This window comes from Peromyscus maniculatus, chromosome 12 (assembly GCF_049852395.1).
Source record: "Peromyscus maniculatus bairdii isolate BWxNUB_F1_BW_parent chromosome 12, HU_Pman_BW_mat_3.1, whole genome shotgun sequence".
In the NCBI taxonomy this organism is placed as follows: domain Eukaryota; kingdom Metazoa; phylum Chordata; class Mammalia; order Rodentia; family Cricetidae; genus Peromyscus; species Peromyscus maniculatus.
The window spans coordinates 40,516,846-40,658,302 of NC_134863.1; the positions used below are offsets into that span (position 1 = coordinate 40,516,846).

The 141,457-nt window shown below is 43.8% G+C and overlaps 1 protein-coding gene across 11 annotated transcripts; it reads left to right on the forward strand.

Moving 5' to 3' along the window:
* Positions 1–7,759: 7,759 nt before the first annotated feature.
* Positions 7,760–61,273, forward strand: Cd47 (CD47 molecule). 11 transcript variants are annotated; one of them, XM_016008262.3, is made up of 12 exons: positions 7,760–8,070; positions 19,224–19,571; positions 20,630–20,713; positions 37,361–37,450; positions 47,316–47,423; positions 48,536–48,628; positions 49,717–49,809; positions 51,279–51,371; positions 57,145–57,176; positions 58,470–58,494; positions 59,158–59,190; positions 61,038–61,273. In XM_016008262.3, the coding sequence occupies exons 1-12, from the start codon at positions 8,025–8,027 to the stop codon at positions 61,040–61,042; spliced, it is 1,050 nt and encodes a 349-aa protein (XP_015863748.1). In that variant the 5' UTR covers positions 7,760–8,024; the 3' UTR covers positions 61,043–61,273. The 11 variants fall into 11 exon arrangements, 9 of the variants coding, with proteins under 9 accessions (XP_015863748.1, XP_015863752.1, XP_076405077.1 ...); XR_001580042.3 differs by lacking the exon at positions 59,158–59,190 and adding an exon at positions 53,091–53,134 and having other exon boundaries at positions 7,872–8,070; positions 61,038–61,069; XM_016008266.3 differs by lacking the exon at positions 20,630–20,713 and having other exon boundaries at positions 7,852–8,070.
* Positions 61,274–141,457: the final 80,184 nt, after the last annotated feature.

The following is a 141,457-nucleotide window of genomic DNA, read 5'->3' on the forward strand; positions in this document are numbered from 1 at the left end:
CCACCCACAGGCTTGTCAACGGGCCTGTTATTAATCTCCCAGCAACTTCATTGAAGCATGCCATCTGTTTTCTGCTGGGACACAGAAACAATGTACGTCAGAGGTGACTGCGCATCTCCGGTGGACAGTGACAACCTTGCTGAGCAGCGTCATTGAAACAGAAGAGGTAAAATCAGAGTGGTAGGCCTGTAGATCCCCTGGATTTTGGTCCTCCCTCCTTCTGACTGAGGCAGGATCTAAGCTTTGGGACAGCGTTCAAAGGCCAGCTTACTAGCTGTGATACAGAACTCCCAGAACCTCACTTTCTGTTCATGAACAGTGGATATAACTATACTCTTTTTTTGGGGGGGGGGATGTTGTGAGAATTAATATAGGACCTATAAAAAAAGAACCTATCTATAATGAGCAGAATGATGTCCCCTAAAGACTTCTAAGCTCAAATCCCCAGGAGTATATGGATGTGTTAGTGTTAGCTGGTAAAGAAACAGAGACTGTGTGGGTGAGAGATTGCTTGCAGATCTTACAAAAGGGAGATTATCCTAGGTTACCAAGGGGGCTCCATCCAAGAAAAAGGAAGAAGGTGGGCTTAGAAATTAAAGACATGGGAAGAAGAGGGGAGGCAGAGGCAACAGGAGACCCTAAGGAATCAGTGCGCAGTGTTGAGGTCTGAGATTTTAGAGATGGAAGAACTCCAGGCTGCAGTCAACAAGGTAGCAGAGACCCTGATCCCACACATGCTGAAGCCTGTCTGCCACCTAGATGAAGCTAGAAATAGATTCTTCCCTGGAGTCTCCAGAAGGGACAGCAGCCCAGCCAAGGCCTTGCTTTCAGCCTGTGAGACTCAAGCAGTGAGGCCAGCTGAGTCCCTTGGATTTCTGTTCCTTGGATCCTCCAGATAATGCTCGATTTTAAACCCTTGAGTTCATTGCTCTTTGCTACCGCAGTAATGGAAAAATAAATACATACATCTTGCATACATCAACTACATGTGTGCTATCTACCCTCAAAACTCAGCGTTAGAAACCAAAGTGCGTCTAGACCCCGGACACCACCAGCTCTCAGAGCCTGTATGCACTTTGATTTTAAAGTCTACCTGGAAGGTGACTTTCTGGTGCTTTCACACTTTCTATGGCTATAGGGTCCTCGCATGAATATTACCAGCAGCAGGAAAAGCAGAGGCAGGAGCAAGAATCACTACACTGCCACGGCCAAGGAAAAACCAAGCATCTGCTGGTGTCTGCCATGCAGAGGGAAGGGCACCGAAACTCGGATCACCACCTCAACGGCAGGAGAGACCTCTCTCAGTCCTAATGGCCCTGTGTTGAGGCAGCTTCTGCTCCGACTAGTTCCTCTTTTGAGACGAGACTGACATGGAAGTTGGTAGATAGAGTGGGCATCAGCTGGGGACCAAAATCCAGCAGAAAGGAAGAGAAGAGGGTTCTGTGTCTTTGAAACCAAGATGCTCCACTGCTCCCACACTTGGATATCAGAACTCCATATCCACTGGCCTTCAGACTTTAGCAGAAGTCCACCACGTTCTCAGATCTTCAGTTTTGTACTGAGAGTTACATCATTGGCTTCCCTAGTTCTGAGGAGTTCAGACCAGACTTGGGATGAGCTATGCTATCAGCTTCATGATTCTTACCTTGCAGAAGGCCTATCAGAGGACTTCCCAGCATCTACAATCACATAATTCAGTTCCTCCAATAAATACCCCCATCTATCTGACCATCTATCCATCCATCATTCCAGACAGCTATTTTTCTATCTACTTATCTATGCACCTACCTACTTATACGCATACACAGAGTAGGCTCTTGTATCCATGGTTCTGCATTCACGTTTTCAATCAACATGTGTGGAACACTCAGAAAAAGATATTATGATTTTGTAACTAGGTACAGATATTTTTCTCCTCATTACTTTTCTAAAGAATACAGGATAACATCGATTTACATGTTATATCCATTGTATCTACTATCGTAATCAATCTAGAGATGATCAAATAAGTTACGTGCAAATACATTATTTGTATTGAGAAACCTGTTGCTGAGTAATCTATGAGGCTGGATGTCTCAGCAGTCCCAATCTGGCACTGAAAGCCTTGAGGATTCCTGGAGAGCTTCTGGTCTAGTTCATGTCGGAAGGTCAAAGAAGTGCGGTTCTGATGCAGTGAAGGTTGGCAGCAGCAGCAGCAGCAGCAGCAGCAGCAACAACAGTAGATGCATTCACGAGAAAGGAGCAAAAGCAGGTGGGCAAAGAACCGCTGTTTTTCCTGTGACCTGTCTATAACTGGGCTGTCGTCTAAAGGTGTCACCCACTTCTACAGGAGGGTCCTCCCTTCCTAGTTAGTCCTTCTTAGAAATACCCTCACAGATCTGCCCAGAGGCGTTTTTAGCTGATTCTAGATCTAGCTCAGATGAATCATCATAAATGGTATATTTTCATATAACTCATACACACTCTCCATTTTTGGCTACCCTGTCCCTATCATGTGAGCCATTCTAATAAATCTTCTTTGGAATATATTTATCCTGTTGGTTCTGTTCCTTTAGAGGACCTTGACTAATACATCATTCTATATAAAGGACCTGAGAACCTATAGGTTTTGAAATCCTGTAACCAATCTTCCACAAATACCAAGGGATAAGTGTATGACAGAGCCCGTCCGGTCTGCCTCTCTGCATAACCCTGGCTAATACAGAGATACAAACATACCTAGGACAAACTCCTCCAAGCTGATGTGGTGAAAGAAGAGACACACATATAGAAATAAATATCTATTGACAAGGTGACCAGAGAGTCAGAGGACAAGTAATTGAATCTATAAAGAAATGGTGAGTTATGGAAAAGACAGTAAATAGGGATAAGAAAGACTTCTTGAAGGTAATGTTTAATCTCAGCCTTGAAGGATAGTTTGGAGTTCATTGGATGAGGAGAGAAGAGGACATAGGAAGAACACACACGTAGAGGGAACAAGCTGGCTAGAGCACATAAGCTAGAAAGCAGAAGAGTGAGCCAGTGAGAAGTGCCTGATCCCAGAGGAGAAGTGAGCTGCAATAACACTGGCCAGGGTATTAAAAATGTAAACCTCCTTTGAAAAGATCAGATGGGTTATGGAGAAATCTCAGTCACTAAATCATCTCCGGAATCATCACGTGATGTCTAATCTTGGGTGTCAACTTGACTACCTCTAGAATCACCTAAAACCCAAGCGGCTGGGAATGCCCTTAGGGATTTTCTTGATTGCACCATTTGAGCTATAAAGACCCACCCTAAATCTGGGCAACACCTTCTGGCAGCAGCCCACATAAAAGGACATGGAAGAAGGATGGGGTTTTGCTTTTCGCCTGCTTGACTTTACTCTTGATGGCAAGTTGATGTATCCTGATGCTGTTTCAGTAGGTCCAATACAGACTGAAGACCAGCATCTCTTTAGGACCTCCCCAAGACTCCAGCACCATATTGTGACTGCTGCCACATCCACTCTCCTAGACTAAACAACTACTAGAAGTTTGGCCTTTATATTGGGAGACCACCATTGTTGGAATGGTCATGACCTTCGTAAGTCATAACACATACACACATAACACAGACAACACACATATATGGGGGGGTCTTTACAAACATCACAGCTGGTAGAGTAACCACCCGTGTGAAGCTAGAAGAAAGTCCAGTTCAACAGAACTCAGTAGTCAGTGTTGGTTCAAACTCTGAGAGTCTGACACTGGGCAGTTGATTTCAGGCATATTTAAATACAATACTATCTGGAAAAAAAGTTTCCTGGTGTAACACAATCCCATATTCACAATGGGGCATAATTACATTGAAACTCTTTTCAAAGAACGTGGCACTTCTTCCATGAAGATGGGTTCTGTAGATAGGCTACATGTGTTATCTTAAGGGCCTGGGGGAGGAACTAATGTGGTTTCATTCATACAGATAATGCAGAGGACACCTAGGGTGTTAGCCACCTCTGGTCCTGCTTGTGGGAACTTAGGTGAACAAAGTATGGCATGGTCCTACAGAGAGCACAGAGGTCACCTAGGCAACTCCATTTTCAGTCTTGTGGGTGGAAAATAGATTATAGATTCCTTTGGAGAGACAATCCTGCTTGTTTAACATTCCAGGTTTTCCTAGTGATTATCTCTGAGCACAAGGACCTTTAAATGATGTCTTGTAACTCTGGCACTGAGGAGGAGGAGACAGGAGGATCCCTGGAGTTCACTGACCAGCCAGCCTGGCTTATGTAGGAAGTTCCAGGCCAGACATGTTAAATATATATATATATATATATATATATATCAATCTTCATTTGAAAAATAATCAGAATGTCTGGGAAGATGTCTCATCTATAAACTTTTTTTTCAAAATAGTTTCTGAGAAATGACACCCAAGGTTGTTCTTTGGTCTCTACAGGTAGGCACAAACATATGCACTTGCACCCATACGTGCACGAACATGCATCACCCACACACACATAAGTAATTAGAAGCATCAAGACTAAGAAGAAAGAGAACACAGCCAAGAGCTGCAAACAGCTGATAAGCAGATCACTAATGAGTTGAATGCAGGAACTCAATGATGCTGCTAAGGTCTGGTGCCAGGTAGGCTTCAAGCATAGTACAAGAATCAGTTCACAGTTGTTTATGAACACTTCTTTATTCTCTCAATGGCCATTCCTTGAGCAGTAACTGTGTTGGGCAATGAGAATGACCCAAAAGAGCTCTTTTTGTCTAGGAATGAGTTTGCACTAGCCAAAAAGACAGCCACATAAACAGATCACTTCAGTGGTTAACAACACAGAAACTAAGAGACGGCCGTTTGACTTATGCTGTCCTTCTCTTGGGCTTTGGGCTTCTATGAGATCCTAGTAGGGCCATCAGGGAAGAAAACTGCATCCCGTCCTGTCCAAAGGCAATGTCTTGCTAGGCACTCGAGAGTCTGCAGCTGGCTTTCAGGGGGACCTGAGACAGCCCTGTGTCTCCATGCCACTGTGTGCCTCGCCTACATGGAGCAAGTAATTTGTTACATGAAAGGCAACAATAAGTATATTACTGTATCAGCATGAGATTTTAGACAGGGTCAGAGGCAGATGTAGTGCTGGCTGGGAGGTAAAGGAAAGGAGATGTGTGGTTGAGACAGAACGTGAGGGAGGAGGAACCAGTCACAAACTGGGAAAGAAGGCTGTGACTATTCCATTGGCCTTGGAGTAGCTAGATTTCTGATCATAGCCTTCTCTGACCTTGTAACCAAGCTCCACATTCCTCATCTGTAAGGACGGAAGTGATTTGTTGTGCACACCAAGGGGAAACCACATGTCTGATGTTTAAAAGAAAATGCAGAGGAAAGGGCACAGGGTAGATCTCCAGAGAGCACCAGCAAATGTCACGTGCTCTTTACAGGACACGCGCCCATTGTGCCTCTGTCCCTGTTTCCTCCTCTAAACTGGACAGGACAGCACCCTTTCCACAGCTTGTGTGGAGACTCATTTAGTTAATATAGTTTATGTGTGCTGTGTTCAGAATTCCTAATGTGTACCATCCCTCCTCTCCCATGCTGAGCTCAAAGTCTGGGTAAATGCTTGGATCCATTAAAAGAGAACTTTCAAGGACTTGAGGTTCTGAAGATGGAGTTTAAAGTTATTTCAGAGAGATGCTATCAAATCTGAGCAAGTTGTTATGGATTTTTTTTTCTGGGATAGCTTCCACCCCAACCCTAACATGACTCATCTTGAATGCCTGAGAGGACAGTTATCACCCAGGAGGCTCTGATCCACCTGACTTAAGCCCCTTCCAATATCTGCAGAAAAAGACTTAAGCACATGGCCCCAGTAGCTCCTAGCATAACAGAGCATCACTGTATCTCCACCTGGGCAGGTTGGGCACAGTCCTTTCCAGTCACTCTTCAGCTTTACCCAGTTAGTTGCTTCCAGGGACAGCTGACAGCCTTTTTTAGCCAAGCAGCTGCTCTCTGATACACAGTGTCCCTAATGCTCGAAGTCTGGTGGGTGATGACTGTTTTGCATCCCTATCAGCAGTGGGTAGATTAGAATCAACCAGTTCCTTTGATAGCCTCAGGATGTCTAGGGTCCCGTTCAAATCATTGCCATCATAACTCTAACCCTCAAGTCACAACACATTTATTATACATTTATTATATAATAATTTCCATTGCCTAGATCAATGGAAAGAGAAGAACACCTTCTAGTTGTAAGGAATTGATAACGTGGAGAAAATCACACACACACACACACACACACACACACACACACACACACACACACACGGAAAAGTTATATACTAAAGGATGGTTGTTGAGTGCTGTTCTCTGAGCGTAACAGCCATGGTCTTCTTCAGAGCAGCTGTGACTACTTGTGACTGTCGAGGTAGGGCCCACTGGGTGTGGATGTTCCCTCGTGGAAGGAGACTGTGAGGAAGGTCATCGAACCCTCCCTTGAGATTCCAGCCACCCCTCCTGAGCCTCTCAGCCAACTCTAAGTAGGTGCTAGAGTACACAGACTACGGGAAGGTAACAGAAGAATGAGGAAGACATCCATGCTGCCGTGAAAAGTTCAGGTGTGGTTGCTTTGAGACCTTCCATGCTGCTGGACTGGAAGTAACCCCTTACAGTAAGCTCAATAAACATTTGGTTCAAGACTGAGTTCGTTGGAATCCTCCTTTAGTTTTGTTGTTGGTACCCTATCTAGAAGGAGCGGGTGTCTCTCTAGGAAAATATCATGAAATAAGGACACACTGTCAAGCATCATAGACAGTGGCTTTTTTTTTTTTTTTAATCCTGAATTGTATTACTGTCACACTGGATATTTAGAAGATGGCTCTGGTAGATTTGAAGTGGAATAGTGTGATAACCAATATTACCCAGAGGGTGGGCAGGATGTGCACCCCTTATTACTTAGATAAAGGCAGCTGTCAAAAGACTTCTGCTTCAGGATGAAGGGTGTGGCTTAGACCCACATTTAAATTTTTTTTTTTTTTTTTTTTTTTACATTTTTGTTCAAGAATTGAACCCAAACAGGGCAGACGTCTATACAAAGATGCAGACATACCCCAGGTTCTCTACACTGTTGGTAGTGTCATGGATCTGTCTACTCACACTAGGACCTGTCTGCTACAATCCGTGTGTGTGTGTGTGTGTGTGTGTGTGTGTGTGTGTGTGTGTGTGTGTGTGTCCGTGGTTTTTGCCCTTCACGTTTTAAACTACTCATCATGCATGGAACTTGTCTGTCTAGCCCTGAATGGAGGGGGATGAAAACATTAGCCAACAAAGTAAGAAGAACGGACGAGGACCGCTTCTGGACCAAGTCGGGCGGCGGAGAGCCCAGGGCCAGGGGCAGCCAGAGGGAAGGAGCTCCTCCTTGGGGGCTTGGACCTGATCACAGCTCCCCCGCCCTGGGGCTCCTGGGCCGCAGAAGAGAAGGCGGTGCCTTGGGAAGGGGGACGTGGTGAAAGCAGAAGCAGCGCCCACTCCCGGAGAGGAGGAGGACTGGGGCTGGGCGGCTCCGAGGTCAGGGTGAGCTGGCCGCGGGAGTGGGGGAGAGCCCGGCTGCGCAGGGGCGCATGTGTCCCGCGCTCCCCGCTCCGTCTTGCAGGCCGGCCCAGGACACGAAGCCGGGAGAGGACTGGCGGAGAGGGTGGTGAGCCGGGAGTCCAGCTCGCCCTGCTCCCGGGAGCAAGCTGGGTCTTGGCGCTCGCTCTCTCTTGCCGGAGCCTGCCCCGAGCTGGGTGTGAGCCTGGCGTCACGTCAACGGAGCAGAGGCGGCCAGGCGGGGCGGAGTGCGCGTGCGCGGCTCGCGGGGCGTGGGAGCGGGCTCGGGGCGGCGGCGGGCACGCGCGCGCGCGCGTCCCCGGGCAGCCTGGGCGGCCGCTGCTGCCTGTAACTGCTCGCTGCGGCGCTGCTGCTCGCTGGTCGTTTCCCTGGAAGGCAGCGGAGGCGGCGGCGGCGGCGGCGGCGGTCGCTCCAGACACCTGCGGCGGCGGCGGCGACCCCCCGGCGGCGCGGAGATGTGGCCCTTGGTGGCGGCGCTGTTGCTGGGCTCCTGCTGCTGCGGTGAGTGGCTCGGGGATCCCGGCTCTCGGGCTGGTGCGCAGCACCCGGGCGCCCCCGCAGGAGTGTGGGCTGCACCCCCGCCGGTCAGGCGGCTCCGGGAGAAGAGCAGAGAGGAGAGGAGGAGAGAGAGAGGGTGGCGGGATGCGCGGGCCCTGCGTACCCCGAGCGCCACCGTGGGAGGGCCCCGCGGGGCATCGGCGCCCCTGCCTCCTCCCTCCCCTCCGCTGCTCTCCTTCCGTGGTCCCTTTTTTTTGCCCCCCCGGGGAGAGCGGGCTGTAGCTCCTCACTCTCCAGTGCGCACACGTAGGAAGACTGGGAACAACTGCAACTGTGCAAACCTGAACTGCGAAGAAAGCGAGGGGGGCAGCTGCCAGGGACCCCCCCCCTCCCCTCGTACCCCTCTCCCTTCTCGGTGCTTCCACGCAGCGTTTGGGGCTGACGGACTGGAGTGGGAGGACCGGGCCTCTTGTGATGAAGTGCGCATTTTTGGTGAAGTCGACCAGAAAGGCTTTTGCCCTACCGTGTAAGCACTGGAACAGAGGGGACGCGAGGAACCTAAGTTTCATTTCCCAACCAGCATTTTTCAAAGATTTTTTTTTTTTCTGGCCACGTATTTTGGTGGTTGTTGTGTTTTGAATCCTAAAAACAAGCTTCCTGGAAATACTTTCTCCTGACACCCCCGCTGCCGCCACCCCCTCCGCCAGCACTTTAATATATTCCTTATTTTTATTTTTTTCTCCTTTGAGGAAACGTTTTTTTTTTTTTTTTTTTTTTTAGAATTTACTCAGATGTTGCCAGTGGTTTGAAGACAGTAATAACAAATCAAAACACATATGCAGCAGACTGGTCCTTAGATGCCAGAGATGCACCCCACCTCCCCATCGTTTGTAAAGTATTTTTGCTGTTTATAAACGTGTACCTCCCCTGTAAAAAGCTGAGGAAAGAATAGGAATTTATGTGACCATATACTGCCCGCCAAGCTTCATATGCGTAGATTCCTCTGCGAACTTTTTTTTTTGTAAGATTCAGAACAGGCTTGAAGCAAGGATAACAGTAAATGTTAAATTTGCCTTAGGATGGTAAATTAATTCAACGTGAAACTGATGGTTAACCTCAGTGTGCCACTCATAAAGGCCGGCATCTGGGAGCTGTTTCCAAGATGCCCTTAATTCCCTGCTCACCACTTGCCCCTCCCCAAGCATCCTGCATGTTGTAGCTGGTGATAATAAAGATCTATGCTATCTAAATGGTCGGTGTTAGGTGTTCTCCGATTTCAGTCATCTTTACGGTGCTTGTTGCCATCCCTGTGATTGTAACATTGTTTTCAGGTACCTGTTGTATAATCAGAGAGCTTTCACATTGAGCCAGGTATAAATTTGTAACAAAATGCCACTAATTCAGACCATGGAGGATGAAGCTTGTTTGTCTGAAAAGTAAAAATATAAGCCAAATACTATGTTGTTTTGTTTTTAAAAAAAGCCTGACTTTCAAGTAGATTAAAAAACAAAACTGTTAGAAAGGTAGTTATGGTGATAGGAATTGTGTTAGGCCTTTGTTACCAATAGTTATGATTAATTAATGCTCATTTTGTCCAGTGTTAACACATTTGAATCTACAAGGAGTTGCAAAATTCAGAACTTGTACTAGGAAAAAAACCAGAAAACCCAAACCCAAAATACAGGCATTATGCTTTTGACTTGTTAGATATATGTAAATCAGGAAGTGAATGTTTGTCAAAGATAAAATAGACTTTTGTGTGTGTATCATATGTAGTAGGTTCAGAAGCACATGCATGAAAACATGCTCACAGTCTGAGAACACAAGCAGTCATGAAGGGACCCGGGAGACTAGATTTAGAATCTAGAATGAGTATGAAAGTCGTGGATTTTGAACGTTCATTCGTGCTGGAGTTGATTTTGTTTTCAGTTTCATTTATGATGAAATGGGCAGCCAGGGGCCATGTCTTTGTAATCTCTTCAGTTTCAGTGACCTCTGTGGTAAAAGGGGAGTGTGTGTGTGTGGGGGGGGCACTTCTAACACCCCCTTCAGCCAATTAAAACCCAGTGCAGCCCTCTGTAATGGTTTACAGGATATGAAATGAATGTCTATACCCCTCCCCTGGATGACCAGTGACACTTCCTTTAAGAGGATAGCAGTTTCTCAGTAGTCACTAAATAGTAAATACAACCTTCAGTAAATAATGTCAGTCATATCTACGAACCAATAATTTCTTTGATGGATGAATGATTTTTCTTTGTTCAAAGTGACTTCTAGAAGTCAGGCATGCACATGATTGGGTTAAAATGTTTTATTATCTAAATATAGCAATAATGTAGCTGCTCAGGTAAAAGTGTTTTCTTTCCTCTTGGAGAGCATGATTTTAAGGCAGAAGTTGCCATTTTAAAGGAATAAATGCCTCCGTGCATGCCCTTGTCTGTGGAGCTGCAGCAGCCTGGAGCAGCAACCTGCTCATGCACTGCATTAAATGTCTATATTGGGACCTTCCTACTGTCGCCCGGGTCTTGACAGATAGCTTAACTTCATCAGGAAAGTGCTCATAAAAGTTTGGAAGGCCATGTTCTGAAGGCAAAAGAGGGGTACCTCCCTCTCTCCATTGGTACATGTTCTAAACACAGAATCACTGAAATTCATGGTTTTTTTTTTTTTCAGCAGTGTGCTACCATTTGTAAAGAACTATTTTACCTGTCTTGGAGGTTTCTGTTGTTGTAGATTTTTTAGTTAAAATACAAAATGCTGCATTTTCATAGCCTGTGTCTCAGTCTAATACAATGCATACTCGATTAGAAAGTTACTTTCACTTTGCATATGAGTGCAGTTACTCTTTGGAAAAGGAACAAGAATAATTGTGGATTCAGTTTTGCTAAACTCGCTGTAGCGCAAAAGTAGGGAACAGAGCACCCAGCAAAAGCGGTTCTTACTTCCCTAGAGCAGTGGTTCTCAACCTTCCTCATGCTGCAACCCTTTAATACAGTTCCTCATATTGGGGTGACGCCCCCCCACCACCACCATAAAATTATTTTAGCTGCTACTTCCTAACTGTAATTTTTCTACTGTTAGGAATCGAAATGCAAATATCTGATATGCAGAATATCTGATACGTGCCCGCCCCCAAAGACATCACGACCCACAGGTTGAAAACCCGCTGTCCTACACAGAGACTCCAGATGTGGAGTTTTCCCTCCTTGTGGTTGGTTGCATGGAATTGAAATTGAAATGAGAGGCTCCACCCTTCTCTGAATATTTCACTCCATACCCATGGTGCACTGCACAGGATTTAGAGTCTGTTCAGCCTCCATATTTTGAGGTTGGGGAGGTCAAGAGAATTCATGTGCAAAACAAAAAATTCTTTTTCATTTTTAGCCAGTGTGAGCCTATGCTGCACTCCACTAAATACTCTACCAGACTCTTAAAGGCACATAGTCATATTTCAGGCTTCATACTTGTGTGCATCTTGGCAACTTACTGTGTGGTTTATAGAAAGGAAAAAAAAAACGTTTATCTTTCAGTGGCACTTGGCGCACTTCAGGTCATGATAAGGTCAGACTGCAGGATGTTACCAGCTTCAACCTGCCCTCACCCCTGTAATTCTAGGTTGACTAGTTCTGTTCTTGTAAGGACACTTGAAGGCCAGTGAATGGGGCAGGATTGCTTTGAGTCAGGCTGAATTAAGCCATGGGCTCCCCGCTGGACCCCTGACCTTTATTTTTAGCATCTACCAAGGAGAGCTTGGACTCTACCCTTCTCCCCTCCTGACTTCATTTTAGTCTCAGACCCAAGTTTTTCCTGCCAGAGGCCGGTTCTAAGGGCAGAGTTGTAGGGTTCCTTGCTGCCAGCTGGACGTCCATCATGGATGCATCAGTTGCCTCAGCAGCCATTGGGGCTTCTCAACCCATTCGTGAGCATCACTCCAAGCTGACAGTTCACTTCTTACTCCTCTGTGAAAAATGGTAGGGTGGTGTTCACCTCGCAGCTGCCCTCTGAACACTACTAAACCTAGCTTCATGGCCCCCTCTTTCAGATTGCCCCAAAGATGCACCGTTCACACCCCCAAGGGGATGACAGTCTCTCTACCCCTCCTTCATATCCACCACCTCGGAGACCTGTTCTCAGAGCTTATTCTTCAGTCTTACAGTCTAGATCTTGCCCTGGCCATGATTCCTTCCCCTTAGCTGGCAGCCATGACCAACTTTTACCTCATAATACAGAAGAAAAACCAAAGCCCGAGAAGATCCAAAAAATCCTTGCCCTTGTCCTCACCTCAACACTTGTTGGACGTTTCTCTCTGCTTTCTGACTGTGAGGTTTATTTAAAGGCTCGCAACTTCTGTCTTCTCTCACCTCCCGAGTGCAAGTTCCACGTGGTCCCACCAGTCCATTGGCATCCTTACATAGAAAGCAGCTGCTTTCCAGTCCTCGGCTGGTTTTTTTGAGTGTTTAACATCCGGGGTAGCATCTCCTTTGTCTGTATGAACCCTAACCCTGCCTTGACATCTGCCATGTTCGCATGGTGGCTTGCTTTGTTTGCTTCTCTTGCTTCTCTCTCTCCCTTGCCTTAGTCTCTCTGATTATTATCCCCATGAATATTGCCATTCCCAAGCTTATGCTCTCTGCTGTTGGCTTTACAAGGACCCTGTGTGGTCAGTCTTCTTTATGCCAACGATTTCAATGACCAGCGATGCCCTGCCGGATTCCCAAGTCTTTATAGCTCTGACCTTTCCTCTGAAACCCAAAGTCATAAATTCTGGGATCTGCTGGACATGGCCACTTCATTGACCCACTGGCGCTTTTGATGCTTAGACTGAAACCCTGAAAGGATAACTCCCCTACATCTTCCGCCTCTTTTCCATATAATTAATCTACAACCAGCTAGCTCCACCGACTATTTTAGTTTCCAATTTTCATTTTTCCTTTTTTATCTCCTCACCTCCCACATCTGACTTCTGTTGATTTTGCTGCTTTGATTTTTAATGCCAATTTTTTAGGCCTCCTTTCTCCTTGTCACTTACCTGGACTGTTTCAGTTCGTTCTTAGTGGGTCTCTCTTCTCCCCTTCCTGCCCCCAGTCCCCCTTTCACGGTGCTGTCAAGTGTTATCTTTCTTAAAGTTAAAATAAACCCGAGTTGAACTTTCTCTTGTCAAGTCTAAACTGTTCAACCTGACATTCAAGGAAGCCTTCGTGGATTTTCTCAGCCATCTTCCCAGTTGCCTTTCCTAGAGCTCACCTGAATTGTTCTGTTTCAGTTATTTTGTCCTTCTCTACACACTGTCTAGGTGGTTTAAGTCACATGTCCTTCCTTTCCCAACACATTCCTGCTCATGCTTAGGTCCCAGCTTTGGGATCTCCCTCCTAAGGCCATTCTTAAGCACACTCATGGGGCTTGTTTTGAGGAATTTTTCTATCCATATATGCAGTTGACTTGAGCTTTTTCTATGATAACATGCAGCTTTACAAATCCCCAGACAGGTTGACAGAAACATTGGGGATTCTTCTGACAGATGAAGAGTAATTCCTTTCCCTTATGACTTGTAAACTTCCCCTCCCTCCCTCCCTCTCTCCCTCCCTCCCTCCCTCTCTCCCTCCCTCCCTCCCTCCCTCTCTCCCTTCCTCCCTTCCTCCCTCCCTCCCTTCCTTCCTTCATTTTTTTTTAATATTTGCTTTAAAGTTTATGTTCGTAAGGAAGGTATTGAATCATTTCTGGATGCTTGCAAAGACCCTTAGGATACCAGTCAAGCCATCTTCCTGCCTTCTGAGAGTAATGGAAAGATATGTAAAACAGTACAGTGAGAGCATTTGAATAGGGAGCAAAGAGCAGTAAAAAACAGCACTTGAGTGATGGCTGGTAGCAGGCAGGGGGACAGGAATTGTCACCTCAATGATACTATGATAAGAGCACAGCTAAGTATGCGAAAGGTAATCCAGTGAGAGCCTCATGTCCGTCTTCTCATGAAATCTTCACACAATCTACAGCGAGTACTGCTGTTGATGCTTTGTAGATGAGAACACCGAAGTCCAAGAGTTAAGCCACTTGCTTCGGGTTCTACAGCTATGATGTAGGATCTGGCTGCAAGGTGGACGTGTGCTCTTAACCGCACCACACACTCTATGCCCAGAGAAGGATGTGGCCCTCCCTCTGCTGGGCGTCAGTATGTACTAAGGCATGTTTATAAGAACACATTTGCCTATTCATGGGGTTTCAGGAAGGTCATTGTTGATGGGAGACTACTTTGGAAATGAGAGTACAAGATGTCAAGCTGGAAAGCATCTCAGAGGACCTTGTTTGTTTTCCATGCTAACGTCCTTAGAATTTGGCTTGAGAACGAGGGTGGTGGGGTGTCACTGGGCAAAGGAGTACACATTTGCATTTAGAACAGTTATTTTGAGGACTGTGGAAAATGCATTGGCATTGGCATGGAACAGTATGGAAGATAGAGGCAGGGAGCCAGCTTGGAGGCCTGGCAGTGGTTCAAGGGATAAGGGTGAGGGTGTAATTCATTCATTTAAAACTATTGAATAGGTTAGCTTAACAAGATTCCTCTGTGGCTAAAGAAAGAGAGAGGAATATAACTTGATTTACGGGTCCAAGTCTGATTGACTAGTAAAATATTTTAGGGAGGTGAAGATTGGGAAATATAGTGTTATATAATTTTGGGACACCATTACTTTTTAACTGATTGCACAACAGACCGTTGAGTAAAGTGTACAGTTTAGAAGAAAGGTTGGGCCTGTCTGAGTAAGAAAATGTGCTGATTGCTAAACCTGTTGGAGTAAGGGGGAATACTTGGCAAGAGATTCCTGTCCATGAAACTCTTATGTCTTAGTTACTCTTCTATTGCTGTGATGGGGCACCATGACTAAGGCAGATAATTTTTAAAAAAAGAGTTTAGTTGGAGCTTGCTTACAGTTACAGAGGGTGATTCCATGGCCATCCTGGTGGGGAGCATGGTAGCAGTCTGCAGGCATGGCACTGGAGCAGCAGCTGAGAACTTGCATGCTGACATCAGGAGGTAGAGAAAGAATCAACTGGAATGGTTTGGGCTTTTGAAACCTCAAAGCCTATCCCCAGTGACACATCTCCAATAAGGAGGCCACACCTTCTAGTCCTTCCCAAACAGTTCCACCAACTAGGGACCAAGCTTTCAAACATAGGAGCCTATGGAGCCATTCTCATTAAAACCACCACACATTAGGAACACTAATATTTAGTAAGAGCCAAAGACTAGATTTTGAAAGGTAGAGCAGGGTGGAGAAAATTTTCTAATCAAAAGGATTATTAACGGCAGAGGGTCAAAGTAAGGAGAAAAAAAAATGAGGAACTGCTCCCTGGATGGAGTATTATAGAGAAGTCAAGACAAAATGAACCTTGTGAAGGAGATTATTCACATGAGGTCATTGGTAATTTGAGCAGGTATTGTAGTGATGGTAGAGTAATAGGGCACAGAGTGGCGTCCTGTTGACACAGAGTTTGGGAGCGCAATGAAGTCAAGAAATGCACACAGATCATTATCTTAGGGTGCTGGGAAAGAGAGATGAGCATGTGGGGCTTTTTAAATTTGGTGCATATATGCACAGTTATTAAAAGATAACTTAAACACTCCATAAATGGAATTAGAGGGTATGGAGGCTGGCAGCTTGTGAGTCTTCTAGATGATGGACTAGAGGCAGCCATTGAAACAAGCTCCAAGTGAAGGAATTCATTTCCAGAAGGGAGGAAAAAAAAAAAACCCTATGGATAATCGAGGCTGCAGGTAAGTGTATGTGGGAAGTGTTCTGAGCTTCTGGCTCCCTGGAAGGACTCAATGAAGGAGGAAGAGATGGCACCTGGAGAGTACAGGCTGAGAAGCAGAAGGCAAATCATTTCAGAGTCATCAAAAGGGGAGAGATTTTACAAGGGATGTCTATGAACGTTAGGGGCCCAGATGAGCAGTGAGTATAGGAAAATCTCCTGTTCTCCAGTAGCAATGTACATTTTCTTAGAAACCTGCTAGGCAGGTTCATTTTCTGCCCTCCATAGCACTCTGGTCATGCAAAAAGAGCCACACTTGTGATCTTGTGTTGTATAACCTGCGTATAGTCCCCAATATGAGAATACTAAGCACCTCAAGATAAGTCCCACTTTCTTTTTTCATTATCATATCCCTCCATCCTGTCAGTGTCTCATCTGGGTCATTCTTAACAACGACTGATTGAATGCCTTAAGTTTCTAAGCTGAGCACGTGTACTGTAACACATGGATCAGACCTCTGCCGCTGCACAGCTGTGCTCAAGACTGACTTGAGAGGTTTCCGTTGGCGCTGTGTTCATGCAAGTTGTGACATCCAGTACTTTTGGCATTTGATATAAATTAATCCTCCCAGATTATTTGGTAATTGGCCTGTAATTCTGGCGTCATCCTTGGCCAAGTCTCCATGCTCCGTAGAATAGACTGCTACAGTACAGCATCTCTTATCTATGTGAATTTTCTTATGTTCATTTTTTATGGCCATTTACTCTCCAGGTTAGCCGGTTTTTCCTCACTTTGCTATTCCATCAGGAGGCAATGGGCAATAGATAAAAGGCCCTATCAGATGATGTTACTTAGTGTTTTCAACAATGTGTTTTCACATAAAGAAGTTGAAGTTAACCTCTGGAGGGATATTTTGGGCTACTCTTGTTTACCAGTTCTTGGTGTGAAGGTTGCCTTGGTTAACCAGGTCAGATTTACTCTTCACTTTATTGACAGCAGTTATTCTGCATAAATTGCTTCAGCTAGAAAATGCTTTTACTGCAGGAAGTAATACAGTACAATGAATACCCTGTGTATTCCTTGAACTATTTCTATTCCAACAAGTTACAAAATTGTAGAGTGTTTGCCAGCTACCTCATTCTTACCTGGGGTCTTCTGGACAAAAAAAAAAAAAAAAAAAAAAAAAAAAAACTCACAGGATGACTGAGCCATTCACTTGTGTCTTCTGGTGAAGAATAATTTTGAAATGACTCATAGGAATATAATTTTTAAACTTTGAAATGATTCATGCTGCTATAAAATGGACATACATCAGAATTTTAATTTTAATCCTTAAGGAACAAATCAGAAATTAGACAGAATCACTTTTGAAGGCAAATTGGTAGAGCAGACACATTTATAGGCAAGCAAGAAAGCGGAAAGCGTTTATTAATGGAAGCAAAAATTGGTCAGTATTTTTGAAATGATGTTGTTTGGAACCTTCTTCCATGAGGCATAACTTGGCTACAGAACAAAAGGTCTATCTCTTTAGAAAAAATCTTGTCCGTGACCCTCAATTCCAATAACTTAGACAGTTGTGGATAGCCAAGTTGAAGTCAGTGGAAGCCAAGCCCGTCTTGAGTCTGAAGATTGCAGAAGATCTGTGACATAGCGACCAGAACCCACGGACAGGGTACACTGGGGACTTTGTCCATTTTAAAATCCCCACAGGTATTTTCTGATACTTGCTTTCCTTTGTAGTTGTGACATCACCCGCCCCACCCCCATCTCTCTTTGTTCAATATGGCTCCTCGCCCCGATGGCTCTTTCTCCAGGGAAATAACTCAAAACTCCAAGGGTGTAGAAAACATAATTGGACATTCAGGTTTGCCTGGAGCTTCCTAATATTTGGGTGGCTAAAAATCTAGAGAACTGGGGAAGGTGAGCCTTGAATGCCCCAAGGCTGCTTCAAGTGGCACATTGCCAGGAACATTGAGAAGGCCGGAGTCATTGCAGTAGATGGCACAGTGTCCAGTTTTATGCTGTTGCCCTGTGTTTGTGCAGCATGGTGTTGCTTAGGGAGCATTTCTTAGATGTTTTCTCCCATGGGGCTCCCTGGTATTCTAGGAAGCCACCCACCGTGTGCTCTGATCCTCCTTATTAAACCATGCTCTAGTAAAATGAATGACTACACCCCAGAGTGTGCCAGGCAGGGGACTGGTGCTTGAATTTTCTTCAACACAGTTCAGATTGTATTCCAGTGTATGCCCTTATATTCAACTGGGTGGGTATCTATTAATAATCACACTCTTACAGTAACATCTTATGCCCTTGATTTTATTTCTGGTTTACATAGAAGGAGGAAGTATTAAAGATTAACAGAGTTAATGTTTTATCTTCATTGGTACTTTGGGTTTTGAAGGAAAAGTCAACAAGCTACTTCGATAAGAGCTTTGATAAACGGCCAAGTTCTGTCATACAGTTGGAGTAACTCTGCATCTTGTTTCAGTTGAATGGTGAGCCATGCATTTACTCTGGCCACTCAGGCACCCAGGACAAGGCTGTTCCTGGTGCCTTACGCCATTGAGAAGAACCGATGAGTGTGCTCTACGCATTAGCAGCATCTGCTCCTGGTTTCTTCTTTCTTGGCTTTTTGAGTAGTTTATGGTTTATTGGAGGAAGAAATACCTGTAATCTACATTTCAGAATTGTTCTGTAGATTCAATGAAATGTCGGCGTAGGAAAATGCCATTCAATTGTGTGTAATCCGTTCTGAGACTTGCATACAAAATGTCTATCGCTCTTCCTTTTGCAGTGGGAAATAGCCACTGAGAACATTTTTTTTCCCCTCGTTAGTATTCTGAGACTTTCCATCCTCTTGGAAAGATAAGATTTGATTCATTCGAGTTGCTTTGTATATTAAAGTATAATAGAACTGGCCACTTTTTTTTTTTTGGTTATGCAGCCTGAGTGTAGAGATAAATTTCATATCACTTTAGCAAGTTCCATCTAGAAGTGTATAGAAGTTGAGCTTGAATATAATACTTAGTTTTTTCTTCAGAATGTTCCCACAGTAAGGCCAGCATTTTCCTACATATATCAGTAAGCAGATATGATTACTTGAGAACTTTCAATACTCCTTGCGTTTCCCAACACAGTTGGTGGATTTATCCCTCAAAAGCACGGTGATGTATACCTTGTATTATTAAGACCGAATAAAGAAAAGTTCCAGTCTGCCAGCTGGTGTGCAAATAACTTATGGCTGTTTTTCACCTTGTTCCTGTGCTGCTTGTATAAATGAACAGTTGAAGTATTTTTCTTTATCTTAAGGGTTTGTAATACACATAATATGATATGATATGATATGATATGATATGATATGATATGATATATAAAGATTATAATGAAATACCTTTGTGTCTGTTTTCCAGGTTCAGCTCAACTACTGTTTAGTGAAGTCAGATCTGTAGAATACACCCCGTGCAACGAGACTGTTGTCATCCCCTGCATCGTCCGCAATGTGGAGACGCAAAGCACCGAAGAAATGTACGTCAGGTGGAAGTTAAACAAAACATACATTTTCATCTATGACGGGAGCAAAAACAACTCGACTGTAGAGCCTAGCTTTGCCAGCGCGAAAATCTCCGTCTCAGGCTTACTGAAAGGCGATGCCTCTTTGAAAATGAGCAAGCATAACGCCGTCGTGGGAAACTACACGTGTGAAGTCACAGAGTTATCCAGGGAAGGCAAAACAGTGATAGAGTTGAAATACCGCATGGGTAAGTGATGCGGTCTGTCCGTTCGGAAGCCTGTGTTGAAGTTTGATGGCCACCGTGCGCGCGAGGGATACTGTGAGGTGGGACCTTGTGGAAGTCACTGTGAGGGATTAAGGCATTTCTCAGGCGGGTTGGGTGTGTCATCCAGTGAGAAAGCAAGCCTAATAGTCGTGTTTTTTGTCTCTTCCGGATACACACACACTCACTCTTGATTCTGCCCTTCCACTGTGTTGTAAGGTAGCACAGAGACCCTTACCAGAGGCTGGGCAGGTGCTAACACCATGCAGTGGAGCTTCTCGGTCCCAGAACTAGGAACCAAGTTACAACTGCTTATAGTTACAACCAAGTTACAACTCCGTTACAGCAGGAGAAAGCAGACTGAGTAAAACAGTAGGACTTACCTAAAGGCCTCCTGTGTCCTGATGAAACTGAAAGAATTAGAAAAAGAGCACAATAGTCACCAGATGGCTTGGTTCACATCTATTAGCCCCATCACTCAGGAGCAAGGCCAGCATCAGCTATATAACAAGTTTGAGGCCAGCCTGGGTAACAGGAGACCTCTTTTTAAAAACAGCAAAAAGTGGGGAGCAGAAAGAAGAAAAGTGAAATAGAAATTCTTTAGAACCGAAGAGCTGACCATTGATAAATGCTGACACACTGGTTGGTGGCTTCTAGGAGTTCTGTCTTGCTTACTTCTCTGCTCTTCCCAGAAACTCTGCTTGCTTCTCCTTCTCTTGTGTGTTGTGTGGCTCCCCATCTTGGTCGTACGACTCTTCCGTGGAGGTAATAGGCGGTTCTGTTTGTTGTCATCAAAGGTACTTCACCTGAGTCTGGTGGCCCAAGACTGATCTCAGCACTACAGAGGCTGAGGCAGGAGGATTGCTACAAATTTGAGGCCAGCCTGGACTATATAGTGAGTTTCAGACAACCCAGAGCTCCAGGTCATGACCCCGCATCACCAAACCAAGATCATTTTTTTGCAAAAAAAAAATGTACTTTTTTAGTATTCGATGAATTTGTGTAGTTCCTCCTGGTTATTTCGTCTTTTTGTGGTCTTATAGACGTCAACTGTTGCCAAGGATCAGACTGTTCTAACCACACTACCCCGGCAGGGGACGAGAAGGAGAAAGGAGGTTGCAAATTAGGTAATCATGCTGATTCCTGAGGGCTTCTGTGGCCCACCCTACCACACTTGCCAGCACACTGGGGAAGTGGGGATCCACCTAACCGAACTGAATTCAGTCTTGGTGATAGAGCCATGAAAAAGTCTCTTTTCATGAATGGTTTGGTGAGTCATGGACAGCATCGCTGTTATCTGAAGTAAACATTCTCCTTTCTTTTCTATTTTTTTTGTTTGTTTTTTGATGTGCTGGCTGATTTAAAAAAAAAAAAAACATACATAGAGTCCTAACAGTTTTAAAGAGTGCACCTTGAACTCTATTTAAACCACCAGCTGTATTACTGATCTCAGGCTTGATGACACTTTGAGAACCAGCTCTGGGTGGGATCAGGGCGGCTAAATTAGGTCAGCCACTTCCCATCTGTTCTCGCTTTTCAAATGACAAAACTGTCTGGTAGCAGATTGGGAGGGGAGGTTGGCTTGATTAACTATTCTGACGTAGGATTAGAGATCAGGCCGCCTGACTTACACACCCTCTTCAGGACTCACTGTTCACCTGTACCACGGTGGATGATACTTCCCGGAGACCAAGCTGCGTGTCTCCAAAATGAGGATGGAAATCTTGTTTTCTTGGGGTGTTTATTCTGTGTGTTTTCATCGTGCTGTCTGGAAGTCTGCTCAGGAGGGAGGGGATGGCTTAGGAGGCAAGAAGAACTTGGAAGATCCTTCTGTCAGAATCTCACACATATTGTTACTTTGCGATTGATGTTAATTTGGGTTAAAGGGCTTTCTTTTTAAATGTCTGTCTTTCAGTCAGTCAGTCAGCAGTGTGCATAGGAAGAGGTCATCCAATACCTAGTTGGAGGCTTTCTGAGAGAGTGGATAGGTTCGTGGGAGTAAAAGAGCCAGACAGACATAGAACAGCGACTTTCGAGGTAATGTGGGTCACTGAGAAGAAAATTGATAAAACCCATGAGCTTGAGACTGAAACAGCCAGAAATGGAATGAAGGGAAGTGGGAAGGGGATCCCAGCATCTGAGGTGGAGACATAGTTTATTTTGTGTGTAATTGTCTTATCCTTGATTTCAAAATACCCCCACAGAACATAGAGACAGGCTTTGTCTTGTGCCATTAAGAGGAGAAAATTTTGTTGTAGGGAATGTAAAAATTCTACCAGAAGCTTGATGTTTCTCATTTTTTTTTTACCTATTTTAAAAATGCATACACACACACACACACACACACACACACACACACACACATATGTAAAGAGCTAGCATTACATGGGAAGAATCAGAGACAGAGAAGTTCTTGCACCCTCAATTCAGCCTCGCACAGTGGTTGCATCTTAGGTTGCTGTGCCATGGTATCAGAACCAGGAAGTCCACAGTTGTCCCATGTACACGAGGTTTTTCTCTCCTTTCGTCACACTTTGCTAATCACTGTTGTGATTGCAGTTTGGAGCTGGTCTGCCGGCACAGCACCCTAGGGCTAGCCCTTCCATCTCTCACCACACTTTCCATCACTCCTGACTGGCAGGCACTCACGGTGTCATCCACATCTATGACTTGGTCAGTTCAGTAAAAGTTTATCACTGGAATGGTTAACAGATGATCTTTGAAGGTGCGCCCACCTTCTGTGAGACATTGGGATCCTCTTCAGTTTGGGATTACCCATGTAGTGTATGCCTAGTTTTTAATGAAACCACGAACAGGTTTCCAGAGTTGGTGTTCCCTTCACGCTGTGGTCAGCAGCATGAGTGGCCTCATGTCTCTGCATCTTTGCTGGGATCTGGTGCCGCTGTTTTGCAACATTTTCCCTTTTTTTAAAAATCGTGGAGGTTCTTAGTTTTTAAATTAGCATACAAGATAATTAAATATCATCATGGCACTTTCAAGAGTGTGTTTTAGTAGATTCTCTTACCCCCTCATATCCCTACCCCTATTACGTCTGATCTCTTTGTAACTACCCCCCCCTCCCGAGTCTCTTTACATTTCTCATGTCCCCTGTGTCCTTTTGCCTACTCCCCATCCTTTCTAATCACCTGTTTGTATCATTTTTTTCTTTTGTAGCATCTTAGGCTTTACCTACATTTATACCCATATACCTCACCACACACACAAATCAGACTAGGATCTGCATTGGAAAAAGAACGTGGTTTTTTTTTTTTTTTTTTTTTTTTTTTTTTTTTTTTTTTTTTTTTTTTTTTGTGTCTCTCCAGAACCATTGATTTTTCTACAAGCCTCTCTGTTTTATATTTTACAGCTGAATAAAATCTTATTGTGTATATGTACCATGTTTTTATTATCTATTCATTATTCATTTAGGCTGGTTCCATTTCCTTGCTATTGGGAGTAGTAGTGCAGTAATAACAATATACAAGTGTCTCTGAGGTAGGATATGCAGTCATTCGGATATATGTCTAAGAGTTACAGTATAGTTGGGTCATACAATAGTTCTTTATTCAAATACTTTGAGAAACTTCCGTGTTTATTTCCATAACGACCATACTTGTTCCAACCCCCACCAGAAGTGATTACGGTTTCCTCTTTCCCTGCATCCTTATGAGTATCTGTTGTGAGACAGCTTGATGATAGCCATTCTGACTAGGATGAGGTGGTATCTCAGAGTAGCTTTAATTTGCAATTCCCTGATGACTAAGGATATTGGACAGTTTAGAATACTGGTTGGCCATTTGTGTTTCTTCTTTTAAAAACTGTTCATTTAATAACCTACTTATTGATTGGCAGGTTTTTAACTCTTTAGTTTTCACTCTGTAAATTTTGATATTGGCCCCCAACATGAAGGATAGCTGTTACAGATCTTCTCCCATCCTGTAGGCTGGCTGTTTCCTCGGCTGGTAGTTTTCTTTTACTGTACAGAAACTTGAATGGTCTGTAGTTCCATCTGTTGATTTTTGAGCTGCTTCTTGGACTATTAGTGATCTGTTCAGAAAGTTCTTACCTAAACTTTTATCTTGAAATGTATCCCCTATATTTCTCTCTAACAGTTTCAGTGTTTTAGCTTTGAAATTAAGGTCTTCGATCCACTTCTAGCCAAATTTTGTTCTGGGTTAGTGAAGTGGATCTGAAGATTCTATAGGAAGATAACCACTCTTTTGAATAGGCCGTCTTTCTTTCTTTCTTTTTTTCAGCTGAATATGTTGGCACCTTTGCTGGTTTCTTTGTTCTGCTCCACTGGTCTCCCTGTCCGCTGTGTCCGTTGTCTTTGTCACCATGTCTCTGTAGTAGGGTGTGAAGTCATAACCACAACCCAGCTGTGCCCTCCTTCCTAGGACCGTGTGGCCGTTTGTAGTCTTCTGTAGCTCCGTGTGGACTCTCAGAGTGTTCTTTTCTAGTCCTTTGAAGAACAGCCTCAGGTTTTGATGGGAGTCGCATTGAATCTGTAAATTACTTTTGATAATACAGACATTTTCATGATACTAATTTCATCACGCCAAGAGTACGGAATGGTCTTTCCATCATCTAGTCTTTTCTTTGGTGTCCTTTGTCAATGTTTTGAAGTTTTCATTGTTGATGTTTTTCACTCTCTTGATTAGTTTTATTCCTAACCATATTGAATGACAGAGTGACATATTTTTCTTAATTTCTTTCTCTCTGAGTTCACTGTAGGAATTTGTTAAGGCTACTGATTTTTGTATATTTATTTTGTACCTTACAACTTTACTACAAGTGTTTATTAAATCTAACAATTTTATGATAGATTCTATAAGGCCTTTCGAATCTAGCTTCATGCCATTTGCAAATGGGGATAGACTGACCTCTTCCTTTCCCATGTTTATTCCTTTCATGTCTTTCTCCTGTCTCATTGCTAAAACTCCTAGCACCACATTGAATTAGAACAGTGAAGTGGGCAATACTGTCTCGTTCCTGATTTTAGAGAAAAATGCTCTCAATTTTTCCCTGTTTACTATAATGTTAGTTCTAGATTTGTATATGTGCCGTGTGTGTGTGTGTGTGTGTGTGTGTGTGTGTGTGTGTGTGTGTGTGTGTTCTTAATGTCTTCAGGACTTTTTACCGTGAAAGCATGCTGAAATTAGTTATCTTTCTGCATCTTTTGACATGATGATATATTCACTGTCCTTAAGTTTACTTATATACTGTACACTTATGATTTATGTGCATTGAACCACCCTTGCATCCCTTGGATGAAGCCCACTTGGTCATGATGTAGGAGCTTCTTAATGTGTTCTTGACTTTCAGAAATTTGAAGTTTTGTATTTAAGTTCCTCAGGGAAATTTTTCTGTAATTTTCTTTTTTCTTTTTTTTATGTCTTTGATACCAGAATAATAATGACTTCATAGGATGAATTTAGTAGTGTTCCTTCCCTTTCTATTCTGTGGAACAAATTGAGGACTATTGGAATTAGATCTTCTTTGAAAATTGATAGAATTCAGCAGTGACCCCAAGTTATCCTGGGCTTTTCTTTGTAGAGAGACTTTTGATTACAGTTTCAATCTCATTACTTGTAATGGGTCTATTTAAGTTACTTATATCTTCTGTCTTTAATCTTCACAGATAATATGCATTTAGAAATTCATCTATTTCTTTTAGATTTTTCTAGCTTTTTGGAGTATATGTTCTCAAAACATTCTTTAATGATGTTCTGGATTTCACTAGAATCTGTTTTAATATCTTTCTCCTATCTAATTTGATTGATATGGGTCTGTTCCCTCTTCATTTTTGTCAGTTTTGCTAGAGGTTTATCAATTTCACTAACTTTTTCAAAGAACCACGACTTTGATTGACATTGGATATTGCTCTTTTAATCCCTATATCATTACTTTCTTCCACAATCTTCCTTGTTTTCCATCTTCTTTGTGTTTGAGGTTATCCTCTTGCTTGTTTAGAGCCTTGAGGTGCATTGTTGTGTTTTTTGAGATGTTTCTAGCTTGCTAATGTCAGTGCTTATCACTGTGTACAAGGTAGTCTTGGGACTGACTGTCTTGTCTGTGTCTGAAGGTTCTGAGAGGTTGTATTTTCATTTTCATTTGACTGTAGGGATTTCTAAATTTCCTCCCTGGTCTGAAAATTCGTTGTCTCTGACTATTTTTGTAGTTTCTCTTCCTGTTGATTATTACTTTTATTTCCTGGTTATCTGATAAGAGACAAGAATTATCACAGGTTTTATTGTTGTTGTTGTTAAAAGTTTGATTTGTGACCTATTATGTAATCATTTGGGGAGATAATTTCACATGTTGCTCAGAATGTACATTCCTTTTCTGTTGGATGGAATAGTCTGTGTGTGTCGGTTAAATCTGAAATTTCTGTGCTTAGTTTTAGTTTGGAAGACCTGTCTAACTATGACAATGTGATTTAAAGTATACTGCTACTATATTAGGACTTATGTGGCCTTTTATGCCTTTTAGTGTTTGTCTTATGAAATTGGGGGTTCTGGTTTTTGATACATAAATGTGTATAATTGTTATAACTTCTTGATGGGTTGCCCCCTTCATTAATATCTATTTTTCTCTATCACTTCTGGTTAGTTTTTATTTGGAGTCCTCTTTATCATGTGTAAGGATCGCTGTGCTTCCTTGTTTCTAGATCCTGCTTGCCTGCTAATTTGTTCTCCATAACTCTGATAATCTGTTTCTGACCTTTTTTGCGAGCTGTGTGAAGGCTTTTTTTCCTCCCTTGGGATACAATAGATAATAGGTTCTTGTTTTTTAATCCATTTGGGTAGTCTGAATCTTTTTGTTAGTGAGTTGAGGCCATTAATAGTTAAAGTTATTACTGAAAAGAGGTCTCTATTTCCTAAGAATTTGTTAGATGATGTTCTGTGGTGCTCTATTATTGGCATTTCTTTCCCTTCCTTCCTCTTGTTAGTTTTGGGAGGTTGCTGTATTCCATGTAGTTAATTCTCTCCTCTTCCTTGCTCATCTTTTCCTTTCATAGAGCATGTATTTTCATGTGTTCTTTTAAAGGGAGGCTGCCTTTCTTATTTTTCCCTATGTAGTCTTCCTTTAAGAATATTCAGCAATACTGACATTGTTGGCATTAATTGCCTTAATTTTTGTTTGTCTTGAAATCTCTTTATCCATTGATTTTAAAATATAACTTTGCTAGGTATACGATTCTTGGCTCACAGTTACTTCTAGAACTTAAAATTTAGCAATTTTAGCCCTTTTTGGCTCTTAGGGTTTCTGAGAAAAGGTCTGAGGTTATTCCAGTATTCCCATCATCAGATTCTAGTTGGTCTTTTTCTCGTACTGTTTTTAGTGTTGCTTCATCACTTGTACTTTTGACATCGTGACTGCGATGCGTCATGGAGAGGCTCTTCACTGGTCATGTCTTCTTGGAATTCTACATGCCTCTTGTGTTTGGATGTTCATTCTCTAGGTTTCATAAATTTTCTTCTATAAAACCTTCTCCATTAACTAGTCTGCCTGTTACGTTTGGCTTTCTCTCTGTTCCTGCAAAGTTCACTGTGAACTTTGGGGGTGTGCTCTCTTGAATGTATCCCAGACTGCTTGGAAATATTAGTCATATCCCTTAATCTTTTCCCTTATGTGTCTTACCATGTTATTGCCTGTGCTTTGTCTTAATCTATGAGAATCATTCTTCTGAGTAGTCTTGTCTGTCTGATGCTTTCTGGTGTGGTTTCTGTTGGACCATGTCTTTCTTTTCCATTGTTCAGTTTGGTGCTTTGTCAGTCTTTTGTTTCCTTGCTGAGTTTGTCCTCCATTTGTTGCACTTTCTCCTCCAATTTACTGTTTTGTTCACAATAGAGATTATCTTGCAAAAGTCTTGGGTAGATTCCTTAGACTGTGCTGTAGTTTGTTTGTATTTTTATGTCATAATTCATTCTTTTGAAAAGTAACTCTGAATTATTTTTAGACATTTCAAATGTCAATGTGATTTTGGATCCCATTATAGATGATTGGTAGGTTGGGATGCATTGTGGTGGGTAGTTGTATAATGTTATTCTTCTTTCTTTGTCATATTTTGTTCATTGCTAGGATCGATTGGTCTTAAAGTTTTAATTCTTTCTTCCAATTCTGTTTGGATGTTTTGTTTTCTGTGAGTCTTCCTAGAAGGAGGTCTGCATGAAGTTCACCCATGGAGACTGGTCATATATGATGTTGATTCTCAGATGGCGTTGCTGAGATGATCTGGGATTGTCTGGATGATAGCAGGATCACTCATGGGGCCATACACTGATCACCAAGCTAACCACATCTATTAAACTTGCTTGTCTCAATGTGAACTCTGTAAACTGTTGGGGGCTGGAGTCAGAATCCCAGTTGTACATTATTGTAGCTAAAGGCTTAGAACAACTAGAGCCAAAGGCTTGGTCCCCTGATAAACACTGAAGCCAAAGATTCAGTCAGGAATGTTGAATTAAAAGCCTCAGCTAAGCAATGAAATTTGGGGCTTTTGGCATTGATATCCAGGTATCGGCAAATTTTATAGTTCACATACAGAACATTTTTTACTATAGCATTCTCATACTTTTATACTGTTGTTCCATTTTCTTTTTCTACTCTTCACTCTTTGGGGGCCTGCCACCCAGCTCCCAAATAAATACAGGGAGTCTTATTCTTACTTATGAATGCCTGGCCTTAGTTTGGCTTGTTTCTAGCCAGCTTTTCTTAAATTATCCTGTCTACTTTTTACCTCTGGGTTTTTACCCTTTTCCATTTCTGTATATCTTTTCTTTTCTTCTTATTCCATGTCTGACTGTGTGGCTGGGTGGCTGGCCCCACACATCCCCCTCTCCTTCTTTTCCTCGGTCCTCCCTCTTTTCTTTTTCTCCTATTTATTCTCTGTGCCTGCCAGCCTCGCCTGTCCCTCTCCTGCCTAGCTATTGGCCATTCGGCTCTTTATTAGATCAATCAGGTGTTTTAGGCAGGCAGAGTAACACAGCTTTGCAGAGCTCAACAAATGCAACATAAAGGAATGCAACACACCTTTGCATCATTAAACAAATGTTCCACAGTATAAATGAATGTAACACATCTTAAGTTAATATTCCACAACATTATACTTTATTCTTATTTGCCCCCTTACTGTTCTCCCCCGACTTCAACCTCCTCTTGCTGGTGCATTTCCTCCCCGCAGCTGGTCTCTATTTCTGCTTTCATGTGACATGTAGTCCGTCATCCTCTTCTTTTAATACCTCTCTCTTCTTTTAAACCAATTTCTCCCTTCTCATCGTCTTCTGTTTTCTTGTTTTACATATACATATTTATTTATTTACAAATATATGTGAATCTATGTAAATCAAAAGAGTATGGCTTTTTTCACTTAACAATGATCCCCAGTTCTAATTTCCCACAGATGTCATAATTTTATTCTTCCTTACAGCCGAATAAAACTCCCATTTTGTGTATGTGTATACACACACACACACACACACACACACACACACACACACACACACGTTTCCATCTGTTGATGGACATGCAGACTACTTCCTCAGCTTGGTTATTGTGAGTAGTGCAACAATACACGAATCCTTCTTGCTTACTTAGAACTGGTATAGACAGATCTTATAGTTTTTGGAGGGACATAATTTACTGATTTCCATTGTGCCTGTGACAGGATTGTATGTCACCAGCCATGTATAAAGGCTCTATTTTGCCTACATCCTTACCAGTATTTATTGTCTGTTTTCCTAATGGTAGCCATTGTAGCTAGAATGAGATGGAATCTCAAAGCTAAGGATATTTAACAATTCTTCAAGTGCTCTTTGATTTTTTGGGGGGAGGGGGTCATTCTTCCTCTAAAACTGTTTGGGTCTGAAACTCATTTGCTAAGTGGTTGATTTGGGATGATTTGTTGATTGGATGATTTCTCTTTCTGAGAACTCTGTTCAGGTCAGTAGCCCCTTTGCTGACAAGCTGAATTGGGAACTTTTTAGTGTTTAATTTTTGGAATTATTTATAGGTTCTAGGCGATAATCCTCTGTCCAGTTTGTATCTGCAAAAGATATTCTCTCATCCTGTGGGTTGACTCTGTGTTCTTGGAGCCATTTTTGAGTGGGAGAAAAAGTCAATAAAATAAACCCTGGCATACAAAATTATTTGGGGGAGAATATATATTTGTTATTACAGAGATGCTTGTTTTTGTGGATGTGGAGATTTAGGTACTAGAAATCATTTTTACTGTGTTATGCTTTTTTTGCAAATGTAAGCATAAATGAGAAAGAGAAATTGTCCAGGATGTAATTGAATTCTACTCAGTAGAGCACAGGTAATGGTGACTATTTGTTGCTTTGGAGCACAGGGCCTGACTATCTGTAAACACTGGATGGCATTCATGTGTTTCTAGGCCAGTGCCTCAGGACTTGAGTTTAGAGACAGCTTTTTGTTTTCATCATTTGCCAACATACAAAAACTTAAGAGACTCAGCTTACCTGATCTTCAGGGTCTTTTAAAATATTTTTTTTATTTATATATCTCAAATGTAGTAGTGGGTTTCATTATGATGTTTTCGTACATGTATATTCACCCCCATTACCCTCTCTGTCCTCCCATTCCCAGTGATCTCCATTCTTCTCCCCAAGTGGTCCCCCATCTACGTCCATGGCCCTTTTTAGTATGTGTATGTGCTACAATGGCTTTTATTAAGGTTGCTTCTAGAAACATGAGTGACTCGTTACTTACAAGAGCAGGACCATCCTACCAGTGTCTAGACTCTGAGGAGGGGTGCACACCTGAGTCATGAAGTCTTGAGTGAATGTGTGCTGTTGACATGGTCATGGCCGTGTCAAGGTCCGTAGCCTCAGGCCCATAGGAAAATGGCAAAGCCTTCCACCACCCTTGGGGGGTGAAGCCCAGAGTAATGGCAAAGCCTTCATCAGATGCGGGTGGTGTGTGCAGAAAATGCCCACCATAGCTTCCTCCTCTCCTCCTGATATATTACAGCCTGAAGACTGCTCTCCTTATGGAGACTGCTCCTACCCAGGTTAGCTAAACCTACCTCCTTGTTTATCTGTGTGTAATAGCACTGCCTTTTTGTTTAGTTGCATAAAGTAAACATTCTGAGCTTCCAGAGTCCTGAGGTTTCTCCATCAGAGAGCCAGCCCATTCCACCCAACTCCAACTTGTCTGTTTTGTCTGTCTCTGTGTGTTTGTCTTTTCTTCATTCCCTTGACACCCCAGTCAGGTCAAATCCCTGAGATCATGCAAGGATGTGACACAGACCACTGAAGAGAGTGTCCCTCCCCCGACCCCAGCAGCCATTACCTGCCTGTAGGTTCTCCGAGAGGGGCGGGACCTTGTGAGTCCCTCTCCCCTCCACAACAGGACATTGACAGCTCCAGTCTTGTGTGGATCCTTGCGCAGGGAATCATAGCCTCTGTGAGTTCAGTAGAACAATGGCCCTGTCATGCTTAGAAGACAGCACGCCACAATGCTAGGCCCTGTCCTCAGGCTCTTCAATTACTTTTATTCCCTCTTCTGAGATGGCATCTGAGCTTTGGAGATGATGCTACAGTGTCCCATTTATGGCTGAGCATTCAGTAGTCACACACACTCTCGAAATCTTTGGTTCTTAATTTTTTTTTCATCAGCAAAATGAGGGTGCTGTCTCCATCACAGGAATATCTGAGTTAGAAATAAGGTTTCTCCTTAGCAAAGTTTTGTTGGGTACTGAGTGTGGGTCGGGAGCTGAGGAGAGCAGTACGGATTCAGTGATGAGAAAGATGCTACTTCAAAGTTGTGGGTAGTCATTGACAGGAGAGGAGTGACCTCCCGTTTATCTGGGTGCATCCCAGATGCATTATTTATGTCATGTACTTTGCCCAGAACTCCAGGACACAGATGTATGTGTTCTGTACTCTTCTCAGTACAGAAAGCAAATGAGATTCAAGGAGTGTGGCCAAAGCTCGATCACACGTCCCGGATTTTAACCTCGATTTCCCTGGCTTGAAACATGCCATAATCCGTGATTACTATGAAAATATTTTATAAATATGCAAGCAGTCATACTTAAAGTTAGCTATTGATGCTTCTATTATCAGCGGGACAGAAAACTCAGAATAACTATTTGCGCTAGGGACCTAAGTGATTTGGATTTTGTGTTTAAAGGTCAGCCTCACACTGTTGTCAATTCTGACCCCATCAACATGCTACAGACTTGGTTCACGGTGGTGACAGGAAGGTACCTCAGGGTTCTTTTGTTAGGTGCGTAGTGCTGGATAACAAATGGCCACAGGCCCTGAAGCTTCAAGCAACACACATTTAGTAGTTAACAGTTCTGTAGTTCTGATCCTAATGTGACCATGCCCTACGCTCAGTTCTATGACTAAAATCAAGATATTGGCCACAGTATGTTTTCATTGGCATTTGTGATCCTGTTCCAAGCTCACGTAATTGCCGCAGAAGTCAGGTCCTTGACATAGCAAGCCTGAGGTCCTGACCCGGCTGGGTGTCTGCCAAGGGTAGGTGTCTTCCCTCCGTTCCTGCAGCTTCACCTATTCTTTGCCTTGTGGCCATGCTCATGTGCAAAGTCAGGGAAAGGGACTCCATCCCTTGAATCCCTCCACTATGTAGAACTTACCTTTCCAGGAAGAGCCCAGGGCCCTTGAAGAATCATCTGATTGGACCAATTTCTGGCCTTCAAGGATAACCTCCCACCCATCCTTCATGTCAGCCGACTGGCATCCTAATTGTCTCAGCAAACTTCCTTTTCTAGTTGTAATTGTCATAGGAAATCTGAGGTGTTCAGTCTTACATGCAGAGAGAGAGAACTGCATGGGCTAGTGCTGTCAGGGCTTTGGGAGCTCACCTTGGAATTTGGAGTTTGCTCAAATGGCTGGTGAATTGCGGACACACCGGAAAAGCCATTCCAATCCTGAAGAATCGTCAAGACTCAGCTAGAATTTTAATGTTATAAAGTTTTCTTAGGATCTTTTGCCAAAGCTCATTTTTCTATATTTTGGAGGTTTGAATATGTATATTTTATTTATATTATAATATATAATATTTATTAATATAATATTTATATTAAGTACATTAATATAAATATTAAATAATTTATATTAAAATATTACAATATTTTCTTATTTCTTGAAATTATCTTATTTCCCCTTCCCTTTACTTCCTCTAGCTCCTACCATGTGTGCACCCCCCACTCTCTCAAATTCAAGGCCTCTTTATGTAATTGTTATTGTACGCACGCATGCGCACACACACACACACACACACACACACACACACACACCTAAATACACAAACACAAACTGCTCGATCCATATAATGTTACTTGTATGGATGTGTGAGATCTCAGGGTTGACCACTGGTGTTGGGTAACCAGTTGAGGGACCCTTCCCTGGGGAAGACTGCTTCTCCCGTTCTCAACATTCTCCAGTTGCCAGTGGTTCTTTGTCCACAGTTGAGGTTCCATGAGCTTTTCTGTGAACTTTAACTTTGGGGTCAGCGTGTTCAGTGGTGGTATCATTGTTTAGGCGGCCGTGCTGAGGAGGCTTCATGGGTGTAGTCTCTTTGTAGTCTGTGTGACACAGTCTCACAGAAAACTTCCTGTTTCTCTGGCTTTTAAAAAAAAAATCTTTCCACACCCCACTTCAGCAATAATACGAGGCCTGCATGCAGGAATTGTGTTGTAGATGTATCTGTCGGGACTGGGCATCACAGGATCTCCTGTTTTCTGCATTTTGATCAGCTGTGATTTTCATAATGGTCTCTGTTGCAAAGAAACGTGTCTTTAATGAGGGGTGAGGCCACTTATTTGTGTGCATAAGGGTAAGTGTTGAGAATGTTTTCAGAGCTTATACTGGTTTAGTCAAGTGGCTGGTGTAGATTCACTCCAAGATCCATGGCTCCACTAACCCTGTGTAGTCGGCTAGGTTTATAGTACCAGGAAGCGGTTCCCTCTTGCTGAGCTGGCCTTAGGTACAGGTAAAGAGCTTTTGGTTACTACTGAGGTATACGGGCCTCTGTTGTACCCCTAGGATTATTTGCCATGCCGGTTGTTATAGTGGTTCATAGGTATCAAGGATTGGTTGCTTCCCTCCTTTGGAAGCTTGCATACCACCTTCTACTACCATAATAGTTATCCTCAGGGAGGAGGCTTTCAGGCCAGATCCAGCTCAGGTCCTCTAAGTCCTATGTCCGGAGTTCATGATGTCTTCGGCAGTAGGGTCTTACCTTCCACCTCTGGGAGGTAGCCACATGCAGCAGCCATAGCCCATAATGTTTTGGGAGTCTCTTGGAGAGCCTTTACCAACAACTCAAAAGGGGGAGTCTCATGCCTGGTGTTGGTGTTTTTGATACACAGGCTGTGGCTTTCGTGGAGAGCACCGTCAGGCCAGAAGGGAAGATTCCATTTAAACTACATGTGTATGTATGTTGCAGACGTAAGAGGAATGGTCCCCTCACCCTTTTAGCCAGGTCCACTTGGCAGAAGTGGCATCCTGGGTGTCACTAAGAGTCAGATTGGAAGCAAGGGTTAAACCCTCACCCACAGACCACACCCTCCTTAGTATCATCTCTGTCTTTTTAGTCATAGGTTCATTTTCCTGGGTGTCGTCTTCCTGAGGAGGAATGGGAACTTGGGAGCATGAGGGGAGAGTTGTCGGCCATAGCTTGGGTGGAACCCAAGTGAATGTCCTTGGAGTATCTTTCCCAATACTGAGATACTCTTCTTAGATCATTTTATGCTTAATTAATTTTCTTAATGCCATAGAAAGTCAGAGCTGAAATGGATCTTAGAGAAGTGCCTAGTCTTCCACTCCCCTTGGGGAAGAGGAGTTAATGGCACCTGACACTTCTGTAAATCAGCAGCTTAATGGACATCTAAATGGATTTATATAAAACACTGGAGGTTTTCTCCCACATTTCCCCCCATCTCCCCTTTGGACAGGGTCTAGCTAAAGAGTTCAGGCTGGCCTGGAACTCATGATCCTCCTGCCTCAGCCTCTTGAGTGTTGAGATTATAGAAGTGTACCGCCACGCCTAGCTCAGTTGATCCAAGTCAGCTCAGTTTATTTTTTTTTTTTTAAATGTCCGGTTCAGTGACTCAGCATTTCTCCAACATAATAGACTAGAGAAAGTCAACACATTCGTGTCAGCGACCGGAGCTAGACTCCAGCAGAAATCCGAGGCAGTCATTTTAAACAGAGAGTGGCAGACATCCCCCCCCACCACACACACACACACACACACACACACACACACACACACACACACACACACACAGCACCGGGGAACACGCTAACATCCTGGTGTGGTGATGAGAGCAGAGTGTGTGAAGTTTTCATCCACCCCTGGGAGATCCTTATGTGTTCCGACTGAGAACCTCAGACCGTCATATTTTTGGCTCTGTCTTGCTTGCTTTCTGTCATTGAACTGTCCTCTTCCATTTCTCATTATTCCTTCATAGAATCTTCTAGGCCTTGAGTAGTCATCGACTCCGTCGCGGCAACTCATTCCCGATTTCTCTCGCGCCAGGCAGCTTGCTTGTGACCATTCCAGCTTGCTCCCTAACTGCTGGGCGCGCAGAGACCCCTCCCTTCCCCGGGATCTGCCTGAGGTCACAGTTCAGCCGGGACCTGCTGTGCTGTGGTTTCTCCCTTGCTGGGAGGGCTTCGGCTGTCCTCCCAACTGCCTCCATCCAGTTCACTCAGCCATCGCTGATGCTGTCACATCCTTGTTTTGTCACCTTCCGTTGGTCAGTCCTCTGTTTCAGCTTCAGGTGTGACAAGTAAAACTGAACCCAGGGCGGTGCTTGTCGGTCACATGGTTCTCTCCCGTGCATCACTGAGGCCGTGACAGTCTGATCACCGCTTCACTGTGATCCTGTACTCCATCCTGCAGGACTGACAGACATTTTAATTTAGTGTGGGGAATCGAGATGGCTCAGCAGGTAAAGACACTCACTGTCACTTCTGACTACATGATCCCCAGGACACATGAGGTAGAAGGAGAGAACCAACTTCTGTAAGATGTTATTTGACCTATTCTCAATCAATATCTCTCTCTCTCTCTCTCTCTCTCTCTCTCTCTCTCTCTCTCTCTCTCTCTCTCTCTTTCTCGCGCGCGCACACACACACACACACATATGTACACGCACAAGCGCACACACAGACACACACACACATACACACACACACAATCAATTAATTACATTTTCAAGAAAATAGGGTTATTTTCATTCACTAATTTGGAATACTTGTTACCTTCAACAGCAGATTCGTTGTCTCTACTGTGGATAGGGCAGAACATTAGATTCTGAAGTGCTGATATTTCCGAGATAGAATTTACAATTTTCTTATGTTATAAGGATTAGTGTAAGCATTTTGCCAGTGTTTTGTTTGTAGGCTTATTATAAGAAACACATGACTGTCATTTTGAATGAAAGCCCATGAACTTCCACGTTGACACCAAGGGCTGCCTGGGGTTGGTCTCAGAGGAGTTCCAGTGCTCGCCCGGGACAGCAGCCAGGAGCAAAGGGGCCCTTTAGCTAACACCTGCCCCGGGACAGGCAAACTCTGAAATTCTCGCAGTGTACGTCCTCAGCTCTGCTGTCAGAGAAAAACAGATCTCATACATAAAACTTCAGCCTATAGGATTATCAATTGCAGTCCAACGTAACGTTTTAAAAGTTCTGAACAAGTCTTACTTGGAGTCTTGGCAGGCACCTAAACACCTTCCCTAATAACCTGAAGTCCCTCGTGTTTACACAAAACTATCCTTTTGAAGTCTGTGGCTTACAAGTTAAGTCTTCTCTCGGAGAGTCAGTTCGAGAAAAGGCCGGGGACACCTGTGTTTTTCGTAGTCACAGCCCGCAGAAGGACCTAGTGGTCCCGAGAGCTCCTTCGTGTGGTTCCCCGAGTCAGGCTCTAAAGGAACATTTGCTGTTCCCTGATGATGATTTTGGCATTATGCACACACACAGGCACTCAGCAACCAAACACATGATAACTGCAGTTCACAGTTACCGAGCACGTGCCTTAAGCCCTTTACATATATAACTTTCGTTAGTAGTAGAAATCCTCCAACAAACAGAGTCCGTGTCATTCAAGGGTGCTGACAAACGGAGGTGTTCAGACATTGTCTGCAGTCACACAGATTCTGAGTCCGAGTTGGCTTTCCCACCTGGCAGTGTGGCCAGAGCCTGTTACCCACTGCCGCCTGCCCTTCCTCAGAACACGGGAGAGTGTGGTGAGATTCACCCAAATCCAGAGCTGTGGGCTTCCTACACACCGTGTTTTGTTCTGGGGGACTGGGGGACTAGATCAGTGGGTCAGATGCTTGTCATACAAGTTTGAGGGCCTGAGTTCAGATCCCCAGCATCCACTCAAAAGGCCAGGGCATAGCCCTGGAGAGACAGAGACAGCTATGCCCCTGGAGCTCAATGGCCCCAGCCTGGTCTGGTCAGTGCCCTCCAGGTTTGGGAGAGACCCTGATTCAAAGAATGAGGTGGAAGGCTATCGAGGAAGACACCAGATATTGACCTCGACTCCATACAGGTGCACACATTCTACATATAGTCAAAGAAATTGTTGCTAAGGAAGTTAGACATGAAATGTGTTTTGCCTCTGTGTGTGTGTGTGTGTGTGTAAACCATGGCCCACAGTTTGAATTGTTTCTATCTTCTACTAGAATAATAAGGATATATTGGAGACCATTAGCAGTGAGTATGGTAAACACTAATTATGATTTTTGTTTTTCTTTCTCCACAGCATCATGGTTTTCTCCAAATGAAAAGATCCTCATTGTTATTTTCCCAATTTTGGCTATACTCCTGTTCTGGGGAAAGTTTGGTATTTTAAGTAAGTATTCAAATGCATTTTTTTCATTTATTCTTTTGTGGTTATTTCTAGGGCATTACTAGTGGAATAGTCTATCTAACTAGCCTGTATTGGGAAAAGTGCGGTTTCTTTAAAGCATATACTGTTACCCATATTTTGCTACAGCTTGTTATTTAAGTTTAAGGTGTTTGGTTGTGAGTGGCGTTTTGAGATCTCTGTGGGAGGGATGAGTAGAAATGTTAGTAACAACACCTTAAATCCCGTGACATGGTTGCTTACAAATGTTGTTTCACATGGTAAACAGATGGTCATAGGCTACTTAAGTGTAAGACAGAATCCTATGCTGGGGGCCCTGGGATGCTCTGCCTCATTTCCTCCAGTTTAAGCTTGTCTATAGACAAAGGCCTGTCTGTGCCTGTTGTACAGCTCTGTGGCCCCTGATGGAAAGGAGCTGTTGTATTCCGTGACCTTGCTTTGACAGCCACGTAACCAAATCTCTGAAGGCCAAACCTGACGCTGTGTCTGATTTGCCTCAGTAGTGTAAATTTGGTCATCACAGGGTCATCTGTTATATGTGTCCTAGTTCGGGCTTATGCTCAATAGTATCCACATACCGGCCCGTAACCATTCCACCAGGAACATGCTGATCTCTCCTCGGTATTTCCATACCAGCGTAGTCAGAGAAATTGACTACATTTGTGAAGTTCTGAGCGGACAGACTAAACTTTCAAACTTGTAAAATCTAAGCTCTGCTCATCCTCTGAGCCCCCTGACACAGCCACTGAAGGCCAGGAAACACCTCTCCAGGTCGTGAGGAAAGCGCGCTCATTAAATTTGCTCCCCAGCCTGTAGAGAGGTGAGCGCTGGTGAATCACTGCAGAGGAGGGCTGCTGGGTAGTGAGTGGATGACGTTCTTTCCTAGGAAGGGCAAGGCTGTGCGTGTGACATGAAAACAGTGAGACATAAAAACAGACAGGACATGACTGGCGGTTTATTTGAAGAGCTTTGCCCAAAGCACAGGGCTCTGGAAATGCTTAGTGACTTCAGAAACGTTCCCAGGTTGTGTCTAAATGGGAAAAGATGGGAACTGGTGAGACACCATAGCCCTCGCCTCCAAGATGGGGAGATGCTGTTGGAAGTTATTTTAGAATTCCAGAAAGCCTCTTATTTTAAGGGAAGAGCTGAAATAATGGCCTCAGGCCCTGCCCCATGATCACTGGCGTTAAGGAAAGCTTTCAGCCACATTGGCAGACCCAGGCTTTTTCAGGGCGGTCATGTGACTCAGGCCAGAAACAGCCTTTTGAGGATCAGACAGTGATTTCTCAGCAGTGCTGTTGAATTCAAGTTGACAGAAGTTTCCTGGTTATGACATTATCATCAGCATCAGTGGAATGTATCAGAAATGAATCTATTTCTGGTCAGCCATATTTATATGGAATAAGACTAAGGACTTTTTTTTTTCTGACTGTGGAATACATTATATAAGAAGTTGTCAAGAAAATAAGTCATCTTGTTGGCCCTGTGTCTAGAAATAAGGGTTGTTGGGGTTTTTATTTGTTTGTTTGTTTTTTGATCCTAGTAACCTTCCAGCTTCCCTTTCTGTCCTTGTCTGGTTTGACTGGTTTTCTTCTACAAAGAGACTGTAAATGTGATCACACAGCTTATGTACTTATACATCCCTGGGTCCCAGCGTCTTTAGAGTGTCGCCCGGCTGCTTGTGCTCTCCTGTTAGGGCTATGTCCTGTTTTATTGCACTTTCATTTTAATGGGTATTAAGAGAGACTGTGGAGGCCGGGCGGTGGTGGCGCACGCCTTTAATCCCAGCACTCGGGAGGCAGAGCCAGGCGGATCTCTGTGAGTTCGAGGCCAGCCTGGGCTACCAAGTGAGTTCCAGGAAAGGCGCAAAGCTACACAGAGAAACCCTGTCTCGAAAAACCAAAAAAAAAAAAAAAAAAAAAAAAAAAAAGAGAGACTGTGGAACTCTGATGAAAGTGTATGCGCCTTTGGCCACCAGTGGTATTTTAAGCCTACAGATCAACTCTACCAACATGTGTTCCAGATCCACCCTCTCAGTTACTGCTACCACTGACGAGAAATGTTCATTCTTCATCTCAGGGTCCTGACACTGTTAGAGTTCTAAAATCCTTCGCTAATTTGATGTGTGGAAGAGAAAAAAAAATTGTCCGTGTTGTATTAGTGAGTTTAGACATTCTTTTTAATGTTCTTATTATACCACTTGCATTTTTAAAGAGTATATGTATGAACCTAAAGAAATATTTAAGGGGAATGCTTGGGTCATCTTAACAAGGGGGGGAGCCTGAGGGAGGTAAGAATAAGTATGTGGAAGAGGAACCTCTGTATTTGCCTCACCCTGGCAGGCCTCACACTTGAGTTGAGTTGTTCTAATAGCAGCTGGATATTTGTGGGGCTCTGGTTCCGAGGAGCGGCCACGCAATATGTCCATGCTCTCCCCATGTATTCCCCACAGGGACTCTGCCAGTGCCCTGACTGTCGTTGTTCCTATTTTGAAGATAAGGGACAGGCAGTTTGTCCACAGTCACCCAGCGGTTGGTTTCCTGGTAATCCTGGATCTGGACAGTGCTGTTAACCACTAGATTGTCTGCCGTCCTTGAATTTATCTACAGGAAGGATGGGTGTGTGTCTAGTGTACCACTTTGAGCCTTTGAAACAGTTCGTAGCAGAGCAGATGTTGGTCTCACGTGTTGATTTTTTTTTCCCCACTAGTACCTACTGCAGGATGTCTGGTTGACCTCTGGGTACTGAGCTAAAGGTTGGAGGTGTGGAAGTGAGTGTCCCAGCCTGTTGGCTTTGAGGCCACCACATGTCAGTCTGTGCAGTCAGGATGGTAGAGCGGCCTATCTTGTACTTGGCCTGAATCAATCCATCAGTCTGTCAGTCAGTCAGTCAACCAGCCAGTCAGTCATTTCCACCCTGTAAAAGACTCCTTGGTTCTGACCTGCTGTCCCATCTGTGAGGTCATGCATTAATGGTAACATGGACCCAAGAGTTTTCTTTTCTGGTTATCTCATTCTTTTTAACTTTCCATATTGGTCTGTACTTGACCACAGGCCATTTCTCTCAGTGGTCTCTCTGGCTCTGCATGTGCGTCTGTTATGCTGCGAGAAGAAACCTAAACCTTTGCAGACAGTTTGTTTACCGAAAGCTGTGTCTTGAACCACAGCTCAGGACAATATAGCCCTTCCTCGGTGATGGAGTGTGACCCGAGAGTTCTAAGCTGAAATAAACCCTTTCCTTCACTGGTTGCTTTCGGTCACAGCCGTAGAAACCTTAACACGGATCCCTTATCTTGTATCAACTCAGTCAGTCATGTCGTTGACATGCTCCTGGGTGATTTTCACGGTTCTTCATCTGCACGGAGGTAACATAAGTTCTTTCCTACATTGAGATGGCTGATGGGTGCTTTCAAGAGCTGCGTGTGGTATTGTAGTTCTCTGAGGCTGAAGGCCCCGCCATATATAAAGAGCTGGCTATTGTCCAAGGTTCTTTGTCACAGGCATATCTGTTCTTTGTCTTCCCTTCCTTTAACCCTTGTCCTAGACGGGTGATCCTTTGCTCTGCACTCCGCTGCATGGCCATGAACCTGACTGTGGAAGCTGAGCTCTACAGAACCGTCTTGATAATAGACAGGGGAATTACTATCATTCGGTGGCCTTCAAAATACGTTGGGAAAACAAGCTGGGCTGGTGGAGCAGTCCTGTGACCCTGGCACGACAGAGCAAGTACCAGGCAAAACAGAGCTACACAGCAAGAACCTGTCTCATGCAAACATCTTTGAAAAATATAAAAACTTCCCTTGTATAACTGCATTGGAAGGTGAAAATAATAGTCAAGTTAGTAATTACTGCATGGTGAGTCAGACTATTAAGAAGTCGGTATTTCAAGTGTCCTAGTCAGGTTTGGATGACCCTTTTGTTTTTACTCTATAACTTTGGGAATGTAGCAAACATCCCCTGGTACATTGTCAGGTTCCCTTCTTAGTTCATATCAGCCTGCAGCATTTCATCTTGGTACTTGCAGTGAAATGTCTCCAAGTTCTATGGTGTGTTTTATTTATTGGATGTTTCTGTTGTCATTAGCTTGTTTGTTGGTTTCTTTACCAGAGTCACATCCTCAGGGACGTTCTCATTGTCACATGGTCCTTACTTTTTCACTCATGTCCATGAGCTCACCTTCCCTGAGCTGCTGGGCTGTCTCATGAGCTGCCTCCATGGTGGTGGGGTCACCATCCATCCCCACAGCGGCTTTTCTGGAACCCTGCTACGGTCTGTTTGAATTTCACGGCCGGCATTCACACGTGTCACTTTCTCTCTTGTACCTCTCCTGCCCGGTTACCTTTTTTGGTAATGCATTCTAGGGTGTCCTGTGCGTTTATCACTGGGAGATGAAGAAATAGAGAAACCCACTTGGTTGTCAATGCATGAACTGAAGAATAAGCATGCAGTGACGTCACCACCAGTCTTCAATAGTTGTGACATGATGACCCTTCTGTTATCTATGTTAGATTGTGGTCTTTGGATTAAAAACGGAGTATGAAGCATCCTTCATGTGCTACTCATTTGTTGCATTTTGGTAATGAAACTTCGAACTGTAATTGGAGGACCTGAGTTATACAAGTAAGCCATGGAATCCATGCATGCCAGAACTGTGTAAAGTGAGAGCTTCTGGGATTTATTTCTGTGTGTTCTAGACACCCTTCATTTCCTCTTCTTTCTCATCCCAACTTAAGATTGCCCCATGGACAATTTGGTTATCACTTGGTGGTATTTGGGCAAATGTTGCTGTGAAGATCATTGTTGGAAAATTCAAAGAAAACAAGTGTCCATCACGAGAGCCTTGAGGGCTCACTAAGTCCTCGGAGCCTAGCTTAATGAAAATGGCAAGACCTTGGAAGCACGTGGTAAAGAAGTGATGGTACAGGGATTTTTTTCTCAGTGAATAGGAAAAATAATTCTCAAGACATGAGAAGAAACACTAAATGGAAGTGGAGAGTTCTATTCAAGCAAGAAAATAAAAATATCATTCTGATAAATATTACTACCAAAAGTCAGCCTGTGACCTGGTTCGTGGGCCCTAATTGTAAATGATGTTTAATTTTATTCAAGTGTTATACTTGATCCTTTCCCTATAGTGTTTATCAGATCCCTAAGCTGTGTAGTTACTCAGTGACCTCACTGTAAGAGGAACTGGCCCAAGCTGTATGTAGCACAGCATTTTACTCTTATAGAAGTGTAGTCACCAGTTGCTTTATGCTTCCAAAATCCAGACACCACTGCTCTTGAATATACTCTGAAATTCTGGAACCTTCCATTGAAACAGGGTAATCTGTCATCAGTAGATGTCTGCTGGACATTCTCCTCTGTTGTGTTCAAATATTTGCCATTAATAAAAAAAAAAAAAAAGCTTTTCCCTCCTAGGTCCTATGGACAGGGAGTACGATCTTCAGTAGTATTCATCTTGATAAACTTATTTCATCAGAGAAGTTGGCTAGGTTGTGGAATCTGTTACAGTTATCTTATGCACTTGCGGCGAGTAAACACTTTACACATGGCAGTTCATTTTTCTCCAGCACCATTTCCACAAGGCCTTCATCTATGTGTGTGTGTTTAAAAAATGAAATTTGACTTTGATTTTTTAAAGTAATCCTATGTACTTTATCAAATTATATTGAAAATAGTTTACAGCCCAACAGACACCAAAGGATTCTAAATTACTTTGTCAGAGTTATCAGAAAAAAAAACAAAAACGCTATGATAATTAAATTGATGGTTTTGGCTCCCTTTATCATTTACTCTTAATCTGATGTAAATTCAATCTCCATAGCCTACCTCCTGTCTCTTCACCTTAGTCATGCGGCTAGGGACTGTGTGAATGTCATGTCTTTTGAGCAAGCGTTGGGTTTTTCTAGGTAGCGCACAATCTGAGTGGGCCTTTGTGGGTGTTCTGTATCTCATTTTTAGAGGATCATAAAAGTTTAACATGATAGATTTTATTTTTAAGCCCAGATTGGCTTGGTTATTTGGCTAGGTTTCATCAGCCACAACTCAGGTGCCATCTTAATATGTGCTGCGTGTCAGTGGCAGAGACCAGAAAAATTGTGTCTGTTCATAACATTAGCTCCTCATTCGGGTCTCTGGCAGAGCATGTAGATTCTTCATTCACTGGAAGATTTAGTACACAAGAAACTAAGATTAGACTAGACTTCTGCCTTCCATGGGTTGGTTGGGTCAGAATCACTCAGTCCTTGTCGAGTAAAGCAACCCACTGTTTGTTCCTTGATATAGATTAATAAAAAGGCAGGAGGGATATTGAGTCAAGGGTCGTCGTGGGCTGCATAGGGAGACTGAATCACAAAACAAATGAAGTCACCTCATACGGTTTTCCCTGATTCTTGGTTTTCCTGTATCTGGTAGCAGTAAAGTTAGAAACTCTTTGTTAAAACTGTGAATTCTGGCTGGGGTGTGATGGCACACACTGATCTCAGCCTGATCTGCAGAGTGAGTTCCAGGCCATCCAGGGCTGTCTGGTGAGACTCTGTCTCCAAAAACAAAATGTAAGTGCTATTATTTCTTAAGTATTTTAAGTATTGGTTTCAGTAGTTTTAGCTGAGGGGAATCTTTAAAAGCATACACATTATTAAAACCGTGTGGATTATTTTGCTAAGATGCAAAATTATGCTAGGAAGTTTGATAAAAGCCTGCTGTGAAGAATATATTAAATTAACCCAGGTGTAGGGGTGTGTGCCTTTAATCTTAGCGCTCGGGAGGCAAAGACAGGTGATCTTAGTGAGTGTGAAGCCAACTTGGTCTACATAGAGAGGCTCATCCAGGACAGCCAGGGCTACATAGAGAGACCCTGTCTTTAAAAAAACAAATAAACAAAAAAACCTAAAATAATTTTTATCCCATGCATTTTGGAAATTCTTGCATCCATGTTGTCTTTGTTATGTTTAATGGCTTAATAAATTGGGTAAATAAGGATAAATCCACTTGTTAAAGAACAAGAAGAAATCACCAGCAAAGACCCTTGAAATTGTTGAGTTCTATGGAATCTCATTGTCCCTGAGAACACTGATAACTGGACTAACCAGATACCTTCTCCGCCTGTTGTGGGGCCTGGCTGAATGCAGCCATTGTGAGCAAAGAATATGAGCCAGAAGAGATGCCCTCTGAATGTTTGCTCAAGAAAACACAGATGTTCTTCCCCTGCTTGGGATTACTTAAGACCCAGTAATATATTTGCTACAATAGCTGTTTAAGAAAAAGTAAGTAGCCTGGAAAATAGTAGTTGAACCAGTCACCAAGAACTAAGGCTGACTCCAACACATAGATTACTTGAAAGACCTATTGATGTAATAATTTTTTGGCATTTTGTTGTTGTTGTTGTTGCTATTGTTGATGATATTTCCCTTTTGGCAGCTCTGCCTGCTCAGCCTGAAAGGGATGGAGTTTATGTGTTGTTCAAACTCTTATTTTCACTTTTAATGGTTCGTATTTTTTTTAATTAAACCTGGATTGGTTGTGTGATACATTTAAAGCGGCTTTTATGTCACAACTTTTGCTGCATTTTCATGCTCTGTTTAGATAGCAATATATATGGTACTAAATGGAAAATGAACCATATGCCTAGAGAAATATTGTGTTTCTGCCTTTCTGAAATAGGTCTGTGTCTTTTGTGACCCAAACACTCAGTTTCTTTCTAGTTGGTATTTGAGATCTGAAAGTCGGGGAAGCTGTGAAGACTCCTCCTTCTGAGGAGGCAGGGGTGGGACCCAGCAGACGTCATGTGAGCTCCAAGACTGGAGAGAGGTGACCCACCAAACCGAAGCCCAGGGATCTTGCCACATGATGCACTCTGGTTCCTAAGAGTGTCAGTTGCTCAGCTTTGTGGACTCTCATTGCTTAGACCATTGGCTCCTCCTGGATTGACTAGAAGAACTGAGGTTGTAATCAAAAGAATGGGTAGGAGGCTGTGCTAGTTAGCATTAACTGTCAGCTTGACACACAGCCCAGCGCGTCATCTGAGAAGGGACAGTTGAAGGATTGCCCAGATCAGATTGGCCTGTGGTGAATTGTCTTGATTGACAATTCATGCCCAACCCACTGTGGGCAGCACTGTGCCCAGTACAGATAGGTGCTCCTGGGCTGTGTAAGAACTCTAGCTAAGTGTGAGCCAGCAAGCAGTGTTCCTCCGTGGTTTCTGCTTCGAGTTTCTGCCCTGATATCCCTCAATGATAGACTGTAACCAGTAGGCTGAAATAAGCCCTTCCCTCTTCCCAAGTCATTTATGGAAAGAGTGTTTTTCACAACAAGAAAGAGGCTAGAACGGGAAGAGCAATAAAAGTCTTCAGGTGTCTTCATGATAGATTTTTATTACGGTCATTAAGTACTTTTCCAATTTTGTTATGTTTAATCTGTTCATCATTTCGGTAGAATAAAATTAAAAGCAAATACAACATTTAAAACAGTTCCCCACTGTATTAGTTACTTTTTTGTTGCTGTGGTAAAATATCATGACCAAAAGCAATTTAAAGAAGAGATATTTATCTTTGGCTTATGGTTCTGAAGGGAAAGTCCATAATGGCAGAAATACATGGCAGCCATGGAGCAGAGAGATCCTATCTTCAGCTTTAAACACAAAGCAGAGAGAGAGAGAGAGAACTGGAAAAAGAGTCTATAAACTCCTAAAGCCTGCTTTTAATGACCTATTTCCTCCAACAAGGCTCCATGACCTAAAAGTTCCATTATCCTCCCACCCCACCCCCCTGGCCAGGCAGCACCACCAAGTGTCCAAATGTATGAGCCTAAGGGCCATTTCTCATTCAAACCAGCACACGCCCGTGGTCGCCAGCAAGCAGGACATCAGTGTGTAGGTGGCACCACCAGCATGCCAGTCTCACATCTGGCAGTTCTCTTCTCTTCAGTCTGACCTCAGATGGCCTTAATGGTCCATTCTCATTCTCCCTCCCTCCCTCCCTCCCTCCCTCCCTCCCTCTCTCTCTCTCTCTCTCTCTCTCTCTCTCTCAGTGAAAAAAATAATTTCAACATTAATCAAACAAAAAAGCCAAAGGAGATCAAAAGAAAATGTTGTGATGCTCATCACTCAGTATCTGTGGTCTCAGGGAGGGTAGCAGTACCTGAGGGTGGACCTGCATCAGGACCAGTGGTGTCTGCCATGAAACCTCTTGAATGCTGGCGGTGCTTTTATTTCAATGTCTTAGTTGAAAGTTTAGGCATTTTTTTCCCATAGAGATTTTGCAAGGATGTGATTTGTTTAATGTTTATTCTGTTTCCATCTTCAAATTAAATTGCCCCAACTTCTAGATGTCCTACTAAGTTTTAAAAAATGGATATTTGTTTTCTCAGTGTTGTTCTTTAAGTAGTTATGTCTTATCAGCATTGTGTGGCCTCTAATGTGTTACTTGGGTGATTTTGCCCCTCTGGGGACATTGACAATGCCTGAAAACACAGTCATTGATAAGTAGGGAAGTGGGGGAAACTCTTAATGGCATCTAGTATGTGGGGTTCAGGAATTCTGCCATATTGTATGCACAGATCCACTGCTGGGGGAAAATGTGAAAAGGACTTAATGATGCTTCGATTTAAAAAGCCTATTATATGTAGTTTTATTGTATCAGGGGATAAAATGTCATCTACACCTTCAACATCCACATTTACAGGGCCATCCCTTATAAAAATGCAGGGATAGGAGGAGACCTGATGGTAAGGAGTTATGCTCCTGAGGTTAGTCACATATGGGGAGTTGTCACTTTCTCTTTCACATTCTGTGTTATAAAAATGGCATCACTTGTGACTGAGTTATGTAATTCTTTGTTTTTTCCTTTAAGCACTGAAATATAAATCCACTCGCACGAATAAGAGAATCATTCTGCTGCTCATCGCCGGGACTGTGCTCACTGTCATCGTCATTATCGGGGCCATCCTCCTCATCCCGGGTAAGATGCACGGGTTCTGGGATCCGGGCTGCCGCGGGGCTGATGGGAGAGGCACCCCGAGGGGCCGTGTGTTGGTTTATAGGGCTGCTGTGACAGCTTTGTGGCAAATGATGTGGTCTCAAGCAATAGAAATTCTCTGGAGGACCTACAGTCTCTCTCAAGGGCTGCAGACCCTTCTGGGGAAGAACCCTTGCCATGCCTCTTCTAGCTTCTGCTGTTTGCAGGCAGTGCTTAGAATTCCTCAGCTGGTAGAACAGCCCCGTCACTGCCTCCTCCTGCCCTGGGTCTGCTGTGTGTGTGTGTGTGTGTGTGTGAGGTCTCTCTCTCCCTTCTCCCGTCTCCACCGACACTCAGGAAGTAGGTACTCAGGCGCTCACACAATTTACGTCCTCGATTTAGTAGCATATCTTTTCCCATTCAGTATTTTTTTTTTCTGCCACGTGAGGTGGTACTCATAGTTTCTAGGAATGGGAAGGTGGGAATATAACCAGGGCCCCCATTAAATCCACTCTGGAGGCAGGCTTCACTGGCTAAGATGTGGAAATGGGCCTGCACATGGGAACCGTGTCTTTCTGAAGTGGTCATTGCAGCCGAGAGAATATGAGTAGGAAAGAGTGGCAGCGGGCAGAGGGGGAGAAAAGCAAAGGCCGGGACCCACCATGGCAGACCACAGAACCCCACTGCCATCCCGCACAGGCGGAGCTTTAGAACACGGATTTGGTAGCCCTGTTTGCACCCAGGGCTGGCGAGGGCCTGGGAACGTGATGGAGTCTGGAGACAATATGAAGGAGCACTTGATTTGGCCTGGGGACAGGCTGAATACTGAATGAATGGATGGTGGACAGTGAGGGCAAGTTTATCATCTGGAACTATGTAAGACAGTAAAAGAGTTAAAACCAAATAATGGATTCAGTATGTCGAGATACAAATCCTTCAGCTTGGCCTTAAATGTTAAAATAAGAATTACTTATTTTGTATGAACTCAGGGAAAACATTTTAAGCCTTTTACAGTGTATAAGATAGCACTGAGATTAAAATATTTAATAAACGAAGTGTGTAACTTCATAAAGAGGTATATAAGAAAATATTTTAAATATATTTATTTACAACAGGAGAAAACCCTGTAAAGAGTGCTTCTGGACTTGGGCTCATTGTCATCTCTATAGGAATATTAATACCACTTCAGTACAATGTGTTTATGACGGGTGAGTATTTGTTCTTACAGCCTGGTTTTGGCTTTTTCCCTTAAAAAAAATAGTACTTTGGTGAAAATATCCTTGTATGGTTTTAACAGTTCAGTACAAGTTATTTTATTAGATTGTCCATTGTATTCTTAGTGACATTTCCCATACAGATTGATTTTCAGGTTGCTAGGTCTTCTCAACCATTGTTTTATGAAAAGCCATCTTCTTGCATATTTGATGAAATTGGTGTAATTTTAAAGTGTGCTGTATAATTTTTAATGGCTATTTGCATATTCTAATTTTAGTTTTTTGTAGCTATAAGTCAGTATTCGAAGCATTCTTTTTACTAACCCTTTGCAGTAAAAAGACTGGTTCTATAAGATGGAGTTATAAGTCACAAATTTTAGAAACCCAGTTTCCTATTTTTTTTTTTTTTTTGATTTTTCGAGACAGGGTTTCTCTCGTGTAGCTTTGCGCCTCTCCTGGAACTCACTTGGTAGACCAGGCTGGCCTCGAACTCACAGAGATCCGCCTGCCTCTGCCTCCCGAGTGCTGGGATTAAAGGCGTGCGCCACCACCGCCCGGCCAGTTTCCTATTTTTGGCAACACTGAAAAGTATGGCTGTTCCAACTATAATCAATGTAATTTCTGTGATTTAGGTCATATTTTGTTATTGTTCAAGAGTCTTTTTTGGCACTGAGTCTTAGGTCCTCTAGATGTATCCAAAGGTTAGTTAGGAAAGCACAGATCTTGTCCACACACACAGCACAGAGGTTATATTTGTGTGGTGGTGTGTTCCCCCCAGAGCAGTGGTGTGCATGTGGAGAAGCCAGGCATAACAAGCCATTCATGCCATACAGTTTACAACTGTAACAAGGACCTTGTTTCAAGAATTTGGTAAAAGCTGCCAGTCCCCCTCACACGGCCGACAAGAAAAGCTTGCAGAATGTGTGAGTCTGGAACGGACACTCCGGCGGAAAGGTTAGCTAGAAAACATGTCATCTGATGAGGAGCTGCAGTCCCATCTTTGAGCGTGTCAGATGCCAGGCCAAATAATTGCTTCCTCAGTGTTCTCGACACGGCCCTATTATGTCTTCTTCCTCCCTCAGCTTTTGGAATGACCTCCTTCACCGTCCCCATATTGATCACTCAAGTGCTGGGCTATGTCCTTGCTTTGGTTGGACTGTGTCTCTGCATCATGGGTGAGTCACACTCTTTTATGTTTCTGGTTTTCATTTCAGTTAAGTTAGAGCTCTCATTTCTTCCCTTTTGTCTTCTTCTTTTTTTAACTGTATGGCCTTTTCTTTTAGAACAGTTGTGGATTCATAGAAAAACCTAGTGGAAAGTACAGAGACTTACCCTGTACCCCACCCATGTTTTAGTCCCCATCCAGCCACAGCTTCCCACAGCTTTTCACACCCGTACAGCAGATGAACCGACATGGAGGCATTCTTACCAACCCAAATTAGTAGCTTACATCATGGTTGGTTGCTGGGGTTGTACAGTACATTCTGGAGCTGTGCCGCATGTGCAGTGGCGTGTATGCCCATTGTGGTATCACGTGGAATTACCCACCATGTTCTGCTTGTTCATCTGTCCCTCTCCCTAACCCCTGGCATCACGTAGTTTTTTATTTTAACTTGCCACGTAGTTTTTGCATTTCCCAAAAGGCCTTAGAGCTAGATTTATACTGTGAGAAAAGCACAGATCTTGTCTATACACAGCACAGAGGTTACGATTGTGCCTTTTCCCAAGGGTTTCCTTCCTTTTTAAGTTTCATCCATGTCTTTTTTTTTTTATAGCTTGATAGCTCATTAGTGCTGAAAAAAAATATTGTTGCCATAATGTGTTTAGTATTTTGCGTGCACCTACTGAGGGGCCATCCTGGTGGCTTCTCTCTGTTTGTGACAGATGAATAAAGCTACTGTAAACATCACTGAGCATGTGTTTGTGTGGATATAAATTTTCAGCTCTAGTTGGCTAAATACCAAGGGCTGTAATTTTTGCATTGTGTGGTAAGGTACAGCTAATTTTTGTAGCAAACTGGCAAACTCTGTTTGGTAACACCATCAGGGAGGGATGATTTCGCTTCTCCGTGTATTTTTCAGCATTTGGAATTGTGACCCTTTCTTTTTCAACACCCCCGCCCCGACACACGCACACACACACACACAAATACACTCACACGTGCACCAGTGCAAATAGTGTCTTTCCCTTTGCTACAGAAATGTTGCCTATATATGGTTTGTGGGATGACTGTTTCTAGCCCAACAAGGGTGCCCATATTTGAGGGAGAACTTGTCAAATAACCAGACTGCCCTTGCTGGACACCTTGGACTTTACGCACTATTTTTCACTAATCTTGATATGATAACAGTACACTATGTTTAATTTTTTTTAATAATTAGGCTATTTTGCTGAGTTGGTAATAAAGATATTCTTATACTGCATACTTGCAGGTCATGTTTTTGCTGATCATTGGCAGATGCTGAGGTGTGCTTGGTGCTAGCATGATTTGCCTAGTATAAATCTACAGAGGTGGGAATCTGGCACCACCAAACACACCAAAAGAAAAAAAAAAACCTTTATATTATTAGTTATTGATGATCCCTTTAAATTAAAGTTTGTTTACTTTATCTACATTTCTAACAAAATTCCATTTGTCCTACAGCTTGTGAACCAGTGCACGGCCCCCTTTTGATTTCAGGTTTGGGTATCATAGCTTTACCAGAATTACTTGGACTAGTTTATATGAAATTTGTCGGTAAGTTAATCTCACTACTTTTTAAGCCTCTGTGGTGAATTTCAGATCTGTAACTTAGAAAATGAGTTGAGTCAGTTTCTCCAGCTGAGGATAGAAATCGACTGATGTCTCCAAAAATGAGAAAAATATCATTGGAGAGACGGCAGTTAAAGGGGGGGGGGGGGGCGGGGGGAAGGCATGTGAATTCACACAGTTTGAGTTACCAGTGAAGAGAGGAGGTAGCTTTGTGTACTAGAAATATGGAATTTATTTTTATAAGCCAATGAAGACACCTTCAAAGGCTCCATTTGAAATTACTATGAAAGGTTCATTCCTTGTTCCAGGGTCCTCTTGTGGAGCTCTTGGTGTGTCTGTCCTTTGTGTACACTGCTTACACACCCAGACACTCCTGCAGAGACAGGAACTGGGAATTAAAACCTGTCACGTCTTTAATTTAGTGTGCCATGGCTTCCAGTGCACTACTTAAAAACGCTTCTAGTCACAACCCAGTATAGTAAGAGATCTTTAAATTCAAGATTTGACCGCCTTTCCCATCAGCTTCTGGTCAGTTTTTGGTACTTGCCCTCACTGTTTGGTGATTAGCCTGCCAATCTCAGCTATCTCTGCAGACGGAAACAAGGACACGTGTACACAGAGGCAGGTGCTTTTCATGGTGCCTGAACGAGAGTATGCCTTACCTAAGCCATACCTGTCCCCAGCCACCCGATTTATGACAGTCCCCCTTAAAAGAGGTCATTTGTCATCTGAATGAAATACAGTGAACATATCATTGTGTAACAAGAAAATCAAACGTTAAAAGTCATTGAAACAAATCAGCGTTTCCAATGTGTTCTCAGATGAACGTTTTCTAAAAATTAATGCAAGAGTTGAATCATTATAGGCAATAAAATTTTCATGTTATTTACATAAGACTTTCAAAGAAAATTTGCCTTTATTTCTGAACTTCATTTCTTAATCTCTGATCATGAAGTCTGGTCTATTGCATACATATAATATATATTCTTTTCTCTTAGTTAATGTTTTTACATAAACAGTTAAAATACTCCAAAGTCTACCTGCCTTTAGTTTTTGTGATCATAAATATTAGTTGTTGCTTACTGAATTGTCCTGATACTATGCCGCATAACCCCATGAAACACAAAACTAAGACATCTGTAGCAGGCTGGCGCTCAGGAGCTGCCTCTGGTGCCTTGAATTCTGATGCATATTCTATTTTTGTTAGTCTCCCAATCAGCCTGTGTCTGGACTTGAAGGCTGACACTGCTGATTTTTGTTGCTCCCATGAATGCTGAGAACAGTATGTGACCTGCAGTATTCATATAACTCCAACGCAGCGGGACTAGGTGTCTCTGACTGATGGTCAACTCTCCGCTCTTATTTTTTCCGCTCTATCTGGAATGCATCCTTTTGTTCCTTGGCTTCCATATCTGGTCATGAGTGATGTTCAGCATAGCTGCCATGAGAATTGCCATCACCCAGTGGCTGGTTTCTGCCTCGGCTCTCGCATTTCCTCCGTGGCTTATGTCCCTGTGAAGCCCGTAAAGCCGCTGGAATTGCACATTACTGTGATACGAGTGAAATCAAAGTACCCAGAGATATTTTTTTCTTTATGATTTGCTAGATAAATATATTGTTTGTAAGTTAAGAATTTAGTCCAGTTTTATTGACACTTTGAGACTATCCTAAATTAACTTTTCAAATCAACTTGTCTGACCCCAGAGTGGAGAGAGACACCTTCGGTCAGTTGAAAGGCAAGAAAAAAGGTACAGGATGGCTGCTTTTTAGATACTGTAGTAGACTAGGACAATGAATGTTTTGCTTATGTGTTCTGACTGCATAAATCTGAATGTATATAGCATTAAGGTTGCAAATTTGAGCATTTTTATTAGGAAGTGAAAGCTGTATTTTCAAAATAATTCCTGCTTGTTGCATACATCATTGTAGAAATGGGTGACATTTGATTGAAATGTAATAAAATTCTCACATACTTTAAAAAAAAAGTTCTCTTTCTAAAGTGAGCTAATATCCCTGTGAGAATCATAGCTTTTATATTTTTCATTATTTCTGAGTTTAAATTTGTAGCCTTAATTGCAATTTTAAGGGATGTGATTTTAACTTTTGCTTTCTATGGCAAAATATAATTTTTAAATTATATTGTTTTTTTCTTATGAGAAGGATTTTAATTTTATGAAGTCGGAAAATTATAATAACTTAATATGAGCACAAAGAAATATGAAAGGGAACTAACCATACTTCCTAAAGCAGAGCTTGTTTTGGGGTAGGGCACCTGAAATCATTATTTTATGTGGTACAGGAGTTGTTTTTAAAGCCATTATCATTCAGTACAGTTAGAGGAGCAGGTACAGCCATGCTGGTTCAAATCAACTTGGTGGTAGTCAGAACAATGCCTGCTGCAACATCTCAGGTGTTCCGAAATGCTACAGAAACACACATAGATTGTGTGTGTATTTATTCAGATCTATTTTCTTGTCCATTGTTTACAAGCTATATATAAATCACTAGAAAAAAACGGTTCCTAGGGAATTGAAAGCCTGAAAATATATTTATGGCATGTAGTCAGGTATTTCAGAGTGAGAGCAACATACCAAGAATCATTATAAGACTGCAAGTAAACATGTGTGGGATGCTTAAAGCTTTTGATTTAAAAAAAAAAAAAACAAAAAAACCTACGAGTGCCCAGGTTCATGACACATGATAGCAACAGACCAATCATCCCCATTCTTTATCACATGGCGTACATCCTCACTAGAGAGCATTAACTCAGGTAACATTAAGTCCCATACAGCTAGTTCTATGATATCCGAGGATCGGGACTGACTAGTGGCCATCATAGCGGATGGCGTTCCTACAGTTCTGTTTCAGAGTGAGCTAGGCAAATCGGACTTGAAAGTGAGAACCTAGCAGCCACCACGTGCTGGTGGAGAGGCGGGGAGCAGCTCAGCAGAGCACTTCTTAGTATTACTTACAATGAACGTGTTTATGAGCTTCAATATAATTTTAAAGTATTATGCAGTATTCCTGGGGAGATGGGAAATCTTTCCTCTTCCCAGGTAGAAAAACAGTGGCAGATTAAAGCATGGTAAACCTCTAAATCCAATTGAGTGAACCAATGAGTTTGGTTGGGGTTGCTTTCAGGAACAGGAATGTCTCAAAAACCAAAAGCCCACATGTGCATGGGCAATATTTTTTGCCAATAATAATGATGATGATAATGATAGTCTCCTGAGTCCAATTAGTGGAGCCCCGTCACCAGAGAAAACTGATTTCCCCTCCCTCAGTGGCCATCAGCTGCCAATAACTCTTCACCTAGGGGTGAAGGTCCCGTGAGCCCCTCCCCGACCATGCTGGAATTTTGGTTGGCCTGAACTGGTGCAGTTCCTGTGTAAGCAGCTGCCTCTGCTGTGAGATGGTGTGTCCGTCAGTGACGTCATGTCCAGACATCGTTTCACAGCTCTCCTCTCCATCCTCCTGCTCTCAGACTCTCCCTGGTCACTCTTCCGATCTGGTCGCTGAGCCTTGGGTGGAGAGAGTTGATACAGAGGGCCCATCTGTGCCTGGGAGTCACAGTCACTGATTCTCAGCACTCTGACTTGTTTTGAGTCTGTACTAACCACTAATGAACAACTGCAGAAAGAAACTTCTCTGCCCGAGGTTGAGAGTGGCACCAATATGGCTTCTGCGTGTACTCTCAGCTAAGCATCCTTTTTTAATTCATGTTTTTGAATATATGCATACACTATGATGCTATCTCAATCTTTTATATTTTATTATTAAATGCGTCCTTTGATGTTCTCTCTCTCTCTCTCTCTCTCTCTCTCTCTCTCACACACACACACACACACACACACACACACACACACACACACACTCACTCATTCTATGCAGTCTGATTGTCATCACCTGCCCTCATCAGCCCACTCTCCTCCCTGCAAGTCTCTTAGCCATATTCATGAGTTACTGGTTTGTTTGAAGATCCAGTGAGTTTAACCAAGGCCATCTGTGTGACCGTTATTTTGAAACTCGGTTGGAGCCTGGGTGGGTTCATGAGTATTTACTCAACTGAGGGAGTAATTCTCCAGTTCTCAGAATCTGTCATTGGCCATCTGTTTGATGGTAGGGACTCAGACCCTCCTTGGGTCCCTCTCCCATCAATGTCTGGCTTCTGACAGACCCATTCTTGTTAGGGTGCATTGTAGGCAAGTGTAGTTGCATTGAGTTTCTGATGAGAATGTGCGTTATCCTGTCCAGAAGATAGCATTCTGTAGCTCTGCCTTGTGTCTCCCAGCCCTTAGATTCTTTCTGTCCTCTCTTGCCCAGTGTCCCCTGAGCCTTGGTGGGGAAGGTGTAAAAGCCTTTTACAGCTGAGCATTTACCATCCCTGTGATTGAGTTCAGTTTACATAACTGAAGAGCATTGCATTTTGCTTCCATCCCTTGCTTCATTCACTGTGATGGTTCCTAGCTCCTCTCTTCCTGTAAGCACTTTCCTGCCTGTGGCTCTACATCCCAAGCTCTTCCTTGCTTCCTTTCTGTGTAGTCTTTTTTTTTTTTTTTTTTTTTTTACCTGCCCTTCCCATCACCAAGTCTCTAGTTGTTTTTATTTGTCCTCTTCTAATTCTTGCGGTAGCTGCAGTTTTCCTGTTTGAGAAAGCCTGGTCCTTGTCAGCGTTAGAAGCTTGCTGAGTCTGCATGGGCAGGGTGGGGGAATTTGGCTGTCCTGGGCCCGCCTTTGTCTGCTAGCCAGCAGGGTTTCACTGGAACCCTACAAGCCCTAACCCTGTTTCTCAGGATTCCACATGACTCGGAAATGATTCTGCTCCACGCTTATCTTAAAACTACATTGTGCATTCAGGGTTGTTCTCTGAATGCTTGTACTGTAAAAGTTATTTTGAGAAGTTTAGATTTCTTGAACTGAGATAGATGGGTGTGGTAGGAAATTATGGCTAGCCAAAGAGTATTGAGTCATTGAGAGAGTGTTGCTGGTCATGTTTTCCTGGCTTTGGGGCACTGGCCGTGTGTGAAAGACTTTGGTCACTCTAGGGTTTCCTGGCCCGGTTTCATATGGAAGTTTTCTTTCTTACCAATCCAAAGTTGTTCTTTTCCCTCTTGTCACTTAGTGCGTGCTCCCTATTCTTGCATCTTCAATGGCTAATCTGTTCAGAAGCAATGAAGGGAGCAACCCAGAATGCCAAGGACAAATACACAGAGCAGGCCCTGCTTGGTCCGAAGCTGGCTGTCCGGGATAGCTCTCAGCTCAGCGGGATCGTCATGTTTTTTGTTTTTTCTTTTACTTTGTTAGCTGTTGAGAGCTCTGAAGACTGGAAAGAAGGGAGAGAGGAAGGGAAGGCCACTAGACTAGGGACGAGAACAGTGCTAAGGAAGATGCTCTGGAGGGGAAGTGACTCATTGCCACATTCTGTCCAAGCCATCGGAGCAACAGGCAGAGACGGGATCCTGGTGGGAGAGAGTAGTTGACAGCATCTTTCAGCATGATGTAGAGTAGGTAACCGACATGCCAGAGACACATGCACATGAGCAAAGCTGCCATAGGCATCTTATTTGCTTCCTTTTCTCCCATCAGTATATATAGTCAAGAGTCTTCTGTAGTTCTCAAATAGACCATCAAAACCAGAACTCCTTCATTGGAGTATCTAGCACCTTCTGGCTTTAGCCCTGAACATGTTATCTTAAAATTAAGTACTGTATTGCTTCATTTATTTTAATTATTGAATTTATATTTTTATTTATACCAGCTTCCAACCAGAGGACTATACAACCTCCTAGGGTAAGTTCAAGTTTATTAAATGAATTAAGAATGATTGTTTGGTGGATTAAAATGAGGGGTTGATAATTGGAATATTGAACGGTTTTGCTCTCCGCTTAATGTGACATCCAATTAAGATAATGCAGAAATCATTTCAGGGCCTGGGTATGAATGGGTCTGATTCTATTGTAAGACTTACCTTGGAACATTTAAATACCTATGAGATAGGAGAAGTGATCCTGTAAAGTTGTACTCAATTTATATATCCAGAATTGGACAGTCTTTGAGAAGGAATGTGGTTATCTCTTCCATCAGAAGGAAGCTGATTCCAATATGTCTCCCCCACCTGTTGGATTTTTTTTTTTTTTTGATGTGAGTTCATAGAATGACAGTTTCAAGCATGACATTAAGGAAGAGAAGTTTGTGCTAAACTGACTTCACTTAAAAATACAGTCTATATGGTATCTCTTGTTGAAAAAAAAAAAATCTGTCCCAAATTTTATCATTTTATCAGCACTTTTCTTTCCTGAAAGTATACTACAGGTCTCATTGTGTTTGTCTACCTTCATAAGCTCTTTGGGGAAATTCTAAGAAAAAGAACAGATTCAGAAGGAGATGTATGAGCGGGAGAAAAAAAAAAAAAAAAACTACCATATTGACTCACCATGGCGACAGGCCTGAGAGTTCTTACATGGAATTAAGATCTGAAGGGGACTGTATTGTACTCAGCTTCCTGTAAATGATGACTGACAGATAAATGTGGCAGCCTCAAAGAACACACCCACAGGACAGGCAGGGGCCGAGTGTGTTAATTTACTTCAGCCTTTTATTCTGAAGAGGCTGGTGTCATAACCGTGTTAGTCACAAGCAGCCAGAAGTTTTCCTAGCGCCTCTCATAGATAACCTGACCAATGGACCATTAAATCCCAACAATTTCTTGCTGTTACTGAGTTCAATTTGCATGATGTGAAGATGATTCCGCTCCGCTACCATCTCTTATTTAACTGTATTTTCTGTCTCTTACTGCAATTTGCATGTTTGTGCATTAATACTTTCATGAGATTTCTTGAACTGAGAATGTTGGGTGGAGTGGGAAATTTTGCACAGGAAACAATACTAAGAGAATAATTTGGTTATTATTAAACCATTAACTAACCTTGGGAAGCCTTGTTTCATTAGCTTTTGCTATCTTATTTTGCTTTTAAACCATAGGAGTCTCCACTTATAATACAGGTTCAATGGTAGTGTAAGTTTTAGCATAAAAGTTATGAAATAACGTGTATTTTATATAAATATATTTTAAATATTTTCCAGAAAGCTGTAGAGGAACCCCTTAACGGTATGTGATTATTATAAACTTAGTAGTCTTGGTCCATTAGCAGATCGTAATTTGAACTGATCCACAAAGACATTAGCATGACCAGCTCTGCCTTGGCGAAGAATCTAGTTTGGGAATGTTTGTTTGTTTGCTTGCTATTTTGTTCACGTGTCCTCTTGCCTGGGCCTCTCGATGCTTTCTTGATCGTTCATCAGAAATTGGTAGTGTTGCTTCTGCGATGTTCTCACTGTGCTGTGCTGTAGCAATTGCTTACTTTAGCAAAGGGACATTGGGGCAAGGGGACCATTGACGTTTTTATAGCGCACAAGGTGAAGTGTCCCACCCTCGGTGGAGAAAAATCTCAGTGGCTTCCGATTCCTGATTTGTCAGTTTTAGAAAAAACACAGGTTGCCACCGTGGAGTGACACCCACGTGTTTTCACTTCCTTTCTCTGTAAACCCAGATCTGTGTTCCCCAGTCAGTCCGTTTGCCTTTGTGGATGCTGTGGGAGTGAAGCATTAGAAATGCGTCCCCTGAATGATAGCCTCAAATGAGTCTAGCTGTCTGGTTGAGGACTAGCTGGCATCGTGTTGTTGCGTATTTGTTTATTTTGAGACTATTTCTAGCTGTGAAGTCTTACTAACTTGCCTTCTCACTAATTGCCTGCTTGTTACTAATCCTCAGCATTTAAAGAATCAAAAGGAATGATGAATGATGGTAAGTATGAAATTCACCTGTCATTGTGCCCTGATTGATGCATGGACATTAAAGAGACAGCAGAGCTGCCTGCAATTACAACTTTTCAAAAAATAACAGGGACACTGTCAATCATGAATGTCCACATTTCTTGATGTTTAAAGCCCAGACCGGGTTTCATACTCCTTTCTTTCTTTTACCTACGTGGTGTCATTTTTTTCTGTAGGTGGATAAGAACAAAAACTTGTTGGGTCTCACAAACCCTGGAACCTCCTGGTTCCTCAGCCGAGCAGCTGCTGCTTTTGATAAACGTGTTTCCAAGTCATGCGCCTGTTTATTGAACCTTTAAGAATGCTTTTATGAAGTGTGCAGACACCCTGGCATGAGTTTGTCTCCCCTTGACAGGGCTTCCCTTATCCTCCTGGAGATGATTGTGCTGCATGTGACACTGGGGATGATCTATCCATAACTTCAACCTTGTGGGGAAGGACTGAAGAGAAAGAGAGAGCCTTGCTTACTCCCCCGGCCTCTCTGTCTTTTCTGAACACCAGATCAATAGCAACATACGTTTCCATGACCAACACATGTACTTGTTAATTCTAACTGAAGAAGGCTGATTCTTCCCCCTAATGCATACATTTCTTTTTAACCTTAACAATGCTGTGATTCTCTAGCTCCATGGGCATTTAGGAACTACATTTGTACTTTCATCCTGTTTTCAAAACAATGTCCTCACACCATTAGTACCTGAAACCCTTCCAGGCTCCTTAGTTGCTGTTGTAAGGCCTGTGACTTGCTGGTACACCTCCCTAACAAAGAACTGCAGGTAACGTAACGCAGGAGGCCATCTTCCCCAGAGCACAATTAACTTCTGCATGAGATTAAAAACACTTCCATCATGTGTTGGGTGAGCTAAATTTAAAACAGGGCGCTCAGGCGTGTGTTTAACGGGAAATCCAGAATGGCCCCCTAGTTACAGGCTTTGTCGTGGCTTTCAAATGTGTGTTGTGTACGCAAGCCACTGCAACCTAAAAATAGTGGTTTTAGTGGGAATAAGTGTACAGAATGCCAGCATTCCTGGCATGGTTTTATCACATTTGCCCTCTGTGTCTTGTTTTTCAAATATTCTGTTTCTTCTCTTTTACCTATCGTGGTGTTATTTTTCTGTAAGTGGATAAAAAAATGTAAACTTTTCTCCAATTGCAGAAAACCATTGTAAAAAACCAGTGCCTCTTTGTTAATTTTCTTTAAAATATGACTTTTTTTTCTTAAAGTCACCATATCAGGAGATAGCATAAAGAACTATTGTTTGGTTTTTTTGTTTGTGTAGCACATGAGGTCTATAATGACCTTGGAAACGCCCTGAGTTTTGGCCACATTTAGCTGATTACAATTTGTTTAAAATATCTGTTGATGGGTTCAATCTTCTGGCATCCACTCTGGCTCCTGGTGGGCCTGTCACACTGACAGGCTCAAGGTGCCATCTGCTTTACCGACGCCAGATCACAAGTCTGTTTCATGTGTATTAACTGAATGGTGTCAATCTAAAGTGAATGCAATAGAATATTATTCTTGGATCAATAACTTCTGCTTTGGAAAATCAACATCTCTCGCCTTTGGTCGAGCTAACCCAGCAAACCAAGATGATCAGTCTGTGTTGATTTTATTTTCATTTGTCATTGGCATTTTGCTTAGCAAACTGAAAAGGCTCGTGATTTGCCTGATTTCTCTCTGTGACCTTTACGGATATGTTCTCATTATTTTTGATATATCTGAAACCGTCTTCACGTTTAGAACCAGATCATGTCTTAATGCACAGGAAGTAGACATGTGAGTAGTGATGACATATGGATGTTTCTATTTTCCAGAATAAGTGAGGGGAAGTAATGGACTGTAACTGGAGCGTCCGAAGTGGAGGAATACATGTGTGTTTAAGCATCATGACCTTGAGGACTCATGACTGGCAAGAAGAATACAAGCAACAGTAATTGATTGTCATCTATGAAAGAACATGTCATTGACCCATAGATGATTATCCCAGTTCAGTTTATATTCAGAGCAGCTGTAATTTACTTAATAAAAGAATTATGATTGTGTCGTGTAACCAATTGAAATCCATTTTTCTATTGTTTCTACTCAACTAGGGGCAAAAGTATCAGGGGCAACTTCCAAGAATAATGTTGGCTAGATCCTTGAGTCTCTAGACACAGGGTTTAAATCAGTTCTGGATGAGACTTGCCTAGCATTAACCTGATGGTTACCCAGAGATACCTGTGAAAAACAGTGGTATCCAGCAAGCCTTAGTAAACTCAGGTTCCCAGCAGCTTTGTCATGTATGCTGCTAGCTGAATAATGTGACTGCCACTTCTGGGTCATAGGGATAGAGACGGAAGTAGAAACATGCATTTGGCCAGGCAGATCCTGTATGCCCCCAGTGTGTGCTATGATATTAATGGCACTAGTGTTTTCATTCTTGGGCGTTGCCTCCAATTCACACACACACACACACCCCTTTGACATAAAGTGCACCCAGATTTTGGATACTTTTTTTTTTTCTTATAGATGTGGTTTTCTTCTTTTGCACACAACCCTTTGCCCCCTGTCCTGTCCTGCTGCTTGCATTTGCGGTACAAGATGGAAGTACCTTTTCCCCCTCTTCAAACGTGGTCCTGTGACACAGTAGTGTCCGTTGCAGAAAGGAGCCAGACTTCTTCTCAAAGCACTGTGCTCACTCATGCTCTTCAGCAAAAAAAAAAAAAAAAAAAAAAAAAAGGAGAAAAGGAAAAAAATAGCTATGGTTGTAACATATGTATTCCAGACCTCTGGTTTGAAGGCAAAAATCTACAGTGTTTCTTCCCATGTTTTCTGATGGGAGGCATGACAAAGCAAGACTGAAATCTGAACTATGCGTCTCCTGCATGGCAACATGTGTCTCCATCAGGCCCTAGCCGGCCGGGGAGGAGGTTTTACGCCTGTTGTCTCTTTGTTGCATGATGGACACTCATCACCTTCCTCCTGTCTCCTGCCTCCTTCTCCTCCTCCTCCTCCTCTTCCCCTAAGTTTGAAAAGGAAAACAAAACAACCACATCCCCTACCCGGTTAGAAGACAACCAACGTCCTGACAGTTGTGATCGCATGGAGTACCTTTAGATTCTTAGCACTTGTTTTTACCTCGTTTTGTGGGCGTGTTTGTATGTGCACATGTATAAGGTAGGCACATGCATCTTCTGTGCAGACACAAGTAAGGCATCTACAGAAGTGCAAATGCTAACTTTGTGCTGTTAGTAAATACATTTAAAAACCAAGGTCCTTATTGGGTGGAATTATATTTGATGCAAATATTTGATCACTTTAAAACTAGGTAATGTGCCAAGCTTTTTTGACTGCTCACCAGTGCCCTCTTAAAAAAAATATATACCAGTAATTTTTCCTGTTTGTGTAATAAGGCATTCGTATTTGTGTTTGCATTACTAATGGTTTCTTCTTAGTCCACTGAATGTTTCCATGTGCCTCTTGTATGCCAAATTTATTGTCATCTTTCATGTGGGGACCAAGTGGTTTGTCCATGGCAAACCTAAACTTACGACCTGCTGAGGCCTCTCAGAAAACCGACCACGCTATGAAGATAGTGCTTCTAAAGAAAAGTAGGTTTCCTCTCTGATTTTGTAGCTGTTCAAAATATCCCTGTATAGAGAGGGAGCTGAATGCCTTTATACCAATCAGATGGCTCCTGATGCTTTTCCATCTCCTTCTGAAAATATTTATACTTTGCTCATATCGTTGGTTACTTTGAAATCAGTTTTGATGAAGAGAGCAGAAAGCAGATGGACTTGGAAGATACCCAAATTTTCCTATTCTCCATTAAGAGTCAGATGTGAAAATCTTTATAGTCAATTAAGTTTTTTTTTTTTTGTTTTTATGAACTAAAGTTGTACCTTTTAATGCGTTGTCACTACCCCTCTGCTCGGGGTTCAGTCTTGGGTCTTAACCAGCTGTCATGTCCTCTTTGCTGCCCGCCATTTGAGGCATCGAGTACCCTAGACAGTGCCACCAGTGGTAGCCTGGGAAATACAAGATGAACTTGACTGTTGCTCATAATTATCAACTTCTCTGTATAAGGGACCACAGCAGCAAGAGTCCTTCTGCCTGGGCATTATTGGGCCAGTTCACCCTCTTTAAATCAATCCCACAATGGCTCCCGGCTCGCATCCTAGCAGATTTAAATTGCTAACAGTATTGTGGGCAGCATGCATCTGTTTTGCCCCACAATGTGCTTTTTTCTCCCTGATCCCAGTTTCTGCTGTCATGTCCGCTATTCAATTTTTATTTATTGTCTGCTCTCCATTTATACAATAGTACGGAGTGATGCCATTTGTCATTTTCCGCAACACTTTTTCCCCAGCCTTTATGGCTGAAGCCCATTTTTCTTCTCTTTCAAATCGTTGCGCTTCAGCCCTCATCCGTCAATGGCTGTTCTCTGCGCTCTGTCCCCATCTGTCTGGGGGCCCCTTTTCATCTCTCACTTACCCTCCCCGGGGCTTCATGTATCTACGCTTAGCTCTGTTGGGTTTTTTGTCTTCTTCTTCTCACTGGACTTTAAAAATTTCCTTTGGCAGCAAAAGCGTGGCTTCCCGTTTCTCCTTTTCTTCCTGCAGTGTTCTGCATAAATTAGCAGGCACTCAGTATAGAAGTTTGGTGGCAAGAGTTGCCTGTACTTAGATTTCTCGTTTTAATAGGGTGAGCTAGAGAGTTTTCCTTCTCTTTTCTTTTGGACAAGTTTCACATGCTTTGAAAACCATAAGAGGTGATGCTTCACCTGAAAATTCCAAGTCTGATCTGTTGAAACCATTGAGAATATCAAACTAAAAGTCATGGAGCAGCATCATACATAATAGGCTTTCTTTCAGGATGCTGTAGTCAGTATAGTGGCCAAATTGTATTTGCATTAATAAAGCTCAAAAAGTGATGCGTTCACTCTGCTAGTATCTCATTAATAAGAGTTCAGCTGTATATCATCATCTTGGTTTATCTTGTCTTATAATGGGTATTCAAAAATGGCCGCCAGAGGATGTGTGTAAATACAAACGCGTGTATTTGCCTGGTGTTGGGAACTAGAGGAAGAAAAAAAAACATGTCTGGCAACCCTTTGGTTTTTTTTTTTTTTTTTTTTACTGTACTTAACTGAGGGTTTATTTCGAGATGGGCATTTTCAAAAATCTCTTAATCGCCACACCCACAAGGGTCTCATTAAGTCATCTTCTGTGGCTAAAAAGGATGATCCAAGTTAACTTTAAAGAGATGGGCAGTACCCAGGATATTGTCCTGTCTATAACTTTGATCGTCCTTAATTATGACTGTTTAATACTGAGTTTTCCATGAATCTACTATTTGGAGGAAAAGAAAGGGCATTTTTAATAAGCGTTTCTATAAGATGACATCAGGGGCGTCTTTAGAGTGTTGTTATCATAATGGATGAAAGAGGAAAATACTTTTGATTTTTATTAAACAGAGCATTATTTACAGAAAGCCATTACTGAGAATTAGTTCCCACGTCATATAAATATCCATTAACCATTCTGAATTGTAAGAGGACTCCAGTGTTGTTATGTGCAAGGTTCTCTCCTGGGGGCCTTTTTGCATAGCAATTAAAGGTGTGCTATTTGTCAGTAGCCATTTTTTGCAGTAATTTAAAGACCAAAGTTGTTTTACAGCTGTGTTACCCTTAAAGTTTTTTTTTATATGTATTAAATCAATTTATCACTGTTTGAAGCTTTGAATACCTGCAATCTTTGCCAAGATACTTTTTTATTTAAAAAAAATAACTGTGTAAATATTACCCTGTAATATTATATATACTTAATAAAACATTTTAAGCTATTTTGTTGGGCTATTTATGTTCCTGCGACCACAGACCACAGGCACCTTTCTGAGAAATTTTGTTTTTAAAACATTTTTCTAGTTTTCAAAATTCTATGTAATGGAAAGAATGATTTTTTAAAAAGATTTTTTTACTTAATGGTTTAAATATAATCAATATGGGAAACTTCAGAGTTTTAATTAGAAGTTTGAAACACATGCAGTGTGTGTTACAGGTAACTTTCCATAATTTTTTCCCCTCAATGGAGTGTGAACATCATGAGAAAACGGGGGTCCTGGGTTCTAGTCCTGGCGGTACCACTTCCTAGCAAAAGAGCCCAACAAAGCACTTAGCCTATACCTCTGAAGGGTGAGACTAGCCCCTGCCCAAACTGAAATGTCTGGTTTCCATTCATTTCTCCTCCGTTAAGCTACTTTGACTGCAATTGAAGAAAACTCAAAATCTGAAGTGGCCAATGTAACCTGAAAATGAAGCTGTAACAGCTAGATTCTGGGCCTCTGAGCTAGTCAAGGAGTTGGGACCCTGCCTGCTGTCTTTCAGCTCTTCTCTTTGTGGACTGACTCTGCCTTCCCAGTTCCATGTGCCACCAAAGGGCATACAGCCAGTTGAAAAGAATGTACCTATCAGCTGCCTTTCTCATTGCTGCGAGGCAGTTACCTGGACAAACTCTGTTTAAGGAAGAGAGGGTTGACTTTGATTCGAGGTTTACAGTCCATCAGTGTGTGGAAGTCATGGCGTCAAGGTCTTGAGGGAGCTGGTGTGTTGCATCCACAGTCAGGAAGCAGAGTTGTAGGTGAATGCTATTGCTCAGCTTCCTTTCTCCTTATTCTTCACTCAATGGTTAGGATGGGTCTGCCAATCTTAGCCTAATCTAGATAATTCCAGCACAGACACGCCCAGAATCCTATCTGCCTATCTACTGGGTGGTGTTAGATCCTGTCAAACTGGTGTCGTTAGCTATCACACTGTACATGTCTCTGAGTCACTAAGACCAAACGTCTCTTGCTCTTGATGGCCAGACCCAAGTCCACATCCAGCCTGAAACAGAGGTTGTGGCCTGTATCCACAGTGCATTAACCCAGCTGGGAGCTGAAGAACAGAGGGTAACTTCTCTTGAAGCAGAACTGGGTAGTTAGCCGACAATTGAAGTCATTAGATGTGAGGCACAGGTTCCCAGTCAGTACCACATCCCTTCAGGTGCTTCTTATGAGTCTACATTCTGTGTGTGATTGTCGGCTATTTAGACGGGAAATCATATTTGGCAGCAAAGCACCATCTTGTTCCCTACATCATAGGCAATTTAATTTTTATGCACTTAGGAGGACTTTTTCATTCTCAGCAGGAGTAACTAATGGAATTCAGAAAGCATTTAATGGCCTACCTCCTGCACCGAACGCTGCTCTGTGTAGCCCAGAACTGTACTCAACCTGATTAGAACTCCCACTGAGGTGTAGGCTTCAAGTACGACTGGGTTTCACTTTTGTGTGGCACCTTTCCACCCAAGGCCTCAGGTTTGACAACTTTACAAAACAATGGATTAGGGTAATATCTGAGGTTGCCCACTTGGCGGTGTTTGCCTTACGGGAACTCCCACTGCAGGCTGTTGGTAAGCTAGAGGTTCGGGCACTCACCTCCCACATCAGAGGGGAATGAAGTGTTCAACCAGAAGGTACAGATAATCGGGCTGCTTATTTAATGTTAAAGACAGCGCTATAGACCATGTAGAGCATACTTAGTCAATTGAAGGCGACAGCCTTTCAACTCGGCAGTAGCCAGGTGTAAGGCACCAGATAGCTTTACCCAGTTTGGGTGATAGTAAATATTTCTCAGATTAATGTTCTGCAAATCTGAGACTGAAGTGTGATATCAGTCTTGGTGACAGCATGCTAATTTTGCGGGTTTTGTAAGAAGTGCACTTGCTCTCTGTGGGCAGATGGTGAACACTGGAGCATGGTAATAGGCTTTCTGAGAGCCTCTACTTAAAACAAGCTTATTGCATCATAGACCCGTCTTCCAAACACCACACACACACACACACACACACACACACACACACACACACAATGCACACACACAATGCACACTCACACACACACAATGCACACGCACACAATTTGTTCTTTGATGCACACTCTCACCATCAAACTTGCTGTGTAGACCAGGCTGCCCTTGACCCTCATGATCTCCCTGCTTCAGCCTCCCGTGTGCTAAGAATTGTGTACCCACACCCAGCTAAACACTATAGATTGCTTTCAAGTTGTCACAGGCACCTGAGCAATCCCATTCACCTTAGGTGAGAGTCCTGTGTGGGCTAGCCTCGAACCCCACTTCCTAGACAACCCTTTCTAGAAAAGCTTCTCATGCTTTCCCGGGAGATCCACCCCCAGCTCAACTTGGAGTTTTAGAAGGTGAGGTTCATAAGCTTTCCATTTGCAAGTTAGCAGAGGCGTGTATTTGGTTGCCTGAAGAAACCCTTTCTCATTCTGGTGTTACCGTGTTCCTCTCACGGTTGGGTGGGCTGGATGTATATGTATATATGTATATGTATGTATGTATATATGTGTGTATGTATGTATATTATATGTGTATGTGTGTGTGTATATATATGTACACATAAATCTTTATAAGTCTGATAATCATGGATTCAGTAGTAACAATGTCCTTCATCATACGCCTGTTCATGGAAGTGGTTCTAGTAGCAACTATTGCTAAACGTCACGGAACAGATTATCCTGGATCAGGCTGCAGATGCCAATACAGTATACTTCTCGCCTACGATGTGCAAAGTTCTAGGATCAATTGAAAAGCCTCTTGGATCCTAAGTAAGAAAATATTTGAAGCACCCAAAAATAATAGTTTTGCATATCTTCACATTTCTGCTCAAAGAAAGCTGTCCAACAAACTGTAGAAGGTTTATGCCTTAAATCCATTGATGGTGGTGCCTTTAATTGCCTAAAAGAATTGTGCTTTAGAAGTATACAATTTTCTTCACATACATGGTTTTTAAAGTCACGTTTAGTAAAATTGACTATTCTTCTGTTTTTGTGCCTTGGAAAAAATGTTAAAATATTTATTTACATTCTTCAAGAGAAACATCTGAGTAAAGGACGTGACCGGAATAGTTGACCACATCCCATCCTTGGGCTTTTGGATACAATTGTTTTCCTTTGTTGTGTGGATAGACTAGTGTCCTAGTCAGGGTCACTATTGCTGTGAAAACACAATGACAAAGCAACTTGGGGAGGAAAGGGTGTATTCAGCTTAGCTTCCTCAGCACAGCTCATTATCACAGCAAGTCAGGACAGGAACCTGGAAGCAGGAGCTGATGCAGAGGCTGTGGAGGGGTGCTGCTTACTGACTTGCTCTCCATGGCTTGCTCAGTCTACTTTCTTATAGAATCCAGGACCACCAGCCCAGGGATGGCCCCACCCACAATGGGCTAGGCCCTCCCCCATCAATCACTAATTAAGAAAATGCCTTCCAGCTGGATCTCATGGAGGCATTTTCTCAGTTGAGGCTTCCTCCTTTCCAGTGACTCTAGCTTGTGTCAAGTTGACATAAAACTAGCCTGCATGCACAACTGGGCTCGGTAGCGAGACCAGAAAGAGCAACTGGGTTCTCAGAAGCACTCGGTCTTGCTAAGAAGGACTGAGAACGGTCTTCCTTGGCTGGTGAGTCTCCAGGGAGCCCACTCACCTGCGTTTGGTGTCTTAATGAGGCCCATGCTGCCACGTGTGGTTTCCTCATGTGACTCCCTCTTGTTCCTCAAAGGACGGGCAAGTGACTTCCCACGATCATGGCAGCCCTGGAGATGGTGAGGTGGGTACAGAGAGAACAGAACGGTGCCTGGCTAACACCCCTGAACACAACCTGTTCCAGCTCTGATCCGTGCAACCGAGATGCAGAGGCTGAGAGATTAATTTGTAGCCAACAGTTGTTTTTCATGTTTCCCCCGAGAGACAAAGCCACCACCGTTTCACTAGGTATAGAAAACAAATTTGTTTTGTAATGAAATGAGGACAAGATTCCTGAATTCACACTTTCTAGGACCATAGATGCTGTCTGGATCAATCTGCCCTGTTCCTCCTGGGCATTTTAATTCTTCCAGCTGGAGATTAAAAAGAAGGGATGGTCTCTCTAGGCAAAAAGGGAGAGAGCAGCGTGTGTTTGTCAAAAGACTCAGTAAGATAACAGATTTTTTTTAAAGCTATTGCTGAGTATAACTTACTGATAATTTCAAAGGACCTTTTTTAAAATGAAATCTTTGTAAGCAATAGTAAGGAGATGTAAAACTCCCTGTGGTGATGTTTAGAGTTCTGTCAGGGATTTAAATCTAATTATTAGCCTGGAAGTAAAGAAGAAAAAGACCTGGCCAAGTGTCATATGGAAGGCAGTAATAGCCATGGTGGTGCTCAGAAGCCCAGTTATTAGTGCCATAAAGGATGGTTCATCGCATACGTTGTTGCCCTTGGAGGAAGGCCACAGCGGCTGCCCTGTCTCCTGATAATTGTCGCTTTATCTGTGGAAGGGATCTCCGCATGTTCCGAGAGCATCTCCTGGGAGTCCTTGCTGTGTGGGTGTGACATGCACACAGTGAGGGTCCCAGGGTCCTGTGTCTCCCTGGCGGTGCCACTTTGCACAGTTGTGTTCTCTGTGCCTCTCCATTTCACAAATGAAGATTAAATATGAGGTTCAGTGAGAAGCCATGTCGGGCTCTGTGTAAACACCCAGTAAGTGGAAGCAATTTCCCTTTTTCCTCTGCCTGCTCATTGGCCATGGCGGAATCTAGCAATGAGCATGCATGCACTGGAGTCTGTATCATCCTTCGCTGTTCTTGCCAAGGATCCAAATAGAACCTGAAGTGACTGACAGGATAAACAACCATCATGGCTTAACTTAAACACCAGTCCCGGCCGCAATATTCTGATGAGTGAAACCCAAAGACAGGGAAGTGACATTCGGCAGCAGATAATGCTTCTTATACTTGGATGCCAAGGATTGAGGGGAGGAGGGGCCCATCCCTGTAACACAAGGGGAGGGTACTTGGGGCTCCACTCCCGCCAGCAGTACTCAGCCTAATTTATTCCTTCACACCAGTGACTGATTCTCAAGACTTCTGGAAAATATGTTAAGAGCGGATCCTCCAATCATGTTAGACAGAATGTGATTAAGAACACGGGGCTGTCTTAGCCTAATAACCAGCAGAGACCAAATCAAAGTATATGGGAGTGGAGCTACATATTGAAGAAATTGAAGCCTCATTATACTACTTCACAAATGGAAGCATTTATGGCTGGAAGTTTTGCTGAGGCTTAGGTTACATAGAAATCAGCCTGCTCCCTTCTCCAAAAAATGACTGGCATCTTTGCTCCAGCCGCGCTCTCACGTGCTGTGGGGAGCAAGGAAAGGCAGCTGGTGAGATGCCGTGAACTGGAAGTGGTTGCTATTTACTTTTCCTCCACCCACTTCTGTGGTCAGGGATGGTGCCCAGTTCAAATAGGACCAAAGCACCATGGAGGCCAAGAGTCCTTCAAGCACGGTGTAGAAATTTGTTTTAGAAGAATGCCTGACCCATAGGCCCACTTTCCCTGTGCAGCATGGGTTTCTGCTAAGCCCTCAAGGCTTACAATACTCTGTGTGTACTGCCTGTTGAGAGGAGGCTGAATTGTCTTATGTCAGTGTTTGGTCCCTGGCTCCCAGTTTGGACAGGCTCTTACAAAGAGTCTGTAGCTCATGGTACACTAAAAGACGCTTCATGTGGTTTTTGTTTTGTGTTTTGTGTTTCACTTGATGTTTGCAAATGCAGCCACTCTTCTAGGGTCCTTTCTCACTGTCCCCGAAAAACACAAAGTGTTGCAGAGAGCCAATCACCGCACCATAATCACATCAAAGGGTGACCACCTGTGTCCTCCATTGGAACATTGCAGTTCCAGTGTACCAAATGAAGGGAGTGTTACACACATTTCCCTCCTGTGTCCAAACCTATCATTCATTCCTTTCCTCCCAGAAATAGAAGTGTGTGGTGGTACTGTGTTCCCCAAAATATTGTGCACCCTAATAAACTTATCTGGGGTCAGAGACAGAACAGCCACTAGATACAAAGGCTAGAAAATGGTGGCACTCACACCTTCAATCCTAGCATTCCTGAGGTAGAAATCCCTCTGGATCTCTGTGAGTTCAAGGCCACATTGGAAAAAGCCAGGCATGGTGATTCACGCCTTTAATCCCAGGGAGTGGTGGTAGAAGGCAGAAAGATATATAAGGTGTGAGGACCAGAAACTAGAAGCATTTGGCCTGGTTAAGCATTCAGGCTTTTGAGCAGCAGTTCAGCTGAGATCCATTCTGGATGAGGACTCAGAGGCCTCCAGTCTGAGGAAACAAGACCAGCTGAGGATCCGGCGAGGTGAGGTAGCTGTGGCTTGTTCTGATGCTCTAATCCTCCAGTATTCACCCCAATAACTGGCCTCAGGTTTGATTTTATTAATAAGACCTTTTAAGATTCCTGCTTACAGAAGTGGGCTGTGATTCACGGCTTTATCAGTGAACTCACAGTGAGAGGGATGTGCCCATCATAAAGACTATATAAGCATTTGTTCTACAGTGGATTTGACTACAGAACCGTCTAGATAATCACAGAAAAACCAACTGCATTCCAGCAACATTAACAAGAATGTTCTACAGGAAGATAGAAGTCAACAGCGTTAATGAAAATTAAGCAATATCTCACTAGAATTAGTAAATAAATGTCTATCTATATGCATAATTAAAAGTGAGTCTGAATTATGTTATACTCCTTACTGGGCTGCTTAAATCAAGAGAGTGTAATGTTAAATAAGGAAAAAATCAACTCAGGACATCTTATCTGCTGCATTTAATCAAGAATTCTGCATCTCTCCAGCTCTTAAGATGGATGGTAGTGTGGCTGGAGTCCTAAAAACTTCCTCTGCCTTTCCGTGTTTAGGTTGTAGATCTCCGTCCTGGATAAAGCATCCAGAACTGTGACTATGAAGCTATTTCTGGAGCGAAGAGGTGGTTCAGTGGGTAAAGTGTTTGCTGTGCAACCATGGGGACCTGACTTTTATCCCCAGCACCCACATAAAAGCTGGGTGTGACAGGAGGCATCTGTAACCCTAGCACTCGGGGTGGAGGGGACACAGACACAGGCTGATCCTTGGCAGTCAGTGACAAGCCAGTCTTGTCAACTGGTAGATTCTGGGTCCCAGTGAGAGACTCTCGAAACCAATGAAGTGGAGTGCTACCCAGGAAGACACGATTTGGCTTCCAGCCTCTACCTGTTCCAATAGTACACACACAGATACAGGCACATATGTGTACAAACACACCAAAAGAAAAATAAATTAAGCTATTGCTTCTGTGCCTTTTGGTCTGTGGCTCTGATGAAACAAACAGCATTTTGAGCTAAGAGTGCAGCTAAAATGATTAATATGGTATTTTTCTGCCCGTAGGTCCATATGGGAATGCCCAGCAAAGAATTCACTTGATGCCTTTGCTTTTGGTTAGTTTTGTGATAATCGTAGCATGGCAGTGCACCATTGACGTCAGGATTCATGATTTCCCCCTGCAACTGCTTTGTCTAAATGCTTTACTTACCCCAATTTATTTTCTAGGTTGTTTCCTTTCCATTTCCCTCATGAACTTCAGCACCCAGGGGTGATACCCGACTTGATCTGTGCTAAATGACAGAAAGGTGAGTGGGTGGCAGGAGGAGGTGGGGAGACATAGACCTCCCCCTCCCCACAATCCTAGAAGGCTCAGAGTATGAGACGAACAAGACCAGGAGCTAGAGGTGATTCTCCTTCGCCCTAGAGAGTCTCGTGTTCAGCCCTCACCAAATCATTCCACCTGGGTTTCCTCTCACTTTTCAGGAATATTTCCCTGACGGGTGAATAGACAGGTGAGACACGAGTATCGTAGCGTCCCAGGAAGGAAGATGGGACGAGACATACATCAGTGTCATTTCGTATGTCGCTGCTAATTGCATCGGCTTCATTCCTGTCTTCTTCAGCCCACACATTCCCCTCCTCCACTTTTGGGAAGATACCATTTAGTTGGAAATGACATTATCAGCGATCGTGCTCTGTGCTGGATAGAACAAAAGAGACTGGCAATACGGACAGAATCTGGGTTCTTCCAAGACAGAATGTAAACGTTTAGCAGGTTTTCATAACTTCTGTGTACACTGAGCCCCTCATTTTCTAACATATGAAAAGATAAAAAAAAAAACCATAAATAAAGGTATAACATTCTTTTTCCGTTTGTAGCCCTGCTTTGAGTTTTGTAAGGCGTGGTTAGGGCAAAACCAAGATGTAAACAAGGCCTAGAAGATTCTTGAGCAAACACAATTAGGCCTCAAACATAACGTTACTCTTGGTTAAACGGCAGAGAAAAGCAACACTTCATCCGGGTAATTGTTAGTCATCGCTTAGAAATGTCAGGTGGGGACAAAGCTTTGCCGCACCCAGTCATGGCAGCCGATGTCAGATGATGTGGCTAGGGAATTTCTGATGGGCAAAGTGGGAAAGGGGATTTTGGACACAGCCCATCAAATGCTTTCTTTGTTTTGCTTCTGATTTTCTTTGTAGACTCTTGCCTCTGATAACGTGTTGGCACACCAAACCTCTCACGCTGGTATCCCCCAGCTCACAAACTGCTTTCTGTTCAAATGAACTCCACAGTTTTATTGCACTTCAGGTAATTCGTTTACATATAAAAGTATCTAATGAGATATAATGAGGAACTTGACAAATTTTCCTCATTTCCCCTACCACTGACAAATAGGAAGAGAAGAAAAAGCTGCATCCATACACTCTCTCATTTCTTAATTTTTTGTTTTATATTTGCTTTTATTTTATGTGTATGAGTGTTTTCACCTGCATGGACGTTTGTGTACTATGTGCATGCCTGGTGCCCTGAGGAGTCAAAAGAGGGCATCCGCTCTCCTGAAACTGAAGTTCTGGATGCTTATGAGCCCACCCTGTAGGTCTGGAAAACCAAACCCAGGTCCTCGGTGAGAGCCACAAAAGCTCTTAAATGCTGGGCCATCTCTGTAGCCCCGCCCATTTCTTAATTATTTTAAGGGTCATGTTGGATAGAAGTTGAACTTTTGAATATTAGAAAAAAAGAAAGGTGAGCTCTTTGGCTCTAAACAGCTGTTTACAGTGAAGAAATCACAGAACCAAGGTGAGTTCAGGGGCAGCTTTCCAGGGTAGATCCTCACCAGCAGTGAAGGATGGGCAATGGGCCCATCCAAATCCCCGGCTCCTGGGAGGAGGAAGAGGCCTTGCGAAGTGGAACCCACCACCCAGATTCCTGGCAATGGCTTTCCTTGCGGTCAATGACAGCCACTCTGCAAACAGAAAGACATGCACAGTCATGCCCAGGCCAGGCCCTCAGGTCCCATAGGCACCATGGGCACATGTTGCTCACAACAAACAAAATCAAGAATAGAGTGTTCTTTGGACAGCTGGAGAAGGAAACAATTCTCTCAAAATCTGTCTAAATCCTCACCACCACACCCCGTTCACCTCGGATCTTCCCCTGGTCTTAAGGCAGTTTCGCCCCACTCCAGTTCTGACGTTCAGTGATTTATTGACTGGGCTTGAATCATGATTGAATTCCAGGGAAGGCTAGCAAACCCTGGACGCCCATGGTGTCGGCAGGGGCCATGCAATGGGGCGGTGAGTGTCTTATTCCATCACACTGCAGTTGACGAGCTGCCAGCCTGTAACAGGCACAGGGCATCATCCTGCATCCCAGCTAGTTTCTATGTAACATGAGGGGCTGGTCCACTTGCCTACTGCCTCATCTGACCCTGCTCATCTGTCGCCTCTGCTGTGTGCTCAGCACTCCAGGACTGCGTGTCTTTAATTCTCTTGACCCCAGGTAGAGGACAGGAGTGACTTACAGAAGAAACCAGGGTCCCAGCTCCTACTTCAGTTGATACGAAGACAAGAGAAAGGAAAGCCTGGTGGGAAAGGCAGACATCCCCTCCACTCAGGCTGCTTTAGTCAGAGGCATCCCCTGTGTGGTGATGTTTTATTTGTGCTCTGATAAATAAAGCTTACTTGGAGATCAGAGGAAAAAGCCAGCCACTATATTAAACATAGAAGTCAGGCAGTGGTAGCTCATGCCTATATGCCTTTCTGTCCCTGCCGTCTCACTTCCTCTCTCCACCCAGCTACATCACTTCCTATCTGTCTGTACAGACCTCCAGACCTCTATGGTTAGTACTAGGACTAAAGGTGTGCGCCACCACTGCCTGGCTCTGTTCCCAGTGTGGCCTTGAACTCACAGAGATGAATCCGGATGAATCTCTGTCTCCTGAATGCTAAGATTAAAAGCATGTGCTACTAGTGCCTGACTTCTCTGTTTAATATAGTGGCTGGCTTTTTCCTCTGATCTCCAAGTAAGCTTTATTAGAGCACAAATAAAATATCAACACACCCCCAAGGTAATCAGGCTTTATCAAGCTCAAAGACATGCCTTTCTGATCATGTAGGACCAGTTTGAGAAGGCCAGGATGTAAGGATTCTGTCCTTAATTGTGTCATCAGCCTGCAATGGCGTCCCAGCCTAAAAAGGGGGTGGACCCTCTGTGCGCCCCTTTCTCTTTCCGTGATCTCCTTCCGTCTGTCCTCTCTCTCTCCACCCCCCTCCCTCTCTCTCTCCCCCTCTCTCCCAATAAAGCTCTAAAAAGGTAGCCATGGCTTGTGATTCTTCCGATCAGCACTCTCCTCCACCGACATGGCCGCTGCGGGCAGTGGCCAGCCACGAGCAGCACCGATTTAACCAACATAGAATACCTTCAGAAAAATTCAGCCAAAACTGTTCAGCATTCAGAGGGCCGTGTACAAGACGGCATGCAAATGGGCCACCGGCAGGCAGGGTTTGCTTGAATTAAAATATATACATATATATTTGAATATTAAGAGAAGTGAAGTAGAAAAACAAACAGCAAAGAGAAAAGATCCTGCATCTTAAAAATTCCCAATTTCCAGATTCTTTGCAAAAAAAAAAGCAACAACAAGAAATAAACAAGAAGACGTGGCTGCGTGGCCCCTCCCCCAGTGCTCAGCTGGAGGTGCCTCGCCTGGGCCCTTGGGCAGAAGTGATGAGGTCCATGGGTCCTTCCACGGTTGCTATTTGCCCACGTCTTTCAGTGCTGTGCTTAGCCTAAGTACAGAAGTATTTCTCTGTGCCTCGGAATCTACAAAATCTGAGAAAACAAAACATATGCCCACGGGGGCTTTCCCAGCGAGTGGAAAAAGGTATCTTTTTGGAAGCAAGGAACGATGCTAATGCTTACCACACAGACCCCTGGCACCCTAGGCTCATTTGCATTACCTACTCTGGCTCTTCCTGGTTTTGCTGCATCTCTCTGGGAAAGCTAGAGAGTAGAAATCAGCCCGACAGTCCGCAACTGTTCTTCCAAGCCCTTCCTCCTCCTCCTCCTGTGGCTCATGGTGGGATTCCTCGGGCACTGGTGTGGCAGGAGTTCTAAAGTCCTCAGGCCTGGCTTGTTTCATCGCCTGCAGCGAATTTAGCAAATCTCATCCATCAGGCTTCGAAGGGGTAGGATTTGGGAAGCTAACCTTTAGCTTGTTTGCTTGGAATGTTAAGAGCATGCATTGCTATTTCTGTCTCCTCCATCATCCATAGACATAAGGAAATACAGGCTCAGACAGGCAAACAATTTGCCCAAAGGGTGGAAATGGAACAGCAGCTGGTCTAGATGTGAACTTGCCCTTGCTTCTTTATCTTGGGAAGGACAAGGAGATCCCCTAGTGGTCCCCTTCCCGCTTCTCACAGTATGCCAGCAGGATGGTCACATGGCATCCCACCAGCTGGCTCTTCCCACCTTCCATGTCACCCCATCTAGCCCGTGGGTGGAGCAAGGCACAGAGAGAAGCCAGGTGGCTGCAGCCTGAGGAGATGCCCACTGCTAACACAGCCTCATCATGAAAGCCAGGTCTTAAAGTGCAGAGAAGAGCACCAGCTGCTTGGGAACAAGGACAACTAGAAGCCACCTCCCTTTTCTGCTTCTGGCTCCACTGAGCTGCCTGCATCCCAGCAGGAAGGGCTGGAGACAACGGGCATGCATACACATTCTGGAGCTGCACTGTGACGTAGACCAATTTACTAGAGTAGTAACATCCTAACACGTGGAGGGTTGTACAGCAGCCTGTCTCCACTCTCATCTACGGCCTCAATTTCCGTGGTTTCAATTACCCTTGGGCAACTCCAGTCTGAGATTGCCAAATGGGAAACTTCAGAAATAACAAAAATTCAAAGGCTTGAAACCGCACACTACTCTGAGTAGCATAATGACATCTTGCCACATCCTGCTCACGATCGAATGACCCCTTTGTCCAGTGTTTCCAAGCTATATACATTACCTCCCTGTTGCTTAGTAGCCACCTGGGTTGTCGGATTAACTGCTATGGTACTGCAGTGTTTTGTTCAATTAATCTTTACGTGGGTAGCCTCAGTCATGTATTATATTCTCCTCTTCTCTTCCTCTCATGGAAGCTCTGTGCCTCATCATCACAAAAGCTTTGACGACAGCATGCAATACTCAAGGAGAGAGAATAATCGCATGACTTTTATGGTAGTCATTGTTATAATTGGTCTATTATTATTTATTAGTCTCTTACTGTGCCTGCTTTATAAACTTTATCATAGGTGTGTTTCAGTGAAAAGGAAACCCATATATGATTTAGTACTACCCGTGATTTGGAGCACCCCCTGGGAATACGAAGCTAATAGTGTGTGCACATCCTCATTAAAGAGAAAACCTACTCCATTGTTATTAGTAGTAATAAGGTATAGGCCAAGCTGTGGACTCTGGGATTCTTCTCTTTAGTCACGGTCACTGAGTCTATTTGATGAGTACCTACTCTGTGTTAGGTTCTTAAACAAATACAGCATCCCTATCATCCCTGTCTATGCCTACCCAGGCCACAGAGACGCTTCTTTGCTGTGTGTGCATCGTTTCAGGAAAAGTTCTAAAGCAGTCCCAAGGCTTCTGTGCCTGCAGGCCTAAGTCAGGGTGCAAACAGCCTACTATCAACTGAATGTTTATGTTCCTCCTCCAAATTCAGATTGAATCCATAACCCCCCATAGTATGATACTGGGCGTGAGGTCTTAGAGATATACAGTTAGACTGGGTCGTAAGGGTGAGGACTTTCTGACAGCAGGCTACAAATCAGGAAGGGGGAACAACCAGACACATTGTCTTCCCAATGTCCAGAATGTGAGAACGAAATGTGCTTCTTCGAAGTACATAGTCCACAGGACATGGATGCAGCAGCCTGAGTTAAGATATGACCCACAGGCATTCTTTGGTTATGAATCCACCGAATGATAGCTCTATAGAATGACCAGTAATGGAAAGTGCCCTTTAGAAATCTGGGACAAAACTTCTACCCAGAGTGTAGCCTGGTGGAAGCTCACTTCTGGTTCCAGGAAGTAGTTTGTAAAAGCTCCTCAAGCAGCTACTGGATCCCAACACTCTGTTAGATATTTTGGATTTGTTATCATTCCTTAAGTCTCACAGCATTCTGTGGTAGATTCTTTCAGACACATTTTATCCATGAGCCACACAGGATCTGGAGGGGGGAAAAATGTCATCCAAGATCATCCTGTTGAGATCAGACACTGGCAGGTTCCAACCAGTTCCTTTGCCTCAAAACCTCACCCCTGTTCCCCGCAGTGCCCAAGAAGGCTGCTGGGGTTTCAAACCGCTGAGTCTCCCTTGGCTTCTGGGAAGCGGTTTACGCCAGCTGCAAACATGGTTTCTCCAGCTGTCTTCTTAGACAGTGTACCAGAGTGACTTCCTGCAGCCACGTCTTCCAGATGACTAACAAGCCTGGTAGCATTAAGAGCAGAGTGACCCATTTCAACTTGTTGGCTACATTCATACACACTGGAAAACGACACACTGGAAAGTGAATACATAAACAGCGTGACTTACTATACAGCCAAAGCAGGACAAAAAGAATCACCATTCTCTCTTGATTCTAAGACACGTGGTATTGATAATCTAAACCCAGGATATATCTTAAAAATCAGTGTATAGTTTTAACTGATGTTTTATTTCATTTCCCTTTCTCCCTATCTGTTTTTATCTAAGAAGAGTTATTGACCTTCGGGTCAGGAGAAAAAAAAAAGGCTGCAATTAAAATAATTATATATCTCAAAAATCAATGGCAATCTTAGGAAGAGAGACTGGAGCAATGTCTGACCAGAGCACCAATACCTGGTATGCAATAGGATTTCAAAATAAGCTTGTTAGACGAACAAATACCTCAGTAAAATAGACACTGAAGTTTTTCATTAGGAAAACTGTCAAACAGGTTCTGAAGAATTGAATGTATGCTTTGTGCAGCTCCGGTTTTTTCAATGCATGGGCTGTCTCCTCTCTTCTGTCCCCTACCCACACCCGCTCAGCTCCAGATAAATTTTGAAGCAAATCCCAGCTGTCAGACCCTCTCATCAGTAAACATTTGGGGCTGTATCTGTAAAAAGACAAGTAATATTAAAAAAAAAAACTATTACATTAACACACCACCCTAAACTCATCTCAGTTCCCTACAACCAATATTAATAACTCCCTCAACAACACTGCAGCATTTCCATTTCCCTTATTCTCCTATTCAAAACCTCCATCATTTTTCCTTTTTGAAGTTATTTTTTTTCTTAAGATCCAGATAAGGCCCATACCTATATTTCCCTGTTTTTTGTTGTTGTTAAAGAAGCCAGGTCTCATGGTGAGGTGAGAGTCCCACCATGTTGTGGCTTCACTTCATGGGACCTGTGCAACATTGTTTAGTACATGTCCTTTTCTCCCATGTGTCCTGTAAGTGGATTTCAGGTGCAGTAAGGATAAGCATGGCTTTTGTACGTCTGTCAGGATGCCTGGTTGTCTAGTTGTTATGAGCTATTGATGATTGCTTAGCTTTTATCATAATCAGTACTTTTGATATGACTGCCCCACATTCTAAAACTGCCCCCAATATCCTTAAAAATGATGGGTCTGAGAGGCTAGCCATGTCTCCTGTTCAGCGTTTGATGCTTTCAATTACAGGAAAGACTGATGCTTTCTGTTCACACCTCAGTGTGTACTGCAGTGACTTAGGCATAGTGGGCCCACAGAACCACATCTAAACTAAACAGCATTACACAAGCCTTGGCTTCCCATAACCAGGGACAAAGAGGAGACAGAGACCGCAAGAATGTCTAAAACTAAACCCTTGCTTACAGTTCTGAGTGTATGAGCTGAACACCTAGACCCATACAACAAAGATACAGCACACGGCTGCATGTAGCTCCCATTCAGCAGTCATGCATGAGGCCGTCGGTGATACAGCGCATCTTGCAGGGTTCCATTATTCTTATCACAACAGAGGAGTTGTGGTATTGAAGCACCAGGCTCTTCCTTCTCCCCACACGATCTACTTCCGTGTTCATTTTAAGAGACTCTGTACATCCCCCCCTAGTTTACCAGTTACATCCCACTTGGCACATGAAAACTCATACATGCCATGTACATGTACAGCAGAAAGGGTGAAAGACTTGTCCTACACATTCATGGAGGGAATCGTGTCTGTGAGCAGATGTAGAAACCTCAGCAGAGTCAGAGGCAGCGGTAGAGGCCAGAGCAGCCTCTATGCATGAGTCTCTGAATGTCTCCATCTTTTCATCTGTACCCGTTATTGCCCCTCGTTAAAGACTAATACCATCCAGGCGGTGGTGGCACACGCCTTTAATCCCAGCACTCAGGAGGCAGAGCCAGGCGGTTCTCTGTGAGTTTGAGGCCAGCCTGGACTACAGAGGGAGTTCCAGGAAAGGCGCAAAACCACACAGAGAAACCCTGTCTCGAAAAACAAACAAACAAACACACAAAAAGACGAATACCATCACGTTTGGTCTGCCTAGTCCTGCAGGAGATACAGTAGAGCTACACAGACAGCAGAAACTTTCTGATGTTTGCCTCATCACAAGTTAGTGATTTTCATTATGTAAATACAACCTATAAAGGTATAAGTGAATGCATCTAAGGTAGCATAGATAGATAAGAACACACACTTTCTTTGAAACTAAGGTTTTAAACGCCACCATCACTGCTAGGTGTGACATATTCTGGCTCTTTCTTTTCTATTCTACTTTTTTTGTACAAAATAAAATAAAATAAAATAAAAATGCTGGTTGTGACCCACTAAATGTGTTTGAAAACGCCCGGGTGGGTCATAACTTTCATCTTGAAAGGCACATCCTACAGTAAAGGTAGAGACTGAAGACATCAAAGCCAAGGGCCTGGGTACCAGACGGATTCCAGCGGTCTGGAATAAGCCTGGAGGGAAATGAGCATCGAGCACTGTGGGTGGGACCAGAAACTAGAACGCCACTGCATTTGCCACATGACAAGACAAAGTCCTGTATAACCCAGGTGATCAGAGACGCCCTTTGTATAGAATTTGTGATCAGGTGAATCTGAGAAGTAAATCAAGACCCTGCAGACATCCATCCGTCAGGGAGAGAGGAGCCCACTGGTCCATTGCAAGCCTTCTGAACCCTGCCTTTCCCTTTCTTGATGGATCTGCACCTCCACACAATAACCGTTCATCACACCAACCCAGTTCTGTTTCTCCAGCTCGGCAGAGCACACTGTGCTCTCTGAAGCCACAGAGGGGAGGAAATCATTCCCCCACCCAACACTCCTGCAAGATGAATTTTGCTACCTCTACATAATGCCCTCTGCACGGGGCATGGCTTTTTGGCTTTTTGAGTCCTTACTATGAGAAGAGAACTTGGTTGAACACCAATAATACCGCCGCTGCGGCAGACTCAGGCTGCCAAACATTTTTCACCTCTTTCTTTAAAAAGAGCTCCCAGCTCTAGGGAAAGGGGGAAAAAAACCCACAAAGATAAGAGAGAGGAAAATCCACACAATATCAGTAAGTTTACCCTTGGGATGAGGTCCCTTTCTCAGATGATGTTTTCACAGCATAAATTTTTTATGCCTTTTGCTCAGATTTTAAGTTGTTTGTGCAGAAATAAAAACTTCCCTCTAGATTTTATGCAGCACCCACAGCATAGTTTCCTTCCAATGCACATACACACAAACACACATGCACAAGCATGCACACACACACACACACACACACACACACACACACACACACACACGCACAAAGGGGCATTAATATAACTAAAATGAGATCCTCTTACAGAGTTAGTTTCCCATACCAAAACCAGACAGCTGTTTTTGAAATATATGACCAACCTTAAGGTGTTTGTATATGAGTTTGTGAATATTTTGGGTAAATGAAAAAGGAAGTAATAACCCATGAGTCATGAAAAAAAATTGAAAAGATTATTCTGATGTTTGTTTATCTTGAATTAAATTTGCAGGGAAATAAAATCACTCTGGCAGCTAAAACTGCACACACTCACATTCTTTTGTATGAATTAATTATACTTAACTACTTTCTAATGTCCTGATTAATTATTTCCTGTTCCAGTCAGTTGATTGTGCATTTTGATGTGAAACCTGCATCACGATGAGAATCGTGGACCTATTTCTCATCTTGCTTCAGGCCCCCCATAGAGCTGATCCTAAGAAGGAGCTTCAAAGGAAGCCCACAACTTCATCAGCACTCCAGGGGGGCTATGTCAGACTCAGGTGACTGTATTTGTGCTTTAGGGCATGGAGTCACCCCTTACACATAGGCAACAGTCAGCTGGAGGTTTAACGCTACTGCACCATTCATAAGAAATAAAACTCTGTCCTGTACACACTAGGGGCTTATCTCCCACCGAAAGGATCTCCAGCGTGTACAGTGATCGGAGTCTTGGAAGGTAGAGTGGCCACTGCCATGTGGATCTGGGAGACGAAAGAAGCTAACAGTTCCCATTTCTTCCAGTCAGTTGTCACGAGCCCAAACATGGCATAAAACAATACAATGTATTGTCGGACAGCTCTGTGTTAGGTCTTCTAAAATCAAGATGTCAACAAGGTTGTGTTCTTCCATAGTCTGTTTTCTTGCCTTTTCTGGCTTCTAAAGGCTGTCACATTCCCTGGAGCATGATCGTTTTATGCATCTTCAAAGCCAGCAGAATAGCATCTTTAAATCTTTGACCTGTGCTTCCAGCTCTTCCTATTATTGTCTCCTTTCCTGATATGGACCACTGTGATTACACTGCGTCCAGATTATCTACAGCCTTCTCCCCTGCCCAGCATTTCTTAACTTAATCATATCTGCATGACCCCTTTATCAGGTAAGATTGCATTTGCAGGTTGAAGGGATTAGGGTGTGTATGTTTTAGGGTTGTGTGATGGCTTGAATGTCTCTTCCCGAACTCATCATTTTGAATAATAATCATAATGACCAATGTGATGGTGAGGCCTTTGGGGGTGATTAGTTGATGATTTAAAGGTAGGCATTAGTTACTTCTCTTGTTGCTGCAATAAGAAACCTGGTATAAGCAATGTAAAGAAAGAAGGATTGGCTTGGGCTCACAGTTTAGAGTCCACCATGGCGGTGAAGCCTTGGCAAGGGGAGCATGGGGCAGCTAGTCACATTGTATCCACCGTTGGGAAGCAGAAAGTGGAGGACCCCGGTGTCCAGATCACTTCACATATTGTATTCAGCTCGGGCAACCCATGGAATAGTTGTGGTCACACTCAGGATGGGCCCTCCTACCTCAATTAACCTGATCTAGAAACCCTCACAGACATGCCGAAGGTTGTCTCCTCATTGGTCCTAGGTCCCGTCAAGCTGGGACCGTGTACCCTTCTCCATGTGCATTCTGTCCCCATGAGATGCCTTTGCCACATTAGGCCGCAGCACCAGATGTGGCCTCTGGCTCTTGGACTTCCCTGCCTCTTGAACTGTGAAATGGACAGGTTGAAGTGTTTGAAACGGATCTAGTCTGTGGTTATTGTTACAGCAACACTAAATGGAGTAAGGCAAAGTCCTTCATCCTATCCACACAGGAAAGTATGTGGCTGAGCAGGACTGACTATACAGAAGGCCAGAGCCTGGGGGCGTGCAGCCAGGCCTGCCCTGGTCCTAGCAGAGAGGAGTAGGAAGTCTGAAGGCGTGAGTTCTTTTCTTGACAGGATGCCTTAATTGATAGCCCAGGGCGACTCTTGCCTTTTCCCTGGTTACGTGGGGCTTTACATTCAGCTTCTCACACAATCCTTCCGGTTGCTGACAACCCAGCGTCTTAACCTGTTTTGCAGTGTTCTCGCAGAATGTCTGAGGTTGGGTAATTTATGAAGAAGAGACAGTTACTTCTTACAGCTCTAAAGACTAGCAGCCCAGAGTAGAGGGCCACGCCTATTGAGGATCATCTTGCTGCTACATACCTCGACAAAACACAGAAGGGTGAGATGTCTTGTGTGCATGAGAGGGAGAGGCGCACGGACTCATTTTTATCAAGAATCCACTCTGGAAACAGCCACCCAACTCTGGCTAGAATAGCATTCTTCCTTCCCTGAGGGCCAGACTCTCATGACCTAGCCACCTCCATTTAGGTCTCGTCTCTCAACACTACTACGTTGGAGACTAAAAGCATGTGAGCTTCGAGGAAGCAAATTAGCTTGGAGCTATGGGGAGGCCTAAGGACAGCAGGAGAGTCACACGAGAACGTGAACAGTAGGACTAAACCTTTACGTCAACACGCTGTTGATTTTATAAAATTATGTAGTAAACACATTAAGCCCAGGAAGAGGCGTTGTAAGAATCAGGCGGGTTAATGAGCTCTGTGACACAGATGTGGAGATCACCCTATGCTCCCACATTGCTCCTTTTCTTGACAAGCCCACTGAGCCCGTCCCCACGAGAGACCGGTGCATCTGACAGAGAGGCTGAGGTCCATAAATCTGCAGGTCATGTAAACTGTTTGTTCTTGACGCTGATTCCAGGCTCACCACGAAACACTGGGATAATTAAGCCTCCCAGGGAGCCATCTATACAGGAAGAGGGCAGGCTGTCAATCTCAGGTCTGCTTGACAGGCAGACTCTGGTTCTCACAGAAAATTAGCAAATCGGCATGCTGGCTTGCATATATTTATGCCTTGGGAATTTACTTAGCATGAGTCAGCACCTCTTGGCTGTCAATCTTTGGTCTTCGTGACAGATACTCTAATTTCACATGAAAATTAACAAACAGATAAGTGGGTTGATAATTATTAATGTCTCACACGCTAAGTTAGAATAAGGCAGAGTCAATTCTGACCGACTCACAAATTCCTGCAAGACCTGACTACAGTGGATACCTTTGGGTTCTCCAGGATTTCCGTTGTAGGGCTAAGAATCCTGCCCTTCCATTTCATGCATGTCACCCATATATGTCATTTATCCACCCCACCATATAGTGATCGTGTTTATTGCTTCCGTTCGTGCACATCTAGCCCTAACACAGTTTCGACTCAAAAATGGTTGATAAACATCTGTTGAACAAATAAATGTATGTTGTCCTGACCTTCTTCCTCCTACAAGAGAGTAGAAAATGGATACACCACCATAATGAGAGATTCCAGAGTAGATATTATAAATGAAGGGAAAGGTCACATTCAAGATAAGAGGGAGGGAGCTTTTGTGGCGTTCACAGGAAGCTGTCTCCCCAGGAGACAGCCTGTTAGGCCAGCCTGTGACAGGACAAGCCTGCAGCAGTGATGGGCCAGCCACGAGGCGCCTCTGACAAACAGCTGGGCATTTCTATTTGAATTTCGTGACATTAAGGCAGGTCAGCACGTCCCAAAGCAAGCTCATCTTGAAAAAAGAAGAAAAAAAAATCTGTACTTCCCAGTGTCTCCCAGACTCTTCAGTTGGGCGTGAACTGAGATTTGTCTCCCTTTAAAGTTCACACCAGTTAATAAATCAACAGCCCACGGGGGTTTCTAACAGCACCACCTCAGTTCTAAGTCCTGGCCTGCCAAACTCCTGGGCATCTCAAGCTGGTTTCCCATTCTCTGTCTTTCTCTCTCTGTCTCTCTGTCTCTCTGTCTCTCTGTCTCTGTCTCTCTCTCTCTTTCTCTCTCTCTCTCATTGTTGTTTTGTACTTTTTTTTTTGGAAACAGGGTTTCTCTGTGTAGCCCTGGCTGTCCTGGAACTCACTCTGTACACCAAGCTGGCCTCGAACTCAGAGATTGGCCTGCTTCTGCCTTCCGAGTGCTGGGATGAAAGACAACGGGAGCCACTACTGCCCGGTGGCGGCGCCTTCCTCTTTCACTTTTTCCTAGTGTTTTTAACAATTTCCCTAAAAACAAAACAGTTTTTATTATGGTTAGGGTCAAACCCAGGACCTTGAGTAGGTCATGCAAGTGCTCTACCACAAGACACACTCCTCCTAGTCCTTAAAAAAAAAAAAAAAAAGATAATTTGGAAGCTCACCTTCTACCTACCTCTCCCACCCTTCTTTGGAATTCCCATAGGCTATCCCCGCTCTTCCATTCCCAAAGACAGTCCCTCCTAGTCTATTCAGGGAAACCCACTCCCTCTTCAGCTAGATGCCAGGCTTCTTTGCCCCTTAGGCTGGTGAATTTCCTTCCCCCCCCCCCCCCGACTCTCTGCTGAAGGTACTCCTCTGTATAGCCCAACGGGGCCCACAGCAGGCAGGAAGCTTTTCTTTGTGACTTCAACCTCCACATAGAAGCTTGCAGAGAAGCTGGCATTGAAAACTTTCCAAGTACAATCTGACTTCACAGCCCTGGAAACTGAACCCCAAAGAACCTGACCCTGCTCCCTCCCCGAAGCCCATACTTTACTGCTCATCAGAAGTAATCAAGGCTTTCCTATCCTGAGGGTTGGCCCAGAAGGAGCAGGGAACCTATTAGCTGCCTCCTCTGGCAACCTCAGCATCTCAGATGAGCAACTTAAAGGATTTCAGAAAGTTTACACGGAGAGGAACTCAGATGAAGTGAGTCATGCAGGCCTGAAGAGGTGAGAATAAATGAGAGTGCATTTGGCCATGGGTATTTCCAGCCATTTCCCAGACAGAAGGTGACTAAGCCTCAGTGACTCATCCTAATAACTATCAGGTGATCCGGACTACCACGAATTTCTGTAGAACTGATAACGGGAGTATCCCTGCCATTGGAAAGTGTACTGGGATCAGGAGTACTCTACGCCAGAAACATAGACACCTTTGTGTCTTCACATCCTGTCAGAATTTATTGAATAACAATGAATTCACAAGTTATACTGGTTCCACTGGTTACAATTTACCAGGTGATCACAATGTCCCTTGACACTGTGGCTACCCACAATCACACTTTCCTCTTTTTCAGTCTTAATTCCTAACATCAACGCTTCACACACACTATAAAATGGCTACAAAGACATTAAAGAAGCCATAGTTTTTATTGTTGTTTATTTATTTACTTATTTAGGTTTTTCAAGACAGGGTTTCTTTCTCTGTGTAGTTTTGGTGCCTGTCCTGGATCTTGCTCTGTAGACCAGGTTGGCCTCGAACTCACAGAGATCCACCTGGCTCTACCTCCCGAGTGCTAGCCACTACCGCCACCCAGTGTGAATCCATCCACAGTTTTTAAAGACTACTTAAAGCTGGAGGCAGGGTGTTAGTTGAGGCAAATGCAGAAGAAGTCACCACAAGCGGTGAGATATTATTGAAACCAGTCAGAGTTCTGCTAGAGGTGTGGGAAATTAAACCAAAGCTACAGAGACCAAATGCTGAGGTCTGCAACGGAGGCAAAGGACCATTAGGGGAGGCACATGTCCAGGTCTGAAAGGATGATAGATGGATAGATATTAGAGTGAACTGTGTCAGGCAGTGGGAACTATGAACTGAATCCTCAGAGACAGGAATCGTCTACCTGCCAGTCCTTTGACCACACAAACACCACATAGGGTGGACTCATGACAGGTCCTTGTGCCCATCACTATTACAGCTGTATTAATTTACTTTCTATTGCTGTGATAAACAGCATGACCAAAAGCCACTTGGGGAGGAAAGGGTTGATTTCAGCTTACGGTCTATAGCCAGTCATTGACAGAAGCATACCAAGAGCTCAAGGCAGGAGCCTGGAAAAGGGGCCATGGAGGGACACCACTGTATTAGTTACTTTTCTATTGTTGTGATAAAACATCATGACCGAGGCAATTTATAAAAGAAAGTGTTCAGTTGGGCTTATAGTTCCAGAGGGTTAGAATTCATGATGGTGGGGTGAACACATGGTGGTGGGATCAAGCTGAGAGCTCAGATCTCAAATGGCGTGCAGAACGCAGAGAGCACACGGGGAATGCCGAAACCCTTTTGAAATCTCAAAGCCCTTCCCCATGACACACCTCCAACAAAGCTACACCTCCCAATCCTTCTCCAACAGTTCCACCAACGGGGGACCAAGCGTCCAACATAGAAGCCTATGGAGGCCATTCTCATTCAAACCATCACAACTGGTTACTGGCTTGATCCCCATGGCTTGCTTAGCCTGCTTCCTTATACACCCCAGGACCACCTGCCCACAGTGCCTTCCTACATTAATCATTAACCAAGACAACATTCTCCAGGCTTTTCTACAGTCCAGTCTTTTCTGGAGGTGTTTTCTCGATTAAGATCCTGTTCCCAGATGTGTGTAGGTTTGTAATAAAATGACAATACCAGCTAGCACAGCTATGTTTTCTGTCTCTCCTTTTATGGACTTCTATTTCAGGATACTGGTAGGTCTCCATTGGTCTGGTGTGTTTGGTGAATTCAGAAGCCTGGTTTGTCCAATGTGGTTTTAATATGCCCATGTACCCATGTGCTTCTGATCTACTTTGCTAAGTTTATAGGCAATATCCTTTTATTCGTAGGAAGAAAGTTATCAGTTATTAGTTCGTCATGGTTGCTGCTGGACAGATGGTAAATATATGCATAAATGAGATACAGAGTCATTCTGCCTCAACATGGAGCCGCATGATGCTTTGGAAAATGGAGTCACTCAGGGCAAGGCACAGTATGAAAGTTACTGTCGTCTCACACAACTCAGAGAAAGACGGTAACTCACAGCAGGGCACAGCCTGGTCTGCACAGTTGGGTGGTGGACCCTCTCAAAACACACCTTGTCCTAATCTTTGGGACCTGAGATTGTGGTCGTTTTCTTTTTCTTTTCTTTTTTCTTTTTTTTTTTAAAGGATAATTGAAGATGTAACTAATTTAAGCTTCTTTGAGGCGGGCAAGCATAGAGATTGGCACAGCGCTCTTCTAACAATACATACAGCAATCTGATGGCAAACTGGGACTCTCACCTGCACCAGGCTGCGTCTACCTGCTTTTAAAAATGGAAGTAAGCTATTTCCCTTACTGATCCCTGGGCAATGCCAATTTCTACCCAGACACATCTGGGAACACATATGGGACTTATGAACAATGGGTTCATCCAGGCTGCACCGTTTTGGATGCTTATCAATAAGGCCAACTGTGTCCTCTGAGTGAGCCTTTAGAGAGAACCCCTACTTATAACTAGGTATACATATGATTAAAACCAGATGCATCATGGTTGGCTGATAAGAGAGGTAGAGATAGCTCTAAGAATGTAGCTCCTGGTAAGTTGACCACTCTCCAGTTGAAAGCTACACATCCAAGAATATTTGAGCAGTGTAAATTGGTCTTGAAGGATTAAAAATATATGATAGGAATTTGGGTGGGTAAGGAACGGGGCCCATCTGGAAAGAGTTGGGAACTAGGGAGTGAATATGATCAAAACACATTGCTGAAACTCTCAAAGAGCTAATAAAAAAATATGTAACACACACACAAAAAAAACTCTGTTCCTAAAGATGCATCATGGGAAGGCCTGTGCATAGTAAGACCAAGGTTTACATAATCCAAACATATCAATAAAAATGGAGAACCACATGCACCCATAAAAACTGATCTCCCCAGCCCTGTGGTAGTTTGAATAAGAATGACTCTCATAGACTTACATATTTGAATACTTGGTCAGCAAGCTGGTGAAGCTGTTTGGGAAGAATTAGGAGGTGTGATCTTGTTGGACAAGGTGCGTTAACTGGGGGCAGGCTTTGATGTTTTAAAAGCCATGTGCCATGCCCATTGCACTCTCTGCCTCCTATCTGTGGTTTGAGATGTGAGCCCTCAGCTGCTGCTTTAGCCACTGACCACCTGCTGCATCTACTCCACCATCGTGCATGGACTTTCACCCTGTGGAATTGGAAGTTCAGCATAAACTTTTCATTTTATCACTTGCCTTGGTCCTGGGGTTTCATCATAGCAATAACAAAGTAACTAATATACACCCAAGTAAAGGAATCCCCAAACAGTAATCGGGTCCTGGAATAGTTTCACCCATGTCGTTTTCTATCACTCCTTAACAGCGTGTTTCTTTCTGAGCTGTACTGTCTGTACACTTGTCTTTGAGGAAGGTTTCCTTGCTACTTTGCAATCTTTATGAACCTTGATTTCAACTCTTTGGATCTAAACCCAGGAACACCCAACTCAGATTCTAACCACAGGTAATTTCTTGAGATAAGATTATTCTGAATTGACCAGAGGTCCCTAAGTCCAATGACAAGGGTACTTGTGAGGACAGACAAGACATCAAAGACATGGAGCAGAAATGAGTATCATGCAGCCACTAACCCAGGAACCCCTGGAGTCACCAAAGGCTGAAAGAAACAAAGAAGGATTCTCCTTTTGAGCTGTCAGCTGGAGAACAGCCCTGTTGAAACCCTGGTTTTGAACTTCAGATCCCCATAACGGTTATGAAATTCACTTCAGTTGCTACACTTTGTTATGCCACCCATAGAAAACTAATATAGACACCAAAGTCCCCCATTGAAATAAAATCTGGAAGATACGTCTGTCCCCAAAATACTGGTGAGATTGTCAGGCAAAACCAGGTCACGGTAACCCGACAAGGCTCGGCACTGTGAGTGTTGTTGTGTTGTTGAGTGTGCTCGGAGAAACACTTTACCAATCATTACTGGAGTCTGGAAGGGTGCAGGACGACCCTGGGGAAATGAAGCAGAAGAAGGAAATGAAGGAAGGAAGGCTTCTGGAAGAGGCCCCTGAACTGAGCCTTGCAGAATGAGGCGTCATTTACGTGAGGAAGAAGGAGGTGACAAGGGGGTCCAGAAGAGCGCAACAGTTCATTGTTAACAGTAATCAAATGGGAGCTAGTGCAGAGGGTTGGAAGTCCAGGGACCAGGTTTTAGAGGGTGCTGGAGTCCATTAAAAGGTCAGATTATCCTCTGAGAGGAAATTATCCCAGGATAGTGATAGAAGTAAGGGGTAGAGAGACCCTCTAAATAAGACAGGTGAAAAGGGCCCCTGGCTAGTCATGGTAACGTGTCTTTTCTGGGCTGTGGGCAAATGATCAGAAACATTCAGTTCTCTAGACCTAAACATGGAAACTTCAACTTTGGGTCCTTTATAAGAATGGAAATAAGGTGTTTTACTTTACGCTCTAGGTCTTCAGACAACCCAAGGCTCACTTTTTCCTTCAAGCTCTCCCACAAACACTGTAACATCAAGAAATGGGGAGGAATGAAGTCCCCTGTAAATGTCATGATGAACCCTTCCTGGTTTGGTAAGCTCTCTCCCAATTGGGCCTGACTTTCACCCAATTTGCATAAATACAAACCAATCAGACCTCTTCCTTCACTTAGGCACTAGACCAGCAGTTCTCAACCTGTAGGTCACTACCAATGTGGGGGTCAAATGACTCTTTCACAGGGGTCACATATCAGATCTCTTGCATATCAGATATTTACATTACTATTCATAACAGTAGCAAAATTACAGTTGTGAAGTATCAATGAAAACAATCTTATGGTTGGAGGATTACCACAACATGAAGAACTATATAAGAGGGTCACAGCACTAGGAAGACTGAGAACCACAGAGCTAACATGAATAGCTTCTTTGCTGCAACCTATCTTGCTGGGAGTATTCTCTTTCTCCTGATAAAATCCTCCTTGCTCCTCGTTCCTGTGTCTCATGTCCTTGTGATTGAGAAGCAAAACCCTGATGCAGAGAAAAAGTGGCACCAAGGTATATTTGGAAATGTGTCTACATGCATTGGTTATCACAATGATCGGGGCGGGGGTGGGGTGGGGTGGAGGGTGGAGGGTGGTGGCTCAATGGTTTACAGTGTGACAGACATTCAGAAACATGTCCCTCCTGATGTTTCCAAGGAGCTTCTTGAGTAAAAGTGCTGAGTGTGACTGGAATGCACTGAAGGGTTTGATGGGCAGATAGTAACCGCAAAAAGAGCCAACCTGAGGAGATCGGATTCAGAAAAGAAAAGAAAAAAAACAGGCACTGGGACTTCCGAAAAGTGAGGAAGTCCCAGCGCCTTCCACTTTAATAAAGGCATAATTCTGTAGGCTGAGGTGCGTGAGGAAGGGGTCAAAAAGAGGAGTGGACCAGGGGTCAGAGTCATTTTAACAGTATTGAGGTAAAAACAGCCGCTTCTGGCTTTGAATAGGGAGTGAGGAGCATGTCTCAGATTTCTAACTCAGAGGGGTCATTCAGGGTATTAGGAATAAGAGAAAAGATCACAATTCCATTTGGAATCTGTTGATACTGAGCTCTCTGCAGACAGCTAAGCAGAACGGACCACTAGGCGAGCAAAACCTAGAGCTGGAGATGCCGCAAACCATCCTAACCCCTGGAGAGACTATTTCCAAACAAACTCACCAGAAGGTGGAAATTTCCTTAAGTGCACAAGCTGGAGCCTAGAGAACTCTTAAGGTCACCCTTAGTGGGTGGGATGCTTATAAATCCCTGCCACTTCACAAGAATTTGGTTGTTTTAACAAGTCGGCAAAGGAAATCTGGAACTTCAGAGGAGAACTTTGTTTACATTCCTGTCAGTTAACAAAGGAAGACGAAGGCTCAGATGCTCTGGACCACCGGCCTTCCTCACAAAGCACCAGGCTGCTCCTTGCAGAACCAGCAGTAGCTGGAGAAAGGGAGTGGTACTAAGGCTAAAGAGCTAAAATAAAGCAAACGTTGCGTCTCGCCCTTCAGAAGAGGACCTTCACTTATGGACTCCCCAGGTGTTAGGCAGGGCCACGCCATTTTATAAACCTCCATTTTGGTTGAAATGTGACAGTTTCTAGATTCTTGCCCTCCCCGCCCCCATAGCTGATTAGAGACCGGCTGACTGACTGCAAGAATGTACTACAGACTGCTTAACGGTCATGTTGCATAGAGACCCTTTCCCCCTGACACTTGTAAGGAAGGACCCCACACTGCCCACAGAGTCCTCACCATGCCACTGTCTGCTTGTCTGTCTATGGCACGGATAGCTCTTTGAATAAATCTCTTATCTAAAAGGTTAGTCAACCTCAGAATCTGTCTTGAGCCCCAAACCCAAAACCTTTCAAAAAGAATGTGGTATTTCCTTTTTCTTTTTATTAGAAACATGAGCTATTTCTTTCAGATTTTGTTTGACGGTAGAAATTCCACCACTGTTTCGCTTCAGTTTAGAGGGGGGGAATCCCCAGCTCTCTTTTTATGTTTTAAGAGGTACTTGCAGCTCGTAAGAGATCCCATAAATCCGAGGAGCTCGTTCCCAATTTTCAGTTGTGTAGCTTTATATAGAATTCATGAAGACAGGGGACAAATCGCTTGGGTGACCATTGAGTCATTAGTAGTCAGCACACTACGTACAGTAGGCGCTCAGGAAACATTTGATCTTTAAACAGTAGCAGCTTTCATTCCGGTGACGGAGGGAGATGGGCATGAGATACCTAACTGCAGCCGGCACTCCCCAGCGCTCTTTGGAGAAGTCTGCCAATGAGAAGACCAGGTAGCCTGAGAGAGGCCAGCTGTCGAGATTAGTCTGTTCTGGGGAGAAAAGAAAAGTTGAAAGATTCCTTTGATCTGAGAGCTGGATGCTGAGTGGCTCTTAGAAGAGGAGGCAGGAAGAGAGCAGAGGCAACAGTGATTAAGTGCCATGATGTGTGATAAGAAAGCAGGAGGTTGGGAAAGAGGCCTTAAACCTCGGACTCAGCCAACACCAAGTTCCAGGATAGTGGAGGGTTTACACTCCAGGGTCTGAGGGCTTTGGGTCTCAACCCTGCCTGCCTAATCCGTCTTGAGGTTAAAACAATCGAAGATAGTTTCATGAAGGCCATGGTGGGTTAAGAGAAAGGAAGCCACCTGAGTGGTGCAAATACCATGAGCGAAATCACAAGAGCTAAGAAGGACGGAGAGAGACCAGATCACCTATTCAGAAGAGACTTGGGAACTCAGCGATAAAGGAGTGGGACAGTTTATGGCGGACAGCATTAAGTCAAATCATTTACTGAGCCAGGAACCGATGATCTCTCACTCCATCCCACAAAACTCTGTGACACTGGGACCTCATAACTAGTGTACCAATTTTATAGCTGAAGGAAGTTGTGACCCGAAGAGATGAAGGAGCAGGTCTAAGACAGGACAGCAGGAGACAGGCCAGGGGACAGTGTGGACAAGGTGACTTCTCAGCCTGGACCAGGAGGAAACGAGATGGGCATGGGAGCACTGGGAGGCACGTCTCATTGTCAGCAGCTGGGTGGGCCTTCGCTGCATGTAGGATAGCAAGGAGACACAGTGAGTTCTGAAGTGAAAGCAAATTCAGTACAGGTAAAGGAGCCCTGCAGCCCACTCCCTAGGAAGAGCACCCCCACATACAGGTAGCCACGTCACCTTATGGTGAAGGGTTAAATTGGATACCTGTTCCCGGAAGGGAGGTAACTTCTAGTTGCATTAAGGCTCAAAATGTGCCTCTACTGGGTTGTTGCCCCCCCAACCCCTGGCAAAGATCGTCCCACACTAATTAATTTTTGTTTGTTTGTTTTGTTTTTGTTTTTTGAGACGGGATTTCTCTGTGTAGCTTTGCGCCTTCCCTGGAACTTGCTTTGTAGACCAGGCTGGCCTTGAACTCACAGAGATCCGCCTGCCTCTGCCTCCCGAGTGCTGGGATTAAAGGTATGCGCCACCACCTCCCGGCTCCCACACTAATTAATTAAGTCTGATGAGGAGGGTCAGTCTAGGCCAGATGCATCATCATCTTGATGGTCCCTGCTCTTGATGATCACCAAAACCCCCCTCTTTTTTTTTTGCCTTCTCTGCAAGTCACTGCTGCGGCTGACCTGTGGGTTCTCTATCCCATTACAATAGTCCCAACAGGTGCCTTCTGGCTTGACGTAGGTTTATATACCCTACCTCTCTGCTGCTGTTTGGAGGTAACCTCTAAAGCTCATGCCGGAATTTAAACACCATAGTGATGGTTATTAGTAGGTGACCCTTTAAGAAATGATTAGGTGATAAGGCCTCCACCATCTTGTAGAGACTGCAACTGTTACTGCAAAAGAAGTATGAAAGAAGCTTGAAAGAAGCTTCATGAAAGAAGCTTGGCCCATCTTTGATCAGCACATGGGTGTGGGGGTGGGGTGGGGGTGAGGGGAGTTGGGGGTTGACCAGATGTCCTCATCATACTCTAGGATTTCTAAAGCACTGAACCAATAAAACTCATTGTCTTTATAAGTCACTCAGTCTTGGGTATTGTGTTACAGCAGCAGAAAGCAGCTAATCGCCAGTAACGCCATAAGCCTTTGAGAGTAGGAAGAAAGGCTCTATTAAGTTTCTTTTTTCTTTGGAAAGATTCGTTTATTTTCTTTTTCATGTGTATAAATCGTATGTGTGCTATTCACACCAGATGGTGCCCAGAGAGGACAAAAGAGAGTGTGATAGTCCCTGGAACTGGAGTCATGAATAGCTGCGAAACCATCATGTGGGTTCTAGGAATCAAACTCTAATGTGATTAAATTGCTACCAGTCCATAGAAATAACTTAATGATTATGGGAATTTGTTGTGGGAGGGTTAACTCATGATACAGGAAGCTCACAATACAGGTAGTTGAGTTTTTGGCAGAATCCTGGAAGGGGGAGGCATGGTCCAGCGCTGTTCTCCTGAGAGCTCTGCCCTGACCCGCACCAGGTTCCAAGACCATGAGGTAGCAAAGAGAAGAGAGCACTCCTGCATGCATCCCAGGTCTTAAGGGTCCCCGTCTGGGCCACACCCAAGGGGCAGGTATCTAGCAGCTACCTGCTGCCTCACTAGGGGCTGTGCTTCAGGGCACGGCACAGACAACCACCTGCTACATCTCCCCCTTTTGTCTAAGGAAGAAAGTTCTAACCGAACACAAAACCATATACAATAGGAACAATTATCGAGGAGAAATAAAGGGTAATGACATAAACAAATGGAACTAAACAAATGAAACTACAACCAGCAAGAGTAGCATCAAACAAGAGACACATCCTACAATCCAGAGAAATCTAGATCATAGGTAAATGGCATGTTGCAGAGATTATTCCAAAAGGTGTCCTATCCTGAAGAATCTGAATCTAATATGTAACTAGCTAAGGTATGAGAAGATTGTAACTGTAACTGTTAGTCTTCAATCCCATCAAAGACTTGAGAAGGAATATAATGATACCTGAGAAAACAGGAGATGGATGCAAGCAACTTTTGGGAATCTTGCAAGAGTAGACAGAGACAGCTGGCAGCCTGGACAGTCACCTAAAATTTCTCAGCATTGTTGGTGCATCCAAATTGGATACAGGCCTCGAGTACCTGACAGGCCATTTTCAGAAGCAGGAATTCTGAAAGATCATCTTACCTTGTCTTGACAGAGTTCAGTAGTCGCTTTTCCTTGTGTCCCGCTTGTCCAGAAGGACAGCATTCATACTGTCAGCAGTTGAGGCAAGGGCAGTTCTTTGCCCAGTAGGCCATTTTGTGCCAAGAAGACAAACTTCCAAATGGAAATGTCTTAGAAGCCCAACATTCTCTCGGGATCAAATTGGTGCTGCCAGGAGCAATTGTGCCTCACATCAACGGAATTCTAAGTTATTTAAATGCCATATTCTATAGGTCTGTGAAGTGTTTGAAGATTACCTGTCCATCTGACCTATGTATCTGTAAATCTGGATAACCTAACTAACTTAACTATAGAGATGACAAGCATAGGTAACTATAAATCTGTAAGTCTTATCCTCCTAAATAACCTAAGGACTAAGGCTTCATGTAAACAAGGTAAATAGTTTGTAAGCAAATGTATGGTAAAAGGACAATGACCTCAAAATCGTGACAATACACAAAATATCTTAAGCAGAGGTAGAAATGTATAGTGCAATGTGCAATATGACAACAATCCTAAATATGTATCAGTATACAAAATATCCTAAACATAGGTAGAACATACATACAGTATGACAAAAATAATATTACATTTGTATCAATATGCAAAATATTTCAAATAAGAGTAGAAATACATGTACATTACAACAAATATAGTTCTGTATTTGTATCATTATACAAATTACCTTAAATAGGAATATAAAAATAGTTTACATTTGTATCAATATACAAGAATCCATTACAGTGCAAATTATCTAAGGTTGATATTTTACTAAATTAGCTTACTAGTATATATAGTAATCTACCTTAGTATCTTATACCTATCCATTTTCCTTTTTCCTTTAAGAAGAATACTTAGTTTTAATATTTTCTTCCATCCTTAATCCTATTACCATCATCCATAACCTGAGAAACAAGCAACCTTTGGAAAAAGGGGTGTCATTTTCTTAGAATTGTTTCCTGCTATTTAGGGGGCAATGGTATCTCTGTGGGGTCCTGTAAGAAAGTTCAGATTGTTAGGTCTCAATTGGTCTAACTATAGATTCTGTACCCAGTCTCAGAGTAAAGGGTGAGGTTGTCTGGGATTCTGGCTAGATGTGTAGTATGATGGACCATCTCATCTCGGAACTGTCCTGGAGAGTTTTCAGTCCAAGGATGATCATTGAGTAATGTTCATGAATACCATGGCATCATTCTGGATTGGGTAGAGTCATTGTTATAGGGCCCCATCTTCCCTCAGGAGACTTCAGAGATTGCTACTGGAAAGACTTATTTTTTACTGTGGAAAACTTGAACATTTTCAATATCAAGATGGAAAGTTTTAGATTTATACTGGATAGAGAAAGCATTCTTCAAAGGCAAGGGAAAGCATAGTGATTAAGTTGCTACCAATCCACGGAAATAGCTTAATGATTATAGGAATTTATTGAGAGGTTAACTCATGATACAAGAAACTCACAATACAGGAAATAGGGATTGTAGCAGAATCCAAGAAAGGTGAGGCACGGTCTAGTGCTGTTCTCCTAAGAGCTCTGTCCTGATCTGCAGCAGCATTCAAGACCGTGAGGTAGCAAAGAGAGGAGAGAGCACTCGTGCATGCATCTCAGGTCTTAAGGGTCCCCATCTGGGCCACGCCCAAGGGGCAGGTACCTGCTGCCTCACTAGGGGCGGTGCTTCAGGGGTAAAGCACAGACAAGCACCTACTACAAAACTCACTTCTCCAAAAGAGCAGCAAGCACTCACTTTAAACACCTGAGCCCCCTCTCTAGGCCCCTCTATAGTCTTTCTTAGTATCTTGTAGATCTAGAGCCTGGACAAGGGCTCATCTCTGTTTTGTTTTAATAAAAGTGTAGTCTATTACACAAGCGTGCCTGCCTTTCATGCATACCCAGACCCACTCCGCCATATGCTCCTGCCAGCCTGGCCAGTAGTGGACGGATGATTTGAGTTCAGTCTATGACTTTGAGATTAATTATTGCTCATGTTCCTCTAACAAAAAGCAATCCCTATTGGATGCTATGTATTTGCGTTTTTCAAGCTCTCTCTTGTGAGGGGTTCTGAGCATGAATTATTGAGACGCACTCACCAGTCGGACAGTGACCTTCAGGAAAGCAGTGAGCAGATGATGAGGTACAAAAGGGCACAGTGAAGCCAGCAAGTGTAGAACGGAGATGTAGAAACAGGAAACAGCTGGGTTACCACAGTAAATTTTGGAACAGGAAAGATATGACAGGCTTCATGGCCTCTGGGCTCAAACCAGCTCCGTACCTGGCTGATATTTACCTTGGAGTTCTTAAGGGAGCCTGGATTTTCATTTTGTCCTGGGCCTTCTGAATTAGAAAGACCAAAGTGACCACTGTGACAATGATTACTCTTAAAAGGAGAAATACCGAAGCCACGCCTCTGCGGGGATTGAGAGGTGCTCCTATTGACAACCCCAAGAGCGGCAGACCCACCCTGCCGTCACCGGGCCCTGTTCACGGCAGCCTCTGTGGAACGCAAACTACATTACTTCGGTTGAACACTTCCAGTGGCTCCCATTGTCCTCTGCCCAGGCTCTGTGTGGTCGTGAACTCACCTTTTCAGTGTGGCACTCCTCCTCTCAGAGCTGAGCCACATGCTTAGGTCGATTCCAGTGGAGAATCTTCCAGAGTGGTTCTCATTCTTCCTAATACTGCAGTCCCTTTATACAGTTCCTCATGTTGTGGTGACCCCCCCAACCATAAAATTATTTTCTTGCTACTTCATAACTGTAATTTTGCCACTGTTATGAATCATAACATAAATATCTGATGTGCAGGATATCTGACAGGTGACCACTCGGGGGTCGCGACCCACAGATTGAGAAACACAGTGGCAGAGGACCCATTCAGGTATAGTTTGGTACCAAATCGTTACAAAGAAGCCACTCTTCTCTGAGATCATCACATGCATTTGAAAGCTTAAGGCACTTGAAAGAGGGTAAAGGATAAACCCCTCGGTATGGTGATAATTTATCTGAGTACCCCAGTAAAGCTTATCTGAGGATCAGAGGGAAAACCAGCCACTATAGTAAACACAGAAGTCAGGCACTGGCAGCACACACCTTTAATCCTAGTATTCGGGAGGCAGCGATTCATCCGGATCTCTGTGAGTTCAAGGCCACACTGGGAACACAGGCAGGCAGTGGTGGTGCACACCTTTAGTCCCAGTACTAACCATAGAGGTCTGGAGGTCTGTACAGACAGACAGGAAGTGATGTAGCTGGGTGGAGAGAGGAAGTGAGAAGGCAGGGACAGAAAGGCATATAGGCATGCGTATACAGAAAGCAGGTCTCTTTGGAGGGTGAGGGTTGGTAAGGTGAGGTTGGTTGTGGCTTGTCCTAGTCCTCTGATCTCTCAGTTTTAACCCCAATATCTGGCTCCAGGTTTTTTTTTATTAATAAGACTGTTTAGCAATTTGTCTTACACCTTGGGAACATGATGACAGAAAGAATTAGATGTGAGGAAGGTGGTGGAGGGAGATGTGGAGAAGCTGATCTTTGGTAAAAGCCATAGAGCCTTGGCCTTGATGGGTTAACACGATGTTTGAGATCGGATCTCACTCAGCCTGAACTGTGGGACAGATGCATATGGCCTCCTTCTGACCTTTTACCTGGCCTATCTCAGCCTCCTGTTTAAACAAATGCTGAATCAATATTTAAAGGATAACATTCTAAAGGTTGCTGGCTATTGGGCTGCAGGGCTAGACAGCGTTGGAGTCTAGACTTCGCTCTCTTCCTTCTTTTACCCTCACGGTCTTCTAAGATCGGAGACATTACTGCAACAAGCACCTGAAAAGCGATTTCCTTTGCCTAGAAAATGTTTTTTTCTTTCCTCAGTATTTGTGGTCCAGTCAGCTGTAGCCACTGGATCAGAAGGACAAGAGAGGATTATAGGAAGAGCCGGTACAAAGCACACAATAGACTTCTCTCTAGTTCCAAAAGGGAGGTACTGTGCATTGAGGGAGGGGGAGAAACATCAAAGTGTGAGTTCCCCCGGCCATGTACTGTGATGGCTCCAGCTTCTCCAAGATAAGCACTGTCTTCCCACTCTACTCTCCCTCCGTTCCTGCATGCTGGGCCTGACCTGCGCTGCCCAAGGCTGGGGAGGCAGTTGTCCTGTTTAATTCTTGAATTTCCCATTTAAGGACTATGAGACCTCTTTGTGTGTTTGTTTGTACACATTGAAATCGATTGCTGTGTCTGGTAAAACCAGAGCCGGAGCAGTGTGCTATCAAGGGCAGAAAAGATAGGATTGAGTGAGACAATTTAATACCCGACACCACACCTGCATAACACGTTTTAATTATTAACATGGTAGGTATCTGATGCTTGGCATTATTTTGAGCTGCTCAGCCCACTAAGTGCTTCATAGATGCTCCTTACACAGAACTCTAAATCCCTGGCTGAGCATCCTTACCTCTCTGTAACCTCACCCCCTCCTTTCCAGGACTTCCAGTATGCAGCCAAGATCAAAATGAGGAGAGACTTTCAAATTCCCCATCCCAGGCCCCATCAAATATTTTACATTGCAAACAGAAGCAGAATGCCTTATGATAGGATATTCTATTCTATTTTCCTGAAAGGCTATTTTAAAATATTCATCTACCCTACTTAGTAAAAAGGAGACCAGTTTGTAAAGCAGGTGAGCGATCCCATGAATCTCTCTCTCTCTCTCTCTCTCTCTCTCTCTCTCTCTCTCTCTCTCTCTCTCTCTCTCTCTCTCTCTCTCTCTCGCCGTAGAAGGGTGTCAGCCTGTGGAAATTTATTGGGTGAAGTTCATGAGGCCCCGGGATCATGGTGAGGGCGGTTAAGCGTGAGGGAGCCCTGTGCAGAAAGCAGAGCGGGCGCCCGTAGGAATGAGTGAGCCCCTGTGCTGTCTTTCTGTTCGTTTCAGAAAGATCATAGCATATTAATGGGGGGGGGGGTACCTCTAATTCTTCCTTGACGGCTGCCAACTTAGTTTGAACACACCACCCTTCACTCCCCCACACTGGTCTGTTTGGTTGTAGTACAGGGAATTTCAGCAGGCTTTTTCCTCCTTGCCTCCCTCTCCCTCTCCTCCCGCCCCCTTTATTTATTAACTCACTCAAGAATATGTGTATTCACCCTCTGCAGACCAAGCTAGCACTTGCCCATGTGAATGCTCTAAGGAGTAAGGACACTGAATGTTGGTAAACTAGAAGTTGCCACGGGAGTGAGAAGAGATCAGCCCCACCTGCTCTGTGTGGGGCGAAGTCTCCTAGAAGAAGCAATCTTCCCCTAAGAGCCTGCAAGAACTGGACAAGGAGGGTGGTATGGGGTAGTCAAGGGCTGCGGCAGGGGCATGTGAAGCTCTTCTGAGCTAGAGACAGGCAGAGGACCCCATAACCTATATTGCTACAGGATAATGCTCTTATACATTGCTTTAATAAAATGTTAATTGACCGGTAGCCAGGCAGGAAGTATAGGCAGGGTGAGCAGATGAGGAGAATGCTGGGAAGAGGAAGGGCAGAGTGAGGAGTTGCCAGCCAGACACAGAGGAAGCAAGGCAGAACTGAGAAAAGGTACCAAGCCACGGGGCTAAACATAGATAAGAATTATGGGTTAATTTTAGTGTAAGAGCTAGTCAGTAATAAGCCTGAGCTAATGGCTGAGCAGTTATTAATAATATTAAGCCTCTGAATGATTATTTTATAAGCAGCATGGGTCCATGGGGGCGCAGCTAGGACCCGAGAAACATTCAGACTATACTATATTGCAACTGCTCAAGCCCTTCTGGCAAGTCATGTTGACTGCATCCATGCTGAGGATGACCTTGCTCATGGGTTACATTATACCTGCTATCTCCTGTCATGATCAGAGGGGACTTTGTACTGTATCCTGGCCTTGGTCATAACCAATCACTTCCAGTTTGCACAGAGAGATGTCCTAGCTCTGAGAAGCAAAGCAGCTTGACCCAGAGTCAGCGCTCTGAGAGATGGGGTTAGAATCAAAATTGGGACTCCCATATCTAAAGCACATGCTCCTCCTGTAATACTAAGGTACCACCTTGAGGGTGGCCCTTGGTAACTCTTCTGGCCTGAAAATATGACCATCACTCAGATGCCAGAAATTCCTCCAGAGGGTAAAGATTGTACCTTAGAAAATAATGTGATTGTTTTCTTTTGTCTCCACTATAACAACAGACATTGAGCATGGTGTGGAATAATGAAAATGCTCCAGAAAAAAAGGGAGTGTGTGTGTGTGTGGGGGGGGGGGTACCAGCAACTTTGTCAAATTGTTTTTACTGTTTACATTATGAATACTCTCCTATCTTGAATTCTATTTCTTAAACAAATACACAGTAAAGAAACACTTTTTTTTTTTAAGTAAAGCAAATACTCCTTGGAAGGGACAACCTTACTTTGTCAATAACAAAGGCGTTTACTGGGATTTTTTATTAAGATGTTTGCTTTTCTTTTTAATTATTTGTATGTGTGTGTGTCTGTGTAGGAGTGTGTGCATGCAATGCAGATGCCCATGAAGGCCAAAAAATGCTAGATACAGTAGAGCTGGGGTTATAGGGGGTTGTGAGCTGCCAGATGTGGGTGCTGGCAATCCAGGTCCAGTCTTTGTACTCTACCCACTGTCTCTCCAGCCATAATGGGAGACTTTTGTTCCAACAAGAGAAACAAAGGAGGTGGACTGTAGCATGAATTGTTAGAAGGTCTTATTAATAAAATCAAACCTGGGGCCAGGTATTGGGGTGAACGCTGGAAGATCAGAGAAGCAGAACAAGCCACAGCTACCTCACCTCGCCATTTCCTCAGCTGTTCCTGTTTCCTCAGACTGGAAGCCTTTGAGTCCTCATCCAAATGAATCTCAGCTGAACTGTTGCTAGAAGCCTAAAAGCTTAACCAGCCAAATGCTTCTAGTTTCTGGTCCTCACGCCTTATATATCTTTTTGCTTTCTGCTATCACTCCCTGGGATTAAAGGCTCACTTCTTGGGATTAAAGGAGATTAAACAGCCATGCCTGGCTGTTTCCAATGTGGCCTTGAACTCACAGAGATCCAGAGGGATTTCTGCCTCTGGAATGCTAGGATTAAAGGCATGTGCTACCACTGCCTATCCTCTATGTTTAATATTGTGGCTGTCCCGTTCTCTGACCCCAGAAAAGTTTATTGCGTGCACAATATTTTGGGGAACACAATACCACCACAGGTGGACAGAGTTTGAATGTCCACACAAGTTAGAGATGGACAGGCAGAGATGAGGGTTGGGAATGGATGGCATTTCTTCAGCCTTTCACAGTGTAGAGTTTGCTAAGCCACAAGTTTGTCGTTCTCTGAGCCGATCTCGTCTTTCCGAGGGCCATTTGTTCAAAGAGTTGTGGGTTTTCCCCCCTGTGTGAAGTATCTTCATACCCACTGGAGTCAGTTTCACCTCCTTCAAAAGACCTTTGCAGTTCCCTTCATCAGAAACCATCCCCGTCCCTCCTCTCACGCTGTGGGTGATGAGATCTCTGTTAGTAATCGCTCACATCCATCTTGTTCTTCCGTTAATTAGGCTTTCATCTCTTTCCCCTTCAAAAAAAAAAAAAAAAAAACCACAAATTTCCGAGAATCTTTGCTCAATATAATGTCTCTCCTGAGGGACCCAGCCTAGTGCTGTATATATAGGAGGGAATTAATAAATGTTTAAAGGACTAGAAATGGAAATGTGTTCTTTCCTGACTCAAGTAAATCTTTAGTGGGAATTTCTCCATAAATAGCCGCCATGAGGAGCTTTTCAGCCTGAGCCTTTGAAGGACTGCTGTGGGCTTGATGAGTACTCTTTGGTAGGAAAAGGAATGCGACCCAAATACTCTCTCCTGTGCTAAGAGGTATCATTTCAAGAGACTGGGTTGTTCACAGGCAAACATTTGAGATTCTGTACTATGTGCTAAGCCAATTAGAAGCAATTGGATTTATGAATTTTTTATTTTTCTGATTGATTTTCTATTTAGTTTTCCTGAATAAGTACTTAAACATCTCCCTATAACATTCACCCTTTTTCTTGATTTCTAGTCCTAGAGAACCAACCTTTCAGCAATTATATGAGCCCTTCACACATTTTTTTTTCCTTCCACTTCCTTTAAAGTAGTTTATTGAAATCCTCTTCAGATAAAAACCTTGAAATCATTAAGCAGATCACTGTTCAGAATCACATTAATTCTTCTATTTTTCTCCTTAAAAGAGACGGCTGGTGGACAGCTTAGAATAGCAATGAGGTATGGTATTTATCTATAATACCTCTTTCACGATGAATAGCTAATTTATTTAAAAATCCCATTACTGGAACATTTCAATCACGGTAGGGTGAGGTCTGATCTGGTCTTCCTTCCCTGGGGACATTCAGAACCACAGTGTCCAGCTGCTGATGTTTCCTGAGTGTGAGCCTCACAAAGCTAGAAATGTAAGCAACCACTTCTTCATTCCTAGACTAAAATAGCCCACAAGAGCTCAGGCCTTGGCCATCATCATTTTTTCTAGGGATTTCAGCACCTGCCTCAACTCCCTCTTCCTATCTTAAATATGACCACAGCTATTCTGGGTGGCTTCACCTGGTGTTGGTTTATGGCTTTGCTATTCAAAGTGTGGACCATAAAACAGTCACATCATCCTTGCCAGGAGTTTTGTTAGAGATACAGACTCAGACTCTGCTCTAGAACTACTGGATCGAGTTTTCTCTTCTTTCTTTCTTTTTTTCTTTTTCTTTTTTTTTTTTTTTTGGTTTTGTTTTTCGAGACAGGGTTTCTCTGTGTAGTTTTGGAGCCTATCCTGGAACTCACTCTGTAGCCCAGGCTGGCCTCAAACTCACGGGGATCTGCCTGGCTCTGCCTCCTGAGTGCTGGGAATAAAGGCATGCGCCACCACCGCCAGGCTCAAGTTTTCATTTCAGGAATCCTATGCATAGTTTGGCTTTGGTTTGAGTGTGTCCCTCCACCTTGGGTTCTTGTGTTCTGAATTTAGCCCAGATGCCATACCATTGGAAGGTAGTGGAGCCTGATGGGAAGAAAACAGGTGACCAAGATTGATGGGTATAAAAGAAGTGGAAGGAAGTAACGCTGCTCTGTGAACACTGAGTTTGCTTTTGGAAGAGGCTGATGGACCAAAGCAATCCTGGCTCCTCCCTGCCCTCTCACAGCAGAGATCCCTGCTGATAGTATCACTATAATATAATGTAGCCAGGAGGGCCCTCACCAGACCTAGTGCAATTTTGTTTGAACTACCAGCCTCCCACCCTGTGAGTTAGATCAACATCTCTTCTTTACTTAGTTTAAATTGCTGAGTCTCGGGTACTTTGTTCTCAGAACAGGACCAAGTCTAGCAGATTCACATACACATTACAGTTGTGGAACACTGCTCTGCATTGTAGAGATGGGGAAACTGTTTCAGATACCTCAGAGTTCACAGGTAGATGAGGCAAAGGAGAAAAAAAATCAGTCTGGGGAAACCTGGATAGAGATCAAAAGAAAAGTGATTAAGAGTGATGCTGAGAATGTTAGAAAGGAAGGAAAACTTCGTACATTGCATTTTTTGCCAAAAAATGGCTCTGGGCACCAGCCTTTCTACTTGAAGCCAAGAGAAACATCATCCAACTGTGTAATTTGAAATAGGAACTGCCGTGTTTTTTCCAACTCTATTGGGGGTGGGGGTGAGATCAGGAAGGCTGGCCCGGCAGGCCAGGACCTTGACTTCCCCATTCCCGACAGATTGCAGTCCCACAAACTCTGCTTTCTATTTAAGAGCTGGCTTGAGGAAGAATAAGCCATTTTCGCTGCTGTTTTCCCTTGAATAAAATCAGTGTGCGCACTAATGGCAGCAGTAGAGACATGGGGTGGGGGAGGGGGGCTGGCTAACTTTATCAGGGTACTGGGCTGGGTTTGTGTTCCTTTGTCTGTTTGTTGAGGTTGTTGGAGTTTTCTGTTTAATCCTCCTGCCCTAAGGCTAGAGTCATCTGGATGTCTTGCAGAAGGGGAGTTGGTAAGTACTCGTTTTAGCCAAAGATGACTATTTCGTTTTTTCAGAAGATGTGTCGCTGTCAGCAACCACAGCATCTGAAATTGAGACCTGTCTTTTTTCTGGCTTGACTCAGCTCTTAACATTGCTTGGCATGGGGTGCTGCTGATGGATAGCTCATCACAAAAGCTCCAGACCACAGCATTGCGGTAGCAGTGAGGGAACACACACAGGCGTGGCTCTGCTGTGCCTCCTCTGACCCACACTTTGTCCCGAGATGCAATCCGTCAAGTGCAGACATGCAGTTGCCCACACATCCTGTGCTCATACTCTGCTCTGGGTAAATGCCAGTGCCCAGAGAATATATCTTTGGTGATCCAGGAAATCCAGGGCCCACAGCCAGACACTGTGCTGAGATAGAGGGGCTTTCGCTTGGCCAACAGCCGCAAATGACAATATAGAATTAGAAGGGGAGTCAGGGCATTGCAGATCACTCGCCACTCCCACAGCTCCAGAGACAGGCTGCTATTAATCACTCTGGCCGCATCCAGGAGGCTTCTCCCATTTGGTCACAGCTCATGGTCACAGCGGCATAGCCAGGGTCCCCTGATAAATCAGATACAACAGCTCTACGATAAGGATGTTTCAGGTGAGTGGGGGATGAACGTGAGCCATCTTAGCTATACGTCCCTGCTGTTAAAAAACGGAGGGAGCAAAGGAATGCCTGCTGATTGTCAACCAGGTTGACGAGTTTTAATTCTGCACATGTAGTTTTTCTAAATCCTCTTATTCCTCATCTCTCTTCACATTTCCATCGAAACACATACCCTAGTCCTACTTGGAAATGAATAACATTCCTCTTCTCAGACCAAGAGACTGAAACCCAGAGATGTTGGGACATGTGCCTAAGACTATACAGGTAATAGCGAAGCCAGTGTATGCACGTTCAGGAGTTGTAGCAGAAAGAATTGAGGAAGATAGAGAACGGTAGAGAACTGAATTAAGGTGGGAGCAGGGATGAAAACAGGAAACAAAAGGGGTGTGATGACCAACTTTTGTCAACTTGACATAAGCTGGAGCCACCTGGGAGAAGGGAACATCCAATTGAAGAATTAATTGTCCAGTTGAAGAAGAATCCCCCTTCCAAAGAATCAGAAACCCATGGGTATGCCAATGGGTGTTTTCTAATTGTTAATTCATGTGAGAGGGCCCAGCCAACTACCAGAGGTGCCATCCCTAGGAAGACTGGCCTGTCCTGTATATTAAAAGAAGCTGTGTAAGCCAGCACGCAGCATTCCTCCAGGGTTTCTGTGCCAGTTCCAGCCTCTAAGTTCCTGCCTTGGAATCCCCCCATGATGGACTGTAACCTGGAAGCTGAAATAACCCTTTCTCCCCCCCCCCACCCCGCCCCCCCGCCCCGGGGGTTGATTTTGGTCAGTGCTTATCACCAGTGAAAGGAGGACAAACAAAAAGCAAGATGGCAAGGAATAGTCCAAGTATGGGAAGCAAATGAGCTTCACGGCCAAGACTCCTAGGTTACATACAGCCTTGCCACTTCCAGGCTGGTGACTCCATACCAATCCTCTAACCGCGATTCTCAATTTGCAAACTGAAGGTAGTGATCTCCAGCCAACTGCTTCATGCTTTCCATTATTAAATGAAGATTGATGTGAACCATCTCCAAAGCTGGAGATGTACAAATGAGAGCTATTTCTTGGAGTTTAGAGCAGCTGTGCCCGGAGTGGCCTGTGTCGGGGTAAAGTCACAAAGTCAGACCCTCCAGGACATTGAATTTAAGTGTAGGAGGGGGACCTGATGAGTCCCTAAGTGGGAAAAAAAGGTTGACAGTGAGAGTCTGTGAATCTTGTGGAACTGACCACCGAAAGAGAGGTAACCAGGCATTTCTCGAGGTGGAGACCGGAAGACATCTTTGCATTGAGATTCCAAAGCGCAGAAATCCCTTCTCCTACATCCTGCGTGGAAGAATAACCACTGTTCTTCTCTCTTTCGTGGGAGGCTATCTTCGACTTCTCTGACTTACCTTAACTTCCTATTATGACAGTCTGGGAAGGAGTGAGAAATGAAAATGTCGTGAATGGCTCTGGGCTGAGAGCAGGAGGAAACAGGAAGTTTGGCTCTGGGTATTCACCAGAGAGATTACCAGTGAAGTAATTCAGAAACTAGTGAGGCAATCTGGAGAAACAACGTTGTGAAATAAAGTCCAGAAAGAAGACAGCCTAGTGGAATGTGGTGTTTTTGTGCCCAAAGCAAAGGAAGTCATCTGTGTGGTTTCTGTGAGGGGCAGGGACAGTGCAGGAATGCCTCACGCTGCAGATCTGGAAATTCCTTGATGACCAGGTGGCTGGAAATGAGGTTGGCTTGAGCTTAATTTTATATAGCTGAGCAGGAAAACAATGCTACATTTGTACACATCAGACTTTCTGATGTGTGCCTAAAGAGAGCTGATTCTCTTCCCCTAGTGGTATTGTCCAGAAAGAACTGGGAAACATAGAGAAAAAAAGAAAAAAAAAAATAGGCCCACATCCAAAGATCATTCCAGGGAGGAGGAAGTAGCCAGCTTTTCTTCCTAGGTCCCCCACCCCAGCGATGCCTGGAGCCACCAGGAAGGGAGCAGATTGTCCTCCAGAGAGGTTGCTGAGATCTACATTTCAGACTCCTAGCCTCTAGAATTGGAAGAGCAGATATTTCTGTTTGGGAAGTTACCCAGTTGAGGGCTATTCTTTACAGCAGACGTTGTAAGCAGATTTGGGTGATAATGATAGCATTGCTTGGTAGCAGAGATCATAAGAAGGTTCCTGGTTTCTCTCTTATGCCCAGGACTGGGTGCATTCTTAAGAACCAAGGAGGCAGTAGTGTTGACTGTATCTCTGTATCTCTGCGGAGGAGGGTAGCATTTCAGAACCAAACGAAACCATAGATGACTTGTTCTTGACAGAGGAACCCATTGAAAATAAGAACCATAACTGATGGTTTCAGAGGGGCAGGGCGGCCACAGTCTTCCATTTTGTACCACTGATGAGCCCACCAAGTTCCAGTGGATACTTCCAACCCATTCCATGGTCACACAGATGACCTTGGTTAAGTTCCGTGGGTCAGTAAACAAAGTAAAAAGGCCAGGATATGGATGTGGGACAGGGACATGTCAGGACAGGTGGGGACTGGCAGGAATAGGTGGAGAAGAATGATACGAGGGTGACAATAATCAGATATATCTCTATCTATATTTATAGAGATAGATGATAGATAGATTGATAGGTAGATAGATAGATAGATAGATAGATAGATAGATAGATAGATAGATAGATAGATTAAATTGTTAAAGAACAAATTTAATAAAAGTTACAAAATGGAAGGAAGGAAGGAAGGAAGGAAGGAAGGAAGGAAGGAAGGAAGGAAGGAAGGAAGGAAGGAAGGAAACAGGAGCTAATGTCGAAGAGTGAATGCCATATTCCTGGGCATGAGGAGCCAAACCTAAGACTGTAGATGGGCATCCAGGATCATGGTGAAAACCCAGTAGCCCTGGAAGTTAAAAATCTGAAGTTCAAAAGAGTAAGCCATGACCGGAGTCAACCAGGCTTGGATTTGAGCACCAGCCCCATCAATCAGTTGCTCCGTCACTTGTCCAATCTAATCTTTAAAATGCAAATATTCACTTTCGCTCCCAGGCTGGCTGGCATAAGCTTTAAAGCACATCACAGAGCACACGTGTCTTCCTGGAGGAGCTGGGGAAATAACTTCGGCTGCTGTTGCCCAAGGACCCAGGGATCACAAACCATGCCTGTGTGACATGGGAACCATGATCTTTCCAGAGCAGAGCCTGCCTCATCTACCTGGGGCAGAGGATTGGGTTCCTGCAGGAAACTGCCCGCTGTGTGTAGCTGCTGCCTTCCTGTGCTCTCAAGGACTAGAGACATAGCAACTCCATTTCTCAGACTCTTCTTCCAGGGGATTCCGGCATACACTATGCCCAAGGGATGCACGCCCTCATGCGAAAAGAGTGGGTAGCGAGGACTCTTTTTCAGTCTTCAGTGGGAATGCAAACATCAAATCCTGACTCCACCGAGGTGGCAATGGTAGAACATCTGCCCAGGGCCATGATCAATGACTGCTGGGTAGGCTGCTTGTGTAGGCTGCAGGAGTCAAGAGTCCCATGGGCTTAAAGGCAAGCAAGTTCCTATGGCAACTGGAGGGGAAGACTTCAATACCCAGTGTCTGTGTGATGCCCCCTCCCTCCAAACTTCACCTATAAATTAAATTTTTCATTTTTCTTTACTTGAAATACCTACTATGACTTCTTTTTCATAATATCAGTTCTGTGGGAAGGCGTGGGGCTGTTAGGAGCATAGTTTTAATGGCTCAAGAAGATCTTCTTCATTGGGAAATACAGCCTCACCTTTAAAATAAGGAATAAGCTTTCATGCCCACACAGGGAGGCCGAGCATCTAGGCACCTGGAGCCACTGAGGATCATTGATTGCATCCGAGCTTGTCCTTAGAGGAAGTGCGGCAAGTAGGAAAGAGGGAAGGAAAGAACCAGTGGACAAAAAACACGTTTGCTCCGTGTTCTGGCTCCTTTTTATGTCAACTTGACATGCGCTGTCATCTGAGAGACAGAAACCTCCATGGAGAAAATGCCGCTGTAAGACTGGGCTGTAAGCAAGCCTGTAGAACATCTTCCTAATAATTCGTGATCGGCGTGGGAAGGCATAGCCCATTGTGGATGGTACCACCCCGGGCTGGTGGTCCCGGGTTCTATGAATGCAAGCCACCAGGAGCAAGCTAAGCACCACTTCTGCATGGCCTCCACGTCGGCTTCTGCTTCTCGGTTCACTTCTGGTTTGAGTTCTCGCCTTGGCTTCTCTCAGTTGACTGGGACTTAGGATACGTCAGCCAAATAAACCCTTTCCTCCCCGAGTTGTTTATGGTCATTGTGTCTCATCACAGCAACAGCGACCACAGCTAGGCAAGTCCTGACTGTCTCAGTTTACTCAGTTTTTAAAATAGTAGTAAAATACACTTACAGTGAAATATACGTTGTCCACGTTGGGTGTCATGCTTCAAGTGCTATTCAGTTTGTTGACTGAGACCCTCTCTCACTGATCTGAAACTCATGGGTTAGGCCAGACTGTCTAGACATCAAGCCCCGTCTGTCTCTGCCTCCCAAACACTGGAATTATAGGTGCCCACAACCACTCTGCTTTTTTTTTTTTTTTTTTAACTGAAGGTCAAACTCAGGTCTTCATGCATGCATGACAAATATTTTACTATCTCCTACTCCATCTCATTTTAACCATTTTTAAAGTGGATAGTTCAATGGCATTAGGCATATTTACATTGTTGTATAGCCATTATGATCCACTTTCAGACAGTTTTGTTTCTTAATTTTTAGGTAAATTCTCACTAGGTAGCCCAGACTGGCCTCAAGTGCATAATTCTCCTGTCTTAACTTTCCAGGAGCTGAGATCACCACGTCCAACCTCAGAACTTTTTTTATAATTCCCCAAACTGAAACTCTCTTCCAATTTCACAATAATTACTCATGTCTGCCCATTCCCAGCCCCTGACAGTTTCTATCTTACTTCCCGTCTCTACGAATCTGTCCAACCTAAGAACCTAGGATATAGAGCTGTGACGTGCTCTTTCTTTGGGGTGAAGAATAGTTTCATCTGGAATAATGTTTTTCCATGTTGTAGTGTACGTCAGAATTCATTTAGTTGAGATTGTGAAATGGATGTACCATCTTTTATTGATCCGCTCATCTCTTAATGCACTTTTGGGTTACTTCCACTTTGCGCTGCTGTGACACTAGTGTAAAAATATTCACTTTGCACTACTGTGGATAATGCTGCTGTGACACTAGTGTATAAATATCCACCCACATTTGCTCTGCTTTCAAGTCCAGTGGGGGGAAAGTTCTATCCAGAATTGCTGAGTCCCAGGGTGACTCTGGGTTTAATTTGAGGGAACTACCACACTGTTTTCTACAGCAGCAGGGTTCTTATATTTTCCAACCTGCAATGTACAAGAACTCTTATTTCTCCACATCCTGCCTACATTTGCTGTTGTCTGCTGTTTCAATAAGAGATTTCCTAGTGGGTGGGAATTGATACCTCATTGTGAGTTTGATTTGCATTTCCCTAATAACCAATGATGTTGAACATCTTTTCATGTACTTACAGGTTATTTATGTATCTTCTTTGGAGAATGTAACTTGGCTTTGAACATGAGTGAAAAGGAGAATAAAGACACTCGTTAACTAAGGAGGAAAAAGAAAGAGACATTTTCCCCTAATAGAGTTTCAGAAAAGGAAACTTTCTCATAAAGAAAGTATGAGATCACATGCCCTATACATACTGAGTGCAAATAAATTCAGAATGGTGGTGCTCTGCCACATCAACTAAACTTCATCCAGACAGAGACTCCAATACAAACTCAAACAGGTCACCAAATAAAATGCATATGGCACTGGATTTCTACTAAAGGATGCATAAAACCCTATGAGAATAACATTTCCCTTATCCTTCAAGTAATGCCATGGCTTCAGGTGATGGGTACATTTCTGGTTCCCAGGGCAGGGAAGAGAGAGAACTATGAAAGGTAGAGTAAATCAATGAAATGAATAGAAAGCTGCTTACAGCGTCTCTTCCCCACATCACACTGATGCCCACACAGAGAAACTTGGAGGTGTTCAGGAAAGAGGACTCTTGAAGGAAGAAGGGAGGCATTTGTCTGAAATGGGAGCTCTGGAAGGAGTCTCTCTTGAAACCCAGACACAAGAGAGATCTTCTCGGCTTTCATAATTCCTTTCCCCACTCCCTTCTCATGTTTTTAGCCTCAAGTGTGTGCAAATTATTCAAGCATCTGGGGCCCGACTCATCATCCCTCTCTACAGCTTTTATTGTGCTTTGTGCCATTCACAAAAGAATAGCAATGAAGTTCATTAATGGCCACGTTATCTAGAATCTATATTGAATATCATTGCTAGCTCGATGTGTTTAGCAAAACAAAAAGGGAAAAGATAAAAATTGTGCTAATGGTAAGCACAAGCAGAGTGTCTGATGCCTATCAGAGACCCAACGGGTATGAATGGATGGATGGGTGAACAACTGAAATCTGAGTGCCCACTATAGTTCCTCTGAGTCATTGTAACTGCCACATCGTTGATGCTCTTACAGTCCTTCCACTTGCTGGCCTTCGGGCCATATACCTAAGAGTCAGCTTCAGCTACTCCTGATTCACTCTCCCTTTCCATCCATCATTAGGGACTATCATATTTCTTCCCAATGAAGTCCACACCGTTTCTGCTCAAAGTTCTATTCCATGGCTTAACTTGGACCTTGTCATCTGCCTGCTCTCTTTCCTGTACTCTTTCTACACTCTCAAATATCCACTAACATTCCAACACAGTGACCTTTCTTCCTTGTCAAATTGAATTAACACCAGAAATATTATTTCTAGAAGCCTGTGTAACAAAAGCAACAAACATATACATGAAGAATGTAAACACAAGGGTGGTCATTGTACTACCATTTTTTTTAAAAAAAAAAAATTGCCTATACAAGAATGATAAATATATCGCCTGTCTAGAAAACGGAGCACGATAAAGCCATGGTAGAGAATTAGGTAGACCTATATGAACTGATATGAAAACTAGTCTGTGATTGGCTGTTATCTTTTAAAAGTTGCAGACAGAGCACAATGCCATGGTAAAAAATAAATTGGTGAAATGTACAGGAAAGAATCAATACAGAAAGCTCTGTTGCTATACTCTGGGAGGTCTACATCCCAGGTCCATGTTACTGACATCATGATTTATATGTTAGGATAGCATCAGAGAACTTGAAATTGAGGGCATTATCATCATTCCTACCCGACAGAATGGCACATGCCTGCTTCTATGAATAAAATGTGAGTTTTTATGGTGACCATCTGCTTTCCTTCTGGGAGTCTAAAATTTTGATATGTACCAGTCAGAGTGAGACTGCCCAAGATATCAACCCCCAATGCAAATACTGAACATTGAGTCTCTAAAGTGTTTCCCTGGTAGATGACATTTCCCATGTCATCTTGGAGAATTAAGCTGGGACAGCACCATTGGAACTTGGTACTTAGCTTCTTTCAGGCTTTGCCTCATGAGCCTTCTGCCTTGGTTGGTCTTGCTCTGTCTTTCATTGTAGCAAATCTTACCTGTGAATAAAACTATTTACTGAAGGCCTTCTAGAAAATTGTGGAACCCTGGGGGTGCATATATAAGATACATTTATAAAAGCACAAGAAAAGCCTAGAACCACTAAGGACTTTTAGTTCTTAGAAACAGGTTAAAATTACCACTTCCTCTCTTATAGTATTATGGAAATATGACTGAGTCTTTATTGTATGTATCTGTTTGTCACAGAAAACAATCTCTTACATGAATGATCCCATATCATAAAGAATCCCTCTGAAGAGATAGTCTGCTTATTTTCCTAAACATCTCCAGTGATTGGCATTGGGCCTAGCACAGCATCGGTGACAGAAATGACGAGACCCATTGAATCTGAAAGCAAGCAAGCAGATATACATAGAAGTAACTCCAAAATAACCCAAAAGATGTTATTTACATGTAGACTCCCCTTTCAAGTTTCAAACTTTCGGTGCCTTTGATTTCCCAGCTTATTTTCATCTTTTTCAGTTTGCAACCTCCATTTGGAAGAGAGAGAGAGAGGGAGAGAAGGCAAAAGAATAAAGGATAAAAAGAGGAGGTGAGAGGCAGATGCCAAGAGATGAATGACTACAGTTTAAATTTCGTCTCTCGGCTCAGCCAGAGGCAAGCAGCTGGCCCTTTCATTTGACATGGTTTATCCTAAAGAGTATAGTATGTCTTCCTTCTCAAAGAAATCTCTGCTGGCAGCCTGGCTGCTGTATCAAAGAATTTCCTAAGTGAGTGCTAGTGAGGGCATGAAGCAAATGCGGAAACTTTTAAAATTCTCTTCCTTTTGAATATGCAGCTCGGAAAGAGAGATGAAGTATGTGGCTGACTGTAGGACGCGCGTATGTAGAGATAAGCACAGGCTAGTGTTTATACATCGCCCCTGGCTTTGATAATATAGAGCTGCGAGTTTTTTAAAAGTCATCTGGTACATAAAAGTAAACCTGGTACATTGAAATTCTGCCAGCAAATTCTGAGGGCTGATAGAATGGAGAGTTTGAGGAAATCTAAGTAATTAAGGAAACGTGTGAGGATATTCAACTAATGGGTCAAGAGGAGGAGGAGTTTGAGATGCTCTGAATAGTAAACCTCTAGTCTGTCATTCAAGCTGGCACCAAGCCAGCCTTCCTAAAGGTCTTCTTGTTTAATCCTAGATAAACATATACTACATAAACAGACAGCAGCTGAGATGGCACCAAAAATGCATGCTTCACATATGCATAGGAATTGTGTATCTCCACGTCGCAGCCAATCTGTGAAATATTCCCACTAGGAAACGAGGACATTCAATTGGTCAGGCTGGCCCTGCTCGGGCTCTAAGAATAATTTAGAGACATCTAGAGCCGTAATTTAAATAGCAGCATAGCTCCTTTCTGGACTACTGCTGTGTGGGCTTCCAGCCACAGTCTTAAATAGGTTTTAGTCCTGGGGAAAGAGCAGAGCCCGTTCCTTTTGAGTGCTGAGGCCTGGCAAGAAAGGTGAATCTATCGACTCCTGTTGCAGAGTGTCAGTGTCTGCTTGACATTTTCATTATTAATAGTCGCTTTTCAAAGTAAATTCACACTTCAGTTGCTTCTTAGTGGTCATAAATGGTTGTCAGACCTTGCCCAGGGTTCATCTAGATATTCCTTTGAGATATTCTTATTAACAAGTGGACAGATTGCTCCCACTCACGATAATCTATAACCCGCCCGAGCCAAATACTAAAGGGGAGCTGCCCATAATGATTTCTTCTGGAGCTGCCCCCAGTGATCTTTCACATGGTCTTAGCTGATTAATGAGAAAACAAAGACTTCAAGTTATAAACCCGAATTTGGAACTCAATGCAAAACAATTGGGTACTTACTGGAATGAACAGTGTGGGGAACACTGCTGGCAGAGAAAAGTCCCGATGCCCTGTGGCTGAAGTAGAGTTAACTGGAAACAGCAGGAGAGGCGTTCAAGGGGTTACCCCGACAGCCAGATTGGATTTCACTCCCGGTGACTTGGAAAGCCAGTGGTAGGACGGGACTGAGCAAATGGGGTGATGTGATCTGATTTAACTTTGATCAGAAGCAGCAAAAGGTAAAATAGAAGTATTGGAACCGATGGAAGAGAAGGTGGCGTTTTGGACCGGGATGGAAGAGTTGAGACGGTCAGATTTGGTCTTCTTCCCAATGGATTCTAAAGGCTGAACTCCTCAGGATTAGGGGCTTTGTGGGGAGTGAGGGGGGGGATAAAGGGGAGATGGCAGAGTCATGCCAAGGTTGTGATCATGAGAACCTGCAAGTAAGCAGCTGGCATAGTCAGTCTCCTTTAGCTAAACACTCCCAGCATGCTTTTCTGCCATCAGTGCTTCTGGAGGTTTGGGGACCCTGCAGACTGACAGCCTTTTTAGTGCAGGTCAATTCGAAGTCATACTTCCACTGAAGTCATACTTCCACTGAAGTCATCTGCCACGTGGGCACCCAATGAACCGAGTCATTTCCACAGCAACAGAAGGGTCAGCAGATGGATGATGTTAGTCATCAGTGAACTTCCAATGTAGAAGTGTGTAAGATCTGGTTTGTCCTTAGCTCGGGCCTCTACTGACCTCTGATTCCCAGAGAGAAAGAAAAGAAGAATGCTGGAAAGGGAACAGGTTCTATTAAAATCACTCAGAGAACATTGTGGCAGAGGAGAAAGCAAAAGCTGCAAGGTGTGATTGAGAGCTGTAAACCACTGCTGTCTGGCCATGAGATAGCCAGTGAAATCCTCAGATCACAGAGATTGAAGCTACCTGCACTGGACCTCACAAGACTGGTCCTGCCAATAATCACTGCCGGACGGGGGAGAAGATCATTCATGGCACTGTATTTCAGTCCCATACACTGTAGCTGAACTACTGGCTACAGAAAGATTTCAGGGGACGGGGAGTCACTGTCTTGAGTTGTGTACTCATTAGTTGAGCCCACTGAACTGGTAGGCCCAGATCTCGGGGGCCCCTCAAAGACGGAGCTTCTTCTACACTGGATGCAGGATGCTCCCTGAGCTCCTGGAAATGCATGAGGATAGGAACTGCGAGCCTACGCTGAAGGAATAACAGCCAAGGAAGCAATAGACCGTGGGAGCGCTTCAGGAAAACATGGTTTTTCAAGGAGAGACAGGCTGCATGCTCCAAGGACAACTACAGAGAACTTGCACACTTGGGGGGTCCAAATGCAGCAGGGAACAACCCCCCCCACACACACACACCCCACTCCACCCCCGGAAGGGCTGGAGTTACAAGTAGCAGGGACAAATCTGGGGATGGTGGAGATGCACACTAAGCAGAGAAATCGTGAAAAGGTTAAAATACTGAGCTGGGAGAGCTTTTTATGTTAAAAAAAAAAATTAACTGCAATTTTTGCCTCTGAGTGAGGATTAAGTTGCAAAATGAGAGCAGCTCTGCTAATCAGGATGAGATGCGCAGGAGGCCAGCGTTTTGCCCTGGGCCCCAGCACGCACGGTCTCTGCTGCAGTCCTACCAGCCCCAAGGATTTATGACCTTGGTGTCAGGCTCAAACGCAGCTATGGCAATGAAGCAGCGGGGGGCCCGGGTTCCCGCTAACCTCCAAACTTCTCCCACCAGCCTCCAGGGACCTAAGATGCTTCTCGTGGTGTGCAGTGGCTTCCCTTCCACAAATAGGAAAGGAGTGTTTAAAATGCTACCAAACGCACCCCTATGAGGCTCTAAATAATGAACGGCTTCCCACCGGTGTGAGACGGATGGCAACAGGGTTGGGCATGGCGGGAGCTTACAAACCCGGCCTCGGCAGTTCCGACTTCACTCCCCGATTCCGGCAGATCGCAGGCACGTTATTCAAACCCACTCACTGCTGTAGGGTTCTGCCTGTACTGTTCCTTTTTCATCCGTCTAGAGAGACTTAGGGAGTTGCCAACACCTGGGCGTCAGCCAAGACCAGTCAAACCAAGTTCGGTGAGGGTGGGATGAGGGGTCAGCCTTACACTTTTCCGTGCCAGCTCCCCTTCAGAACCACGGGTTGTTAGGTTCCGCTGCTGGGCAGCTAAAAGCTCCGTGATTATAATATGCAGCAACAGCTGACGCGCACGGGCTCTCATTAGCAGGGAGATGACCATGGTGCTGTCAGAATTAAATGAAATAATATATGAAGTACTGAGCTTCCTATATTAGTAAATGTTTAATAAATGGAGGGTCTTTTTTATAATTACCGTCACTGTTGCTATTGTACGATGCTACAAGGAGAGACGAGTGTGCAGGGAACAAGCTTGAGACTTAACATAGAGAAAGAAGCATTGCAGGGTGGTCACAATCAAATTCACTAGCTTTTGGTTCTTCTGAACGTGGCCCCGGAAGACTTAAGAACGCCGGGTAAACCTTGCAATCTGCTGAGCAAACATGTTTTGCAAAAAAACGCTTTTCCACTTAGCTCTGCAAAGGAAGTCACAGAAGGGAGTGGCCTCTCTGGGTGTGGTTCTCCGAAGCCAAAAGGGAAATTTGAAAGAAACAGCCAACTAGACGACTCCTTCCCCAGCTTCGCAAGTGTGTTGCTGCTCTGGCTGCTGTTGGCACTGCACTGGCATGGAATTGGAGGAGACAGTTCATTTAGAAAAGGCTAGGGTGCCTGTGATGGGCAGGCTCCACACAGTCCTATAAAGTGGCTGCCGAATGGGATATACAAGAGCACAAGAGAACAGGGGTCATCAGGGACATCCTGGGTCTGTGGGGAACCCCCCTCCCGGCCCCCCCCCGCCCCCCCGCCATCCTTCACGGAGGGAAAGGCAAAGTCAGCAGCTGTAGGCTTGACCTTCCTGTCTCTTTCACTGACATGCTGTTTTACTACATCAGTCTCCTCTGTGAAATAGGACAGCGCTACCACCTACCAGCTATCATCTGCTTGGACAATATCACACAGCACCTCTCTGACCCTCGGGGAGCGCTTTTGCAAACCTGGACTAATATTAAGCCCTTGGAGGTCTGCTTCTTGAGCAAGGGGCACATTCAATGATTGGATTAAAGTCAATGAAATGAGGCCAATGTCCTGCGGCAAGTCCCACCCTGGTCCCCCTGCCATGGTAGAAACTCCAACAGCACTAGCCTCCAACTGGGGCCAGACGTTGAGTCTCTGTTTCAGTGTCCGAGGAATCTGTCGGTGAGGTACAGGCAGCTTGGTTAGACAAAGCTGTTGAGGAAGTGTTTGCTTTGTATTGATGGGGCTACCTGTACACGAGAGCCTTTCATTCTTTCTGTGTGTCTGTTCATGTGTGCGGTAGTGCATCTACATGTACACACATCTGTGCAGAGGCCAGAGGCCAGCCTTGGTTGTTGTTCCTTTAGTGCCAATCACCTTGGATTGTTTGTTTGTTTATTTATTTATTTATTTAGTGTGTGTGTGTGTGTGTGTGTGTGTGTGTGTGTGTGTATACACCTGTGCATTTGCCCATGTGGAGGCCAGAGATTGATTTCAGAATTTCTTCCTTCCTTACTCATTCTGCACTTTAGGTTTTGGAACAGGGTCTCTTCTCTGACCTTAGAACTCACTGAATGACTAGGCCGGCTAGAGTGGACCTGCCTAGCTCCACACGCCCTATCTTGGGGTTACAGTTGCTCAGAGTCTCAGAGTCATGTTTGGTTTTTCCTGTAGGTTCTGGAGATCTGACCTCACTCAGCTCCTCACGCCTGTGTGACAAGTGTCTTATCGATGGAACCACCACCCCAGATTCACCTCCTCCACTTGCTTCTTAAGATGCTGTGTCTCATGGACTTGGACCACTCTGAATAGGCCAGGCTGGCTGCCTTGCCAGGTCCAGGCATCCTTCTATCTTCAACTTCCCAGAGCTGTCCCCATACATTCCAAGCATATGGCACCATAGCCAGCTGTTATCTACCTGGATTCTAAAGGCTGGAACTCAGGTTCCCATGACTGCAGGGCAAAGACTTTATTGACCAGCCTAGGACTCCTCAGTTCTCTAAGGACATGGGTTCAAATCACACAAGGGAAGCTGTCTTAGTTTCTGCTGTGATAAAACACCCTAACCGAGGGGACTTATTAAAAAAAAAAAAAAAAGCACAGCTTTGTTTGGAGGCTCACAGTTTCCAAAGGTGAATCCATGACCATCCTGCCAGCAGCAGACAGACACAGCCCTGGATTAGTAGCAGAGAGCTCACATCCTGAAAGAACAACCACCACAAGGCAGAGAGAGAGAGAGCCAACTGGGAATGGCATGGGCTTCTGAAGCCTCAAAGACCACCTCCAGGGACACACTTCCTCCGAAAAGGCCACTCCTCCTAATCCTTCCCAAACAGTTCCACTACCTGGGGACCAAACATTCCAACTCATGAGCCTGTGGAGGCCATTTTCATTCAAACCACCACAGATGCCAAAGCTGCTGTTATCTGAGAGGCCCATCATGTAACCCAGCCCCAAGCACACAGGAAGCACTTCCTGTAATGACTGCTCACTGGGTGATTACTAGGAATTAATTCAGTCGAGAAGATAGTCAATAGATGGCCCACTGAGAGTGGTCCATTAAAGGAGAACTACTCTTCACTTCAGGTGTGATAAATAGTGTGTTTAAAGTATTCAATACTATAATAAAGGTTGTAATTAAGTGAGGCAACTTGGCATCTTAATAACTACATGCTTGAAAAGATTTAAACTTCAGACTGAGACACGGGGTAACATTCATAATCCCTCGAATGGGTTTCCTTTCTAGAGGAGAGAAAATAATGTTGGCAGACTCTTCTCCTGAGGAGCTGACAGAGCAGATCTGTCCCCAGATCGTTCTGAAGTTCAAAGTAGGAGGTGACTTTGAGCACTGCCACTGTGTCTTTTGTTCTCTGTGTTTCCTGCTAGCTTAATTAGTACCATATTCCTAGTGGAAGAAGAAGGCAGAAGCGGGAACTGGAAGAAAGGCCTGGGGAATGCTGGGCAGGGACCTGGTTGCCCCTGCAGTATGCAAATCACTTAGCAATGTACAAAGGGCTTTGAGAGAATACAGTGGGGCTTCCCAGATCAAATCTTTTCCATTCTGCTACTCATTATTCGAAATAGAAGGGGTTTTGACTATCATTTGTACTTCTCCCCTCCCCATCTTTGTGGAATTCACACACACACACACACACACACACACACACACACACACACACACACTTAAAATCTAATGTCTTTGTTCCCTGTGGATTTTGAGTAAATGCTTTTTTTTTAACTAAGTGACCTTCAAATACCTGTTATGATGACAAATCTTCAGCTCAGCAATTTATAAAAGAGACATATTCTGTTCATTTTTATTCCTTCCTGGTGATGTAGATAAACTGCCAGGCATTTGAAAATGGATGTTGACATGGTCAAGTATGCCCCTAAGACTTGGCATTGAGAGTGTACGATTGAGCAAAGGGAAGAAACCACATTCATTAGCATGCTTCTTTGTTTGTGAGCGCACTGGCTTTGATCATAATTTGTGGACAGTGTTTATAGAAAAAAAAATATATTAGGCACATAGTTTAGTCCTAGGAAGCATGTAGGCCCCAGAGGCATAAAATGAGCCTGTCAAAACCAGCTGAAGTCTCTCTGCCACAGGCAATCACACTGCTGGACTGACCTCCAACTGTGGCTATTCCTAGTTTTGTATGTTCTCAGAGCTCTCTGGTGGAGATCACAGGCTTCAGGATGAAACAAAACACAGTGGAAATCGTAAGGGATGTTTCTACGCTTAAAACTGTCGAGAAAGTTTAGCTTCAAGTAGGTGAAATACCTTGGTTCATATGCTGTTGAGAGGACTCATGTGTTCATTAGTCTGGCTCTCTCCTGTCAGAGATACAGTGGGTCCTCTATGGAACTTCTTCCAGCCTCTTACCACCCTTGAGCTGATCCATGAAAAACAGTATGGGTGGCTGGGTCTGCCACCCCAGGCAGAGACAGACAGAGCAAGTCCTTCACTTTATATACATGCTCAGATCCTCCAATTTTTATAAATGTATTGAATATCCAGTATATATGGGCCATTAGCTCTTTAAAGAAGAGAAGAGGATGGCCAGAAAAACAGCTCAGTGCATGAAGGTGTCTGATGCCAAGCCTGAGGGAGCAAGTTTGATTTCTGGAATCCACACGGCGAAAGGAGAGAACAGACTCCCATGTGTACACACACACACACACACACACACACACACACACACACACACACACACACAAAATGCAAAAATTATAAATATTGAGAGAAGAGAGGAGTAGAAAATTCAGAGCAGAAAAACGGGAGGAAAAACCAAAACTAAAGAGAAAAAAGAGTCACGCATGATGACGCATACCTGTAGCTCCAACACTGGGTAAGCAAGAAGATCCTAAGTTGGAAACCAGTCTGGACTATTAAGTGAGTTCCGGACACACATCGTGAGTCCTTGTCTCAAAAAGAAAAAGATGGGGGTGTTTCATGGCAGACAAGGGGAAAGTAAAGAAAGCCTGCTTCTGACAGGGCTGCCTTGATTCAGTCTTACAAGATACTCTCCTGGACACGGTTTGGTCTGACCAAATCCCTGTTTCCTTTCCTCTAGTTAAACTCCACACCAGGGATCTGGAGAGATGGTTCCACGATTAAGAGTACTTGCTGTTCTTGCAGGGGACCTGGGTTCAGTTCTCAGCATCCTCATGGAGGCCCACAACCACTTGTAACTTCAGTGCCAGACACACAAGTGGTACACATACCTATCTGAGACTTGATAGGTGCCAGGCACGCATGTGGTACACATACCTACAGGCAAGCACTCATACAAACGGGAGAAATCAAAATAAAATACATCTTTAAAAAGAGCAAAAACCAAACACTCCACACCTAGAAGGGTTCACCCCTGGGAAGGAGAATATAATGGGGTTCCAGGCACCGCCAGCACTCATCCGCATGTCTTTGCAGTGGCTTGGATTTGCTGAAGTTGCATCAGGAAAGGTCCAAGGCCATTCCACTCAGAATGCACGTTAATTCCCTATGATCTCAAAAGCTAGGCAGGGTCAGGCCCGCTTAGCACTCGGATGGGAGAGCTGTAAAGGACCCAGAGCTGGAGGTTGAGGGGGTTTGTTGGAGCACTGGGAGTCAATGAGTTAATCTGATGCCTACCCACAACACTGTAGGGTGAGGAGAGAAGCATCCAAACCTTGGACAGAGCTCCAGAGGCACTGACATGACTGGGCCACCCCAAGCTTCTGTGGCTAGAGCCCAGGGTGAGAAAGACATCAGCCCTGTCTGCATGGGGTTAGTGTCTAGCAAGGGAGATCGGCCTTAATGAAATATTAATATACGTGGTATTTGCCTTTACTTGAATGACTGGACTAAGTGCAAGGCGATCATCCTCCAAGAGCTTGGGCAGGCACGGGGTTCTTGGCAGCCTCTCCTTTCCGAATTCACACTTAGTGGGAAGATGAAAGTGTATGCATAGCATCAGAGGGAGTTGAAAGACCATCTGGTCCCCCCTTCCCTTAGCTCACAGACGAGTGAGCTGATACAAAGCCACAGGGCAGCTTGCCACGATCACAAGGCTTCTGAGCCTACGGATACAACTTGAGGGTGTCTACCAGACCACATACAAGATGCAAATGTGTACCCTAACACACTGTAATTATACAACACGCATAAGTTCATTAGGGGAAATGAGGAAGTGGAGGGATGCGAAGTCTCAGGGCTCAGTGGCAGCATTTGTTATTTTGGAAGGCTTTTCTGCATCGTGTACGAACTTGAGCAATCCTGGGAATCCCCTTTAAACCAAATGATGAAGCCGCATAATAATGACCTGACTCACAAGCAGCCAGCAATTTGTACAATATTTCCGCAGTGGCTCTTGTGCAATTCTTCTGTGAGACCTGTGCCTTCCTAGGAAAACAGGTTTCTAGGTCTCCAAATGACAGACCTTTGCTTTGGACCAGCTCTTTCCCGGATACACAGAACTCTCATTCAGGCAAAGGATGCAGGAGAGGGTGTTTTATTGCATTCACGCTAGAGTCAAAATGATTTAGAGGAAGCTGGTATTAGTGACTATTCAGAGACTGATCAAAAACTCCCTTTGTGAAGATCCTACCTCCATCTAAGAGGGCTGGTGGTCCCTAGACCAGTTCTTGAGGTCTTGGTGGCTGGCTGCTTCTGACCAGAAAGGTCATCCTGCTTTAGCTTGAGACTTTCCAGATGCTGTCCAGTGCCCTGGGCGATCTGTACACACACTGCCTGCTGAGCGTTCATGGCCTTTATTTGAATATTCTATCGAAACTGCAGCTGAAGCTGGATGATGAATTACACCCAGTGAAACCGATACCGGCAGGGACTATTTGATTAGTCAGAGGGCCAAAACTGTAAAAGTGTGTGAAATAAAACTGAGTTTGCAGCACACTCAAGGTCCTGGTTTGGATCCCAATACCACTAAAACCAAAACCAACACCCAAATCCTGTGACCTCAGTTGCCTTGTTTTTCAGTCCCCTCTGGCTCTGTCTAGTGCAGCCTCCTGAACTCACTGCGTGGAAACAGATCCGGATCCTGCTGGGTTAAGGTGGTTGGAAGGAGAAGGTGCAAATGATTGGGTGGCCTTTGAATTTCGGCCTCCAGTGTTCTCTGGAGTCCTTTGCTGTCACTAAGGGAACTGGCCCAGGAAGGCAACCTCTTCCTGGTCCCTTTCCCCACCTTCTCCTCAACCAATGGATTGATGATGAACTGCAGGTTATCACAATACATTTGGCACAAGGTGGCTTCTTCATTGGGTAGACACACACACACACACACACACACACACACACACACACACACACACACACAAGCCAAAAATGAAATCTGGAATTTGCATGTTTTAACAACTATCTTGACTGCAGGGAACCTGACCCCAGTGACTTGTGATGTCTTACACAAACATTTTAAGGCCAATTCTTAATTACCCATTATAGTACCCAATGCGAAATGACCAACCTCCAAACAAAATGTAAAAGGAAGAAAGAAAGAAAGAAAGAAAGAAAGAAAGAAAGAAAGAAAGAAAGAAAGAAAGAAAGAAAGAAAGAAAGAAAGAAAGAAAGAAAGAAAAGAACCAAGTAGGAGCAAAATATATTCACTACTAAACAAGATAGTGAGATACCAGCTTATCCATCCAAGTTTGAATCCCACATGAATTCTCTTAACTGTTTTAAAAGAACTACTATTCCCAGAAAGAGGTGGACAGCTCTCTTCTCTCTCTCTCTCTCTCTCTCTCTCTCTCTCTCTCTCTCTCTCTCTCTCTCTCTCTCTCTCTCTCTCTGCCTGCTTCTCTGCCTCTGTGTTTGTCTGTCTATCTCTCTGTCTCTCTGTCTTTACTGACAGTGTATTCCCTTTAATAAACGTTCTTAATAAAAGTTCTCTGTATCTTTTCTGGGATAGTAAATACGCTGACCCTCATACCTCTAGCTCGTCACCACCATTCCTGGAAATACAACACTGTTTATTCTGTTGCACAAGCCAGCATTGCTCAATGGCACCTAGCTCCACTGAAGAGGGTCATGTAGCTAAGCGGGGATACACAAACCTCAAATATGAAGGATTTTTCAATGAGAAAAAGCACAGCTTACTGAGTGTCCTGTCTAGGAGTTATCTCTGTATTTTATTGTCTTTGAGCCCTTCTTACAAATCTATCACTTCTAGAAACTGATCGGAATGCAAGGTTCTCTTGTGCATAAAAAGGAAATCAAATTATGCAATGAAATTGAATATTGCCCTGTGGGTATTCATCTATTCATCCCAACACTCATGATTGCTTATATATGTGCTTGCTTTGAATTCTCATTTGAACCCAGTAGAGCGTCTCACTGACTTTCTCATTAATTAATGTGTTAAATAAAATCTTTGACATTTGTTCATTTGATATTTGTCTGAGTGTCGTGATTTAAACTATATAAAAAATACGAGGCTTTAAACTAACAGTAAGCCATGTCTCAGACAATGCAGCTATAGAAGTATTTTTAAATATGAGTCGCAATGATTAGAAACGTGGGATGTTCTAACAAGCTGACTTCCATAAACTGCTGAAGTTGACAGCAGAAAGGACCATTAGTTAAAGGAACATCACTCAAAGGAGCCCGTGAGATGTTGGAGTCTAACACACAAAGGGGGCCAGTGAAGCAGCCATGTCAGTGGACTGGGATGCCCACCTGGTTGGTCTTCTTGTCACTGTTCATGTCTTGACAACACTCACTCAGATCAGTATTTACAAGTCGAAACAAAACACCCCAACGTAAGGCACCTTATGGATCACTTCCCATCCCAGAGTTACAGGACCGTTGCTTCCTGCCTGCCCACCAGCCCATATGGAATACCACTTCCTTATGGAAAAAAAAAATGTTCAAGTCTCAGTTCTGATTTGAATGTTCAAATTCAGTGCCGACATTCACTACACAAAGGCAAAAGGATTGCTGAACAGTAATATCCTTTTTTTGTTTTTAAGGTAAGAGCTTATTAAATTGTCTTAGCTGGTCCAAAAGTCCAGGGTTCAAGCAATCCTTTTTCCCTCAGCCTCCCAGGTAGTTGGCACTACACGTGCGCAGTACTATACCTGGCTTATGACCCTACTTAATTATGCTGGATTTGATTTAATTTGATACATGGCAAAAATTAGATGTCTTTGGTGAGTAGCAGGTTATTTTTTAATAAACTTTATTATTTGCAAACTATTGACCTATTATCCCATAATAAAATTCAAAAACATTGATAACATGAGGGGAAAATTCCTCTAGAACAGACTACTTGAATTTAGTCTAAAAGTCTTTTGAAGTGGGTTCTTTACCTGTGTGGGCTACCTCAGTGATGGACTTTCTTTTCTTTCATTTTTTTTGTTTCATTTTTAAAAAGGCAAGGAAATATCTCAACACCTGATTTCTGTTCAGTGTGTGACTCTGGACCCAAAGTTTCTGAGAACGGGGCATGGGGCCTATGATCATGAGAATTAGCCTAGTGAAACAGCAAAATTCTCAGGATCTGAGCTCCAGGGGAATGGCGGACACTATGACTCAGACTTTAAAATCCATCCACATCTTCTAACCATGACATAGTTCTTTTCAGATGGTATTGAGCCTTAAAGTCGCTCTGTTCTGGCTACTGAAAGCAGAGCTATCAAAACTCTCACATATTACCAGATGCCAAGCATTGGCACTCAGAGATAGAGAGTGGAGGTTCTTTTTCAATTAACACAAAAATTACTAAGATTAAGGCAATGGCCATTTTGACACAGACTGATATCTGAATTAAACATAAGGATTAGCAAAAGATAGAGATTCAGGCTGATTCTCCCAAGAAAAGATAAGGAAAAAGACATTTTTGGAGGAAGGGCCTGGATTTGAACAATACTTCTATGATGGTCTGTAACAGAGGATCCAGTAAGAGATGCCCTACACAAGCTGAAACTCTTGGGATGTCAGGAGGACAAACCTAAAGCAGTCATTCACACAGGGACCAAGGACAAAGGGCAAAGGAAGTGGACTGAATTCTGAGGATGGACACTGAGCCCTGGATCTCTATGACCACAGAGGTAAACAAAGCTTCCTTTATATACCTCCATCCCTCCTCCCCCTAGATTCTGGCAATTTACACAATAGAGCAATGTCCCCTCCAATTAGGAGCAGAACAAGCTGAGGTAAGAAAAAAAAAAAGTTCCTTAAACGTAGAACTTTAACAGGAGATGCCACGTTGGCCTTATTGGAATCGGTTCCATCAGGGAAGAAAGGAAGGGCTGTGTAACACAGCCCAATAGTCACAACAGGAATAAGGGACACAAAAGCATCCGCAGGCACAAAATGTCACTGCTGTGAAATTGGCAGCCAACTTGAAAGGGGTTGTCTTTCATGAAAGAGACAGGCATTCGATATGGAGAGGAGAAATTGGTCACATGTCGGAATACAATGATCATTTCCAGTGAGACGGGTAGAAAACGAGTCCACACAAGCTCCCCGGAGACTGTACATCAGGGACTTCATCCTCTGGCCAGTGAGATGACGGACAAGAGCCATCGTTGACAGAGCATAGTGTACTACTTCTCCAGAAGCGCTGTCACAGTAGGTTTGCCCTGAACTCTCTGAGGGCGTTAGAGATGGCTGGGGATTTGGGAGCTATTGGGGACCAAGCCAAGTAGTCAAGTCGTTTCTCCTTTTTGACTTCCCTTAGGAAAGCTGAATTGTGATGCGGCCTGGACAAGCACCCTTTCAACCAGTACTAGGACGACTCCTTTGACTTATGATGCTCTTATGTTGTGAGAAACCCATTATAAGATTAAAAAAAAATACTGTAAGTCAACAATTCATCAAATCTACTTAAGCTGTCAAGCATGTTTTAGGCATACACTGTACTGCAGAGTGCCAGTTTGTTATTTTCCTTCATTATCAAGAAGCTGGTCGGGGACTATAGCAACCCACTACATCTATATCTAAGAGATGTCCTTACTATGTATCAGTGGACTAGAAAAAGATTAAAAACTCCAAGTATGGTTTCTCCAGAATGAAAGTCACTTCTGGACAATCCATAAATGAAAAATATATTATATCCAGCCACCATAAGTCAAAAACTGTCTGCATTCTATTGTCACCCTTTAATATATTGTTAGACACCTTTCCAAGGGTCTCCCTATGGAGATACAGTGTTAACCTAAAACTCACTATGTAGACAAGGCTGGCTTCAAACTTGCAGCAATCCTCTTGCCTTTGGTTCCTGAGGGCTGGGATTGCATGTGGGACCCACATCATCTGGCTCTACTATCCACTTCTATACAAAAATGTTCGAGAGATAAAGCACTATCATTTCTAGGAAGTAAACTCTGCCAATATGAAACTCATGAATGTTAAATACATTTTTGCTTCTAGTCCAGTAATTTCATCTCTAGAAACCCACCCTCAAAGAAATAATATTGAATGCAGCATCTAGGCATAAAGATGCTTCTTAGCACATTACTTATAAAGGTAAAAAGTGTCTATCAGCCTAAATGCACTATATCAGGAGTTTGAAACAGAGAAAATCTACAATATGTTTGCAGTGGAACTATTAAAGCTATGAGTATAAAGAGATTTTTGTGTTATTGGGATGCATCTGTCTATAATTTTTAAGAAGAAAAAAGCAAGCTAGTAAATTTTACTATTCAACAGAAATTCTCAGCTCTATAAAAGTATGTAGATTATGCATGGAAATGGGAAATCAATGAAAAATTATCTCAGTGTGATACGATTATGATTGAATTTTACTTCATTTCCTTTACTTTTTAATATTACAATTTATTGAAGTTTCTATAATAAGCAAGTAATTAATCTATAATCTAAAAATCAGGTGCTACATGTGCATTATCTCTTTTTATAAACACTGGTGCATACCTCTTCCCTGGTGCCTTGCAGCAGCTCAGGCTGAGGGAGGGATGTCCTCATGTGTGACAAGCTCACTGTTTTGTGTGTGTGTGTGTGAGTGTGTGTGTGTGTGTGTGTGTGTGTGACATGCATGCACACATGCATGCACATGTGCCCGTAGGGGCCAGAAGCTGATGTCTTCCTGTGTCGCTGTCCATTTAATCTTTTTAAGGTGAGTCTCTGATTGAACCTCACCAATTTGGCAAGACTAGCTGGTGAGCACACTCCAGGAATCCTCCTGCCTCTGCCTCCCCGCACTAGGATTGTACGTTTGCATCTAACACATTCAGACTTTATTTTAGTTTACATTGTTTGTTAAGCTTATTATTGTATTTATTGTTCATTATCTTATCATTTATTTTATTATTATTTACATGGTTTGCTCATTTTATTTTACATGGGCATTGGGGATCCAAATTACAAGCTCAAAAGTCTCGTGGTTTTTCTTCTTTTCTGGCTTGAAGATTAATCATAATGTATTTATTCTAATCTTTGTATTTTTTCTCTGTTTTTAAGAAAGTGCACCCCACATACACCACACACACACACACACACACACACACACACACACACACACACACACACACACTATGTACAGTGGCCTGAAACCTTTTCAGTTCCTTCTTTTCTTTCTCTCATTTTTTACTGTTCTCACTATCAGTTTCCACTGAGGATTGGATGCCCACACCATGAAGAGAGAAGTGAATAGGATGGAGGTGGAGGAGGGGACAGGGAGGTTGGCAGATTTCTTGGCAGGAGCAGAGCAGTGAGCTGAGCCGCTGAGAAGGTTCAGGGTAGCTGGAAAACGGCCTGGGAGGCAGGTTGAAATCGCATGGATAAGAGGAGACAGGCCATTTGGAGCTCCAGTGGGCTTCTCAGCAGGGAACGCCAACATTCCAGAGAAGGCCGCCTGCGAGGAAGGCCCAGGGCCAAGGCACAGGGGGACAGCCTGCTAGCCTGCCTCTCCATGCCAGCTCACAGGGGCAGCGTGGAGTTGTTCTTTTTCCTTGGCTGTGGGTTGAGGGAGCCATTTCCTCTCCCATATCCTGACTTTGGGTAACCCAGAGGACACTGATTCCAATGCCTCAGGATTCTGCTCTTATGTAAGGAAGGCAGGCTGTGTGACGAGATTCTGAGTGACAGGCGCCGCGGAGTGCTGGGGACCATGGCTGGTTGACATGGCCGACACACTGGCATGCAAGCAGTTTTGCCCCGCAGGTGAGAGGCTAAGGGTGGCGAGTCTTCCAGTTTTTCCAAAGAAGCTAAAAATCTGGAGGCGTTTTAACTTCTGAGGAGAGGAAAGGAGCCGAAGAGGGAGGTCTAGAGAAAGAGGGAGGTTTTAGTTTTTAAAGCATTGACTTGTTAAGAAAAAAACTACCAAACTAAAACTCAGTGTTTGCCAAATGTGATGTGCCTGCTGGCTGGTTTTAATTTGTGGACCAATGGTTTGAGATAATTTGAAATAAAACCATATAAGACTGCTTCCCCTGAAGTCTGCTTATGGCTAAACCAAATTCAGTCTCCCCTGGAGAGACACACCTTAGTATCTATTATGTGTACAACATTCCTGGAGATACCATAAGGAATCTATGAGAAATACTAAGTTATTTTCAGCCTTCTGTGAACTTAGAATATTGCCGAAGCAGTTTACTTCCACTCAGGAAAAGTTAGGTAAAGGAGCAATGCATAATTTCTTACCAAAACAGCAGATAGGACCGTATATGCCAAAGGCACCTTCAAAGGAAAGGGGCAGGTAGATGGGGAGAGGGTTCAGTCAGCAAAGTGACTGCCACCCAGTCGTGAGGCTGTGAGCTCAGATGCCCTACATCCACACAGAAAGCTCAGTGTGGCAGCTCGTGCCGATAACCCCAGTGCAAAGGGGTGGAGATGAGAGGATTCCCTGAAACTCCTGACTAGCTAGGCTAGCTAAACTGATGAACTTCCAGCTCAGTTAGTGATCCTGTTTCAACGCATAGAGGTGGAGAGTGGTTGAGAAAGACACTTGGTGTCAACCTTGGATCCCCACAAACACATGCATTTATGTATGTACACATACACTCTGAATAGACATAACACACACACACACACACACACACACACACACACACACACACACACACCAGACATACAACACAAAATAAAAACCATCAAAATCCTGTAATCTATGCAAAAGTGAGGGCCGGGAGCTTGTGTCTGTAACCTCATTGCTGGAGAGGCAGGAACAGATGGATTCCAGGGTTTGCTGACCAGCTAGTCTAGCCTTGCACCCAGGTTTGGGACCCTGCCTCAAAACACAGCGAAGAGAGTGGTAGAGGAAGCCATCCAGTGTCAACTTCTATTGTGTAATGTCAGCACATGGGTAAGTGCAACTGTATGTGCATGACCATGTGTGCACACGCACATCCGTGCAAACACACCCACACCCACAAAGATGTGTAGGCTTTGGGGCCTACAACCAAACTCGAGTGTAAGAAAATCACTGGTGGTGGAAATACCATGGGTGCTGTTCACCCTTATTTCCTCAATATTTGGCACCTAGAAATGACGCTCAACAAAAATTCCTTGAAAAAAAGGACAAAACTAATGAGTCTGCAAAGGGAAGAAGTCAGTCTTGTGAACTGAGACAGTGAGGAACTAGGCAAATATTTTCATTATCAACATGATGATATTAAACACAGAGACAGTGAGTTCAAGGTTCTGAGCATTTGGTCACTAGGTCCCCATTGTTGCTAGGGAATGGGATGTGCAGCCAGTTCTCACTGTAACCCGTATTATAGTTGACAAGCTATTTGCCATCTCTGCTGAAATGTCTGCTGAACCTCCTAATGACCAATTAAGCTTCCTTGACATTTTGATGCAGGAGAAAAGGGACCCCAACACTATGTTCATGTAATAGCCTAGCTCATAATGAGCATGCTGATTCCCTCATCAGCGTTTTGGTTGTTTGGTGATTGCCCCCCCCCCCCCCCCCCCCCCCCCCGTCTCCCAGGGCCGGCCAGGTGCCACTCTTTGAGTTCCTGCCTCTATGTGCAGCCAACCTCCATGGGTTCTGATGCATTGATCCTTTCCTCCTGCAACTGTCACCATAAGTCAGAAACTGCAAGGATCCTGGCAGGTAGGACACACAGCTACAGAGCCCAGAAGAGGGAATCCTGTTTGGTGTGTCGAGTGAGCCTCAGGAAGAAAAGGAATCAAAACTAGAAACGTTGATACATGCATGAAATTCCAGCACTTGGGAGACAGAGGCAGGGGGATAGCCAACTCAAGATCAGTCTGAGCTAAGAAAACCCTGTCAAGAGAACAAGGTCATGAGGTGTAACTCAGTGGGGGACTGCCTAGTATATGCAAGGCTCCTAAGAATGGCGCTCTCTCTCTCTCTCTCTCTCTCTCTCTCTCTCTCTCTCTCTCTCTCTCTCTCTCTCTCTCTCTCTCTCTCTCTTTCCCCCCCCCTCTCTCTCTCTCACACACACACACAGTGGGGGAGCGATAAAGAGGCTAGTGATAAAATATTTTTGCTCTGTCAGAAAGTTTGTTTTGAAAGGAAGTTAAAGTTTGCTAGGAGAACTAGAAGCCAGAGTGAAGAATTTAGACTTTATCTGACATCCGATGAGGGCGAAACTCAAACTCTCTATGGACTTAGATCATTTGATATGAAGAGGAAGGGCTTCGTTACAATCTCATTATTGTTCAGAACTAACAAATCAATACTGAAGGACTTTGTAGGAGACAAACAGGACCCTCTCCAAAGATGCGAGCTGACTGTAAATGTCCTATGCTGGATCTCTAGGAGACAGCTGTGCCATTCGAGAGCACAATGGTCTCCAGATTAGCAGAATAAGCTCAAATATGAAGACCACATTATGAGAAATATCTCAGTGAAATCAGACCCCATCGTTATTAATAACCATCTCTGTTGACCCTAGTAACCAGATTAGATTCCGTCTTCATCATTGACACTTCCAACATTGCTATTTACAAACTCCAAGAAGCCCTGGCATGCTAGCCTATAAGTTGTATCCATGTAATGCTCCAAAATTAAAAAGTAAAAGACAACTCCTAGTTACAACTGGGCCCACTGGTCACAGTTTCATGAAGATTTCTGGATGACCAGCATGGACGGATGTTCATAGGACCCCTTGGATAGGCTAGGGGAATTTGTGGATGTCATAGATGCCTTGACTGGAGTTTCCAATGTGCAGTGATCCCTGAACCCATTCTTTAAAGGAAGATGTATCTAGAATTCTAATTCATGAAGAAGTGGACAAAAGTGTAAAGGCTCTGCCTCATGTATGAGAGCATTTCTTCTGAAAGACTTTTGCAGAAAAGGTGAAAAAGTTTAGTTTAATAAGGACCACAAGATTTAGTGGTTTCGACAGGTAATGGTGATGCACGCCTTTAATTCCAGCACTTGAGAGGCGGAGGCAGGGAGATCTCAGTGAGTTCGAGGCCAGCCTAATCTACAAGGGGAGTTCCAGGACAGCCAAGACTGTTGCACAGAGAAATCCTGTCTCAAAAAAAATATTTAATGGTTCCAAATTTTCTTACTTTTTTTTTTATTACAAAGGGGGAAATAGTAACTTTGCAGTGAACCACCCAGTACATACCACCTTGATTAACCCACAGAGGTAGGACATCAGCTGTGCTGAGACACTGAGGCATCACAGCCTTGGGCAAATGATAGGTAACCAATTTTCCCAGACAAATCCGTATCTGTAAACTAATGATGAGATGAGTAATCATTATTCACATTCCCTAAATTGAAGGGTTTTTGCTAAATAACTAGCATATAGGTTTTGAAAGAGATCATTTCTATTTTTTTTTTTTGAGATTATATTTCCATCATTTTCCTCTCCCTTCCCTCCCTCCCTCCAATCTTTCCCATATACCCCTCCTTGCTCGCTTTCAGATTCCTGGCCTCTCTTTTCCCCTAATTATTGTCACATACATATATGTATGGAAGTTAAGGAAGACATAAAGTCAAGGAGAAGTACTATTTATTGTAGCAGAAACTGAAGACCCATGGAAACTAAATGCAATGTGTTGTGTATCCTAAAACGTCTATGTATTGGAGGGAAGAGTCACCAAAGGGCATCAGCTAGAAGAATTAATAAAACAGAGAACAAGGACGATGCTTTATCCAGGTCTGGAAACAATAGAGGAGGGGCTTAATGTACTGCAGAGCTTTTTTTTTATGAGATGTGTTTGAAGGGATTGTAAAATAAAGAAACAAAACCTAATAAAATCTAACAGTGAACTGATAAGCCCATCAAAGTCTAAAATATTTATTATCCCATCCATTTAGTGAGTTCTGGACTAAGCCACTAGTAAAAGCCAAGGTGTATTTTGTTTTAGCTCTTAGATCCACAAAGACAGGCAGGCTTTTGTCTCCACGTTCCACGCCTAACATACCTCCATCTCTACCCAAGCCCCAAGCTCTTTAGAACAGTGTAAAAACAGATTGGCTAGACTGCGCATCTGCAGAAAGAACACTTAGTAAAACCACAATCCCATGAAATGATAGCAGTGGTTGTTATTATGGAAACAGGGTTCCATGGACCCCAGGCTGGCCTTGGCCTTGCTACGTCGCTAAGGATTTGAATTGTTTGTCCTACTATCACTACTTCCCAAGTGCTAGGATTACAAGTGCAAACCACCATCCTAGGTGACGCCGTGGCGTGGATATAAACTAGAATCCAGGGCTTCGTGCATGCTGGCCTGCATCCCCAGGCCCCCACCGTCACAGAGGAGTTACCATGACGCTCCCTTGTACTATCTGTGCTACCTACTACCTGCCCAAGTCTAAGCACTTTCTCCTGTACAAATTCACTGAATTTCCACTTTGGCCTTATGAGGTTAAGGGACTGTTGGTTGTAACTAGAGTTTTCCTGCCTTGCCCACAGTCAGGACAAATCTCTGTCACCTGCCACTCCCACAGCTGCTCAGACCCAACCAAGTAAACACAGAGACTTATATTGCTTACAAATTGTATGGCCATGGCAGGCGTCTTGCTAACTGTTCTTATAGCTTAAATTAATCCACTTCTATAAATCTATACCTTGCCATATGGCTCGTGGCTGGCCGGCATCTTCACATGCTGCTTGTCATGGCAGTGGCGGCTGGCAGTGACCCCTTCCACCTTCCTGTTCTTTCTTTTCTCCTCTCTGTTAGTCCCACCTAGGTAGGACCACCGCAGGAGGAAGGGTAAGATTTTAGCTCTGAGCTCTGACCTCTTGGCTTTCTTCTTTACATTGGTTCTGCATTTCTTATTTAATAAGATGGTTGGTTACATCTACAGTTGGTGTCCCCATTTTATACAAAAAGGAAGCCAAGGCCAGAGGAAATCCAGCATCCTACACATGTGAGTCAGGGGCAGAGCCAGACTTTGATCCCAGAAAGACTGATCTAAGAACCATCCCCCTAATAGCTCTGTCCAATTAGTTCTGCCTCATTACCCTGGTGAGTTATTAACCATGGAGGATTTGTACACACATATCTAATCTGAGTTTTCTTCCCCAAGCCTAAAAGGAGAGGAACAGGCAGAGGAGCCATTCTGGACTCACAGGGGCCTGGAACCAAGGCTCGGTTTCTTCGCCCCTCTTTGCAACACAAAACAGCAAAACAAATGACTCCCCTAATAGCATCAGAGAAGCCTGCCATCCCTGCTCTGTGTTTCACAGGAGGGGGGATTGCAGCGTTGAAGCCATGGCTATAAATATCAGAGTTAATGAGGGAGGACTCCTGGAGACCTAAATGTATCCATTTTACGGGTTTGTCATACATCAGGTTAATATGATTCTGACAAATAATTATATTGAAAACCGGACAGGGACCTGGAACATTGCTGTTCCTTTTGATTGTTACAGCAGAGTCTTCTGGCTAATTAAAAGGTGATAAGAGTGGTTCTGGAATGCAGAGGAAAACTGTAACCATTTGTGACATTTAGACAAAGGAACATAAGCACACCCCCACCTTGGCATGGACTAGGCGACTGTCATTGTCTAATTTCCTTAACAAGCACAGCGACTCCTTCATATGAATGGTTGAGCAGTTAGACCTGGTGTGGATTCCAGGGAGGAGAATAGAGGTGGAGGAATTACTTTGTGTCTTTTCTTTCCCTTTTAAAAATAACATTGACTGTTTCTCTCTCTTTCTGCAGTCTTTTGTGGCCTGTAGTTCTTTATGTAGGGTTGAGAGGCCTCATGGGATTTCTCCCATCCACCTTGAGACGTCTGTTGGTGATGTCCTTGTTCAGCTCATGTTCAGGCAGCCATGGTGGTGAAACTACATGGGTGTGGCATCACACCAATTGATTTACAAGATCAGCCTTGTAAACATCCATACAAGTAACATTATTCAGACTGAGCAGGTTACATTTCTAAATACATCTGTTTATACGTATATGCCTATAATAATAATTATTGGAAAGAGGCCATGAACTTAAAAGGGTAAGGAGGGGAATATGGGAGGGTTTATGAGGAGGAAAAGGAATTATTATAATTTCAAAACTAAAAGAAAAAAGTTTTAAAGTAGCATTGACTTGAAGGGTTTTCACATGGAAGAATATATATATTGGGTGAGTCCCCGAAACAGGTTTTCAGTCAGAACATGTCAAACCATGATGGTAGCTCCTTCTCTGACTTTGAAGATGACTTATTCTCTCTCGGGTTAATTACAGTGGCCTCTGAGAGGAAAAGATGTCTTACTGATGGAAAAAAAATGACACTCCGAAGCTGTGACATTTGCCATCATGTAATTGGGTTGCCCTGAAATCCTGGAGCTGTGTGGTAGGCTGGAGAGCAGGCACTTCCAGGAAAAACCTACCTAGAAGGTGACATCCAACTTCATGGGTCCCTCTCCATCCTCAAGGACTTCTCCCCAGCAGGACGGGTTGTTCAGCACACCAGGGCATCACACAGAGGGGACGCAAAGGGTCTCAAATTCAGTCCTGCCTCACCTGGAGGTCAGGTCTGCTTATCTGAGTTAGCAATTCTCAGCTCATCCACAGGATCAGACCCATGAGGGAGCTTGGGATCCCAGAGCAACCTAAAGGTACAGCTTTCCGATACCAAGCATCAGCTATCTTCCTCCATATTCTCCTACATAGCCATGCCCCATCGCTCTCGGGCAACATGAAAGTGAAGAAAGAGACGTACTCATAGTTACACTAAAACAATTCCCTGTGTCCTTGGCTCTCTTGGTACTACTTCTTTTCATCACTAACATCAATCCTTCACTATCCTTCACTATCCTTCACTATCCTTCCCTTCCCTTCCCTTCCCCTCCCCTCCCCTCCCCTCCCCTCCCCTCCCCTCCCCTCCCTTCCCTTCCCTTCCCTTCCCTTCCCTTCCCTTCCCTTCCCTTCCCTCCCCTCCCCTCCCCTCCCCTTCCCTTCCCTTCCCTTCCCTTCCCTTCCCTTCCCTTCCCTTCCCTTCATCACCCTTCAATAGATTTCTGGCCATTAACTACAGTGGGATACTCTTTTAAATGTCCACACTATATCAGTGTTTTCCCAGCTCGATTGAGTCTAGACCTTGTGCAAAGTGAAACTTAATGTACTTGCTCAGGCGCTGTTTGCTCACCAATCATCAATCAACCATCCATTAAACTAAAAGTCCTAATTTCAACAAGGGCTATTTCTTTTCTTTTCATGGTGTGTGTGTGTGTGTATGGGAAAGCCAGAGATCAACATCAAGTGTCTTCCTTTAGCTGAACCTGAGCTCATCAAAGAAACAGCTCCAAAAGCCTCGCCTCTATAATCCAAGTGCTGGGGTTACAGATGTGCATAACTGGATCCAGCTTTCATATTCGATTAATTCTTTGAGAATTTTATGCAATTTGCTTTAATCATATTCACCCCTCACTCTTCTCCCAATTCCTTCCAGATCCACCCCCACAACTTTATGTCTTTTTTTTAATGACCCAGTTTGTGCTGCCCACACAATCCTGAGTGTGGGGTTATCCACTGAAGCATGGCAGATCTACCAGGGGCCACAGCATTAAAGGAAACTAATTCTCCTCCAAAATTGTTTATCTTTGCATAGCTCTTCAGTTAGGGGTAGGGGGCTCATGAGTTTGTTCCCACTCCATGCTAAAATGTTGACAAGCTTGATCGTGTGCAGGTTTTGTGCGGGCAACCATACATGCCATGAGCTGATGGGTGCAGCAGCCCTGCCGTGGCCAGAAGATAACGTCTGTCTCGCCCTCCCCCACCTTTGACTCTTAAAATCTTTCTTCCCCCTCTTGAGACGTGGTTCCTGAGACTCAAAGGAAGGGATGATATAGATGCTCTGTTTGTAGATGAGCATGTTACTGATGGGCTGTACACTCCGATCAGTTGTGAGTTACTGTGCAGCTCACTACTATGTTCATTTAGCAAAAGAGTCATAACAGGTTAACTTCTGGGGCCGGGGAGCTCTTCAAACATTGTTTCTTAGACAGCTTTATAATACCAGGCAATTGATCCCTTCTGTAGAGCAGGCCTTTAAACCAATCAGAAAAGCAGTTGGTTAGACCCTTAACATTCATGCCACCACTTCAACCCATGGACATATCATGCCATGCCAGTCATTATTATAGTTCACAGGGTTCACAGCTGGGTATGACTATTGATGACCCCCCCCCCCAGGCCTAAACATAGCAACTTCTGGTACTGTGAAAGCCAGCCAGCTGGGAGGGAAGTTTCTGGTCCGCACCAGTTTGATTTCTCCACGTCTTGTGACCTACATGTGAACAGTCTTTCACAACAGGGTCTTAACCATCAAGTTGTGGTGGGTAAGCAAGAACAGTTGTGCCCAGTCTTTCATGTGAGTTTGGGATTCCAAACTGAGGCCCTCATGGTTTGTATTATTGATATTTGCCAACTAAGCTACCTCGCTAGTCCCAGCCTTTGCTTTAGAAAGGCCTCTGAAGCCACTTTCTATTAGGCTATTAAGGTAAGTGCTATGACTCCTGGAAGTTAGAGCATCATCAGGAGAAAAGGCTTAGAGATGGCTGCTGTTTCTTCCATCCTAAAAGCGGCTAGCAGCAGTATGGGAGCCTTCACAGGGCACAGCACCTGCCAAGAGACCCTCTGTCAAGTCCAGAATTCCTCCCCATATCTTCCTGCTGTCATTCAGTTCATGCAGAAAGCCCTTGGCTGTGGCAGATTAGACAGAAAATAGAGACAGTCCCAACAGAAGCTAGGTGCTTGACCCAGTGTTTGGAGAAAATGTTTTCCTTTAAAACAAACGAACTTTCTACTTTATATTCTGTGTGTCAATGCATGTACATGGATATACCACAGTGTTATGTGGATGTCAGAGGACAACCTGTGAAAACTGATTCTCTGCTTCTACCATTGGATTTGGGGCATAGAACTCATCATTAAACTTGGCAGCAAGTGCCTTCACCCACAAAGCAATCTCACCAGCCCAGAAAATGCTTTTCCCTACTTACCCCACAATCTCAAGAGAAGATAATGTCTTATATTATTTAAAGAGCAGATAGATGGAATAAGGTGAAATGATTTGTTCCAACTAAACTTCCTGCCAGACTCCCGAGCCAACTTTCTGTAACTCAGAAAATGATCCCAATTCCCACTCATCCTCCAAGGTCTGAGTGGATGTATGGTTCTGGACAAATGGGCAGGTGGTGCCACACAATGGGGCCTGGGTGAGCTCTTCCCTCCTTCCTGGACAGAAGGAGAGGATTAACTCAAAATCTTCCCTATTATCAAATGCAGCACAGACAACGGGGAGGTCACTGTGAGTTTCCTTCCTGAGAAAGCTATGAGTGTGTTGCCTGGAACAGGTTTGCTGTCTCCCTCCCGGCAAAGCTGAATCCTCCACACCGACCATGATCCCATGCATGCCCAGGAGCTACAAGGATGTGAGCAACTGTGAATATGTGGAGGCAGGAGAAAGTGGAGTGTAGGGGTGGAGGGTCAGAGGGTAATAAGGAAGGTGTGTAGAAAATGGTGCCTGGACAGATTTTTTGCATTGCTTTATTTGAAATATTGAAAATCAAGAGAGGGCTCCAGTGAATTTGAACTCAGGAAAGGAAACATAGACAAACTGGTATAGATTTTCTATGGTCCATAAAGCCTAAATCCCTAGATTAAATTCGATCTCTGTGAACACTAAGAGTTGCTGGAATGTAGGGAATGCTCTAGGTGAGGAGAGGAGAAAACAGGCTGGAGGCAGAAAGTATT

Coding starts and splice junctions, on each gene's coding strand:
- Cd47 (XM_016008262.3), top strand. CDS start 8,025: ATGTGGCCCTTGGTGGCGGCGCTGTTGCTGGGCTCCTGCTGCTGCG. Junction 19,572..20,629: donor AGAGTTGAAATACCGCATGG/GTAAGTGATGCG, acceptor GTGGTCTTATAG/ACGTCAACTGTTGCCAAGGA. Junction 49,810..51,278: donor ACTGTGTCTCTGCATCATGG/GTGAGTCACACT, acceptor TTTGTCCTACAG/CTTGTGAACCAGTGCACGGC.